The sequence below is a fragment of the Salmo salar genome, chromosome 29 (genome assembly GCF_965601325.2).
Source record: "Salmo salar chromosome 29, fSalSal1, whole genome shotgun sequence".
In the NCBI taxonomy this organism is placed as follows: domain Eukaryota; kingdom Metazoa; phylum Chordata; class Actinopteri; order Salmoniformes; family Salmonidae; genus Salmo; species Salmo salar.
The window spans coordinates 14,522,203-14,666,381 of record NC_138319.1 but is presented as its reverse complement, the minus strand read 5'-3'; the positions used below and the strand labels follow the sequence as shown (position 1 = coordinate 14,666,381).

General features: G+C 41.9%; 4 protein-coding genes and 2 pseudogenes across 11 annotated transcripts; all 6 read right to left on the bottom strand.

The window, feature by feature from the left end:
- Positions 1–25,255: 25,255 nt before the first annotated feature.
- Positions 25,256–26,346, bottom strand: LOC145865694 (B-type lectin plumieribetin). The gene is made up of 3 exons (XM_082970635.1): positions 26,262–26,346; positions 25,794–25,887; positions 25,256–25,647 (listed from the first exon to the last, which is right to left on the bottom strand). Exons 2-3 carry the CDS (start codon positions 25,881–25,883, stop codon positions 25,378–25,380), a joined length of 360 nt encoding a protein of 119 aa, XP_082826761.1. The 5' UTR covers positions 25,884–25,887; positions 26,262–26,346; the 3' UTR covers positions 25,256–25,377.
- Positions 26,347–31,610: 5,264 nt separating this feature from the next.
- LOC145865693 (B-type lectin plumieribetin-like) lies at positions 31,611–32,095 on the bottom strand (annotated as a pseudogene). The gene is made up of 2 exons (XR_014383062.1): positions 32,014–32,095; positions 31,611–31,899 (listed from the first exon to the last, which is right to left on the bottom strand). The product of XR_014383062.1 is annotated as a B-type lectin plumieribetin-like (transcript).
- Positions 32,096–36,025: 3,930 nt separating this feature from the next.
- On the bottom strand, positions 36,026–36,681 carry LOC106590077 (B-type lectin plumieribetin-like; annotated as a pseudogene).
- Positions 36,682–50,083: 13,402 nt separating this feature from the next.
- LOC100194683 (uncharacterized) lies at positions 50,084–52,566 on the bottom strand. The gene is made up of 4 exons (XM_014180873.3): positions 52,298–52,566; positions 52,020–52,130; positions 51,108–51,209; positions 50,084–51,008 (listed from the first exon to the last, which is right to left on the bottom strand). Exons 1-4 carry the CDS (start codon positions 52,487–52,489, stop codon positions 50,910–50,912), a joined length of 504 nt encoding a protein of 167 aa, XP_014036348.1. The 5' UTR covers positions 52,490–52,566; the 3' UTR covers positions 50,084–50,909.
- Positions 52,567–57,291: 4,725 nt separating this feature from the next.
- LOC106590176 (uncharacterized) lies at positions 57,292–59,002 on the bottom strand. Its single transcript, XM_014180872.3, has 4 exons — positions 58,718–59,002; positions 58,407–58,511; positions 58,140–58,241; positions 57,292–57,810 (listed from the first exon to the last, which is right to left on the bottom strand). Exons 1-4 carry the CDS (start codon positions 58,907–58,909, stop codon positions 57,721–57,723), a joined length of 489 nt encoding a protein of 162 aa, XP_014036347.1. The 5' UTR covers positions 58,910–59,002; the 3' UTR covers positions 57,292–57,720.
- Positions 59,003–60,717: 1,715 nt separating this feature from the next.
- On the bottom strand, positions 60,718–143,968 carry LOC106590174 (anion exchange protein 2). 7 transcript variants are annotated; one of them, XM_045710525.2, is made up of 25 exons: positions 143,860–143,950; positions 112,902–113,058; positions 110,245–110,298; positions 100,898–101,086; positions 83,635–83,794; positions 83,201–83,439; positions 79,980–80,104; positions 77,662–77,861; positions 75,261–75,397; positions 72,891–73,071; positions 72,634–72,769; positions 72,039–72,240; positions 71,692–71,797; positions 71,379–71,563; positions 70,969–71,182; positions 70,573–70,779; positions 70,119–70,267; positions 69,739–69,933; positions 68,847–69,083; positions 68,626–68,715; positions 68,279–68,445; positions 67,705–67,958; positions 67,243–67,412; positions 66,479–66,652; positions 60,718–66,076 (listed from the first exon to the last, which is right to left on the bottom strand). In XM_045710525.2, exons 4-25 carry the CDS (start codon positions 100,955–100,957, stop codon positions 65,996–65,998), a joined length of 3,669 nt encoding a protein of 1,222 aa, XP_045566481.2. In that variant the 5' UTR covers positions 100,958–101,086; positions 110,245–110,298; positions 112,902–113,058; positions 143,860–143,950; the 3' UTR covers positions 60,718–65,995. The 7 variants fall into 7 exon arrangements, with proteins under 7 accessions (XP_045566481.2, XP_014036342.3, XP_014036340.3 ...); XM_014180867.3 differs by lacking the exon at positions 110,245–110,298; XM_014180865.3 differs by lacking the exons at positions 110,245–110,298; positions 112,902–113,058 and having other exon boundaries at positions 143,860–143,968.
- Positions 143,969–144,179: the final 211 nt, after the last annotated feature.

Here is a 144,179-nt window from a genome sequence, read left to right as displayed (position 1 = left end):
AAATTAGTTTCACAGACTCAACAGTCCCAAACCTCTTCTCCACCCAACCTGAGAACACATGTGGATCTGCCAGAAGGCTAGGAGTCATTCTCTCCAAAAATCTCACTCTCACTGGGCCAGAATCATCTTTGTCATCAACAGGATGAGGCTCAATTTCGGCGGTCTTCACCGCACCTGCCACCACAGGTAATTTATCCTTTATCTTGTCAAGTTTAGTGGCAGATGTTGCCTTCTTCGACCTTTTGCTTTTCTGTTTTACTGCCATGCTGGATTCCCTTCCTTCGTCTTCTTCTCTCCCATCCTCACTCTTGTCAGGTGTAGTGGTAGATGTGGCCTTCTTCCATATTTTGATTTTCTGTTTTCCTGCCATGCTCAACATATTTTCATTGACCCCAGTTGCCGAGTCTTCAAGACTATCTCTTGCCAAAACCCTGAGGCTACCGAAAATTGCATGACTCCTGTTTTCCAGCGTGTAGCTTCAGTGTCTTGACCACTGGTCTTGACTTCCATCCCACATTTTGCCTATCTTCACATAAGTATCAGAGGAGGCTGGTGGGAGGAGCTATAGGAGGACGGGCACATTTTAATGGCTGGAATGGAATTAATGGAACGGAGTCAAAGATGTGGTTTCCATATGTTTAATACCATTCTATTCATTCCATTCCAGACATTACAATGAGCCTGTCCTCCTGTAGCTCCTACCACCAGCCTCCTCTGATAAGTTCCACTCTATTGATTAATAAGTGATCTAGCAACGTGAGCTAGGCAACATACATTGCTTCTGACACATGCCATGGTCCTGCTTGCTTTACATCCGACAGATATTTAGCTAATGTAGCAACATGCAACAATTTCACTGAGTTACTGTTCATGTAAGGAAATCAGTCAATTTAAATAAATTAATTATGCCCTAATCTATGGATTCGTATGACTGGGAATACAGATATGCATCTGGTAGGGGCGTGGATCAGAAAACCAGTCAGTATCTGGTGTGACCACCATTTGCCTCATGCAGCGTGAAATAAATCTCCTTCGCATAGAGTTGATCAGGCTGTTGATTTTGGCCTGTGGAATGTTGTCCCACTCCTCTTCAGTGGGTGAGCAAAGTTGCTGAATATTGGCGGGAACTGAAACACACTGTGGTACACATCAATCCAGAGCATCTCAAAACATGCTCAATGGGTGACATATCTGGTGACTATGCAGGCATGGAAAAACTGGGACATTTTCAGCTTCCAGGAATTGTGTATAGTTCCTTGCGACATGGGGCCATACATTATCATGCTGAAACATGAGGTGATGGCGGCGGATGAATGGCCTGACAATGGGCCTCAGGATCTCGTCACGATATCCAACTTTCACTGGGGATGAGGGGACATATTCTAAAATTGCATTTTTGTCCCCCCCCAGTTTTATCATTGCACTGTGATACAAAAAGCGGCATTGATGTGCTTTAGGACCATGCTGATGCCTCAGAGCGGTCGGGTAGACTGTTTGGTGGTTTCAGACGGCTGGATTTAGGACCACGTGGACACCACAGAGCGTGCGGACAGGCTGTGTGAAAGCAAATCTTCTGAAAGGCTGCCTTATAGGACCAGCACGGTACTGCTGTCTTTGTGTATTGCACTTTTTCTCTGAGTTGTAAAAGCAAGCAGAGCAGAAACTGGCTAGTTTTTATTTAACTGATGTAGCTGGCAAGGTAAATGCTGTTTGACTTAACAGAAAAAAAATAAGTATTTATTCCCAGTGCTGAGCTAGTAGTGTAACTTACATGTAACGTTAGCTAATGTTTCATCCCCTCTCGACTGAAGTTCTGTCTGAAGAAAAAGCTAGTAGCTACCACAGCCAGTTCAGCTCTAGCCTTTAGCTATCTGTCAGGTAGCAGTATCTAACAGCTGTTGTGTGTATGGAAATGTTTTGTAGCCTTTTTGTCCTGTTTCAACAAAAGTAAATTAACTTGGCTAGTTTTCGCCAGTTGATGTACTATTAGAGCTAGCCAAAAACCTTAGCTAGCTAGTTCACTAACTTTAGCTATTATTTCGCTCAATCACACAAGACCTGAATCAAATGATGAAACCAGCGGACAAATGATTGAAGACTAATATTCTGACATTTTTAGACAGCGCAATGTGAGTTTTTATTAGAGTCAGTATAGCAATGTAGCATTATTGATCTGTCAGTTACCCTAGCTAATTCCCTACTTTTCACACTGTCATGGTATAAACAGCTCTACAGGCTGCACAATCATGGTGCACAGTCAGTACACAACACTATGCTCATCATGTCTTAGCAGTATCAGATGGTGACAAGTGTCCCAGCAGGGTCGGACAGCCAGGGAAGACCAGTCTATAAAGCTCAGGTGAATTTTGCAGTATATTATAACAATCAGTGAATGGTTACAAAGTTCCATCTTGAGTTGATGGGTAGACTATGGTCTGTGATCTGGAAATAATGGTAATTTCAATTATTGAACCATTAATTCTATTCTTGGATAATATCATGTATAAATGTACACCAAGGTCATTATTTGTAGGATCAGATGATGACAGGGGTTTCAGCAGAGTCAGGCAACCAGGGAAGTCTAGTCTGGGACAGCGTTGAGGTGAACTTTTGCAGATACAACACTTTATTCTCTCTGTGCTGCAAACACTGGACAAGCCAGAAGCTTAAAAGATTGAAACTATTTTAAGGCAGTCTGACAAACCTCTAAAATTGATTTCCAAATTGTATCAAGGGTTGATAGAGACTTTTCCGGATGACACAAAACATGTCAAACAAAAATGTGTGGAAGATCTGATGATGATGAATGGATACAGATATGTTTATATAATCTCAGACATAAATTAGTGCAGTTTAAGACCAACCATATAACATACTATATGCCAGTGAAACTGAATATCATGCACTCGGAAATATAATTCCTCTGCTGGAGGTGTAAAACACAAAAGGGTACATATTTGCATATGTTATGATCATGTGAAGGCTAGCCGAATTCTGGCAAAGAGTATGTTCTTTTATCTCAGCAGATCTATGGATTCTCCCTTTTCCCTGTTTTTGTTTGCTTTGAAATGTTGATACCGGAGACTTATCAGAAGATGTGTAACTTAACATTCATAGCGGCTAAGAAATGCATTGCCATTAATTGGAAAGTTGGTTATCCTCCCACAATGTCACAATAGATGGCAGAAATGTCAAGTTAGGTATCACTAGATTTTATGTATTACAAGATTAAGGGTATACTGTGCACCTTCATAAGGTCTGGGTGCCTTATATGAAATACTGAATGACAAAAGGGGCCTGTATTGAACACAGTCGAGCAGTCGCAAATATATATATTTTTTTCACGGCACATGAGACACATATCTGATTTGCGCCTGTCTCAGTGGACTAATCCATTGAGGAGGCCACAGGGATACCACAGTCCAAAGATATGGGGATTGGGGCTCAGATGCACAAGGCACATCTCTCTCCAGAATGCGCTCTCTCCCGCCATTTTGTGGATATTCATTGTTTCATAACGTCATTGTTTGCTGTGTCTATCAATTCCCCATCACATATATCACCAGTAGTAGCCTACATTTACCATGAATTCCCATAATTTCTGTTTGGTTACGATAATTTCTGTTAATGCATTCAATATATTATTACTAAAGTAATTTACCGTTCTCATTGTCGGAGTGAACATGTGTTTTGCAGAAGTCACAACTTATGCTACACTTGTGAGAAACCAGTTTTTGTTTATTTCATTCCATTTAAGAATTTTGTCAATTTATTAATTGTAATTTGTTTGAAATGCTCCTGTAAATGTTGAAAAACAACGCGCACCTGATTACGCATGTAGAAGTAGGACTAGTCTACTTGACCTGTGCACAAATGTATGCCTATAAATGTGCCCATTTTGGGATGTCTGATAGTATTTTCTAGGTAGGTCCGGCCGCACCTACCTATCTGTTTTTGTGTTGCGTTTTTGTAGGATATTTTTACATAGTTGGAAATAGCAATACAATGTACTTTTAGATGTCTATTTTTTTTTCATTTAGATAGAATGTAGGTTAACCACAGACAATGATTTTGAGGTACAAAGAATATTATAAATTCAATTAAACTGTCCACAAAAATGGGCTTATGAAAATCATAACTGGCAAGCAGATTTGTAGAAATGGTAAGATAAATTGGCACACCAAATGGAAAAGGTTGCCGACCGCTGGTGTAGCCTATTACCAGCAACTTCAGGAGCATATTGGAAGGCCAGTGGCAGAAGGAGGGTCGGGAAAAGTTTTTTTCTTCTGGATAGGCTTTCTTGAGTCATTTGTATGTCTTAATTATTTAATCAAACAGCATGCTTAAAGCATCAGACAAGTTCAGTACATATAGATGATTGTATTAAAACACACACACACACACACACACACACACACACACACACACACACACACACACACACATTGCATTCGGGAAAGAATTCAGAATCCTTGACTTTTTCCACATTTTGTTACGTTACAGCCTTATTCTAAAATGTATTAAATTGTTTTCCCCCTCATCAATCTACACACAATATCCCATAAAGACAAAGCAAAACAGTTTTTTGAAATGTTTGCTAATGTATCAAATAAAATTAAACTTAAAAATTACATTTACATTTACATACAGTTGAAGTCGGAAGTTTACATAAACCTTAGCCAAATACATTTAAACTCGGTTTTTCACAATTCCTGACATTTAATCCTAGTAAAGATTCCCTGTCTTAGGTCAGTTAGGATCACCACTTTATTTTAAGAATGTGAAATGTCAGAATAATAGTGGAAAGAATGATTTATTTCAGCTTTTATTACTTTCATCACATTCCCAGTGGGTCAGAAGTTTACATACACTCAATTAGTATTTGGTAGCATTACCTTTAAATTGTTTAACTTGGGTCAAATGTTTCGGGTAGCCTTCCACAAGCTTCCCACAATAAGTTGGGTGAATTTTGGCCCATTCCTCCTGACAAAGCTGGTGTAACTGAGTCAGGTTTCTAGGCCTCCTTGCTCGCAAATGCTTTTTCAGTTCTGCCCACAAATTGTCTATGTGATTGAGGTCAGGGCTTTGTGACGGCCACTCCAATACCTTGACTTTGTTGTCCTGAAGCCATTTTGCCACAACTTTGGAAGTATGCTTGGGGTCATTGTCCATTTGGAAGACCCATTTGCAACCAAGCTTTAACTTCCTGACCGATGTCTTGAGATGTTGCTTCAATATATCCACATAATTTTCCTCCTCATGATGCCCTCTATTTTGTGAAGTGCACCAGTCCCTCCTGCAGCAAAGCACCCCCACAACATGATGCTGCCACCCCCGTGCTTCACGGTTGGGATGGTGTTCTTTGGCTTGCAAGCCTCCTTTTTCCTCCAAACATAATGATGGTCATTATAGCTAAACAGTTCTATTTTTGTTCCATGAGACCAGAGGACATTTTTCCAAAAAGTACCATCTTTGTACTTTCCCCATGTACAGTTGCAAACCGTAGTCTGGCTTTTTATGGCGGTTTTGGAGCAGTGGCTTCTTCCTCGCTGAGAGGCCTTTCAGGTTATGTCGATATAGGACTCGTTTTTACTGTGGATATAGATACTTTTGTACCTTTTTCCTCCAGCATCTTCACAAGGTCCTTTGCTGTTTTTCTGGGATTGATTTGCACGTTACGTTAATTTCTAGGAGACAGAATGCGTCTCCTTCCTGAGCGGTATGACGGCTGCATGGTCCCATGGTGTTTATACGTGGTACCTTCAGATCTATTATTTTTTTCTGAGGTCTTTGCTGATTTCTTTTGATTTCCCCATGATGTCAAGCAAAGAGGCACCAAGTTTGAAGGAAGGCCTTGAAATACATCCACAGGTACACCTCCAATTGACTCAAATGATGTCAGTTAGCCTATCAGAAGCTTCTAAAGCCATGACATCATTTTCTGGAATTTCCCAAGCTGTTTAAAGGCACAGTCAACTTAGTGTATGTAAACTTCTGACCCACTGGAATTGTGATACAGTGAATTATAAGTAAAATAATCTGTCTGTAAACAATTGTTGGATTAATTATTTGTGCACAAAGTAGACGTCCTAACCGACTTGCCAAAACTATATTTTGTTAACAAGAAATTTGTGGAGTGGTTGAAAAATGTTTTGTATGTATGTATGTAATGTATGTAAACTTCTGACTTCAACTGTAAGTATTCAGACCCTTTACTCAGTACTTTGTTGAAGCGCCTTTGGCAGTGATTACAGCCTCGAGTCTCCTTGCGTATGACGCTACAAGCTTGGCACACGTGTATATGGGGAGTTTCTCCCATTCTTCTCTGCAGATCTTCTCAAGCTCTGTCAGGTTGGATGGGGAGCGTCGCTGCACATCTATTTTCAGGTCTCTCCAGAGATGTACAATTGGCTTCAAGTCCAGGCTCTTGCTGGGCCACTCAAGGACATTCAGTGACTTGTCCAGAAGCCACTCCTGTATTGTCTTGGCTGTGTGCTTAGAGTCATTGTCCTGTTGGAAGGTGAACCTTCACCCCAGTCTGAGGTCCTGAGCGCTCTGGAGCAGGTTTTCATCAAGGATCTCTCTGTACTTTGCTCGGTTCATCTTTGCCTCGATCCTGACTATTCTCCCAGTCCCTGCCACTGAAAAACATCCCCACAGCATGATGAAGCCACCACCATCCTTCACCGTAGGGATGGTGACAGGTTTCCTCCAGACGTGAGGCTTGGCACTCAGGCCAAAGATTTAAGTCTTGGTTTCATCAGACCAGAGAATCTTGTTTCTCAATTCCTTCAACGTCATGGCTTGGTTTTTGCATTTGGAAAATGTCTGGTATATTTTATTTCAGCTCATGAAACATGGGACCAACACTTTACATGTTGCGTTTATATTTTTGTTCAGTATAGATTATGGTTTATGATAATTGCAGTATCGTTAATGATCTACACTCAGCAAAAAAAAGAAACGTCCTCTCACTTTCAACTGTCCTCTCACTTTATTTTCAGCAAACCTAACATGTGTAAATATTTGTATGAACATAAGATTCAACAACTGAGACATAAACTGAACAAGTTCCACAGACATGTGACTAACAGAAATGGAATAATGTGTCCCTGAACAAAGGGGGGGTCAAAATCAAAAGTAACAGTCAGTATCTGGTGTGGCCACCAGCTGCATTAAGTACTGCAGTGCATCTCCTCCTCATGGACTGCACCAGATTTGCCAGTTCTTGCTGTGAGATGTTACCCAACTCTTCCACCAAGGCAGCTGCAAGTTCCCGGACATTTCTGTGGGGAATGGCCCTAGCCCTCACCCTCCGATTCAACAGGTCCCAGACGTGCTCAATGGGATTGAGATCCGGGCTCTTTGCTGGCCATGGCAGAACACTGACATTCCTGTCTTGCAGGAAATCATGCACAGAACGAGCAGTATGGCTGGTGGCATTGTCATGTTGGATGGTCATGTCAGGATGAGCCTGCAGGAAGGGTACCACATCTTCCCTGTAATGCACAGCGTTGAGATTGCCTGCAATGACAACAAGCTCAGTCCAATGATGCTGTGACACACCGCCCCAGACCATGACGGACCCTCCACCTCTAAATCGATCCCGCTCCAGAGTACAGGCCTCGATGTAACGCTCATTCCTTTGACGATTAACGCCAATCCGACCATCACCCCTGGTGAGACAAAACCGCGACTCGTCAGTGAAGAGCACTTCATGCCAGTCCTGTCTGGTCCAGCGATGGTGGGTTTGTACCCATAGGCGACGTTGTTGCCGGTGATGTCTGGTGAGGACCTGCCTTACAACAAGCCTACAAGCCCACAGTCCAGCCTCTCTCAGCCTATTGCGGACAGTCTGAGCACTGATGGAGGGATTGTGCGTTCCTGGTGTAACTCTGGCAGTTGTTGTTGCCATCCTGTACCTGTCCAGCAGGTGTGCTGTTTGGATGGTCCGATCCTGTGCAGGTGTTGTTACACGTGGTCTGCCACTGCGAGGACGATCAGCTGTCCGTCCTGTCTGCCTGTAGCACTGTCATAGGTGTCTCACAGTAAAGACATTGAAAATTATTGCCCTGGCCACATCTGCAGTCCTGATGACTCCTTGCAGCATGCCTAAGGCACATTCACGCAGATGAGCACTGGGCATCTTTCTTTTGGTGTTTTTCAGAGTCAGTAGAAAGGCCTCTTTAATGTCTTACGTTTTCATAACTGTGACCTTAATTGCATTCCGTCTGTAAGCTGTTAGTGTCTTAACGACCGTTCCACAGGTGCATGTTCATTAATTGTTTATGGTTCATTGAACAAGCATGGGGAACAGTGTTTAACCCCTTTACAATGAAGATATGTGAAGTTATTTGGATTTTTATGAATTATCTTTGAAGGACAGGGTCCTGAAAAAGGGACGTTTCTTTTTTTGTCGAGTTTAGCTAGCTTTGCCATGGTTTACTGAGCTAGATGCAGGTATCCTATTGCCCCTGATCTAATTTCAGGGAAAGTCTACATTCTCCAATGTGGAGAATGATACATTTGGATTAGAGCTGTGAGCATGATCACAACAGATAACTTCCGATTTAATGTAACTAAACATGGCCATTAATAATATAAGGCAACAACAACAACAAACTGAAGTTATAGGATATTTATTGAATCTATTTGCCAGCCCCAGGTAGGATACACAAGTGGCACAAATTGATTTTCAATAACTCCAGCAATAACTTCATTTCAACATTCAACACCCTATTTGTTGTATCAAATGGCAGGCTATAGTAGGCTACAATGGCAGATAAAGGAATAGCCAACTTGATGGCCAACAGATGCAAATGTTTATTCTCCACATTTAATGTCAGTTTCCTTGTGGAATTTTTCCCATAACAGAAGCACTTGAGGGAGTTAAATAACTTCCATTTCAAATTTCCGCTCGTGCAGCACGCTCAAGATCCAATAATTGAGTAAAACCTTTCCCTCGATACGGTTTTCCATAAGAAAGTCGACATTACAATGCTTTTAACCACCTCTGAGCCAATTTATCTAAAGCACTCTAGTACGCCTTAAGTCATTTTCCAATGCTTTGTCGTGTTAATGTTTTATGGAAAAGGGGTTGTAAATGGGTATCTCCATAATGACAATCTAAATAGCCTAGTTACAGCTGCTCTGTCTCAGTGACTCAGCTGCCTACTGCAGTGCTCTCTCAACACACACACACACACGCACGCACGCACACACACACACACACACACACACCCCAACCCCCTCCCCACCACTCACTCAGTAACAACAGCCTGCTCACTGCCTGATAGTCAACAGCAGCAGGGCACATTAAATATATATATATTTTTTTTAAAGACAAAAATATATATATTTTTCAAGATAAATAAAAGCCGCGGTGCAATTTAGAAGAAGCCCCCCAAAAACGCAACCCGCGAACAATACATTTTCACCCGCGACATCGTTTTCAAAGTTGCCCAATTCCAGGAAAACCACGAACATAAAATAGGCAACCCTGACAATGAGTCCTAAAACAGGATTAAAACACCCGACCACCAGCTGTCTGTCATATGTGCGCAGGAAAATAGATCATGAGTTTAGAGAAGAAAAATACATGTTTAGAACTTATAATTGATGGCATGGTGCAAGAATGACTACAATTAATTGATTTATTGAACGTTATGGACACAGCTTTGTAGAACCAAAACATACACAGCCTCTGCTCAACAAACTTGAACTCGAGAACGAATAATTTGAGGGGCTGCAGTTGGCGAACGACTGTGCTTATCACCTTGCCAGTCTACCCCACGCATGTTAGTTGATTTTCCACAATGAAAAATATTCTATGTAGCGAACGACAGAGCAGTGGAAGAATTGTGTGTCGTTAGAGTACTTATTACCCTCACGGCAGTCAAGCAATGCATTCCGCCAAGAGTCGTTCACAATCTCTAGTCTGATTCCGGCCACCACTAGACCTCGTTTCAAATGAATCAAGAAATCTAATTTGTATGCCTAACAATCAACAAATGTACATTGTTTAAAGCACACGTTTTACAAGTCTCAGTCACAAATGACAGCTCCAATAAGCTCCATATGGTGAACAACATGTGAAGGAGAGGCTCATAGAATCATGACTATTTTGAGTTTTCAGTTAATTGTTCGCCGATAGGGTGCCTGTCGTGCCAAATAATGTCCCCCTGTCTGCTACTACTGAGGTAAAAGAGAGCCAAACAATCAGCATAGCAACGGAGGCTTTGGTTTATTAAGGGTGTGTTCCTAAATTCAATCTGGAGTGCCAGACTGCGCTCAAAGCGCGATCTGGGCTTCGTAAATTCAGAGCGTTGTCAGATTGTCCTTTAGTAAATTCAGAGCATTTCGCTCTTGGAGCATTTTGGCTGAGGAGTAGGGTTGATCCGAGCGTTCTGACCTCACAACGGCAGTCAAGTACCCAAGCTAACTGGCTAGCTACAGTTGGAGTCGGAAGTTTACATACACTTAGGTTGGAGTCATTAAAACTCGTTTTTCAACCACTCCACAAATGTCTTGTTAACAAACTATAGTTTTGGCAAGTTGGTTAGGACATCTCCTTTGTGCATGACACAAGTAATTTTTTCCAACAATTGTTTACAGACAGATTATTTCACTCATAATTCACTGTATCACAATTCCAGTGGGTCAGAAGTTTACATACACTAAGTTGAATGTGCCTTTAAACAGCTTGGAAAATTCCAGAAAATGATGTCATGACTTTAGAAGCTTCTGATAGGCTAATTTACACCATTTGAGTCAATCGGAGGTGTACCTGTGGATGTATTTCAATGCCTACCTTCAAACTCAGTGCCTCTTTGCTTGACAGCATGGGAAAATCAAAAGAAATCAGCAAAGACCTCAGAAAAAAAATTGTAGGCCTCCACAAGTCTGGTTAATCTATGGGAGAAATTTCCAAACGCCTGAAGGTACCACGTTCATCTGTACAAGCAATAGTACGTAAGTATAAACACCATGGGACCATGCAGCCGTCATACAGCTCAGGAAGGAGATGCGTTCTGTCTCCTAGAGATGAACGTACTTTGGTGAGAAAAGTGCAAATCAATCCCAGAACGACAGCAAAGGACCTTGTGAAGATGCTGGAGGTAACGGGTACAAAAGTATCTAAATCCACAGTAAAACGAGTTCTGTATTGACAAAACCTGAAAGGCCTCTCAGCAAGGAAGAAGCCACTGCTCCAAAACCGCCATAAAAAAAGCCAGACTACGGTTTGCAACTGCACATGGGGACAAAGATCGTACTTTTTGGAGAAATGTCCTCTGGTCTGATGAAACAAAAATAGAACTGTTTGGCCATAATGACCATCGTCATATTTGGAGGCAAAAGGGGGAGGCTTGCAAGCCGAAGAAAACCATCCCAACTGTGAAGCACGGGGGTGGCAGCATCATGTTGTGGGGGGTGCCTTGCTGCAGGAGGGACTGGTGCTCTTCACAAAATAGATGGCTTCATTTGGAGGAAAATTATGTGTATATATTGAAGCAACATCTCAAGACATCAGTCAGGAAGTTAAAGCTTGGTTGCAAATGGGTCTTCCATAATGGACAATGACCCCAAGCATACTTCCAAAGTTGTGGCAAAATGGCTTCAGGACAACAAAGTCAAGGTATTGGAGTGGCTATCACAAAGCCCTGACCTCAATCCTATAGAAAAAGCGTCTGCGAGCAAGGAGGCCTAGAAACCTGACTCAGTTACACCAGCTTTGTCAGGAGTAATGAGCCAAAATTCACCCAACTTATTGTGGGAAGCTTGTGGAAGGCTACCCGAAATGTTTGACGCAAGTTAAACAATTTAAAGGCAATGCTACCAAATACTAATTGAGTGTATGTAAACTTCTGACCCACTGGGAATGTGATGAAAGTAATAAAAGCTGAAATAAATCATTCTCTCTTCTATTATTCTGACATTTCACATTCTTAAAATAAAGTGGTGATCCTAACTGACCTAAGACAGGGAAACTTTACTATGATTAAATGTCAGGAATTGTGAAAAACTGAGTTTAAACGTATTTGGCTAAGGTTTATGTAAACTTCCGACTTCAACTGTACTTCCAGACACAAATGAGAGAACCTTACTCTGACCATTTTACTCACCTAAGCAGAGCTGGTTAAGCTGGTTTTTTTCCAGTACCACAAAAATCGCACAATAAGCCCTCACTCTAATACTCAGAAACCTATTCCAGCAACTGCCTGCCAGCTGAAAATCTTTGCCAGAGGGTGTGGGTGTGTGTAGGCTACCTGCACCTCCGCTCTGAAGCATAGGTTACTGTTTTTATGGTGCGCATACGGCCCTCTTATTATCATATTGGAGCAAGAAATACAGAAAATAAATAAATAAATGAAAAAATTATATAAATGAATAAAAAGAAAGTGGGATTCATTATTTAAATAATACTTATCTATTTGTGTGCATTCATTCATGTATCTATATATGTGGGCATTTATTTATTTATCTATTTATATGTGCATTTATTTATTAATGTCTTTATTTACCTAACTAACAACTTACCTAACTTCGTTGTTAACAAATAAAAAATAAAAAAAATGGCAACTGCACAGGTTGTGAAGTATGAACACAAGACTCATATGCTTTTGATAGGATTGCAATTATTTTCTATTGGTAGCATAATGAAGATCCTAACAAAGTGGAGTGAGGGTAGGAAAGAGATGGTGGATCAAAAAAGCATGGGCTTGGGCTCTGTTTCAAAATACCGCTTTTTTTGGCCTCCCAAGTGGCGCAGCTGTCTAAGGGCACTGCATTGAAGTGCTGAGGTACCACAACAGTCACAGCTTGACCTGGAGCCCCATAGGGCAGTGCGCAATTGGCCCAGTGCCGGGGGAGGGGAGGGTTTGGCTGGGAGGCTTTCCTTGGCTCATCGTGCTCTAGCGACTCCTTGTGGCGGGCTGGGCACCTGCAAGCTGACTTCAGTCGTCAGACCAATGGTGTTTCCTCCCGCTTCCGGGTTAACTTTTTTATATGACAGCGGTTCCACATGTTCCCGTGACACAAGTTGTGTGGGAAAAATATTATTTGTATTTTATTCTGTTATGTTCCATTATATTCTTACTGTTGACTGTAATCGGGTAGGTGTGTCTTGTCTGTTTAGTGAACAAAATAACAAACTATTGATTTCATTTGGAAGGCTCAGCCATGCTGAAAAACATCCCCACAGCATCCCCACAGCTGCCACCACCATGCTTCACCGTAGGGATGGTGCCAGGTTTCCTCCAGACGTGACGTTTGGCATTCAGGCCAAAGAGTTCAATCTTGTTCTCATCAGACTAGATACTCTTGTTTCTCATGGTCTGAGAGTCTTCAGTTGCCTTTTGGCAAATTCCAAGCAGGCTGTCATTGGCCTTTTATTGAGGAGTGGCTTCCATCTGGCCACTCTAACATAAAGGCCTGATTGGTGGAGTGCTGCAGAGATGGTTGTTCTTCTGGAAGGTTCTCCCATCTCCACAGAGGAACTCTAGAGCTCTGTCAGAGTGACCATCAGGTTCTTGGTCATCTCCCTAACCAAGGCCCTTCTCCCCCGATTGCTCAGCTTGGCCGGGCGGCCAGCTCTAGGAAGAGTCTTGGTGGTTCTTAACTTCTTCCATTTAAGAATGATGGAGGCCACTGTGTTCTCTGAGACCTTCAATGCTGCAGACATTTTTTGGTACCCTTCCCAAGATCTGAGCCTCGACACAATCCTGTCTCAGAGCTCTACGGACAATTCCTTCAACCTCATGGCTTGGTTTTTGCTATGACATGCACTGTCAATTGTGTGTGCCTTTCCAAATCATGTCCAATCAATTTAATTTACCACAGATGAACTCCAATCAAGTTGTAGAAACATCTCAAGGATGATCAATGGAAACAGGATGCACCTGAGAACATTTGAGCCTCATTGAAAAGGGTCTGAATACTTATGTAAATAAGGTATTTCTGTTTTACATTTTTAATACATTTGCAAAAATGTATTTCGCTTTGTCATTATGGGGGTATTCTGTGTAGATTGCTGAGGGGGAAAAAGTATTTAATCCATTTTAGAATAAGGCTGTAATGTAACAAAATGTGAAAAAGTCAAAGGGTCTGAATACTTTCCGAATGCACTTACAAACAGGCCCATTTTTACCATATTCTTGCCTGCATATGCCTGTTATACCTCCTCTGCACATGCCGGCATGCCGGTGACGAGTGGTAGTAGTGGTGTGCAGATGTGGGTGCAGGCGTCTATTCAATGGATTTACTAAAATAGACGCCTGCACCCGCTGTGTTCTGAATGACATTTATTTTGCGAACATAGTTGATTAAAGACGTTCTTGCCCTGGGCCCCATAATTTGTTAGTCCGGCCCAAATGGCTTTGGTCCGGTGTATATCAGAACAATGTTAATGCTTTGCTTATTGGTTATGAAGTACATTGGCATGCAATTGTTGGTGGAAGATTAGTTGCATATATTTTATATATCTATAAATAAGCCTGATCATAGTCGGTGATCTGAGGCTAGGGAACTAACAAAGGACAAATAATAAATATGAAAATTGTGCAAAATGCACAGTTCAACTTACTAAAACAAATGTAAGGCTTGGCTACATACAGCCCTAAACATAACTGAATGACAACCAGTCCAGAATGAGAAAAGAAAGACAACACATATCTTATCAAGTCCATATCTTGAGTGGAAAAAACATGTCACGGCTTCATGCCTTTACTCCATCTCCGGTGTCCCTCGTCTGATTCCAAATCCTGCTACACACACACACTTTCACATTTGAACTGGGAGGTGACAAGAATAGAATGGTTCAGGTTGTCCAGTTTTAGGCTGTGGCTCAATGTATTGGATGGACTTTTTTTTCCAAGAAATCTATTTAAAAAAAAAAATTAAGCACACAAAAGAATACTTAAATCACAGTTCACACCAGAGTATGTTAGCGGAGTGTGGAGCGAGATTCCCAAAGGATGGAGTGTTGGTCTTCTCGCCCGCTCCAATAGTGCTCATTTCACAAGCTCAGGGCATGCCCGCCCCGGCATGCATTTGTAGTCTACTTGTGCGCTATTATAGCCCTTTGCTTTAGCTACTTTCATGGTGTTCCCTAAATATTTTCATAAAGAAACTGATTAAACACACAGGGGCTTAATCAAGATGACTTACAAAGATGAGGACCAAGAGCAAGAGAAGTAGTGCGGTGATGTAATGTCCACAACTAAAGAATCATTGTGGAATCTGAAAAGACAGGTATCCCAAAAGCATGATGGTGTACTAACTACATGCACATGCTAAAAGAAAGGAACGAGGTGGGTAGATAACTAAGTGCTTTCTGTTTTGATTGGGTTATTTTGCCTAAAAACCTTTTTGACCTACCTATAATTAAAAAAACAAAAAAACAACTCTGCATCTCTGCCCAGCCTGGCAAGAGTGGCCAAAATGGTGTTTAGCATCGCCAATGGCTCTCCAAGTGTGGAGAGGATATTCTCCACTGCTGCCCGGCTCTCCAGGCACCATCGCATGAGCCTGAAGCCACAGACGGGCCAAACTCGTGTTTAAAAAAAAAAAGAATTCTAAAAATGAATTCAAAGGCTCTAATAAGTCATTTTTCATTTAATTTGTATTTAATTCTAAGTAACTCACAGGCTATATGCGCAATTCATAGACTATAATGATTTAATACAACAGAAACGCTTTATGTCCCTACCAGCCTATTGTGTAACAATGTATTTCTTTGTAGGCTATAGCCTTGAAGTAATTGAAATAATATAACCAAAATAATACATTTTCGTTCCTATTTAGAGTGTTTATATGCTGTTTAATATGACATGTAGCCTATTTGAATTGATGTTTGCTTCTTACATTCACCTTTTCATGTTTATTCAAATACTTATCATTCAAATCCATATGATTTGGTTTCAATACTTAAACACCAATTGGTAGGTAGTCACCAAAAAAGATGTGTGTTGGTTAAATTGTGATTTTAATGAATGGAACGAATTTGGAGCAGCAGTTTTTTTTCTGTGAGCGCAAATTGGTTTTTAGCGGAGTGGGTCGCAAGCACTGCTCCATGAGTGATGGGATTTCCAACTGCTCAACTCCTCTTACATGCTCTGGTTCACACATACACAAAACACAATATTTATTATTATTTTCATATTTTTTCTGCTTTTAGGCGTTCACACATTCAACATGGTGTTCCGTCGCCCCCTTTGCTTCATTTATGGACTTTATCACCCCTCATACATATACACTTGCATACTGACACCATGCATGCACACACACACACACACACACACACACACACACACACACACACACACACACACACACACACACACACACACACACACACACACACACACACACACACACACACACACACACACACACACACACACACACACACACACACCCTGCTGCAACTTCTTTTTTTACTCTTATTATTATCCTGATGCCTAGTCGCTTTATCCCTGCCTTCATTGCCCTCCCTTATATTTTCCCCTTGGAGTACCAGCCCTTGTGTGCATTTTGTTGTTTAACTTTGGTTTGCAGTGACCTTTATTTAAGATAGTGTGTGCCTTATTTTATACTTTTACATGATTTCTTATGGTTTGCTGTGTTTCTGCCTCTTGCGTTTCCCCCTTTGATTTATTCTAGACTCCTTGCCTGACCTCCTTTCAAGCAGACCATAGTCCCTGTGCTCAAGAATGCCAAGGTAACCTGACCAAATGACTATCGCCCCGTAGCACTCATATCTGTAACCATGAAATGCTTTGAAAGGCTGGTCATGGCTCACATCAACACCATCATCCCAGACACCCTGGACCCACTCCAATTTCGTATGATATATTACAAATTACAATTGGTATGATATGTAAGTTATGAATTGCAATTTGTACAATAGGTTACGAATTTGCAAAACATACAATATGTTATGAATTTGTGTATGATATGTTAACAATTCCAATTGGTTGTGGCTAACATTAGCTAGGTGGCTAACGCTAATGTTAGCTAGCTCTAGGGGTTAGGGTTAGGGGTTAAGGTTAGGTTAAAGGGTTAGGGGAAGGGTTAGCTAAAAGGGTTTAGGTTAGGGTTAGTGCAGCTTTTCTTAAACTCGGTCTTTGGGACCCCAAGGGGTGCATGTTTTGTTTTTTGTCCTAACACTACACAGCTGATTCAAATGATCAAAGCTTGATGATTTGTAGCCTTCCCTGTAGCTCAGTTGGTAGAGCATGGTGTTTGCAACACCAGGGTTGTGGGTTCGTTTCCCACGGGGGGCCAGCACAGAAAAAATATTTTTTATGAAATGTATGCATTCACTACTGTAAGTCGCTCTGGATAAGAGCGTCTGCTAAATGACTAAAATGTAAATGTAAAAATGTTGATTCTTTGAATCAACTGTGTAGTGCTAGTGTAACCGATGTGAAATGGCTAGTTAGTTAGCGGTGGTGCGCGCTAATAGCGGTTCAATCAGTGACGTCACTTGCTCTGAGAGCTGAAGTGGTTGTTCCCCTTGCATTGCAAGGGCCGCGGCTTTTGTGGCGCGATGGGTAACGATGCTTCGTGGGGTGTCAGTTGTTGATGTGTGCAAGGGTCCCTGGTTTGAGCCCAGGTTGGGGCGAAGAGAGGGACGGAACCTACACTGTTACACTAGGGCAAAAGCCAAAAGGAGGAATCACCCGCAGCAAGAGCGACATCATTGATATATACAGAGAAAAGAGTCGGCCAGAGAATTGAACCCTGTGGTACCCCGGTAGAGACTGCCAGAGGTCCGGACAACAGGCCCTCCGATTTGACACACTGAACTCTATCTGAGAAGTAGTTGATGAACCAGGCAAGGCAGTCATTTGAGAAACCAAGGCTGTTGAGTCTGCCGATAAGAATACGGAGATTGACAGAGTCAAAAGCCTTGGTCAGGTCGATGAAGACGGCTGCACAGTATTGTCTTTTATCGATGGCGGTTATGATATTGTTTAGTACCTTGAGCGTGGCTGAGGTGCACCCGTGACCAGCTCAGAACCCGGACTGCATAGCGGAGAAGGTATGGTGGGATTCGAAATGGTCGGTGATCTGTTTGTTAACTTGGCTTTCAAAGACTTTAGAAAGGCAGGGCAGGATGGATATGGGTCTGTAACAGTTTGAGTCTAGAGTGTCACCCCCTTTGAAGAGGGGGATGATCGCGGCAGCTTTGCAATCTTTAGGAATCTCGGACGATACGAAGGAGAGGATGAACAGACTAGTAATAGGGGTTGCAACAATGGCGGTGGATAATTTTAGAAAGAGAGGGTCCAGATTGTCTAGCCCAGCTGATTTGTACGGGTCCAGGTTTTGCAACTCTTTCAGAACATCTGCTAGGGGAGAGGCATTGTGCCGCAAGGTGTTGCTTTATCTGTTTTTTGAAACCATGTTTGCAGTTTATTTCAGCAATATGAGATGGAAGGAAGTTCATGCAATAAGGGCTATATATAATACTGTACGCGTTCTTGAATTTGTTCTGGATTTGGGGACTGTGAAAAGACCCCTGGTGGCATGTCTGGTGGGATAAGTGTGTGTGTGTGTCAGAGCTGTGTGTAAATTGACTATGCAAACAATTTGGGATTTTCAACACATTAATGTTTCTTATAAAAAGAAGAAGTGATACAGTCAGTCTCTCCTCAACTCTTAGCCAAGAGAGACTGGCATGCATAGTATTTATATCAGCCCTCTGATTACAATCAAGAGCAAAAACTTGCCGCTCTGTTCTGGGCCAGCTGCAGCTTAACTAGGTATTTCCTTGCAGCACTGGACCACACAACTGGACAATAATCAAGATTAGACAAAACTAGAGCCTGCTTAACTTGCTTTTTGAAGTGTGGTATCAAAAAAAACACTACACTCCAAAAGCTAGCATTTATCAGGCCAGCAAACAGTATAAACACAACATGTAAAGTGTTGCTCCAATGTTTCATGAACTGAAATAAAAGATCCCAGAAATACATACAAAAAGCTTTCATCTCAAATTGTGTGCACAAATTTGTTTACATACCTTTTAGTGAGCATTTCTCCTTTGCCGAGATAATCCATCCACCTGACAGGTGTGGAATATCAAGAAGCTGAGTAAACAGCATGATCATTACACAGATGCACTTTGTGCTGGGGACAATAAAAGGCCACTCTAAAATGTGCAGTTTTGTCACACAACACAATGCCACAGTGAGGGAGCATGCAATTGGCATGCTGACTGCAGGAATGTCCACCAGAGCTGTGACCAGAGAATTGAATGTTAATTGCTCTACCATATGACACCTACAATGTCATTTTACAACCGCAGACCACGTGTAACCACACCAGTCCAGGACCTCCAAATCCAGCTTCTTCATCTGCAGGATCATCTGAGACCAGACAACTCTATGCAAAGGAGATGTGTCACACTGCATGAGGCAAATGGTCACACCAGATACTGACTGATTTTCTGATCCACCCCCCTACCTTTTTTAAAGTTATCTGTGACTAACAGATGCATATATATATATATTTTTTACCTTTATTTAACTAAGCATTAATGTCGTTGTCGCCTATACACCGGGCTGTCACGCCCTGACCAGTAAAAGAGGTTATTTGTTATTGTAGTTTGGTCAGGACGTGGCAAGGGTGTGTTTGTTTTGTGTTGTTGGGGTTTTTGGGTTGTGTTCTATGTTTTGTATTTCTATGTTCTATTTTCTAGTTGTTCTATTTCTATGTCTTGTTTATTGTTTTGACCTTCAATTGGAGGCAGCTGTTCCTCGTTGCCTCTAATTGAAGGTCCTATTTAGTAGGGGTGTTTTTCTATGGGATTTGTGGGTAGTTGTTTCCTGTTTTGTGTTTGTGCACCTGACGGGACTGTTTAGTGTCGTTTGTTGTTTTTTGTATACGTGTTTCTTTTGTTTTCCTTCTTGAATAAAATAAGAAGATGAGTTTACACGTTCCCGCTGCGTTTTGGTCTAATCCCTATGACACCCGTGACAGAACTACCCACCACCAACAGACCAAGCAGCGGAGGAAGGAGCAGCAGCAGAGCTATAAGGAGTTTTGGACTTGGGAACAGATACTAGCGGGAGAAGGACCATGGAGGAAGGTTGAAGAGGACAGAGAACGCTATGCTGGGACACGGCTAGCAAGGAAGCCTGAGAGGCACCCCCAAGATTTTTTTTGGGGGGGGGGCACACGGGTAGTTTGGCTGGGCCAAGGGTGAGCCCTAAGCCAACTCCCCGTGCTTATTATGGGGAACGTGTGGAGAGGAGAGCGCCGGTGTATGCGGAAGTGCGCACGATCTCGCCCATGCGCATGCACAGTCCGGTGCGAGCGATCCCAGCCCCTCGCAAGTGCCGTGCTAGAGTGGGCATCCAGCCTGGAAGGAGGATGCCTGCGCAGCACATCTGGCCTGACCAGTGCGCCTCCTAGGCCCAGGCTACCCTACGCCTGCTCTACGCACGGCAGCCATCAGGCCTCTGCACAGCCCCGTTCGCCCTGTGCCAGCACTCCGCTCGTGCAGGGCTACTATTACCATCCAGCCAGGACGGGTTGTGTAGGCGGTGCGCTCCAGAACTCCAGTGCCTATTCATGGCTCGGTGTATCCAGTTCCTGCTCCTCGCACTAGCCCTGAGGTGCGTGTCTCTAGTCTGGCGCCTCCAAAGCCAGAACCACGCACCAGGCCTCCAGTGCATCAGCCCAGTCCAGCTACGTCCTGCTCCCGCTCCTCGCACTAGCCTTGGGGTGCGTGTCTCCAGTCTGGTACCTCCAGAACCAGCCCCACGCACCAGGCCTCCAATGCGTCAGCCCAGTCCAGCTCGTCCTGCTCCTGCTCCTCGCACTAGCCCTGTGGTGCATGTCCCTTGTCTGGCGCCCCCTAAGCCAGCCCCACGCATCAGGCCTTCAGTGCGCAGTCCCCGTCCAGAGCTTCCAGCAACAATGCCCCGTCCAGAGTGTCCGGCAACAGTGCCCCGTCCAGAGTGTCCGGCAACAGTGCCCCGTCCAGAGTGTCCGGCAACAGTGCCCCGTCCAGAGTGTCCGGCAACAGTGCCCCGTCCAGAGTGTCCGGCAACAGTGCCCCGTCCAGAGTGTCCGGCAACAGTGCCCCGTCCAGAGTGTCCGGCAACAGTGCCCCGTACAGAGTGTCCGGCAACAATGCCCCGTCCAGAGCTTCCGGCGATAGTGCCCCGTCTAGAGATGGCCCATAGTCCGGAGCCAGCAGAGACGGCCCACAGTCCGGAGCCGACAGAGACGGCCCACAGTCCGGAGCCAACAGAGACGGCCCACAGTCCGGAGCCGACAGAGACGGCCCACAGTCCGGAGCCGACAGAGACGGCCCACAGTCCGGAGCCGACAGAGACGGCCCACAGTCCGGAGCCGACAGAGACGGCCCACAGTCCGTAACCGACAGAGTCGCCCTCCAGTCCGGAGCTCCCAGAGTCGCCCTCCAGTCCGGAGCTCCCAGAGTCGCCCTCCAGTCCGGAGCTCCCAGAGTCGCCCTCCAGTCCGGAGCTCCGAAGCGACGCGCATCAGCCCGAGGTCTCCAGCGACGCGCATCAGCCCGAGGTCTCCAGCGACGCGCATCAGCCCGAGGTCTTCAGCAATGCGCCATAGCCCAGAGACTTCAGGAGGGGTAAAATATAATAAGCATTTAGCGGGGGTGGACAGGTTAGGTTGGGGAGTAAGGCCGGAGCCTGAGCCAGGAGGTTGGGGGGGGGGGGGGGTGTAGCACAAGAACCATCGGTGACGGTGGCCACCCTTCCTTCCCTTTAGTTAGGTTTATTTTTTGTTCTGGGGTTTATTCTTTTTGTGTTTATTTTTGTGTGAGGTGCTTCCGGGGTCTGCACCTTTGGGGGGCGTACTGTCACATCCTGACCAGTAAAATAGGTTTTTTGTTATTGTAGTTTGGTCAGGACGTGGCAGGGGTGTGTTTGTTTTGTGTTGTCGGGGTTTTTGGGTTGTGTTCTATGTTTTGTATTTCTATGTTCTAGTTTTTCTATGTCTAGTTTATTGTTTTGACCTTCAATTGGAGGCAGCTGTTCCTCGTTGCCTCTAATTGAAGGTCCTATTTAGTAGGGGTGTTTTTTCTATGGGATTTGTGGGTAGTTGTTTCCTGTTTAGTATTTGTTGCACCTGACAGGATTGTTTCTCGTCGATGTTTGTTATTTTGTTAAGTGTTTACGTTTTCCTTCATTAAAGAAGATGAGTATTCACATTCCCGCTGCGTTTTGGTCCAATTCATACGACACCCGTGACACCGGCACTGTAGATCCTACATAAATCTGCATCGTTGGAAAGCTGGCCTCTATTAAAGAGTAGCATGTAATTGCGACAACACTAAACATATTCTAAGAATAGCCTAATTGACAAATAACTTGCTGTGCATAGATCTCACCTAAAACATGAATATTCGAGCCTTATAAATAAACATGTCTAGTTAGATACCTTGCTTTGAAGTAGCCTGCCTAATTTCATCCCTGATTCATTGAATGACGGAATAAGTTAATAAAGACAAAAGTCATTGTTGGTTCGCTAATGTTTTTATTACCACTATGTATCGTCCTCACACAGGTGTGGGCAATTGTAATTATCACCTAGGCATCTGCATATGAAAAACTATGGCTTTGGCACATCTCTTGATGCTCTGATGAAGGCATGACTGCCGAAACGCGTTAGCCTGCCAGACAAAAATAACAAGGTGAAATGAGGTGACGTCTTTTGTCCTTTTAAAAAAAAAAGTTTCCCAATGTTCTTGAACTAGGGATTTAATTTGAAGGCCACACCTGCTGTTTACAAAGCATGTGACGAATAACATTTGATTTGATTTGGTATAGAAAATGGGAAATGGCTGTAATCTTAGTCATGACACTAATTATACGAGAGATTCTGACAGCCAAGTAGGCCAGAGTGCGACTCACAAAAAACCTGAACTCACACTTGACTGTGTGTGTGTGTGTGTGTGTGTGTGTGTGTGTGTGTGTGTGTGTGTGTGTGTGTGTGTGTGTGTGTGTGTGTGTGTGTGTGTGTGTGTGTGTGTGTGTGGGTGTGTGTGTGTGTGTGTGTGTGTGTGTGTGTGTGTGTGTGTGTCTTTTGGAAACGTAGTCTCCTTATCCTACCTCTTTTCAGCCTTTATAAGAAGCTCAGGGAAAAAATAAAAAAGTCCTGTCATGGAAAATGTAGCAGTGTAAATGTGCTAGCCTTGGCAGTTATTTACAGAACTGGACACAGTCTTTGACACAGTCTTGGCAGGTCTTACAGTGTTCATTGTACTGCCTTTTTGGACATTTTGGGGGTTTTCCATCGTTTATAAGAAACCAATTGTCTGTATGAGCCTCATGCAGAATGATAAACTGACAATTGATTGTGGTAAAAACAATGTCCTAGGGCTAAGTTAGGACAGGTTAACATAGGACTAACATATGTTATCCATTGGTTTGAAGTGATGAAGGACCAATATATTGGATGCATTTGGGTTGTTCCAGCTCCAAACAGTCAGCATCTAAGCCCGAGCCAAACTGCTCTTGCAGCTCTGCATCAGATTACATTTACCAAGACAGAAAAAATGGTTTCCCTAGTAAAAGCTTTGTCTGCCATCTAGTGGACTCTTCAACAGAACTTCATAGAAATGGACAGATCAGATTTGAAAAATGTGATTCATCATTAAAGGCTGCAGATCATGATCAGTTTAATTTGACATTTTAAGACCAAAAATAGATATTAAAATATATTTTGGTGTTCGCCTCTTAACTTTGACCACAGTTGTTACTCTCCACTGATCATTGGTTGGAGGTCAAGAGTAACAATCCTGTTTTATAAATGCAATATGCCCAGATACACTGTATATACAAAAGTATGTGGTAGGCCACACAAGCTCACAGAACGGACTGCTGAGTGGTGAAGGATGTAGTGCCTAAAAGTTGTCTGTCCTCAGTTGCAACACTCACCACCGCGTTCCAAACTGCCTCTGGAAGCAACGTCAACACAAGAACTGCTCGTTGGGACCTTCACACAAGCCTAAGATCACCATGCGCAATGCCAAGTGTTGGCTGGAGTGGTGTAAAGTTCTCCGACATTGGACTCTGGAGAAGTAGAAATGCGTTCTCTGGAGTGATGAATCACGCTTCACCATCTGGCATCTGGCAGTCCGACGAATGAATCTGGTTTGGCGGATGCCAGGAGAACACTACCTGCCCCAATACATAGTGCCAACTGTAAAGTTTGGTGGAGGAGGAATAATAGTCTTGGACTGTTTTTCATGGTTTGGACTAGGCCCTTTAGTTCCAGTGAATTGAAATCTTAACGCTACAGTATACAATGACATTCTTGACGATTCTGTTTGGGGGAAGACCCGTTCCTGTTTCAGCATGACAATGCCCCCGTGCACAAAGCGAGGTCCATATGATATGTCGAGATCGGTGTGGAAGAACTTGACTGGCCTGCACAGAGCCCTGACCTCAACCCCATCGAACACCTTTGGGATGAATTGGAACGCCAACTGCGAGCCAGGCCTAATCGCCCAAGATCAGTGCCCGACCTCACTAATGCTCTTGTGGCTGAATGGAAGCAAGTCCCCGCAGCAATATTCCAACATCTAGTGGAAAGCTTTCCCAGAAGAGTGTAGGCTGTTATAGCAGCAAATGGGGGGACCAACTCCATATTAATGCCGATGATTTTGGAATGAGATGTTCGACGAGCAGGTGTCCACATACTTTTGATCATGTCGTGTATAAACCCATTCATTTTGCCTTTCTGTAGTCACAGTCTTGCACTATTTTTAGTGCACAATAGGTGAGGAGAGCCTTTGAGCCCGCACTCCGCCAATCCCTCTCACTGCTAATGAGATTTACTCTTGGCACAAGGAACGACTGGGGACAATGGTGGTGTCTAGACGGGCTATGTGTCTGGCTCACTAAGAATGGCGCTTCAGAGAAGCCTGTGCTAATGAAGAGGAGGGGCTGCCAACAGAATGAGCCCTCAGCCTCGCCATTTCAATAGAGCTATTGAACTTTTTGGTGCGATATGTACTGTGCTAAAAATATCAGCTCAATGAAACGATTATTCATTGTTCTTATCTGACAGATACTGATGGGCTCACAGATCCCAGATTCCACCATGTTGTTTTCTCCTCATATTCGTGGCAAGAGAATATTTTCAAACGCTATGATCATTTCTGGTTGTTCCTATTTAACTTGAATTTAGCTATCTAGTACATCAACATATAGGTCAGGATAATGCAAGAAGACGAAGAAGTTCAGAACACAACAGATCTTTTTTTTTACCATGCTCTTTATTGAACGTAGGTCCAAGCGAGACAGTCATGCAGCACAGATGAAAAGTGTGGGTATTATCAGCATGAGCTGATCCCTGGTAGAGCTACAGAGGGTCTGCTCACTGCTTGAAACCCTTAGACTGAGCAGAGGACCACACCTCCTCTCCGTCCCTCTCCACCACCATGGTACCGTCGTTGCGCAGCCACATGCGGCACATCTTGAAGCCACCGGACGCTGAACACTTGGTCTGCCACATCATCTTGTTGTCCCTCTTGTACATGACAAAGTTGCAGTCGTCCTGCATGCACAGGCGGTGGGCGTCGCGCTGCCCGGCGGTGTCGGAGTTCCACATGGGCTTCCAGCCGTAGATCACAAAGTTCCCATCCTCCTATGGAGATAAATGAAATGGATACGTGCATGTAACTACATAGCTCCAACATAACGGGGAAACTTGAACCTTACATTTTCTAGGAACTTCCCAAAATTACACTTTCAAGTAGGCCCATAGTGTTTTCACAAGTTCTACACACGTACCTGGAAGCAGGCTTTCCACTCGTGGTTGTTGGACATAAGGTAGTCTCCCTTACGCATCTCGTCAAACTTGGACATGTAGTTTCTGCTCATGATTCTGAAATGAGAAGTTCAGCAAAGATGACAAACAAGCAGTTGGAGGCATTGCTTATGTCAGTTTCCCAACAGAAACCGTTCAGGGCTGATGCACTCTCACACTCAACAGTTTGAAAGTCCTCAGTGGTAGATGTAGGCCTAGGACACAAATAGAACAGAGATTATGAGGTGAGATAGAAAGAGAGAGAGAGAGAGAGAGAGGGGGGGGGGGGAGATAGAGATAGAAAATAGAGACTGATGAGCGAGAGAGAGGAAAGAAATGGAGACTGATGAGAGAGAGAGAGAAATAGAAAATAGTGAAACGGTTTTGCATAAGGAAAAACTGAGAGGAGAGAGCAGTCACAGAGAGAACATCGCGTCAGTCTTGATACTCACAGGCCGGTCGTAGAGTGGACGTTCAGTAGAGTCGCTGATGAGTTTGCAGCTCTTGGTGAAGTGTCATCTCTTCAGAAACCTTGTGCTTTTATAGCCGAAAACCCAGAGAAGAGACTAGTCAGAAGGATAAAACTCTCTCTGTCAAGACCTAATCAAATCTGTTATGCATAAGACATGTCTTTAAGTGTAATCTGTAATGTGATTTTAAAACTCGAGATAAAAAACGCAATACTTTCTTTTTGCGATTGCATCTTAAAAAAGGGTTTAATTTGTGGATGATTCGGATAACTGTTTGCACCTGGGGTGTCTGAATATAGACTGTGTTAGAAGTGATTTCATCTTCAACACAATATATTCAAGCCAAAGGCAAATTATACTGAAAACAAAATGTCTACTACGCTGGTTTCCATGTAGAGTGAGGCCATTTTGCTTGTGTATGGACTCTATATTCACCCCAACATCACATATACATTTGTAATACACATAACTGTTATAAAGAACTAAAAATGTTACTTTAATGTGGTGTCCATTTCAACACTACTGCTGACCCTATCTGTCCAATTAATGTCAACTGAGGTCATACATATACGTATGAAAATGGAATTAAGCTATTACAGCTCTGTCTCTCTATAGGTTATGAAACATACTATATTGGGTGTATTGATTCTACATTATTAATGCATTTAAAAAAAAAAAAGCTATGATCTTTGAAAGTATTTTACCACTCAGAGCAGGATTGGAGCTACTCAGTACTTGGGTGGGAGACTGCTGGGGAAAGACAGGCTGATGGAGGTGGTGTCAGGGTCAGTATACCATACCATTACGCTGGCATAGTAGCTATAGGGACAACTACCTGTAAGTTCTGGATATGACATTAAATCAAGCTCCTGGCTTTCTGTGTTCTAAAAAATAAATCCCATGGAACTTATTGCAAGAGTAGGGATGTTAACCGTGTCTCCCTGGCTAAATTCCAGGTCTGACCCCTCACCATATCATAACCATACCATAATGCCAAGCTTCGTATTGGCCCATTTGCCTCCTCATTGAAAGGCAATGTGGGATGAGTGCTCTGGAGCAAAATGGCTGCCATGTATCATCCAGATGAGTGATGCTTGTGGTGGATGGAGGGGTGAGGCCCCCCATTCATAATTTGTTATGGATTTATTTAACCTTTATTTTAACAGGGAATACATATTAAGACCTCGGTCTCTTTTACAAATGTGATCTGTATGTACAACATAAATATACACATTATACCCAAACTATATATACACATTAAAATACAAAACCACAGTCACGGGAAGCACAAATATAACATACCAAATCACCCAGAAAAACAGTTACATTCTTCCACAAATAAGTCCCCAATCAATAGTTTCAATTGCCCGAACGGCACCAGAACATCAACATGACATTTTTGAATTTTATTCCAGCAATACGGGGCATTAAAACTTAAAGCAGATTGACCTAGCTCTGGAGGAGACCCTAGGAACCTCAAGAGTTAACCAATCCTGTGAATGGGTTATGCAACCGCAAAGTTAGAGAAGAGTGATGTTTATGAAGTAGGGCTTTGTAAACAAGAGAGTAATGTAGAGGTCTACGGGTCTTTCGTCCGGCCGACCTTTTGATACAGGATGCAGTGATGAGTATCAAAATGGTCACTATGGGCACTATGGTAGACGGCATCCAAAAGGTTTAAGAGTAGGAGCAGCTGCACCGATAAATAACATCACCATAATCAAAAACAGATAAAAAGGTTGACTGAATAATCTGCTTCCTACTGCTTAGAGTAAGGCACAATTTGTTTCTATAGAAAAATACAACTTTAAATATTAGCTTCTTAACCAGCTCATTTACATGTTTTTTAAATGTCAAATCCATATCAATCCAAATGTCTAAGTATTTATATGCGGGAACACGTTCGATTGGAGAACCATCTAACGTGTACACCCCTTCAAATGAGTGGATTTGGCTATATCAGCCACACCCATTGCTGACAGGTGTATAAAATTGAGTACACAGCCATATAATCTCCATAGACAAACATTGGTAGTAGAATGGCTCGTATTGAAGAGCTCACTGACTTTCAACGTGGTAACGTCATAGGATGCCACCTTTCCAACAAGTCAGTTAGTCAAATTTCTGCACTGGTAGAGCTGCCCCAGTCAACTGTAAGTGCTGTTATTGTGAAGTGGAAACATCTAGGAGCAACAACGGTTCAGCCACAAAGTGGTAGGCCACACAAGCTCACAGAATGGACCGCTGAGTACTAAACCACGTAACGCGTAAAAATCATCTGTCCTCGGTTGAAACACTCACTATAGAGTTCCAAACTGCCTCTGGAAGCAGCATCAGCACAACAACTGTTCATCAGGAGTTTCATGAAATGGGTTTCCATGGCCGAGCAGCCACACACAAGCCTAAGAACACCATGCCCAATGCCAAGCGTCGGCTGGAGTGGTGTAAAGCTTGCCGCCTTTGGACTCTGGAGCAGTGGAAACATGTTCTCTAGAGTGATGAATCACGCTTCACAATCTGGCAGTGCAATGGACAAATATGGGTTTGGCGGATGCCAGGAGAATGCATAGTGCCAACTGTAAAGTTTGGTGGAGGAGGAGTATATGTGTAGTTCATCTGAAACATTCATATGCGAGTTTGAAAACAACATCTATTTAATTTTTCCCTTATTAAGCACAAGATTTAAATCAGCAAGGGATTCCTGCATAGCTATAAAATCTGACTGTAGTTTTGACATGGCCAGATCAACATTCGCGGCAGTAGCATACATAATAGTATAATCTGTATAAAGTTTTTATTTTTAACAGATTGACCAATGGTGTTTATATAAAATGTATTCATTATCTCAGCCAATCCTGGCTAGCGGGAAGGTTGCTGGCTTTTTCTGTGGCTAAACCAACTAGGCTCATAATTTAACAATTTTATTCATATTTACAGATGGCATACAAGCTTGTTAATAAGGCACATGAAAGTTGTTCCAGAAGGCATTTCTGCCAGAACTTTTTTTGATTAAAAAAAAGTTTACGCTCAAATGGCTCTCCTGTGAATTAGTGGCGGCAACATACTGTCACGGTTGTCGTAGGTTAGAGACCAAGGCGCAGCGGGTTGCGTGCTCATCATTATTTTATTTATAAGTGAACACGAAAAAACAATAAGCAAGGAACGACAGTACAACAGTTTCGCAGGCTATACTAACAGCAGTGCAAAAACAATCTCCCACAAAGGGACAGGTGGAAAACAGGCTCCCTAAGTATGACTCTCAATCAGAAACAACGATGTACAGCTGTTCCTGATTGAGAGCCACACCAGGCCAACAAAGAAATACACAACATAGAAACCCTAGAATACAAAACAAGAACATAAACCAAAAACCCCAGAACACATAAATCCAACACCCCTCTACATACACACACACCCCAAACCATATAAAACAAATACCCCTCTACCGAAATACATAGCCCAAACCACATGAAACAAACACCCCCTGCCACGTCCTGACCAAACTATAATAACAAATAACCCCTATTACTGGTCAGGACGTGACACATACGCCTAGTTTCCTGAAACGAGTCACAAGTAGTGAGGAGAACAGTTCCCAAAATCGACCCCTGTGGTACACCTTTATGTACTTCACGAAATTCAGACTTAACCCCATCAATCACGATGGCCTGAGTTCTGTCACTAAGATAATCATGAAACCATGAAAAGGCGTCTGATCTCAAGTCTATCAAGGACAACTTATTCAATAAAATAGCATGATCAACAGTGCCAAAAGCCTTTTGACAGGTCCACAAACAAAGCAGCACATTTCATTTTAGTGTCTAAAGCGTTAATAAGATCATTAAGAACTAAACTGGTTGTTTTAATGGTGCAAAGTTGTACATTTACCAAGGATTCAAGAATCTTAGCTAGACAAGGAAGCCTTGAAATGGGTCGATAATTATTAAGATCTCTACTATCCCTGCCCTTATGGCAGCACAAGAGCTGATTTCCATACCTTTGGAATATTTCCTGATAACAATGTTAAATAAAAAATGTGGGTTATTGAGCCAACAATGATGGGCTCTGCTCACTTAAGAAGACCAGGATACAATTGGTCGGCCCCTCTGGATTTCTTGTTGTCTATTGCTAGCAAAGCATCCAGGACTTCTTTTCTTTAAATAGATTAAAATTGCCGGTTCTAGACCGTAATTAACATTTGATTGCACTTATACAATAAGTAACTGATGGAACTTTTTTAAATTACCTGTACCATTTTCAGAACTACAAAATGCGGGCTTACTAGCATAGAAATCTGGCACCGCAAACAAAAGCTGATCAGACTTGTGTTGTTCAGATATTCCTCTCAGTCAACATAAAAAGTTCACCAAGTTCATGGGCATCTGGAGGTACTGGACAGACTCATTAGCGGAGTGAACTTTGAGCTCACAGTACCGTATGTTTCAAAGCTTCTTAATGTGATTTCAAAATGTGATACCATGTTCACTCAATTACAGTAGACCTGAGTGGTTTTAGGTGTCAAATAATGTTTTATTTGGTGTAGAAATGAGATGGATTGTGCTGGGTTGTCTAATCATGGATCTAAGACAAGTGGCTGCATAGTAAGGGTTCAGAGCTCTGCTGACTCCAGTGCTGAGTCAGTAATTAAGGTCTATGTTGTACTGTTTGACTGGGCCATCTTAGTTCACCTTGTCTCTCTGTCTCACAGGACATAATTACTAAGTAGGCTACGGGCATATGGCCTGATGATGTGACCTGATCCTAACCGTAGTTATAGGCTAGTTATAAGTTATACATAGGGCCCAGAGTTTGGTCAGGAAAAAACTATAGAAATTATTGGAGCAAGAAATTTGGGTCAGTTTATGTACACCAGTCTATACTGTTTATACAAGGGGTGGGTCTAATCCTGAATAGTGATTGGTTAAAACCGCATTCCAGCCGGTGTCTATTCCACAATTTACCACCAGCTAAATCTATGACGTTAAAATGCCTATTTACTCTGTTCCATCTGACTGCGCAATCCACTGTCTCATCAGCCCAGCCAGACACTTTATAAACTTGATCTTCACTATAAAAAGCATCTAGACATTATCTCACATTTCTTTTAGACTAACATTTAGTTTTCAACAGCGGAGATTTGTATAAACCTTGCTGTCTGTCTCTCTGACATTTGCAACATTGTTTCAATATTCAATTTTGATACAAAAAAATTATAAAACAATATGTTTTATAATTTTATAAAACAATATGTAAAAAACAAGCAACAATGGAAACAAGAACAGAACACCAGAACTTCAGATACATTTGATTAAGTTTATTTTCCTCCTCAGAGTGACTGAGTGACATTAGATCACAAACTGCTTCACTTTGATCCCCTGCTCTGGGCGAAGTTCCACACCTCCTCTCTGTCCTTCTCAATCACCAGGTTGCCGTCGTTCCTCAGCCACATGCGGCACACATTGAAGCCGTTGGCCTGAGTGTTTGTCCCTCTTTTCTCGTCCCTCTTGTACATGGCAAAGTTACAGTCGTCCTGCATGCACAGGCGGTGGGCGTCGCGCCGGCCGGCGGTGTCGGAGTTCCACATGGGCTTCCAGCCGTAGATCACAAAGATACCATCCTCCTATAGACGAGGAGATATATAGAGATATAATGAATGTTGTCACAAGGAAATCTACACTAACTCTAAGAACACTTTAATAATCTGCCTTGTATACAAGTTCTAGACATACTGTACCAGGAAGCAGGCCTTCCACTCTTTGTTGTTGGACCGCTCCCTTACGCATCTCATCATACTTGGACATGTAGTTCCTGGACATGATTCTGAAATGACAGAGGATGTACAGTAGTTAAAGTGAGAATATGGAGCATTCTCTGAAATAAGGGATGACTTGCACCCAAAAACAAATCACCAAAATCTACCAGTGAAGTACGATAACACTTTTCATAGCCACATGTCAAGCCTAGTTCTCTCCTAATAATAGTCTGTACATGCAATTAATGTACTGTTTTCTTACGACCTTCCTCCTTGTCTCTCTAATACCTGTAACTACATGCAATGATCAGAGGAATCCACTGACAGAGAGAACCAGTGTCAAGTGGAATCGGAGACCATTAACATATCCAAGCTAAGGAGGCGGCAGATACATAGCTGTAAAACATGACATACATCATTGATGGGATATTTACAGGCTGGATGTGGTCTGTGGAGGAGAGGAGAAGATGATGAAACTGGTGAGTTAACAATAGGCAAGAAGGCTCTCTTTTAAAATAAAATAGATTAGAAATGTCACCCCCCCCCCCCCCCACCCCAAAAAAATAAATCTTACCCAGCTTATTTTATCCAAATAGCGTCCAGACAGTGAGCTTAGTGTGACGTGACGAATAAAGCCGAATCCCTTTGAAAAGTTTTGTCTGGACATCTGGGTGCTGGGATGTTTGGGATCAGTCATCTTAGCAATTAACACATTGTGCACTTTAATATTAACTGCGATTTCCAATGACATAATTGCGTTGAATAAGTGTTTTTCGATGAGTGTATTCAATTATCAAGAATGAAGAAGGACTCATCTCCGGATCATACTGACACGCTCTTTCTAAAAATTCCACATCCAATCAAATAAGTCTGGAATGCCTCCTCAAAAAACATCCTTCAGATCGCTAAATGAACACAAGCAGGCCTAAATGACTTCACATGACCAGACGTTTGGAAAAATTCAAGGGAGATATCAAAACAGCGGTGTATTCAGAAACTGAATTGAATGTGTACATAGTTTAATATGGCAAGAGTGTGTGTAACTGTACTGACTGTACAGTGTGATTTATGTCATTATGCTTAATATGAAATAACTCAAGCAGTAATTCAGCACTGCTCTATCCCTATTGGTCAAATGTTCCCAGATTCAGTGTCTGTTGGTAAACTGCCTGGCAGCTAATCAACCTGGTACTGATTTGAAATGAGTTCACTGATTTACAGACGTGATCAATGTGGCTGCTGCTTTTTCTGTTCAGCAGAGAGGTGGTGCCCCTGGACTGGAAAAACAGCACAATAGTAGCAATTCTAGGCTCTTTCTCAATAAATTTTTCTCAATAAATTTTTCCTTGATTCCTTGCATCGTCTCTCCTTGCCTCCATTTCGAAACGCGTTGGAGAAGAAGGTGCGATGGGAGGGACCTTGGACCTTCTCCTCCAATACGGTCGAGAAGGAGGCGAGAAGATAGGATGCAAGGAAATTTTGCTAGCAGAATGACAGTAAAATCTCCCTCAGTTTTTTTATGTGACCATTCTCTTCATGGTGATTTATACTGAATAGCTACACAAAGGTAGAAACATTTAATATTCCCCTTTGCATGTTTGTGTGTTATTCTACATACTGGCTAATATTCTAACGAGCTCTGCCCCCAAACAAACCCACATTTGGTTGGTCCAGACCGGATCAAATCTGTACCAATCTTAGATGTCTATGTTTCACAAGTTTGGACATCACAATACAACACAGCACACACTACAGTAGAATAGAGCACAGTACTGTACAGTAGAGTATACTTCAGTAGAGTAGATTAGATTCAGTACAGTACAGTACAGTAGAGCACAGTACAGCACCATATAGTTCAGTATAGTACAGTAGAGCACAGTACACTAAAGTAGAGTAGAGTTCAGTACAGTACAGTACAGCAGAGCACAGTACACTATAGCAGAGTATAGTTTAATACAGTACTTTAAAGTACAGTCCAGTAGAGTATATAACATTATACTGTACTCTACTAATGTGTGCTCTAATGTACGGTACTGTACTGAACTCTACTGTACTGAACTATACTATTTTTCTTTACTGTACTGTACTCTACTGTAACTGTGGATTGTGACTACCATGAGTTCCCATTGTGGCCAATTCAATTACAGTCATTGTGTTACAGATCTTTCGGTCACTCTGTTACCATCACTTAATAATTCATAAATAAAATGTGTATAATTAAAAGCACTAGAACTAATTGTTAAGTCTACCTTTACTTGTTGTTTCTGTGAACTTTCATAATCCTCCCTTCTCATGAGGGAGTGAAATTATATACTGAACTCAAATATAAATGCCACATGTAAAGTGCTGGTCTCATGTTTCATGAGCTGTAATAAAAGATCCCAGAAATTTCCCACATGCATAAAAAGCTTATTTCTCTCAAATTTGAGCACAAATTTGTTTACATCCCTGTTATTGAGCATTTTTATAATTTGTCAAGATAATCCATCCACCTGACAGGTGTGAAATACAAAGAAGCTGATTAAACAGCATGATCACTATGACTCCTTGCTGTCCCCAGTCCACCTGGCCATGCTGCTGCTCCAGTTTCAACTGTTCTGCCTGCGGTTATGGAACCCTGACCTGTTCACCGGACGTGCTTGTTGCACCCTCGACAACTACTATGATTATTATTATTTGACCATGCTGGTCATTTATGAACATTTTAACATTTTAACATCTTGACCATGTTCTGTTATAATATCCACCCTGCACAGTCAGAAGAGGACTGGCCACCCCCCATAGCCTGGTCCTCTCTAGGTTTCTTCCTAGGTTTTTGGCCTTTCTAGGGAGTTTTTCCTAGGGAGTTTTTCCTAGCCACCGTGCTTCTTTCACATGCTTTGCTTGCTGTTTGGGGTTTTAGGCTGGGTTTCTGTACAGCACTTTGAGATATCAGCTGATGTACGAAGGGCTATATAAAAATAAATTTGATTTGATTGATTGATCATTACACAGTTGCACCTTGTGCTTGGGAAAACAAAAGGTCACTGTATGCCCTCCGAGCTCCACCCACGGCTGCGTCCCTGCCCTGTCATGTGAAATCCATAGATTATGGCCTTTTTTTGTTGTTGACTGATTTCCTTATATGAACTGTAAAATATTTCAAATTGTTGCATGTTGGGGGCTCCCAAGTGACGCAGAGGTCTAAGGCACTGCATCTCAGTGCTAGTGGCGTCACTACAGACCCTTGTTCGATCCTGGGCTGTATCACAACCGGCCGTGATCATGAGTCCCATAGGGCGGCAAACAATTGGCCCAGCGTCCGGGTTAGGGAAGGGTTTGGCTGGGTTAGGCCGTCATTGTAAATAAGAATAAATAAAAGTTAAATAAAAAATAAATGTTGCGTTTATATTTTTGTTCAGTATAAAATATCTTAAAGATATGTGGGTTTTTGGTGACAGAATGACAAGACACTAGGCAATATTTCTTAAACTTACAGAAGGCAAACAATTTCTGCAAAACTAAATGTAAATGTTGATATTAGTTGACATGGGCCATTACTTAAACATTATTGAGTTTTGATATATTTCTAATACCTTCACATTTTTCAAGAAGATGTTTTTTAAGACCCCTTTTCCATCTTTTTGACCAGAAATCAAACGCTTATTCCTAATTTTTAGGATGGAAAATGATTAGAAAAATGAATCTATGCCTTCCTTACCCAAAAATATGGACTCTTAGCTTTCATTTGACACCAGATTTGATATTCACGTTGGTGCTCATACGTCCTTTTACATGGATATGACCACATACCTGCCATGGATACATTCATGTTGTACTGCTACCTTGGAATCCAAAGACGGCATGATTTAATGTTCGGTTAATTACAATCCTATACTGACACAATTAAAAGTGACTGATTGTTTTATTGGTCACACATAAAAAGTTACGAGATTGCCCAGTTCAGACAGTCGGAGATATATGCACTGTAGTAACAGACTTTTAAAAAAATCTTTCATTTCATGTCAGACGATTCGTTGGAGCTCCAGATGTCTGCTCTGTTCTTCTCCAGCACAAGGGTGCCGTCGTCTTTTAGGTGGATCCGGCACATCTTGCAGCTGAGCTTAGAGGTGTTGGTGTGCCACACGGGGGAGTCCTCCTGTGTGTACATCACCAGGTTGCAGTCGTCCTGCATGCACAGGCGGTGACGGTTGGGGCCGGCCGTGTCTAAAGACCACATGGGCTTCTAGCCGTAGATCACAAAGTTGCCATCATCCTACAGATATAGACACACTACAGTATTATCATAAAACTACTATTTAACAACACACTCTTGATGTTACCCAGAACCAAAGCCAATTTATGAATGTAGACTAGCTTATTCTGGTCATGTACTTGGAAAGCGTTTGACTGATGGGCACCTGCAATTAACTTTTCGTTAAACAGATTTAAGTAATTAAAGCTGCTTCTCGAGGTGTAAAACACTAGAGCTGTACAAACTAAAGCAGTACAAAAAGTGCCAACAACATGCACTGCTGTACAAACTGAGACTGAGACAATGCTCATGTAGAAGTAACGAACTTGAAAGACAACCTTCCAATCTCGGTTGTTGGATAGTATGAAGTCTCTCTTGCGCAGCTCATCATTTTTGCACAAGTAGTTCCTGCTCATGATGACTGTGTACTGAGATGTTTGGAGTTATCAATGTACAGAAATCAAGGTCATACACTAGTGTGCTCTTTCACAAATAAGTATATTAAGGAACGTTGGATAGAGTTATCGTATATATTGGGTATATTGGTTCCTCCTTTAAAAGTTGCGAGCTTACGCCGCGGGACTTAGAGGTCATTTGTGGTTTAGTACGGTACCCTGAACCACCACTTCATTGTTCCAGACCAGCGCAAGGGGGAGTTAGAGCACTGATTATGCGTTTGGGTCCTACTGTGTCTCTAACTGACAATGAATGGGCGACATAAACCGAAATAGAAACTGATAATTGTGCACGACTTCAGTATTACTTACTAAAACTGTTGTTACACTAAGGTTTTTACTATTTTATTTTGTTAGGATTATTTTGCTCTTACTGTTGTACTGTAGGCCACTCCCGAATGGTCACATTATACAGCGCCTGAGTTCGCAACAGTCTAAGACACTGCATAGCTGTGTTGCTTCAGATGCTGGTTCAATACCTGTACCGGCCTTGACTGGGAGACCCATGAGATGACTGGAACAAATATTGATTCATATTATGGTGTTTCTATTCCCGCTGACCTTCTAGGCAGAGTTGCAAAGAAAAAGCCATATCTCAGACTGGCCAATAAAAAGAAAAGATTAAGATGGGCAAAATAACATAGACACTGGACAGAGGAACTCTGGCCAGTGTTATTGCTTCTTTAATCAGAACAACAGTTCTCAGCTGTGCTAAAATACTTGCAAAAGGGTTTTCTAATGATAAATTAGCCTTTTAAAATGATGAACTTGGATTAGCTAACACAACATGCCATTGGAACACAGGAGTGATGGTTGCTGATAATGGGCCTCTGTACGCCTATGTAGATATTCCAATAAAAAACAGCCGTTTCCAGCTACAATAGTCATTTACAACATTACAATGTCTACACGACAACTTTTACTTTTACTTCACTACATTCTAAAGAAATAATGTACTTTTAACTCCATACATTTTCACTGACACCCAAAAGTACTAATGCTTAGCAGGACAAGAAAATGTCCAATTCATACACTTATCAAGAGAACATCCAAATCAAATCAAATGATTTTTTATTGGTCACATACATGTGTTTAGCAGATGTTATTGCGGGAGTAGCGAAATGCTTGTGCTTCTAGTTCCGACAGTGCAGCAATACCTAACATGTAATATCTAACAATTTCACAATAAATACCTAAGACAAACAAATCTAAGTAAAGGAATGGAATTAAGAATATATACTGCTCAAAAAAATAAAGGGAACACTTAAACAACACATCCTAGATCTGAATGAAAGAAATAATCTTATTAAATACTTTTTTCTTTACATAGTTGAATGTGCTGACAACAAAATCACACAAAAATAATCGATGGAAATCCAATTTATCAACCCATGGAGGTCTGGATTTGGAGTCACACTCAAAATTAAAGTGGAAAACCACACTACAGGCTGATCCAACTTTGATGTAATGTCCTTAAAACAAGTCAAAATGAGGCTCAGTAGTGTGTGTGGCCTCCACGTGCCTGTATGACCTCCCTACAATGCCTGGGCATGCTCCTGATGAGGTGGCGGATGGTCTCCTGAGGGATCTCCTCCCAGACCTGGACTAAAGCATCCGCCAACTCCTGGACAGTCTGTGGTGCAACGTGGCGTTGGTGGATGGAGCGAGACATGATGTCCCAGATGTGCTCAATTGGATTCAGGTGTGGGGAACGGGCAGGCCAGTCCATAGCATCAATGCCTTCCTCTTGCAGGAACTGCTGACACACTCCAGCCACATGAGGTCTAGCATTGTCTTGCATTAGGAGGACCCCAGGGCCAACCGCACCAGCATATGGTCTCACATGGGGTCTGAGGATCTCATCTCGGTACCTAATGGCAGTCAGGCTACCTCTGGCGAGCACATGGAGGGCTGTGCGGCCCCCCAAAGAAATGCCACCCACACCATGACTGACCCACCGCCAAACCGATCATGCTGGAGGACGTTGCAGGCAGCAGAACGTTCTCCACGGCGTCTCCAGACTCTGTCACATGCTCAGTGTGAACCTGCTTTCATCTGTGAAGAGCACAGGGCGCCAGTGGCGAATTTGCCAATCTTGGTGTTCTCTGGCAAATGCCAAACGTCCTGCACAGTGTTGGGCTGTAAGCACAACCCCCACTTGTGGACGTCGGGCCCTCATACCACCCTCATGGAGTCTGTTTCTGACCGTTTGAGCAGACACATGCACATTTGTGGCCAGCTGGAGGTCATTTTGCAGGGCTCTGGCAGTGCTTCTCCTGCTCCTCCTTGCACAAAGGCGGAGGTAGCGGTCCTGCTGCTGGGTTGTTGCCCTCCTACGGCCTCCTCCACGTCTCCTGATGTACTGGCCTGTCTCCTGGTAGTGCCTCCATGCTCTGGACACTACGCTGACAGACACAGCAAACCTTCTTGCCACAGCTCGCATTGATGTGCCATCCTGGATGAGCTGCACTACCTGAGCCACTTGTGTGGGTTGTAGACTCCGTCTCATGCTACCACTAGAGTGAAAGCACCGCCAGCATTCAAAAGTGACCAAAACATCAGCCAGGAAGCATAGGAACTGAGAAGTGGTCTGTGGTCCCCACCTGCAGAACCACTCCTTTATTGGGGGTGTCTTGCTAATTGCCTATAATTTCCACCTGTTGTCTATTCCATTTGCACAACAGCATGTGAAATGTATTGTCAATCAGTGTTGCTTCCTAAGTGGACAGTTTGATTTCACAGAAGTGTGATTGACTTGGAGTTACATTGTGTTGTTTAAGTGTTCCCTTTATTTTTTTGAGCAGTGTATAAACATATGGATGAGTAATGTCAGAGTGGCATAGACTGAGATACAGTAAAATAGAATAGAATAGAATACAGTATATACATATGAGATGAGTAATGCAAGATATGTAAACATGATTAAAGTGACATTATTAAAGTGACTAGTGTTCCATTTATTAGAGTGGCCAATGATTTCAAGTCTGTGTGTAGGCAGCAGCCTCACTGTGTTAGAGATGGCTGTTTAACAGTCTGATGGCCTTGAGATGGAAGCTGTTTTTCATTCTCTCGGTCCTAGCTTTGATGCACCTGTACTGACCTCGCCTTCTGAAATCAAATCAAATTTTATTTGTCACTTACACATGGTTAGCAGATGTTAATGCGAGTGTAGCGAAATGCTTGTGCTTCTAGTTCCGACCATGCAGTAATATCTAACAAGTAATCTAACCTAACAATTTCACAACAACTACCTTACACACAAGTGTAAAGGAATGAATAAGAATATGTACATAAAAGTATATGGATGAGCAATGGCCGAACGGCATAGGCAAGATGCAGTAGATGGTATAGAGTACAGTATATACATATGACATGCATATTATTAATATTAGCTCTCTGTGTACATCCAAGAGCCAGCCATGCTGCCCTGTTCTGAGCCAATTGCAATTTTCCTTTTTTGTGGCACATGACCATACGACTGAAAAGCAGCAGACTATGATCGATAATGTCAAAAGCTGCACTGAAGTCATTTGTGTAAGTGCTGTGCATGTTGAGTGTCCTTCCCTATAAGCGTGCTGAAAGTCTGTTGTCAATTTGTTTACTGTGAAATAGCATTGTATCTGGTCAAACACCATTTTTTCCAGAAGTTTACTAAGGGTTGATAACATGCTGATTGGTCGGCTATTTGAGCCAGTAAAGGGGGCTTTAATATTATTAGGTAGACTTTAGCTTTAGCTTCCCTCCAGGCCTGAGGGGACACACTTTCTAGTAGGCTTAATTTGAAGATGTGCGAAATAGGAGTGGCAATATCGTCTGCTATTATCCTCAGTAATTTTCCATCAAGATTGTCAGACCCCAGTGGCTTGTCATTATTGATAGACAAGAATAATTTTTTCACCTCTTCCACACTGACTTTACAGAATTCATAAGTACAATTGTTGTCTTTCATAATTTGGTCTGATATACTTGGATGTGTAGTGTCAGCGTTTGTTGCTAGCATTTCATCCCTAAGTTTACTTATCTTGCCAATGAAAAAGTCAATTAAGTAGTTGGCAATATCAGTGGGCTTTGTGATGAATGAGCCATCGGATTCAATGAATGATGGAGTCAAGTTGGCTTTTTCCCCAAAATGTCATATAAGCTGCCCAAAGCTTTTTACTTTCATTCTTGATATAATTTATCTTTGTTTCATAGTTTATTTTTATTTAATTTAGTCACATGATTTCTTAATTTGCAGTACGTTTGCCAATCTGTTGGGCTGCCAGACTTAATTGCCATATCTTTTGCCTCATCCCTCTCAACCATACAATTTTTCAATTCCTCATCAATCCGAGATTTAACCGTTTTTACAGTCGTTTTCTTAACAGGTGTGTGCTTATCGGTAACTGGAATAAGCAATTTTATAAATGTGTCAAGTGCAGTGTCTGGTTGCTCCTCATTACACATCACAGAACAGCAAATATTCTTTACATCATCAACATATGAATCACTACAAAACGTATTGTATGACCTCTTATACACTATATTAGGCCCAGCCTTTGGAACTTTGGTTTTCCTAGATATGGCTACTATATTGTGATCGCTACATCCTGGATTTGGATACTGCTTTAAAGGAAATTTCTGCAGCGTTAGTAAAGATGTGATCAATACATGTTGATGATTTAATTCCTGTGCTGTTTGTAACTACCCTGGTAGGTTGACTGATAACCTGAATCAGGTTGCAGGCACTGGTTACAGTTTGACGTTTTTCCCTGAGTGGGCAGCTTGATGATAGCCAATCAATATTTAAATCACCCAGAAAATATACTTCTCTGTTGATATCACATACATTATCAAGCATTTCACACATATTATCCAGATACTGACTGTTAGCACTTGGTGGTCTATAGCAGCTTCCCACAAGAATGGGCTTTAGGTTAGGTAGATGAACCTGTAGCCATATTACTTCAACAGTATTTAACATTAGATCGTCTCTAAGCTTAACAGGAATGTGATTCTGAATATAGACCGCAATACCGCCCCCGTTGGCATTTCTTCATTTTCAGTAGATGTTATAACCATGTATTGCTACCACTGTATCATCAAAGGTATTATCTAAGTGAGTTTCAGAGATAGTCAGAATATGAATGTCATCTGTTACAAGCAAGTTATTGACTTCATGGACCTTGTTCCTCAGGCTGCATATGTTAACATGGGCTATTTTTAGCACTTTTAATGCTTTACTGGGAAGCTTATCAGCAGTAGATTTACTCATGTTATTTATATTGGAGCTGATAGTGCAGGGTGAGCTGCACAAAGTGGTCTTCCTACTAGGGCACACCGCCTCAGTGCTAAGTGTAACTCTGGTTCATAGGCTCATGTTTACTGCATACAATATGTTCGTAAACACACCAGCCAGCTGGTCTACACATGCTCTGAAGACGTGGCTAGTGATGCCATCTGGGCCGGCAGCCTTGCGAGGGTTAACACGTTTAAATGTCTTACTCATGTCGGCCATGGAGAAGGAGAGCCCACAGTCCTTGGTAGCTGGCTGCGTCGGTGCCACTGTGTTATCCTCAAAGCGGGAAAAGAACGTGTTTAGCTTGTCCAAAGAACGTGTTTAGCTTGTCCAGAAGCAAGATGTCGGTGTCCGCGACGTGGCTGTTTTTCCTGGTGTAGTCCGTGATTGTCTGTAGACCCTGCCACATATGTCTCGTGTCTGAGCCGTTGAATTGCGACTCCACTTTATCTCTATACTGACGTTTTGCCTGTTTGTTTGGCTTGCGGAGGGAAACACTACTCTGTTTGTATTCTGTCATATTCCCAGTCACCTTGCCATGGTTAATTGCAGTGGTTCGCGCTTTCAGTTTTGCGGGAATGCTGCAATCTAGCCACGGTTTCTGGTTAGGTTAGGTTTTAATAGGGTACAACATCTCCTATACACTTCTTGATGAAATCAGCATCCATCTCAGTGTACATGTCAACATTATTCTCGGAAGCTACCCTGAACATATCCCAGTCCACATGATCATGTCTCTCTGGAAAGAAACCGTTGCCCTGATCTCGTCAACTTTGTTATCCAGGGACTGAACATTAGTGAGTAATATACTCGGAAGCGGTGGGTGGTGTGCGTGACTCCTAAGTCGGACTAGAAGACCGCTTCGAGGCCCTATTTTTTGCCGGCGTTGTTTTGGGCCTCTGGTATCAGTTCAATTGCCCTGGGTGGTGTGAACAAAGGATCTGCTTCGGGAAAGTTGTATTCCTGGTAGTAGTGCTGGTGAGTTACCACAGCTCGGATATCCAATAGTTCTTCCCGGCTGTATGTAATAACACATCACATTTTCTGGGCTAACAATGTAAGAAATAATAAATTTAAAAAAAAAATACTGCAAAGTTTCCTAAGAACTAGAACTGGAAGCGAGGCAGCCCTCTCTGTCACAACCATCTTACATGCTTTGTCCATAGTCATCCCTACTACCTCTCATCTGGTGGACTCACTAAACACAAATGCTTTGTAAATTATGTGTAGGCGTGTGCCCCTAGCTATCCGTAAATTAAAAAAACAAGAAAATCATGCCATCTGGTTTGCTTAATATAAGGAATTTGAAATGATTTATACTTTTACTTTTACTTTTGATACTTAAGTACATTTTAGCAATTATATTTACTTTTGATTCTTAAGTATATTTAAAACCAAATACTATTAGACTTTTACTCAAGTAGTATTTTACTGGGTGTCTTTCACTTTTACTTGAGTCATTTTCTATTAAGGTATCTTTACTTTTACTCAAGTACGACAATTGGGTACTTTTTCCACCACTGGTCTAAAGTGCATTACTGTTGCTTGGAAACACGATGACATTTCAAAAGGAGGGAAATAATTAGTAGAACAAGCTTCTGTCATCGTGACGTCTCCAGATTGACGTTAGATGCAGTATAACTTTAGCTAACTAAGATTGAGGGGAGAGCACCTACATTTTAGCTAGCTAACGTTAGCACTGCTAGATATTTCTGACAAACTTTGCTAGCTCATGGTAACATTTCCATTTCTCTAAAGTCAACTTGACAACATCATTATGATGGCAAAGTTGTTTTTGACTAATTATTTGTCTACTTTAGCAATGTCATCGTATATTCCTATACTGTAAAATTACGAAACATTAATTTGCCCCCATTCAGAAAGACTTGGTATTAACCTTCAGTCAGACATCAATATGCTGTGGCATTCGTAGAACATTGACAACAATGGCAACCATATGCTGAGTGACGGAGGTGCAACCCATGAATAGGTAACCAGATTGTGACTACAACTAAGTCTTTAACCACACTGTGTTGTTACATTGGTGAGTACAAACTCATGCCTCCTACCCTTTAAGGGTGTGTATGCAAATGTGAGGATAAATGTCAAGGTGCAGGCTGTCGCTAGCCTGGCATGAAATGCTACATACCATTTCAACACCTTATGTTGTGGGTGAGAATGGAACAGTCACAAGTAAAATACAGTGCCTTCAGAAAGTATTAACATTATCATACCTCAAATGATCCATAAAGGGACCACTCTGAACATTTCTCAGAATACACCACTTACACCACTTATGTACATCTATATGTGGGAGTGCAAGTTCTATATTATTATTTTTTCTACTGTTACTTCATCAGATCTTACATCACAAATTCCTCCTCAACAACAGTGTTCTATTCATACAGGGGTATGAATACTCACTCTAGTTTTCTATTTTACAGCATATTCAGGAATAATACTCTCCTCTTTCTTATCTCCACATACATAATAATGTTATACATCAAACCACTGATGAGTCATGTTATCCTCATGTAATCTAAAGTCATGTTAACCTCAGAGACATGTTATCCTCATTACTAATGAGACACGTTATCATGTTATCTCTAATGAGACATATTCTCATGTTATCCTCGTTACTAACGAAACATATTATCCTCTGAGATATGTTACGTATGAGATTTCTGAAACATGTTATCCTCTACCTGTATATCCAATGGCGGTGGTGGACAGAACCCTAGATAACGTTACAGATCGGAAAAACTCAGCTCACAGAACAGGTTGGGGCATTCATTCACCTCTTTCACACGTGAGCTAGTCACCTGACAGCGCTCATTCACTCAGTCATTTATAGCTACATTTCAATCTTATTATCAAATTTCAACTTTTTATCCATATTTCAATGTTGTTATCCAAATTTAAATCAGTTTAATATCAAAATATCAATCTTAATAATAATACTTTCAATCATCTGTAGTGGAAATTCTAATCAAGTGAGAGAGACTTTGTCATTTCTTCAAACAATCAATCTTTATTTGATATCGGTTAATTATTGCAATAATGAAGCTGGTCAACGAACCACCCGTAGGTGATTCATTGAGAGCTCAATGATACAGAAAATGCTGAGGTTTTATATAGTGGACCTCAAAATGCTTAATCATGGCTGGTTCCACCCCTCCCCGGCAAATCAGGGCATCATAAGCTACCTTGTTTTCTTCTGGTGGCTTTATTTTGTGAGGTCACAGCGCACAAACAAGTGATAACACTACCTCTTTCTGCTGATAGAATTCTTAAAAATACTCAAGTCAGCCTCTGTTCACCTCATATCTCCACAGCCATGCCCTTGAAAGATAAAAGAACAACAGGATGGACTGAAGAACTGTGTGACCAAGTTACTCAGAGACAGAAGATGATTTTGTAACAATACAGGTCCATTTTGTTCCTCAAGTTGATCTCTATCCCAAGCTGCAAGTTATCTCTGAGTCGCCCCATGTCCTTGACGATACATCTAAACTAGCTGCTGGGAGCAGAGAGGGGGGAACCATCCTTTCTCAGAAGCACAATATTGCAAGTTATGAAAATCTCTTTACCAATGTTAAGCATTTAATTGTTAACTATTAACATCAAACAAAGTAGGTAAATACGTAATTTCTCTCTCACACATCTTAATATGTCATATCTCACAATCACACAATGTTCACATCCACATTTATTTAGTACTATTACCAAATACACCCGGTAATCTCCCTTATTACCCATGTGCATCTTCAATGATTCTCTTGTCGTTACTTGCTATGTATACTGCTATACATTTAAATAACACCCAGTACTCAAAAATACCTTGTGTTATTTGTAGTGACTGCAGTCCACGTAGATGTTTCTTATGAATGCCTACAGACAGCTGTCAGTGGGGCTTTCCATGGCACTGTTACACCCTCGCTCTAGTCTTCTCATAAAACTAGTGAATAGCCTTCTCTCTATAAGACTATGGGTACCTATTTATGCGTTACTCGCCTTGATTTTATTTTTAATCATTTTTGTTATTTTTATACAGATTCATTGAAATTGACATACTGAAATCAGTTGCTGTCCCTCAATTGTTCGCGGATGATGTGTCTCCTACTGGGCAGCTCTCAGTAAGGGTCTGGTCTGGGCGGGTCTGGTCTGGGCGGGTCTGGTCATCTTTTGGTCAGATGGGAATTTCTCTCACGCTTCATAAAATGCGCCACCGGTTTTCCTCGCAGACCCCCACTGGAAAGCTCTGCAGGCAGAATCAGTAATCGGGTTTGTGACGCTAAATTGTAGTCAATCTTAAATGAGTCAAACGTGATGCACCATGGTGAACGTCTGTCAGGAGCTCTCATGGGGCAGTACCGTTAGTTCTCTAATTTGCATGATTTAGCTTATTCATAATGAATTAATCATTAACGTTTGCTTCATTCACAAGGCTTCTTCTCTCTAAGCTGAGACCTTGAAACTGAGATATTGTTCTCAAAGCAAGGGTCTGGGCGTACTGCCAAATTGCAGATACTGATTTTGAGGGTTCGTTCGATCAGTCACGTGCATGAACACAGAAAATTAGAAAAGCACAAACATATAGCACAGTAATGTATAAATAGAAAAGCACCAACATAAACATTTCAAAGGCCACATTTTGGGGATGACCATATGCAGTAAAGTTTTGTATAAACAACTCATTTACATTTTTTTGTTAGATTACAAAACTGAGTTCCAAATATCTCTAAGGGTCGCCCCAGCCTGAGTTGTTTTATGCCGGTAATGTCAGAATGCACTCACTGTTCCAAAATCTGATTGTTACGCAACAGGACAGTTAACACGAGCTGCCTGCTAATTATCTATAGACTATGTTTCAACTTGTCAATTTCAAATGATTTTCTAACAAGTTTTATTTACTTCTATGTGAATTAATGAGGAAAATATTAGAAAATAATTTGAAATTGACAAGTTGAAACAGCCTATAGATAATTAGCAGTCCTGTTGCGCAACAATTACATTTTGGAACAGTGAGTGCATTCTGACATCACATGCATAAAACAACTCAGGCTGGGGCGACCGTTAGAGATATTTGGAACTCATGTTTGCAATTGTGGGGGACACAAAACATACAGTTAGAGCATATAATGTTGATGGCACCTTAATTGGGGAGGATGGGTTCGTGGTAATGGTGGGAGCGGAATGCGTGGAATGGTATTAAATTAATGCCATTCCATTCATTATTTTCCAGACATTATTATGAGCCGTCCTCCCCTCAGCAGCCTCCTGTGAATTAGAGCATGTACAGGCCAACAATTGGAGTCACTCACGTTCGAAACAAACACTTTCCTTTAGTAGCGCTATAGAGAGCGTTGTGATCAATGTTCCCTCTCAGCTGCATGTAGCTCCCCCTGGACTGCCGTGCAGAAGAAATATCAGCACATGCAGAAGGAACTCAACTCAACTAGAGTTTTCCCCCTTAGTTAACACTATCAATGGTTCCATTTAATGTGGGAGTTGTGGTCGAATCAACGCAATATTAGCCACGTTCAATGCAACATACCTAAACAAAACGAACTATGCAAGACTTAGTATGCAAAACTAACTATGCAAGAGATTTTGTTGTAGGCAGAACACATCGGAGTAGGATTCTATTGCATTGACATGTACGACTCAGTCCTACTGTACAGACCAGTGCGGCAAAACCAAGTTACGCTTGTTTTGAGATCAAAGGAGAGCTGCATGTAGCCAGCGTGCACATTTTTTCCATATTCTTTGCTATTTTTCCGTATCCTTTGCCCAGTTATAGATAATTTGTAGTCAGCAATTGGGGAGTGATTGCTTCCTACAAGAGTACAAAATGTGTAAATTTTCTTTGAAAAGTTAGTAAAGAGCTTTTTTTGTCTTAAAGGGGCAGTGTTGTATTTTGAGACAGACTTGAATAAGCTAAGTATCCAATAGGCAGAGTGTAGCATCATTTATCTGATTCTATTTAATAATGTCATGGAAAGTATAATGCATTTTATTGTGTAAAGTGGTTTCTTGCATCAAACACAACAACATTTTCAGTCACCCCCTTGTCTGAAGGACAAGTGGATAAATAAACTCAGCAAAAAAAGAAATATCCTCTCACTGTCAACTGCGTTTATTTTCAGCAAACTTAACATGTATAAATATTTGTATGAACATAACAAGATTCAACAACTGAGACATAAACTGAACAAGTTCCACAGACATGTGGCTAACATAAATGGAATAATGTGTCCCTGAACAAAGGAGGGGGGAGGGGGGGGGGGGGTCAAAATCAAAAGTAAGTCAGTATCTGGTGTGGCCACCAGCTGCATTAAGTACTGCAGTGCATCTCCTCATGGACTGCCCCAGATTTGCCAGTTCTTGCTGTGAGATGTTATCCCACTCTTCCACCAAGGCACCTGCAAGTTCCCGGACATTTCTGTTGGGAATGGCCCTAGCCCTCACCCTCCGATCCAACAGGTCCCAGACGTGCTCAATGGGATTGAGATCCGGGCTCTTCACTGGTCATGGCAGAACACTGACAATCCTGTCTTGCAGGAAATCACGCACAGAACAAGCAGTATGGCTGGTGGCATTGTCATGCTGGAGGGTCATGTCAGGATGAGCCTGCAGGAAGGGTACCACATGAGGGAGGAGGATGTCTTCCCTGTAACGCACAGCGTTGAGATTGCCTAAAATGACAAGCTCAGTCCGATTATGCTGTGACACACCGCCCCAGACCATGACGGACCCTCCACCTCCAAATCGATCTCCGCTCTAGAGTACAGGCCCTGGTGTAACGCTCATTCCTTGGACAATAAACGCAAATCTGACCATCACCCATGGTGAGACAAAACCGCGACTCGTCAGTGAAGAGCACTTTTTGCCAGTCCTGTCTGGTCCAGCGACGGTAGGTTTGTGCCCATAGGCGACGTTGTTGCCGGTGATGTCTGGTGAGGACCTGCAAATTTTATCCTGTGTTCCCATTTAATTAGCTAGTAAATAAATAATTACACCAATTTGTGTATTACTGAATCTTAAGTAAGGCTCGAGTTTTTGTAGATGCAAGGAGGTTACGACTGTTCAGAATGATGATATGATACGAGGTTAGGGTTAATAAGTTTACTGTTTATAGATGTGATAGGTAAAGACCTTTCAGAGTTTCATTCGGGAGATGGTAACTTTTTAAAGAACCGCTCTCGTGGTGCCCCAGATCCTAATGAGTTAATTGTTACATAATTAATTGAATCGGGTAATGTCACATATACTCCCTCTCTGGCCTCTAGGTCACCAGACTGCTGATTATTACGCACACCTGCCACCATCGTCACACGCACCAGCGCTTATTGACACTCACCTGGACTCCATCACCTCCTTGATTACCTGCCCTATTTATGTCACTCCCTTTGGTTCCTTCCCCAGGCGTTATTGTTTTTGTTTCATGTCTGTGTGCTGTTAGTGTTTCTTATTATGTTCCGTTTATTTATTGAATATTCACTCCCTGTACTTGCTTCCCGACTCTCAGTGCACATCGTTACAGGTAACAATAAAACATAGTTAGTTAATTAGATAAATGACAGTCTTCAAATGAATGTTAAAGTCGACACCTCAGATTAAAGGGATAGGTAGGGGAGAGCTGTCACACAGCCTTGGAGGGTGAATTTTGCACGGAGGGATTTGTTGTTATTATTTTTTGTTATTATTACTCGAACCTGTGCGGAGGGCGAGGGATATAATCCATACTTCCAACCGTACTGACGGTCTGAAAGGTATGAAGTAGAACTAGCCAGCTTCCACCTCTTCTGCACTGCTTTCTTCAACTCAACTGAGATACAGGCTTTTCAATCAAGAGCTCTGACCCAATGAATATAGAGGGGCTACAAAGGGTGGCTAATTATATTTCGGAGGGGGGGTAGTGTTGCCACCCCTGTCACCCATCTGAAACCACCCCTGGAGAGGGCAGGTCTCTGACCATGTGGACTTCATTACACAACTCATGCAATGTTACTCCCCCTAAGCAGTTATGTAACTTACCAGCACTAGAATTGTCTTTCCCAAATGAATAGCAGTGATACAATACCATTTTCTAAATCTTCTATGAATTTTATTATCTAGAAAACAATGTCTCACAACACAACAGAGTCAAATGGTTGATTCGTAGTCTGCCTAGTCATGAAGTTGTTTGTTGGATTTGGAAAAGGGAAGCATGAAATCAATATGGCAATGGCTCACCACTTAGAGTAAACAGATTTCAGTAATACAGATTTCAGTCATTTTTGTGTAGTTTTGTAATTTTTGTGTCGTTTTTTAAAATGATTTCAGTGTAGCTGAGATACTAAATAGTACACTATATACAGACATGTACGTGCACATTCAATAAATTATTATTGTTATCAAATGTTATAAAATGTAGTTAAAGGGCAATTCCACCACTTTTCAACCTCATATTCATTATCTCCAGCACAAAATCAGTGTATGAAAAGGGCACGTTTCTACATTTTGTGGTTAAAAAGCTAAGAAAGCTGAAAAAAAAAATACAATATATACACTTGATGACGTCAGTGAGTAGGATTAAATGTAAAAACTGTGATTTTCAAAACCGGCAACGAGTTTCTAGCCAGGGAAAGGGCATTTTCCTGCTCCTGCGTGTCCATGAATCTCAGTGTTGGAAAGTCACTGTTTTTAAAATGTTTTTACTTTTGATGACATCATCAAATTGCACTTTTTCACTAGATCTTTTTTTAGACACTGGTATGGTGCTGGAGATAATGAATATGAGGTTGAAAAGTGGTGGAATTGCCCTTTAAACAATAGTGATCTTGGCACAAACTAAAAATTACACCAGTGTGTTGTAAATGCAGTACATTCTCAATTCTGTCTTATGAACCATCTATTCTATGGTATTTCACTCATCAGTTTCATTCTTGGTGCTGGATAGGAGAGTAGGGGCTCCACTGGTGTAGCTCATCTTGCGACAGTGCTCTTGTCTTGTTGTCGACATAGCCTGAAACAAAAGGAAATGGATTCATGCTGTGTCATCATTTCTAACACTTTTCATTTAAAAATGGATATTTCACAATATATGTCAAGTTTCAATAAATACCTTTGTTAGTTTCGGTTTGTGGAGACAGTGGACATACGGCTTGGGGTCTTTCTCAATCTCTCCGGCAAATGTTTTGTAACAAATTCCACAGTCCATCAGTGGCTGTTACAATACACACAAATAAATATGGATTTATCATGGTGCTACATCTATAACCTGTAATGATATGTCAGCAGTCATAAACTTTATCTCCAGCAACTTAAAAATACATTTGTTGAATTGATTGAGAAGTGTCTCATGATTTAAATACTAATTTATGTTCTTGAAATGATTTGAGAAAAAACTATAGAACCTGTAGAGGCAAGTACAAGTATACCGGAGTGCCAAGTCTAGGACAAAAAGGCTTCTCAACAGTTTTTACCCCCAAGCCATAAGACTCCTGAACAGGTAATCAAATGGCTACCTGGACTATTTGCATTGTGTGCCCCCCCCCCCCCCCCCAACCCCTCTTTTACGCTACTGCTACTCTCTGTTTATCATATATGCATCGTCACTTTAACTATACATTCATGTACATACTATCTCAATTGGGCCGACCAACCAGTGCTCCCGCACATTGGCTAACCGGGCTATGTGCATTGTGTCCCACCCACCACCCGCCAACCCCTCTTTTACGCTACTGCTACTCTCTGTTCATCATATATGCATAGTCACTTTAACCATATCTACATGTACATACTAACTCAATCAGCCTGACTAACCGGTCTGTATGTAACCTCGCTACTTTTATAGCCCTGCTACTGTATATAGCCTGACTTTTTACTGTTGTTTTATTTCTTTACTTACCTATTGTTCACCTAATACCTTTTTTGCACTATTGGTTAGAGCCTGTAAGTAAGCATTTCACTGTAAGGTCTACACCTGTTGTATTCGGCACACGTGACAAATAAACTTTGATTTGATATTACTCACTCGGTCATTCCTGAATTGGCATCGCTGATGGCTTGGATTAACGGTTCCCCTGGCACATGTGGTGGCTTTCAAGTAGAAATTGTGGTAGATGTATTGTACATTAAACCCAGACTGAAAGAAAAATGGTGTTGAAGTTGCATTATCCACCGTTAGTAACATGGTAACACTTTAGTATGGATCTCAACCTCAAAAGGTCCTCCTCAGTTTTAGCCCTTCATGTTCAGTGCATATTTGTATCTATCAATTTAGTGGTAACAACAACCAACATTGTTTTTTACCTCTATGTCGGACTTCAGGAGACTCTTGAAGAAGAGAAAATGGTGCTGGACTCCAGAATGAGAGTTGAGTTGTTGCAGGGCCAGATCCACTCCTTTCCTGTATTTATCAGGGAGTTTACTATAAGCCTCCTGAGCCTCAATAGAAGGCAGCAGGACTCCAGCACTAAACAACAGCAGCAGTAGAGCAGCCATCTTCCTCCTAGTGTGTGTGGAGCAGTCTGACTAAGGCAACTCTGTGCACAGTGAACACTTCTCCCACTAGGGTAAACATTTACGAGAAACAAAACTATTACTCAGAAGCTGGGAATGACTAGGACAAGCCTAGGGCTCTATTCAATCTGTATCGCGAAAGTGGAAGTGCAAGCTAGAAATGTAAAGGTAATTTCCAGTGGTGGAAAAAGTATCCAATTGTCATACTTGAGTAACAGTAAAGATCCCTTAATAGAAAATGACTCAAGTAAAAGTGAAGGTCACCCAGTAAAATACTACTTGAGTAAAAGTCTAAAAGTATTTGGTTTTAAATATACTTAAGTATCAAAAGTAAATGTAATTGCTAAAATGTACATAAGTAAAAGTATGAATCATTTCAAATTCCTTATATTAAGAAAGCCAGATGGCAACATCTTCTTGTTTATTTTATTACTGATAGCTAGGGGCACGCTCCAACACTGACATAATTTACAAACGAAGCATTTGTGTTTAGTGAATCCGCCAGAAAGTAGGGATGTTCTCTTGATAAATGTGTGAATTGGACCATTTTCTTGTCCTGCTAAGCATTCAAAATGTAACGAGTACTTTTGGGTGTCAGGGAAACTGTATGGAGTAAAAAGTACATGATTTTCTTCAGGAATGTAGTGAATTAAAAGAAAAGTTGTCAAAAAAGTTGTCAACATCTACTTAGGTAATCAAATCAAATCGTATTGGTCACATACACATTGTTAGTAGATGTTAATGCGAGTAATCTAACAATTCCACAACAACTACCTTATTCACCCAAACGTAAAGGGATGTAATAAGAATGTGTACATATAAATATATGGTAGTACTTTAAAGTATTTTTACATAAGTACTTAACACCACTGGTAATTTCCGATTGAGCCGACATATGCAGCGTTTAGCTTGAACGCAGTCTCAGCTAATGCCGGAACATTCTTAAAATTACAACATGCTGTAACACGTAATTGGCATGATAGGGACGAATAGAGCCCTATGCCTAGATCACACAGACACCGGCTTTACATTCATTTCCATGGAACGCTGCATTTGCCTTGCAGCATTGCGTTGCAGCGGTAGTTACAGCGTGTTCTATGTTCTGTGCGGTGCATACCTTGGATCCAACATATGCAACAAATTATATGCATAGACTTCACAGAAATAGTAGCAAAAGGCGAATGTTGAACTTTTGATGCACACATATCCAATATTGTGGATTACAAAATGAAAAAAATTAGACTGCAGCATTTATTACATAGCATTGATGCAATGACACTGTCGGTCTGATCGAAGCGTTAAACATTCTATCAGCCAACTGAGCTGTACATTGCTTGTTTTTCTTGACGTTCCTATCGAGGAATGGGAGATGCGGCAACATCTACACGAACGTCCCCTATCACGTCCACCTATGTGCTATTTGGAAGGGAGAAACACCAATGAATCTTTTCTGAATAAAACTTTATTGAAATTAAGTGTACCACACTCAACTTTCAGCATTTTCACAACGAATACACAGAAGGGATGCATCCAGCTCAACTCCTGGGATATTTAAGAGGATAGGTAGCATCCGTGAACATAGCCGCGGTAGGTAAGGGGGTTGAGGGTGCTGCAGCATCCCCTGAAAAATCTGAATGTAAAAAATAGGAATAAAATAATATTTTCAACAAAAGTAGTGCACTGGGCCTTTACTAGTATTAGCGGACCGATATAGACGTCTGTAGAGCAGGCAATACTTTTCTTTTTTCATCTCTGCTTTGGCAAAAAAAAAGGATAGTTGTATATTTAAGAACAGTATCTTGCAGGATTCAATAGTTGGATTTGTAAGAGTTGTTGTCCTGTCCCTTTCTCTGCGACTGTCATTCCAATGAAATCTAGAAAGAACAAAGTTATGGGCATAGACACAAAACATCCACATCAAATTAAATATTTTTCTTGATAAAATATAATGGAAAACAACCACTTATTGTGAAGTATTAATTTACCATCCTTACAAACCACAATGTAAATGTAGATTACTGTATTATACATCTAGGTTTGGTACCTGTAGACTTTATCACCATGAAGAAAAACAATGCACAGTACATTCATTTAGTACATTGAGACATTAAATGGTTTGTGATGACGTCGCTCAGTTGGTAGAGCATGGCACTTGCAACACTAGTAGTTGTGGGTTCGATTCCCACAGGGGACCAGAACAAAAATGTATGCACTCACTCAGTGGTATAAAGTACTTAAGTACAAATACTTGAAAGTACTACTTAAGCAGTTTTTTTCAGGTGTCTGTACTTCACTTTACTATTTATATTTTTGACAACTTTTACTTTAACTTCACTACATTCCTAAAGAAAATTATGTATTTTTTATGTACTTTTCCCCTGACACCCAAAAGTACTCGTTACATTTAGAATGCTTAGCTGGACAGGAAAATGGTCTAATTCACACACTTATCAAGATAACATCCCTTGTCATCCCTACTGCCTCTGATCTGGCGGACTCACTAAACACATGCTTCATTTGTAAATGATGTCAGTGTTGGAGTGTGCCCCTGGCTATCCATACATTAAAAAACAAGAAAATGGTGCTGCCTAGTTTGCTTAATTAATATAAGGAATTTTAAAATCTTTAAATTTTTACTTTTGACACATATTTTAGATAATTAAGTATATTTAAAACCTAATACTTTTAGATGTTTACTCAAGTAGGATTGTACTGGGTGACTTTCTATGAAGGTATCTTTACTTTTACTCAAGTATGACAATTGGGTATTTTTTCCACCACTGCATACCACTGTAAGTTGCTCTGGATAAGAGAATCTACTAAAATGTAAAAGGAACAAATAGACCATTTCAGTCCCCACAGAGAAATAAGTTGCATTTGCAAAGTACACTGCTCAAAAAAATAAAGGGAACACTAAAATAACACCACCGTTGATCTGAATGAATGAAATAATTTACATTTAAGTCATTTAGCAGACGCTCTTATCCAGAGCGACTTACAAATTGGTGGATTCACCTTATGATATCCAGTGGAACAACCACTTTACAATAGTGCATCTAAATCTTTTAAGGGGGGGGGGGGTTAGAAGGATTACTTTATCCTATCCTAGGTATTCCTTAAAGAGGTGGGGTTTCAGGTGTCTCCGGAAGGTGGTGATTGACTCCGCTGTCCTGGCGTCGTGAGGGAGCTTGTTCCACCATTGGGGTGCCAGAGCAGCGAACAGTTTTGACTGGGCTGAGCGGGAACTGTGCTTCCTCAGAGGTAGGGAGGCGAGCAGGCCAGAGGTGGATGAACGCAGTGCCCTTAATCTTATTAAATACTTTTATCTTTACATAGTTGAATGTGCTGACAACAAAATCACACAAAAATAAATCAATGGAAAGCCAATTTATCAACCCATGGAGGTCTGGATTTGGAGTCACACTCAAAATTAAAGTGGAAAACCACACTACAGGCTGATCCAACTTTGATGTAATGTCCTTAAAACAAGTCAAAATGAGGCTCAGTAGTGTGTGTGGCCTCCACGTGCCTGTATGACCTCACTACAATGCCTGGGCATGCTCCTGATGAGGTGGCGGATGGTCTCCTGAGGGATCTCTTCCCAGACCTGGACTAAAGCATCCGCCAACTCCTGGACAGTCTGTGGTGCAACGTGGCGTTGGTGGATGGAGCGAGACATGATGTCCCAGATGTGCTCAATTGGATTCAGGTGTGGGGAACGGGCAGGCCAGTCCATAGCATCAATGCCTTCCTCTTGCAGGAACTGCTGACACACTCCAGCCACATGAGGTCTAGCATTGTCTTGCAATAGGAGGAACCCAGGGCCAACCGCACCAGCATATGGTCTCACAAGGGGTCTGAGGATCTCATCTCGGTACCTAATGGCAGTCAGGCTACCTCTGGCGAGCACATGGAGGGCTGTGCGGCCCCCCAAAGAAATGCCACCCCACACCATGACTGACCCACCGCCAAACCGGTCATGCTGGAGGATGTTGCAGGCAGCAGAATGTTCTCCACGGCGTCTCCAGACTGTCAGGTCTTTCACATGTGCTCAGTGTGAACCTGCTTTCAAATGTGAAGAGCACAGGGCGCCAGTGGCGAATTTGCCAATCTTGTTGTTCTCTGGCAAATGCCAAACGTCCTGCACGGTGTTGGGCTGTAAGCACAACAGCCACCTGTGGACGTCGGGCCCTCATACCACCTTCATGGAGTCTGTTTCTGACCGTTTGAGCAGACACATACACATTTGTGGCCTGCTGGAGGTCATTTTGCAGGGCTCTGGCAGTGCTTCTCCTGCTCCTCCTTGCACAAAGGCGGAGGTAGCGGTCCTGCTGCTGGGTTGTTGCCCTCCTACGGCCTCCTCCACGTTTCCTGATGTACTGGCCTGTCTCCTGGTAGCGCCTCCATGCTCTGGACACTACGCTGACAGACACAGCAAACCTTCTTGCCACAGCTCGCATTGATGTGCCATCCTGGATGAGCTGCACTACCTGAGCCACTTGTGTGGGTTGTGGACTCCGTCTCATGCTACCACTAGAGTGAAAGCACCGCCAGCATTCCAAAGTGACCAAAACATCAGCCAGGAAGCATAGGAACTGAGAAGTGGTCTGTGGTCCCCACCTGCAGAACCACTCCTTTATTGGGGGATGTCTTGCTAATTGCCTATAATTTCCACCTGTTGTCTATTCCATTTGCACAACAGCATGTGAAATGTATTGTCAATCAGTGTTACTTCCTAAGTGGACAGTTTGATTTCACAGAAGTGTGATTGACTTGGAGTTACATTGTGTTGTTTAAGTGTTCCCTTTATTGTTTTTAGCAGTATAGTTCAAGAAACAGGAAAACAAATATCAAGCAATATTTGTATATTCCACAAGTATTATCAGATTAACTGTTTTGTACAGATAATTATCAGACTCAAGTTACAAATGCTGTTAAACTCTCAAATACATTTAGTTAAAAAAAAACAAAATTAGTGCACTAGTCCTGTATTAGCAGACGGATATAGGCATCTTTAAAAAACACAAGTCTTAGTGTGTATAAGTTTTGTGTTTAAAGTTGTTAGATACTGTACTTGATGAAGGTGAACACAGAATAACAAATACAGATGAAATGAGGGTGCCTTTACAGTCTAAATTCAGATGTAGGCCTATTGTGCAATACAAACATTTTATCATGGCCACAAAACGACATTGCTCCCATTGCCAAGAATTTCACTTGGAACCCTTTGAAGCCAGGATAGTTGTGTCTCCACTTTGGTAACTCATTGTGTTACAGTGATCTACTCTTGTTGTCTTCATATCCTGAAATTCACAACATTAAGAGAGGAAATTAACATGTTTATATTCCTCTTCAATAACCTTCACAATATTAAATGCCCTCAAAATAAATGTTTACTCCATGATGTGATGGGACAAATCACTGAAATTACTGTATGTTTCTGAATTAGATAATAAGAAAGGGTTCATCTCTCATGTGATAGTGTACTTACAGGAACCAGTATATTGACAATTCTATCATTTTCCTCATGGAAATTCTAAAATGCTTCTCATTAGCATACTTTGTTATAGAATTTGTGTGGTGAGGGATTGAAACCGTTTAACGGGAAGAGACAACTAGTGATCCAACACACCTCTGTAAGCGCCGGTTTGTGGAGACAGTGGACATACGGCTTGGGCTCCTTCTCAATCTTTCCAGCAAAGGTTTTGTAGCAGATTGCACAGTCTATCAACGGCTGTAGAAATACACACAATGTGACATCGAACAACAGCATCATATATACATTTTTATTCCATGCCGTAGACTAAGATGTGTAGACTATAACTCATGGGATTGTATGAAAGCCCTAAGGGAGTTGATGATTCAGAGCAACTGCTCTCAGACAGTTCCAGGTACTCACTCGGTCGTCCCTGAACTTGCATTTCCTGGCGTCAACTGTTCCCTTTTCACACTTGGTGGCTTTCAGGTAGAAATTGTGATAAATATAGCTCACGTCAAATCCAGGCTAGAAGAAGAAAAAAAACACTGTATAAAGCATTGTAGACTAAACCATAAACATTTACCAGAGAGTTCTACACAAAATGGTTCTGCCACATTCCTCAGAAAAACAACCTCCCAGTAACGGAAATTTCCATGGTTCTGTTTGTCTTTACTTTCGTCATGCACCAAATAGAGCCTAATAAAGGCATGATTCATGGCACCAGATTTTACCTCTATGTCGGACTTCAGGAGACTCTTGAAGAAGAGATAATGGTGCTGGACTCCAGAATGAGAGTTGAGTTGTTGCAGGGCCAGATCCACTCCTTTCCTGTATTTATCAGGGAGTTTACTATAAGCCTCCTGAGCCTCAATAGAAGACAACAGGACTCCAGCACTAAACAACAGCAGCAGTAGAGCAGCCATCTTCCTACTACTGTGTGTGGAGCAGCCTGACTGAGGTCATTGTTCGGTATTAGGTCCACCCACTCGACTTCTGGGATGAACACTAAAGACAAACAAGCTTTTCTGTGAGGGAGCCTCTTGTCTGTTTTTGGACGGGAGATGAGCAACAAAGGAAAATGTGCAGATATGGTCATGCTCTGTTTTTGACCTAGTTACAAAACTGAGGTTAGTTTCAACATGATGAAAATCTATTTTAATTTCTATATTTCAACATTATAAAACATTTTTGAATTAGTAATGTATAAGTCGACTGTAAAAAAATATACAGTGCATTCTGAAAGTATTCAGACTCCTTCCCTTTTTCCATATTTTGTTACATTACAGCCTTATTCTAAAATTGATTAAATGACATTTTTTCCTCTTGAATCTACACACAATACCCCATAATATAAGTATAACATAAGTATTCAGACCCTTTGCTATGAGACTCGAAATTGAGTTCAAGTGCATCCTGTTTCAAGTCGTCATTCTTGAGATGTTTCTACAACTTGATTGGAATCCACCTGTGTTAGATTCAATTGATTGGACATGATTTGGAAAGGCAAACACCTGTCTTTATAAGGTCCCACAGTTGACAGTGCGTGTCAGGGCAAAAACCAAGCAATGAGGTCGAAGGAACTGTCCATAGAACTCTGAGACAGGATGTCGAGGCACACATCTGGGGAAGGGTACCAAAAGATGTCTGCAGCATTGAAGGTCCCCATGAACACAGTTGCCTCCATCAACCTTAAATTGATTAAGTTTGATACCACCAAAACTCTTCCTAGAGCTGGCCGCCCGGCCAAACTGAGCAATCGGGGGAGAAGGGCCTTGGTCAGGGAGGTGACCAAGAAACCAATGGTCACAGAGCTCCGGAGTTCCTCTGTGGAGATGGGAGAATCTTCCAGAAGGACAACAATCTCTGCAGCACTCCACCAATCAGGCCTTTATGGTAGAGTGGCCAGATGGAAGCCACTCATCAGTAAAAGGGACATGACAGCCTGCTTGGAGTTTGCTAAAAGGCCCCTAAAGGACTCTCAGACCATAAGCAACAAGATTCTCTAGTCTGATAAAACCAAGATTGAACTCTTTGGCCTGAATGCCAAGTGTCACATCTGGAGGAAACCTGGCACCATCCCTACGGTGAAGCATGGTGGTAGCAGCATCATGCTGTGGGGTCGTTTTTCAGAGGCAGGGAGTGGGAGACTAGTCAGGATCAAGGCAAAGACGAACAGAGCAAAGTAAAGAGATCCTTGATGAAAACCTGCTCTAGAGCGCTCAAGACCTCAGACTGGGGCAAAGGTTTACCTTCCAACAGGACAACGACCCTAAGCACACAGCCAAGACAACACAGGAGTGGCTTCGGGACAAGTCTCTGAATGTCCTTGAGTGACCCAGCCAGAGCCCGGACTTGAACCCGATCGAACATCTCTGGAGAGACCTGAAAATAGTTGTGCAGCGACGCTCCCCATCCAACCTGACAAAGCTTGAGGATCTGCAGACAAGAATGAGAGAAACTCCCCAAAGACAGGTGTGCCAAGACTTGAGCCTGTAATCACAGCCAAAGGTCCTTCAACAAAGTACTGAGTAAAGGGTCTGAAGTTTTTCTTAGCAAAAATGTCTAAAAACCTGTTTTTGCTTTGTCATTATGGGCTACATTTTTTTTTTGAATACATTTTTGAATAAGGCTGTATGTAACAAAATGCGGAAAAAGTCAAGGGGTTCGAATACTTTCCGAATGCACTGTATGTTGGTGGAATTCTTCAATAAAAAGAACACTACAGCACAGGTCAAGTTAAATATAAAAAAGTTACTTTACTTATCAATATTTGAACTATTTATGTACACTGAACATAAGCAACGAACACCCAGAACATTTTGTGTTTCCTTTGAAATTTAACTACAAAAAAAAAAAAACTTTATGGTGGGTTCTGCCAATCATGTACAGAATACCTTCCCTCCATCCATCCCCGTTTCCACAAAAAAACAAACATATTTTACTTCCCACCACTTTGTCCATGGTCATGCATTACTGCAACAGCTTTTAAAACATCTGCAATAGAGTATGAGACTAGGAGTGCTAGGACCAGGTCCCCTCTGTCCATATAATCCTATTCATTAGGATCTAAAAGGGAAATCTGAGCCTATATCATTGCCTGACAACTCAAACTGAAATATTCCGCTGTTTTAGGTTCGCTACATACTTCAGTCTGAGACTGCCATCTTTGAAGTTGTTTGTGGTGAGGTCAAAATGAGGGGTGTTGTACAAAACCAAAAAAAGTCAGCAGCAATTAGATAATCTCTAACCAATCAGAATATCAAAGCCAATGATGAATTTTCAAAACGGCGCTTTACCCAAGTATGTTTTGGCTCCAGCCCAACCCATCGGTTTCTGGGACCAATCCGAACGGTTAGAATGTGTTTGCGTTCCAGAAATCGTCAGGGAGGTACACAGATCCAGACTCATTGCAGAGAACAAACTATAGTCTGTGGGCTTAGCGTAGCATTTGGCTGGAGCAAGGAGTTTTGGTAGCCAGGCAGATATCACTCCTACTCTGAAACTCTTCATGAATACGGGCCCTGATTCATGGGCATTATAAAAGTGAAAACTATTGAACTTCATTGACAAACTAAAACAGATAGGATGCTGGTGACATATTCAGGTGACACATGTACATGTCACAATAACATGCAGTATAAAACCATGTGCAGCTGTAGATCTATTCAGGCACAAATACATGACATAGACCATGGGAAGAAGTGCTTAACATTGAGAAGGAAAAGACGGAGACATGGGGTACAGTCTTAACAATCAATGAGCGCATTTCAGGTCTAACTCCAGACATATACATACACACACACACACACACACACATATATATATATTAGTAACAGTCAACAGTTTAGACACACCTACTCAAAGGGTTTTTCTTTATTTTTTACTACATTGTAGAATAATAGTGAAGACATCACAACTGTGAAATAACACATGGAATCATGTTGTAATCAAAAAAAGTGTTAAACAAATCAAAATATATTTCATATTTGAGATTCTTCAAAGTAGCCACACTTTGCCTTGATGACAGCTTTGCACACTCTTGGCATTCTCTCAACTAGCTTCATGAGGTAGTCACCTGGAAGGCATTTCAATTAACAGGTGAGCCTTGTTAAAAGTTAAATTCCACAAATTATTTCCTTCTTAATGCGTTTGAGACAATCAGTTGTGTTGTGACAAGTAGGGGTGGTATACAGCAGATTTACTAAATAGGGCAAAGACCATGTCCATATTATGGCAAGAACAGCTCAAATAAGCAAAGAGAAATGACAGTCCATCATTACTTTAAGACATGAAGGTCAGTCAATGCACAACATTAAGAACTTTGAAAGTTTCTTCAAGTGGTCGCAAAAACCATCAAGCGCTATGACAAAACTGGCTCTCATGAGGACCGTCACAGGAATGGAAGACCCAGAGTTACCTCTGCCGCAGAGGATACGTTCATTAGAGTTACCAGCCTCAGAAATTGAAGCCCAAATAAATGCTTCACAGAGTTCAGGTAACAGACATCTCAACATCAACTGTTCAGAGAAGCCTACGTAAATCAGACCTTCGTGGTCAAATTGCTGCAAAGAAACCACTACTAAAGGACACCAATAAAAAGAAGACACTTGCTTGGGCCAAGAAACACGAGCAATGGACATTAGACCGGTGGAAATCTGTCCTTCGGTCTGATGAGTCCAAATGTGAAATTTTTGGTTCCAACTGCGGCATCTTTATGAGACAGAGTAGGTGAACGGATGATCTCCGCATGTGTGGTTCCCACCATGAAGCATGGAGGAGGTGGTGTGATCATGCTTTGCTGGTGACACTGTCTGTGATTTATTTAGAATTCAAGGCACAGATAACCAGCATGGCTACCACAGTATTCTGCAGCGATATGCCATCCCATCTGGTTTGCGCTTAGTGGGACTATTATTTGTTTTTCAACAGGACAAATGACCCAACCCACCTCCAGGCTGTGTAAGGGGTATTTGACCAAGAAGGAGAGTGACGGAGTGCTGCATCAGATGACCTGGCCTCCACAAATCACCTGACCTCAACCCAATTGAGATGGTTTTGGATGAGTTGGAGCACAGAGTGAAGGAAAAGCAGCCAACAACTGCTCAGCATATGTGAGAACTCCTTCAAGACTGTTGGAAAATAATTCCAGGTGAAGCTGGTTGTGAGAACCCTAAGAGCGTGCAAAGCTGTCAAAGGCAAAGGGTGGCTACTTTGAAGAAACTAAAATATATTTTGATTTGTTTAAGAGTTTTTTGGTTACTACATGATTCCATGTGTGTTATTTCATAGTTTTGATGTCTTCACTACTATTCTACAATGTAGAAAATAGTAAAAATAAAGAAAAACCCTTGAATGACTGGATGTGTCCAAACTTTTGACTGGTACTGTGCGTGTACATATGTTCTTATACAAAAATATATGTAAAAAGGCTTCAAGCCATTCTTGTGGCATGGGCAATACTAAGGTGATTGTCAACTCTACACAGACTGAACAGAAATTTGGTCAACAGTTTCATTTATGCATTTTAGACAATGCATTTGCTTCTATCCGACACTTGATAATATAATTACTCAAATTAACTTAGACGTACGATAAAATGGAATGTTGCAAGAGAATGGTCTTGACCTGCTGAACCCCTTTGCCCACTTCGGAAACATCATTAACCAGGTGGCAAGAAACAGAGATGACTGAACCACATTCGATTGTTCTGACCACACTCAAAACTATTTACATGGCCGAGGTCTGGCAAGAAATAAAACCACTCACACAGAAAAATAAACAAATAAGTCCTTTCCCCCAAAATTGACAAGCTTTATGCTGACAGGTTGACAGTGAGCACTCAAAGATGTCCCCCCCCAGGACATATACGGCATCTTCCATTATCACCCTCATTGTGAACACAAAGGAAACACCAACATAAAGTGTCTTAATAGGGCATTGGGTCACCACGAGCCAGAACAGCTTCAATGCACCTTGGCATAGATTCTACAAGTGTCTGGAACTCTATTGGAGGGACGTGACACCATTCTTCCACGAGAAATTCCACTATTTTGTTGACGGTGGTAGAAAACACTGTCTCAGGCGCTGCTCCAGAATCTCCCATAAGCATGACTGAGATGGCCATGGCATAAGATTTACATCGTTTTCATGCTCATCAAACAAATCAGTGACCACTTGTGCACTGTGGATGGGGGCATTGTCATCCTATGAGGGCAAAGCCATGGTTGCCAAAATAATAGCTTGCCCAGGATTTTTATTCATAACACTAAGCATGATGGGTTGTTAAAGGCTTAATTAACTCTGGAACCAAACATGTGGAAGCACCTGCTTTCAATATCATTTGTATCCCTCATTTACTCAGGTGTTTCCATTATTTTGGCATTTACCTGTATAACTATTTCATGTAGACAGTACTTCAGAAATGTGTAAGAATGTGTAGCACTTGAGAGATGGGATCCCACTTCAGTACTTCAAATACATGTGAAAATACTACATATTTAGTATTGACCGGAACAAATTGACCGGAACAAATAGTTCCGGTCAATTTACATAAACAAGTTTGGGAAGAGTTACATTTACGTTCAGTACAGTACTTTGAAAGCATTTGGTACAACCATGTGTATTTTGGTTACATTTGGTTCCCCTCTGCCGCTAAGCTTGAGCCACCACAGCGGCCAAATAAGCACAGATGACTGGACGAAAACAAATGATTATAAGAACTGAAGAAAAGAAAAAAAAGGCATTTTGCATATCTTTTCTCTGTCCAGAACAAACCACACAATCACATAAGACAGATTCCCACATCTCATCACGCCTCCACAAGACCGCTGTGACTGCTGACCTGTTAAGTACTGTGTTGTAATGACTACTGGTAAAACCACTGGACTCTACTACCTTATTAGCTTGATATCAGTCGGACATTGGAGCAGGTTGTGTCTTCTTTGCAATTGTTTGGAAACATAAAAATCTGACTCCTTCCGTACTAGCTAATGGAATGGTATGGAGATAAAAATGTAAGGCATCTATGTATTTATTTTACACAGCTTAGTATTTGATAGACTAAGAAGACACCTAAAGTCAAATATAAAACACTAATTTAATATTACACAAAAACAAATTTCCAAATTTGGTGTCTTAAAAAGTGCTCAGAGCTTAAGAGTGTCTGTTGAAATTACAGCTGTTTAAAACAAATAAGGCAACATCTACAACGTTCCTCAGTATAGTTATCGTCTTCGTCATAAGGCGCTTAGTGAGCTAAAAGAGATAAACATAAAAAGAGAACAAAATCAAATAAAAGCTCAACATTTTAAATATATTGACTCAAGGAATGTATCCCATATGTAATCATCCACACATTCAATGTGAATCAGCGCACCCTTTCAGGGTTGAAAAATGTATCATTGTGTATTAAACAACTTACTAATATATATATATATATATATCTCTCTCATTGGAATAAACCTTGAAATTCGAAATCTATATAACACAATTGAATTTGAACCTCTCCTCCACTGATATTTAAAAAAATATGTCGCAATATATAACATGATGATGATGAATAAAATAAATATGCTGAACTGGTTGGACCTTTCAGTCGGTATTCATCCCTAACGCCACAAAGTGCTCTGAACCCTAACCCCTGACCCCTTCCGATGACATGATGTGCCCCCTATAATGGGTTTCCATTTGCTGCTGTGTGTCATCATGAGACCACTTGTATGTTGTCATGAAAACGTTGAATCATTCATGGCATCCAATTGAACTCTGTCCAAGTGAATGAGATTGAAAGGGAACCAAGCCTGCATACGACATCTTCGTCCTTCGGTCACGTGTGGTTATACCAATGGAATCCAGGACCAGCAGAGCTCAATGATGGTCTGAAGGTCTGTCAATTGGGTATATAGGGTTTTCCCTTGGACAGGCTTCTCATTGGCTGGTAGATTGATTGGCAGGTTGGTTTGGCCACTGAGGGATGAATCCAGCAATAGGTAGGCATATGATGGTGTGGGTCACACAGGCATGTGCATCTCTGAGTACTCGTCATGGACCTCTCTCTCATCAAAGATGGGCTCTGCGTCATCAGAATCCAGCTGGGAGAGAACAGAGCAGAACGTTAGAGCAAGGCACTAACTATACTGTTGATTAAGATTGATTGATTTTAATTAGGTAGATGAATTGTAAATCTTTCTTCAATCAAATGTACAGCATTTTATACAGGGTAAAAAGTCCATTACGCCAAGCCAGGCCTAAAACACCCTGAAGAACAAGCAGATCAGACAGCCTCAAGTAGAAACTCCCTATGCTTTTCATATAATGTGCCATAAGGCCCTCTCCTCAAATGTCCTCAGAGTTTAGACAGTAGATGCGTCTCAAATGGCAGCCTATTCCCTATATAGTGCATTACTGTTGACCGGGGCCCATAGGTTGAATGCTAGTGAATTGGCCTAAAGCTAGTGAATGGGCCTAGTGTGCCGCCGTGTGGGCTAACTTACACACTGCATCTCTCGGGTGGTGAAGATGCGTGACAGCAGAAACATCTTAACGGGCACGGTGAGGATGAGGACGAAGGGGAAGGCCAGCGAAGCCACGGTGGACATGACGGCCCACAGCGACGCCAGACACACCAGCTGGATCAGCGTGTACAGGTGCATCCGCAGAGTTTTCACCTGGGGGGACACAGTGACTATGGGTTAATGTGGTGGATTACCGTAATACTCATGAAATGGGACAATAAAAATCATGCATATGATACAGTATAACACATACAGTATGTATACAGTCTGGTATCCCATTGGGGTAAATAGCTTCTACGGGTTTATATAGTGGATTATAAAGGAAAGGCTCTCTTCGGTAGCATGGCTGATGGGACCCACGTGGTACACAGCAAAGGACAGCTGTGACCCACTGAGCTGTAATGGAAGGTGGCGGTGCTCGGGGGCTGTGTGTGGCTGTATGAGTTGTGTGTTAGTATGAGAAAAACACACAGGAGAAAATGAACCCCCGCCCCCTTCACTATCAACACATTGTGCCTACAACATCAAATCAGCCACTCCAGATTCTGTAGTCAGGAAGACCGACTTTGGTATCAGGCAGACTAGCTAGTCGGTGGATCAGGGCCAAAAAGGTTTTGGGAACCAGTAAGTCTCTCAGAGTAGGGGTTGCTGAACTAGAATGAGTTTAGCCTTTCAGATCGTAATGCATACGGACCAAGAGCCACTGCTCTATGTTTCTCTCTGTGACTGTCTGCCGTGGTCACCTTGCGGACGTAGGTGTGGTCTGGGTGGTACTTGGGGGGCATCAGCAGTAGCATCAGGCGCTCGGTGAACTGGATGCCGTTGAGTGACATCACGCCCATGTAGAGGAAGATGCCAAACAGCACAGCGATGGGGATCTGACGCAAGAGGTCTCCGATCACGATGGAAAGGCCTGGAGGACGAGGGAGGAAGAGTTTAAAGAAATGACTGAAAAGATGAGTGCATTTCAATACTCTATTACAGTTGCCTCTTCTTTTAGTCTGATGTGAAATAACTAGAATGGGAAAAGACAAGTCACCAGAAGCAAAGTCAGATATTTCGCTAGTTTATTTTGCTTTTTGTCCTATGTTTTCAAATCACTAGAGAAGGGAGGAGCCAATGGGAGGAAGCTACGTTAAACTTTTTAGAAGCGCCAAACATCTTCCATTCTAGTCTATTCTACATCTAGCCGACAAGACACTCACCTACTAAGATGGCCACCAGCAACCCTGTGACCCGCTGCTCCTTGACCTCCTGGATGCGGGGCTTGTCACCTGGGGCGACCGCCTTGCTCATGACGGTGAGGGCGTTGGCGTGCGTGACGGAGCGCACGGTGGCGGCGGCCATCCAGGGCAGGCCGAACAGGGCCGAGGTGCCCCCTAACACCACGATCACCAGCAGGTCCAGGTGGAAGCCAGAACCCTTCACCAGCATCCGCTCCTTCTTACTCACTATCAGCCTGGGGAGGGAGGGAGGGAAGGAGTCTTCCATGCATGTCCTCACCACACTGTATATACACACCGTCTATTCACACTATGTATTTTAATTATGTTATTTAATTATTTTTTACTTTAGTTTATTTGATAAATATTTTCTTAACCCTTCTTGAACTGCACTGTTGGTTAAGGGCTTGTAGGTAAGGATTTCACGGTAAAGTGTACACTTGTTGTGTTCGGCGCTTGTGACAAATAGTTGGATTTGTTTTGATTTTGATTTGAAAATCTGGGGAAAGAAGACCCTAGGGGATGGGAGGGAGGTGTGTGTGACACACTGACTCACGTGGTGATCTGTGTCTCCATGAAGATGAGGATGAAGACCAGCAGGGCGGGCAGCATGCTGCCGAACATCATCCAGATGGGGAATGGGGTGTCCATGCCCAGGGGGTTGATCACCCAGCCACGCTTCTCAGGACTGGTCACAGAAAAGCCACTGGGCACGCTCAGTTTCTACACAAGGTCAGGGAGAAAGTGACATGCGTTATAGAGGGTAATGACATGACGTAATACGTCTTTAAAGAAACTGGTTCTATATCATTTCTCAGTAAAACAGAAGTTAAGCTTAAATCGAGACAATTCAATTAACAAACTAATGGTCATTGGAGTTCTTGTCATTGCAGTACTGCTCACCTGTGTGTAAGTGTCACGTATACTGTAGTCCACTAGGACCATGATGAGGATGGCTATGGGGACCCCGAAATCTCCAATGATCCTACGCAGCTGAACAACACAACAACAGCATGAAGGGACACTAGGGTGGGATGTTCTGTGATTCGACAATAAACTCCAAAATAATTATGTTTAGTCTTATTAAGTTTGTATTTAATTGACATACATCCTGATAAGCTTACCTTGCCGGGGAAGAAGGCACTGTTTTTGAACTTGCGCAGGTAGAACGCAATGAAGAAGGTTCCAGACATGAGCACCAGGGAGAGCAGTGCTGTGTTGGGTTCCCTCCAGACCTTCACCGGCACCACCGAAATGGTGCCGTTGCCAAGCAACAGCTCCAGGGGGCTATTCTCCATTGTGGAGTTCTCCGCCGTGCTGTTGTCAGAGGAACAGCGCTGCAGCGGGTGCTCCACGAAAATCTGCCCGGCGACACAGAAGAATGGTTCGCATTAAAGCACCGCTTCGCTGGCACGCACGCACGCACACACATACACACAACCTCCCCCCGACCGAGATCACTTCAACACGACTTCAGAGAGATTAAAACTGACATTACCTTTAAGGTCCCCGCACAAACACGTTCTGAGAATAGAGATTAATTCATAGACAAATAATCCCTTCAAAGTCTTGTGTTGGCAAAGGTCTGAAAATAGTAACATTCCTGAAATCATAAGGCCGGATTATAGTCGGGCTTTCTGTCCCATTCACTTTGTTCTCGGATCAGGGCCACTATCACAAAATATGTACCTGTTAAAAGGAAAATACCACTCAAAAACTATCTTTTGGTATTTTGTTTTATTAGTCCACTGTCGATACGGTCCCAAAATGTTTTGTATGTCAACAATCAAGTGTAAGATACATTCTGTATTTTTTAAGTTCTGTGTCACAGTAAAATGCATTACACATCATATTATGCAATGCATTATTTGGACCCCATGTTGTGAGCACAGTCCAATCTAGAGCCAGATTTGACCCCCCCCCCCTCTACAATGTCAAGTGCTTTTAGCATTAGGGCACTAAATAGTTTCTATCAGTTTCAATACTATAGTCAACTGAACGCCAGGTTTACAGTACCTTGCCTATCTTGGAGAAGGTCTCGAAGATGAAGATGAGTGAGATGAGGCAGGAGAAGATCTCCTGGGTGAAGCGCGAGACAAAGCGAACCAGGAAACTGCCCTCCAAGGCCACCATCATCACCACGATGATGATGAGCCAGAAGCCGATCCACACCCGGCCCGTCAGGTATTCCACCCCGTTTCCCTTACAGAACTATATACACATGAGCGAGAGAGCGAGGTTAGGACACAAGCAACTAGAGTAGTAGAGGGTGTGACAAGTTATGACACTGACGGAAGGTTTGTCACATGATTGTTACACACACCATCAACGGCAGGAAAATACAAAAAGGGAGTAGTTAAGAATGTCATCTCCGAATCCAGTTTGAGATAACTTACAGAGTAGAAGGCCTCTTCAAAGACGAGCAGGGGTCCAGAGAAGCCCACCACCAGGAGCGGCTGGGCCCCCAGGAGACAGAAGAGAATGCCCTGCAGCGCCGTGGCCACGATCAGCTCAGACACACCGATCAGACCCTCAGTCTTCTCACCTACCACAAGGCACACAGTCAAGAAACCGCACAGGCAACGTTCAGGAAACGACCTAAGAACATTATTTGAAAACATTAGTAAATAACATTCAAAACAGCTCCAATGCCTGACTTAAACACATGCTAAGTGTCTGGTTGTGTGTTGGTTGGGGTGGATTGGTATCGGGTGGATTTGTAGTGTGGTTAGTTTTCCCATCCTGTTCATTGTTCCCCCTACTTAATGAACTTACACAGGGACAATGTACGTTCAACATTTCTGTTAATGTGCCAGAATTTGCTAGTCATCTTTAACCCCTGGGACTCACCCAGGAGGCCTCCGAAGGTGATAGCTGGGGAGAGGGCGGCGAAGTAAATGAAGATGACGGCCGCCGCGCACTGGGCGTTCAGCGCGTCCTTGAAGTCGCTCGCGTACTTTGGGTAGCGGCGCTTCACGTCCCGGATCAGGCCGCCGAAGGGGCGTCCCGTACGCTGCAGGGGGTCGTCTCCCGGCTTCCCGGGCGATAGAAGGGCCTCTGGAAGACATGAACACAGACCGTGTCAACATGGACTTCAATTTCAAATACTGCACTAGAAAAATGAAGTTGGTTTGAGAAAAAAAAAAAGAGGAAACTCTTAAAACATCATCCAGGTAACGGTCTGAGACGCTGAGAAAGATGCTAGGACATCATTTCTCTGGGACCAAAATGTCAGAATTCCCCCACCTTTCTCCTCCTGGCTTTTGGGCTCCTTGGCCAGCAAGGCTCCTTGCTCCTCCCTCTTGCGGAGCATCTCCTTCTGGAAGCGAGAGACTGAGTGGAGCAGCTCCTCGCCGCCCATCTCCGAGGGGGGCAGCACAATGCTGCAGTCCAGGAAGCCGTTGATGGCGTTGAGCAGGTCTTGACGGTCGTCCGCCAGGTAGGCTGACTCATGGAAGTGCTGCAGGGAAGGGGAGGGAAACACACAACATAATAGGATTTATACTCATCATCCTGTGTGAGGTTTCAGAGGTAACAACAGTTAAATCAAATGAAACCATGAATGGAAACTGAAAACAGTGAAATTACAACATGGAAGGTTTTCTATTGCACTCTATCCATTGTCTTGGTCTGCTCTAAACTGGTCCCACACTGACCTTGTCAGACATGAGTGTGGAGATGGAGCGTCCGATCTGGTGGTAGTCAATGTTGGTGCTGGAGGGTCCCAGCAGGACGAAGATGAACCTGACAGGCACGGGAACCTCCAGTACAGAGTCCAGCTCCTGCGCCTCCTGCAGCCGGACAAACGCCATGGTGGGCTGCTCCAGGAAGTCCACACTGCCTGGAAAGAGGAACAGAGTATCTGGGAAACGGCAATATTTTACACTCCTGTTTCAGCCAGAATTTACTGGTTCGTTTTCAGTTAACAATGGGTACCTTCTTGAAAGAATTCAACACAATTCAACTCACCCACAAGGACAACAGTGGCCTCAGCGTTCTCTGGAATCTTCTCCAGCAGCTTGAGCTCATGCTTGGACTTGGACCTGTGCATGCCAATATTTGGAGTCGACTCCTTCTGTTGCACAACACCAAATCAGAACGTAGTTAGCGCAGGTCTATGTCTTGCTGACCAACGGGAGACCTTAACCATTAAAAAGGGACTCAACCATGTACTGCTAGAAGATACATATCTATCCAAATAAACATGTCTCCACCACAATGTTATTGCCTGCTCTCTCTGTCTGTCAAATAAGTTATCCAACCTAGATTCGCCACAGTAAACCACATAGTATCAATCAACCCGGAGCTGTAGGTACCTGCACGTCGTTCTTCTCCACGTCGACACGCGTCTCCTGCTCCGCCGAGCTGGCCGAGCCCATGAGGGGCTCTGTGACGGAGGGCTCTGGCAGGTGGATGTGGTTGGAGCTGTGGTGGTGCGGTAGCAGGCTGCCCAGGCTGGCCGCAGAGATGTTCCTGGGGAAGGGGTTGTGGCTGTGCTCCTTCTCGTCGCTCGGGTGACTGCGGGGAGAGGGAGGGAAAGGCACAGAGATTGAGCAGGAGATAGATCGCGTAAGAGAGGGCGAGGTGGGACCTACCAAGCAAGCGGGCGGCGTGGGGCACCAGGGGGACAGGCATGGAAAGTTCATCAGTGTGAATTAACATGCTGAACTAATAATGCCATTTCATCTATGAGATCAGAATGTTAGACGAACTCCAGTGACTTGTCTTATGTATCCTGTTGAAAAACAACAGCCAGAGTATAAATACAGTAATGTCCACACACTTAATTTGCTAAAACTACAGCAGTATTCTGTACTTCCATATTAAGAGATGAGATCGTCTTAAGACTCAAGAGTGTCTTTTTCACTAAGCTGTGCTAGACGATTTGCAGGTGTAGCGGTCGTGCTGTACCTGTGTTTGAGAAGCAGGGCTCGGAGCACGTTGGCGCGGTCCTCAGCCTTGATCTGGTCTGAGATGATCATCTGCTCCACCACCTGGTGGGCGATGCCAGGCAGAGTCTTCTGGTCCAGGTCCAACAACACCGCCCCTGGGTGGCAGAGGAGACACGGCACACTACGGTCACTGCAGTGAGGGCACACACAGATGTACACACACACACACTCTTTTTCTCCCTGTCCTCTCTTTCTCTCCCTCTCCTCCTCTCCTACCGTGGGAGATGGTCTTGCGGAGCTCCAGCAGGCTGCGGAAGGAGAGTGAGGCCACGTGGGGTTTGCCCCAGCGATCCGTCTCCTCCTCCACGTCCTCCTCAAACTTGATCCAACGCGCTGTCTCCCGCCACTGCATTTCCTGGTTCTTATCCATGATCAGCTCGTTCAGCTCCACAAACACCTGAGAGGGAGAGATGGACGTTAAAGTGATAGTTCACCCAAATTACATATTGGTTTCCTTACCCTGTAAGCAGTCTATGTACAAGGTAAGACAGTAATCCTTTCTTTTGTTTACCTGGCCAGTGACCACTGTCTCCAATTGCTAACTATGTAGCATGTTTGTCCAAAAACCAATGCAAGTCAATATCCATGATATTAGCATGTTCTGTGTAGATGCCCATCTAGGAGTCTGAAATGTTCAAACCAGCATCTCCTTTAAACACTTCAAACCAAGTTATTATTGAGCAAACTTGATTAGATTCAGTGAGGATCAGAATAACAGAACTATCAGGGGAAATTGTTTTCAATTAGCTTAAACGTGTCTAGATCGGCTTCGGTCACTGCTATCCGGGATCCTTGGGATGGCCCTACCCAGTTGAAATGTAAAATGGTTAAGGTAAGGGTTAAAGTTAGGCAAGGGTTCTATTTAAGGTTAGGCAAGGGTAGGGATAAGGATTTAGGGTAGGGACGTCCCAAGGATCCCGGATAGCACTTTTTTGTCCATATTCTTCTGTTATTTTAGAATGAACGCTAGCGCTTCTCAGGATCATGCCGTTTCTTTAAAGACAGCCAACATTATAAGGAAGGGAAAGCATATCCAGAGAACCACGTGTCCATATGTGTTTATCTAGTTTCACTCTTCAAATGTCAAGTGTGAAAGTAGTTGGCACCAGGCCTGGAACCTACTGACTTCTGAAAACCATGCAAAATGCAGCGGACCTGGGTTCAATTACTATTTTAAATACTTTATTTGTGGTTGATTGAGCTTTCCTGGCTTAATGGCGCAATAAAAATAGTCCCCAAACTGCAAACCCAGTCCATCTGGCATTCCAGGCAGGCTGGAGCAAACAGTCAAAATATTTTCAAATAGTAGTTGAACCCAGGTATACGGTGCATGTTGACGTCAAACAGAAACACACTCAACAGTGTTACTCGGTTATATTAGGAACACCCAATAAACAAGCATTGAAATTACCCTCAAAGTCAATACACTTCGCAAATATACGCCACGGACAGAAAATAGCCGAAGCAACTAGTAAATGCAACATTATTTCAGTCAAAACCATTTGAATGAGCACCACAGACGCTCCGTTGAGATTAAGTTCTTCCGAACATCCACAAACTGTGATGAGTAGAAATACAGTAGAAATAATAAAGACTCTGATGAGTAGAAATACAGTATCGCACCATTACAGCCTTATCACGTCACAACAGGCTGGTTTAAAGAGAAACTATGCTGGTGTGTTAGTGCGACCCAACCCACCTGTTTTAGTACCAAGCCAACAACATAACTGATGATTAGCGAGTGATCATTACTGTCCCTACCCTCACGTGCAGACACACGGCGCTACATGCAAACCCACACTCCTGGAACCTGTGTCTGGCCGGCTAAGCCGCCTCACCTTCTGGGGCCGGGCCATATGGCCGGAGTAGTCCAATAGGACCATTCCGTCTGGCCGGGAGGCAGAACGGTACAGAACCACTGGCGGTAACGACTGGAAGGAGCGAGAGGGTGGGCTCAACACACTGACACAGACCCACGCACAGAGCAGGCGACCCTTACATCTCCCCCCCCACACCCACCCACACTCTCTACCCTGAGAGGAACCTGTTGTTGGGGGCCTCTGTGTGTGTTATTAAAACATGGCTCCCTCCCTCAGGGAGCACCGGGTGTCTTGTTACCTGAACTCTTCGCTGCCTCTTTCTTTTGGATGTGTGAAAGAAAATAACTAATTCATTCATTTTTAATTGTGCTCTGCCCCCTCTCCTATCCACATAAGATACTGTAGGGGGGCTGCGCCCAAACAGAGAACGAGGGGAAAAAAGATGTTGCTGTATTTTCCAGTTGAATAGGGGGGGGGGGGTGTCAAGAAAACAATGAACCCTATTTACCTTTGTCTAAACTGAGCAAAACATAGACACTGGTCTCCAAAGAGAAACTTCACCTACACGTGTCCTGCATGGAATGTCTTAAAACAAGCAGCAACATTACCTTCAAACCTTCATCCTTGCCAAAAACGTCAGGAAATCCATGAAAACCATCTAAATGAATAAAACCCAATCATACTATCTGAAACGATGGACTATGTGACACTGTTTCCCACACAAGCAAAGGAGTGGGTACTACTGCTCGTTTTTTCGGACGCTCACCTCATGTGGGGTCCGGTCCTTTTTTTGGCTACGTATGCTGGTCTCCTGGTGGTCCTTGCCGACGTGCACCACTTGGCCCTTGGTGCTCTTCCTGACCAGGTGTCTCCGTACCCCAGGGACATCCTCAAAACGATGGCCTGAGGAATGAAAGGTGAGAGATGGGAGTGCAAAATCATCACCATCTATGGACAGGCATCGCAATAGAGGTTCATGATTGTCACTATATAATCATCTATCATGTATTGACATCCCCTTATTCTCTGTTCTGAATATGACTGTGGTGGCGATTGTGATCCCAAACACTGACTAACAGTGGTCAGGAATCCGTTGTAGTGTTGTAGCTTTTTCCCCCCAAACATTGATCTTCCTAACGGTGAGCTCTTGGCTCTGGGATGACGTCCCCACCATCAGGTAAAATATCAGAGTCCCACACTCAGAGGCCAGGCAGCTGCTTTTGTTCACCTGACCTTGCTGTGGGGTTGGGTTACCAGACTGGCCTCAAACGAAGGACAACCTGGACAAGGAGGCTGGATGGCAGAGTGTCTCTCATGTATATCTGAGAGGGTAGGTGCAACGGGTGCGATGAGCCTGTTAGAGGTAGGAACCTTACCTTTATCAGTGGCCTCTTTCCCCATTTGAGAAACACCCTGGTCGTTGAGCACCTTCAACTCTGAAGGTTTGGAAAAATGACAGCATTTTCTCCTAATGAACAAGTTGTCCTGTTGGTCCTTTTAGAAAAACCCGGCTAGTGAAACTGGAGAGCAACAAAGTATAATCTTCTGTCCTTTGAGCCTCTTGTTCATTGTCCAGGTTTTGCTGTAAGGTGTTGCTGTAACTTGTCCCGACTTCAACGCAAAGACCACTGGAACCGTTAGTCCGCCCTAGAGGCTCCACGATGTGTCTGACTCCTGGTGCATGCATGAGTGTCTGGGCAGACCCAGAGTGGGACTGGGCCTAACTGGATAAGACTCTTAAAGGAGAGGAGCTTGGAGATGGGCGCAGTGCTGGCATAAAGCTGGCACGGGTATGAGGAACAGTCATCTCTACCATCTCAAGATCCAGTCCTTGCGTGTCCAGGACTGGAGCTCGAAGAAAAGCGGGAAAAAAAGTTGCCATTCCTTGACCACCACCTGACCTGGTTGAGGTAGAAACCGCCCGAGCGCATTAGCTAGCGGAAGTGCTAACAACTGGAGGGATGAATAAAAAGGGGAAGGAGACAATGATCTAATCATTCCAATCATTGAGCAGCAGCCAGCCGTGAAGGCACTTTCCCAGGCTGCTTTGCAGTTCTGGGAAGAAAATAAATGATCATAGACTGAGGAATTAAAAAATACCCAAATAAAATGCGTCACCTATGCCATTTTCTGACCATTCTGAAACTTGAAGGGTTTATGACTTGTAATGTAATAGGATCTCTATGCTCTGATGCTGAGAGGACAAATTAGAGGACAAAGGCCACACCATCTATGTCACGTAGCCCCATGATGGCACTGGACCTACATCACCTACATCAGATCATCTCCATGCATCTCATCAGCTTCCCTCTGATGTTGTTCTTTCAGATGACTTAGCTCTTCCCCATTGTTTTATTGGCACTAATGACTCAGGACTTGTGAACCAGAAGGGCAGCTTTCTCAATTAGCCACCAGGTTGGCTTGGGTCTGGTTCCAAGGGCCTCAGCTGACAGCGGGAACAGGCTAATTTAATTAAGAGGACTTTTGTTCCTGTCCGCCACACTCTGTCTGCTGAGGGGTCGACCCCCCCCCCCCGATGTAAATCACCGCTGGTGCCCCTGGAGCTGGGGACATCACAGGGCAACGGGGGGGCCACACTGACTCATAGTGCCCCTCATTAATGTACCCCTGTGTGCCCCCCTCTCTTTCTCTGTTCTGAGCATTCCGACCTTCAGTGGAGCCAAAGACTGTTCTTCCACTCTAATCACAGTGCTCAGCTGGAAAGGTAATAATGTGGGATATCAAACAGGCCGAATTGCACGCACACACACACTCACAGCCGTCTTTAAAAGTAAATCTGTCAGAGCAGATGACTGCAGCACTCCAAGGTCTGGGAGAGTTTAGAGTACTGGGCTTCTGAACAAATCTCCCAATGGACAAAACAGCCTGTAAATGTACAAGAAGTTTGAACATAACAGAGAGAGAACCAACATGTCTTCTGAATTTAATAATACATACAATAAAGTAAGCACTAAAACATTGCTTCAGTTCAGTCGACAACAAATGAATGGCTGAACATGTAGGGGCTGTTTCCCGGACACAGATTAAGCCCAAACCTGGACTAAAAAGCATTTTCAATGGAGATTCTTTTTAGTCCATGATTAGGCTTAATCTGTAAACCGGGCCGAAATGTCTAAGGTGATGTTTCTCCATTTCCCCAGACTCACTCTTAATGCCGTCCAAGTCGGCCGAGGCCAGGGTCTGCGCCTCACTTTCATCCGTGGGGATGCGATGGTACTTGGCCTGCTCGGCGCCAGTCATGTTACCCGTACGCCGGCGGTCCTGCAGGTCGTAGCTGCGGCTGGCTATGCGGGTCAGAGAGGCGGGGTCGGACGGGTCACTGCTGGACAAGGTCGGACAGGGCTTTCTGGGAGAGGAGAGAGAGAGAACAGGGTTAATAACTTTAAGGTCAATAAAAGACGTGAGCCTGAGTGTAGTACTAAGAAAGCAAGCTAGGTCTACTCAGGCTTTTATAAAGCTAGCCAGCTTCAGTTAGCTTCACATTCCAGATCAGGCTTCATCCGTACTTCGATGGTAGATATTGCTCGTCTGCCTCCCTCCAACTCTAGCAGGCATCTAACGCCGAACTCTTCATTGAGACAATGCTGAAACATCAATCCATGGGTGAGTCAGTGCCACGTTTTCATTTGTGCCAAAATCGAAATGAAAGAAAGTTATCTGGCAAATTCAGCAGGTTATGGTATGAAATAGGCTTTTAAATGTGCGGTCTTTAAAATGATGATTTATCATTAATTCAGTCTTCGGTGTGCTTTCGTGTGCTCATCAATGCAAGAGCACCTTTCTTCCCCACTCATAGCGCTCCTTCGATCTGTGGAATAGCTTATTGCATTGTGATCATAGACATAATCCATTAGGGTTTTGGAACCTCGAACCATGGCAATTTGACTGTTAAACTCACGGGTACACTAGCAATGGCTTCCAAAATTGTGTAGCTCAACTCAAAAAGGAGATCAGGTTTCTTTTTAGTATTTATTTAATTCACGGTAGGTATACAGACAAAGTTTCGGCCTAAGCCTTCGACAGTGTCATTGACTTGAATGGGAACTGCCATCTATGGATTATACTGCGTCTATGGTTGGTTGCGGCTGTCAGTTAGCCCGCTAACAAATTTAAAAACACAATTGCGCGAAATGTACAGTTCAGAAAGCAAATGCTGTCATTACTAATATGACAGGCATTTTTTTAACACACAAAAGTATATTTGATTAATAAAATATTTAAAATCAGTAGTCTTCCTCAAATGAAGGGTATGATGACACAATCTTTACGAGAGGGAGAGAATCGGTTTTCATTGGTCCTCAACTCGTGGCTCAGACACTTCAGGATAAAATGGAGTTAGCCCTGAATTAGCCTGCCCCGGAGCAGGTTAGTTCTGAAGGATATGTTGCCATAGAAATGTACCTGGCTAAAAGGTGCGCCATTTTTGTGGTACCGGTTATCCCAAGTTGATCTCAGAGTTGACCAAAGTTACCTCGCCAACTCCTCAAACTTGATTTGTAGTAAAGGGCTCTGAAGTGGGCTACACAACTTAACTCATTTTTAATTTAGGGGCCAATAGATTTTCTAAGATAAGAGGAGAACGGTTTGTTGGTCTCCCTCAACATTCCTTGGAACCAACATACAGGAAGCCAATTTCACAGGAGAAGAAAAAAAACAAATCAGGTGCAGTAAATCATCCTAAAAATGTCATGATAAACTAAGGAGTGAAGATGCACAATTAGAATTCGTCAGTCCAGCAGACAGATCATTCCCAAAACCGACAAACACTCACCTAAAGACGTCACTGTCTCCTAAGCGGTTTATGTTTGTTCAGAAAAAAAAAAAAACTTTGGGAGTTACTTTCCCCAACTATATTCAGAAATTCCCTCCGCGGTCAGAATAATCCACTTGTTTGACATCTCTATCTTCCAATGTATAGGATTGCAGTTGTAGTAGTACTATTATGAGGAAGTCCACACAGAGCGAAACCTCGGCAGACTGGAGAAAGGAGAAGAAAAGACACAGCACTAATGTGTCCTGAGACTAAATACCATAGGTGGAGGGAGGGAGAGGTGTGTTAGTAGGAAGGGTCAGTGTTCTGTTCTCTATGGAGACAGTCAGACAGGTGAAATATGGCTCTGTGTTGTTGCAAGGGGATGAATCGTGTCCTATTAGAGCAGAACCCTGCAGGCTGCTTGGATGCCGGGAACATGGTAACGTACAGTGTGTGCCGGCCGGCCTGGGTGAGACCACGCACGCACACACACACACACACACACCACACACACCCCCCCTCTCTCATCCATTCAGTGACTGAGAACGCCTCAGAGCAAGCAGTATCAGGCTAAGTGCTACAAAAGAGTCCTTGTCGTGTTGTGACGCAAAGCAGGGTGACACTTCAACTGGCAAAAATGATCTCACCCAATCGCCTCATTACAGTAATAATGAAATAAAAATATGGGTGTATTCAGAGAGGTGTACTCACTCGGTGGAGGCGGCATCTTCAGGTTCGGTGCCCACGGCAGACTGAGGCACAACCTCCATCCCTCGGGCAGGGTGGGGGCTGTCTGTGGTAGGTGTGGCCAGGCGATCTTCATCTGACAGAAAGAACTATGGAGGGAGTGAGGGCACACATGACATGAGTGTTCTGTATATTCAACATACTATTGAAAATAACTGCAATAGGGTTTATGGTAAAGGAAAAAAACTAACAATACAAATATGTAGAAAATGAAGACTTAAAATAATTTAGTGATTCCTCACAAAACCTAGACAACAACAAAAAAATAACCACATTTTGGGGGGATTTTCACAAAATGTTGTCGTCAGAGAGCGGCACATGCTGAACGAGAAAGCTTGGTTTATTGTTTTGGTAAAGTTGAGTGTTTCCTGCCTATGACTACTTCATTGGCAAAGTGGGAAAACTGTGAGCAATCATATTCATGCATAAAATACCTAATAACGAAAGAAAAGCATTGTAATTTTGAATTCTGTAAAGTTATATTCCGGGAGAGGTGGAAAAATGATTGTTGTCCATCAATAATGAGAAACCACCTGGTTTGGACAAGTTAGATGGAAAGCTACTGAGGATGGTAGCAGACTACATTGCCCCTCCTGTTTGTCATATCTTTAATCTGAGCCTGGAGAAAAGTGTTCGTCTTCAGACCTGGAGGGACGCTAAAGTCATTCCACTACCAAAGAATGGTAAACGTGCCCTTTACCGGTTCTAACAGCTGACCAAATCAGCTTGCCGCCGGCTCTGAGCAAACGTTCAGAAAAAGGTTGATTGACCAGGTACTACGCCATTTCTCTGAACAAATTAACAACAGACTTTCAGCATGCTTACAGAGAAGGGCACTCAACATGTACTGCACTGACACAAAGGACTGGTGATTGGCTGAAATAAATGGATAATAAGACAGTGGGAGCTTTATTGTTAGACTTCAGTGCAGCCGTTGAGATGGCCGGAAAAATTGATGTGTTATGGTTTTGCATCCCTCTGCCATATCATGGGACGAGAGCCATCTATCGAATAGAACACAGAGGGTTTTCTTTAAAACGGTAGCTTCTCTAATGTTAAACGTAAAGTGTGGTATTTTGCGAGGCGGCACTTGGCCCTTCACTGTTCTCCATTTTTACTAATTATCTACCACTAGCATTAAACAAAGCCTGTGTGTCTATGTACTCCGATGATTCAACGTTATACACGTCAGCAACCGCAGCTAGTGAAATCCCTGCAACCCTAAACAAAGAGTTGCAGTCAGTTTTGGATTGGGTGGCTAGTAACAAAAAGGTCCTGGACATATCTAAAACTGAAAGCATTGTATTTGGTACAAATCATTCCCTAAGTTCTAGACTCAGCAGAATCTGGTAATGAATGATGTGGCTGTTTTGAGACTAAACTCCTTGGTGTCAACTTAGACTGTAAATTGTGCAGGTATATTGATTAAATTGTTGCAAAGAGGGGAGAGGTATGTCTGTGATAAAGTGATGCTCAGCATTTTTAAACACCACAGTCGATGAAACAAATCCTGCAGGCTCTAGTTTTATCTAATATCGACTATCGCCCAGCGATATGGTCAAGTGCTGCATACAAGGACCTAGAAAAGCTGCAGCTGGCCCAGAACAGAGCAGCAAGTCTTGCCCTTCAATGTACACAGAGGGCTAATGTCAACAGTCTGCACATCAGTCTCTCCTGGGTCAAAGTAGAGAGATTGACAGCATCAACTCTTGTTTGAGAGAAATATTCAAAATTGCCTGTATAATCAACTTATATCTAGCTCTGACAGACAAACTTACCCCTCCAGACATGATACCAGGGTTTTTTTCATAGTTCCCAGGTAGAGAAAAAAAATCTAGAAAACGTACAGTATTATATAGAGCCATTAACCCATGGCACTCCCATCTCATATAGTGCACGTAAACAGTAAACCGGAACACCTCACGCCACAATGCCTCTCCCCCATGTGACCAAATGTTTTTAAATATAAAAGACTAATGTCTATGTTAATGTTTTAAATGTATGTAAATTGTCTTTGTCTGTAATGTATTTTTAGTTACGTGTAGGAGCCCAGGAAGACAAGCTGTCGCCATTGGCGTCGGCTAATGAGAATCCTAATAAAATAAACTAAATAAGAGAATAATCAAACTCAAAATGGTATAAATTTCAACTCTGTATCTGACATGGTACAGATGTCTTCTTTTTTTGCTGCTGCCCATAACCATGTGTGATTTGTTTAACACTACCAAGAAACACTGACCGACCCCGAGTTAGCCCACTGCAGTAAAAGGTTATTAAAGGAAACATGGGTGAGGCCAAAATGTCATAAATATGCCAAATTTGATAAATTATTTTAGATAAAAATGTCAAATATACATGTCAACAAGCCTTCCTCCAAAGGACTATCTTATGGACTACATTTCGTAAAAACATCCCAAAAATCATGGTCTTTCTTTCGTCAGGGTTTCGTGAGGATTCACACTCTTGAGCATTTCTTTTATATTTCTGGAATAAAAGAAAGCTTCATCTGAGAAAAGCTTGGGGCTGACGGCTTGGACAACTAATGTTGTACGCACATCACACCATCACAGGTCAAAACCGGTCATGTGTGGCAGAACACAACAGTTGTCAGTGTTATAGCAGTGTAACCCCAAACCAGTTAAATAATTAATTAAGCTGGTGTTTAAATATTCATAGAGGAAAATATGATAATGCTGACAGGGATTCGATCTATTGAACCACAGCCACACTGCAAAAAAACAAAACATGTCAGTGTCCCAAATGGCACCCTATTCCCTTTATAGTGCACTACATTTTTACCAGGGCCTTGGTCAAAAGTAGTGCACTAAATAGGGAATAAGGTGTCATTTGGCATGCAGACCCAGTATCAGTGGTGTAAGATATGCATATTGCCTTACGCCAGGGTTTCCCAAACTGGGTCCTGGGGCCACACCTGGATACATGTTTTGGTTTTTGCCCTAGCACTACACAGATTCAAATAATCCAAGCCTGATGACTTGTTTAATTGAATCAGTTGTGTAGTGCTAAAACAAAACGTACAACCAGGGGGGGCCCCAGAACCGAGTTTGGGGAACCCTGCCTTACGCTAAGCCACCTTTGGTTCATGTTTTTAAAAAAACAACAACTGACAGACAACTGAAGTGACTGTTAAAGCGCATTTGAAAACGTGAAAGATGTGTCATTACATGTACGTCTTCTTTGACGGTGTCACAATCTGTCTCAGAGAGATGGGTGAGGCTCTCTCCACACTCTTCCTCATCCTCTTCCTCATCTTCTCCTTCCTCAATGGCGGTGTTGCTTGTTGGGCCAGAACTGTCCTTGCGCTCCCTTTCCTTCTTTTTCTTCTTGCCGCTCTTCTTCCTCCTCCCATCGGAGGGCAGCTTGGACAGGGGGTGGTGGATGTGGTGCGAGGAGTGACGGTGGTCTGCAGGAGGAAAATGGTTAGCAGATCAAACATTTTGTGCGGTCTTCAGAGAGGGACTTATTTTATTAGTAAATCAACGGTTTATATTTACGATTCACAAAAATGAAGGTACTCCGCTCCACAATTTCTGCAAAAGTATGTGAGCCACCTACGTATGTGTGCAAGTTGTGTGAACAATTGTGTGTGTCTGCTTACATTCAAAGTCCTCCTCGTTGTAGGTGCGGTGCTGCTCGTCGGGGACCCTTGGGGCGGAGCTGAGGATCTGCTGAAAGCGCTGGACCCCCAGGGATTTGTTCAGGTCCCCTTCATCCTCCTCAACTGCTCCTCGCATGGACGAGGCTGACGGCGCCTCCGGCTGAGAGAGGAAGAGAGGCAGGACAGGGTCAATTCAGATCAGTCAGGGAAAACAGGGAAAGGCATTGGCTTCATCTCAATTAATCTTTCTGTGATTCCTCGACTCCTTTTAATTGTATTGGAGGAGAAGGTCCAAGATCCCTCCCCTCGAACCTTGTTCTCCAATGGGTTTTGAGAAGGATGCAAGGAATCAAGGGAAGACTAATTGAGAAAGAACCATGATGTTGTAGACCCCATTCAGAAACAACCCCTAAACCCACAGTAAATCTGAACGGTTTGGATAGACGTAAATCAGTATGGCGAAAATGTAATAAAGTCCTCTAAAGGTTAAGTTAAAGCTACAACTATATTGCTAATACTTATCGAATTCTTTCAGATCAACATGGAGCGCCAAGGTCCTTTTTCCTGGACTGGGCCATTGTCGGCGATCCATTTATTCAGATTTGCTCTGTGAGGTTGGTTGCCGACTTCATTCATCCCTATTCCCCATGTCAAAGCCATGCAGCTCGAACCAAACTGACAATGAAGGAAGTGCTAGTCATCCCACAGAAAAAAATCCACTGAAAGGACAAGCGCTTGGTCTCTGAACACTACAACAGCCTCAAATTAAAACAGTGATTACACTACAAGTTCTGATCAATGACTTGGACAGGGTAGTGCTATAGATGGTCGTGGATGGTGGAGTGATGAGTGGTGCGATGGAGATCCCGGGGACATCCCGGGGAGTTAAGTCCTGACTCGAATGATCAACTACACTGAACAAAAATATATTTTTTTAAACGCAACATGCTAAAATGTCAAGGATTCATATAAGGAAATCATTAAATTGAAATAAAATTCATTAGGCCCTAATCTATGGATTTCACAAGATATGCATTTGTTGGTCACAAAAAAAAGTAGGGGCGTAGACCAGAACACCAGTTAGCATCTGGTGTGACCACTTGCCTCATGCTGCGTGCCACATCTCCTTCGCATAGAGTTTCTCAGGCTGTTGATTGTGGCCTGTGGAATGTTGTCCCACTCCTCTTCAATGGCTGTGTGAAGTTGCTGGATAATGGCGGGGACTGGAACACGCTGTTGTACACGTCGCTCCAGAGCATCCAAACATGCTCAAATCGGTATGCAGGCCATGGAAGAACTGGGACATTTTCAGCTTCCTGGGATTGTGTACAGATCCTTGCGACATGGGGCTGTGCATTATCATACTGAAACATGAGGTGATGGCGGCAGATGAATGGCATTTCAATGGGCCTCAGGATCTTGTCTGGGTATCTCTGTGCATTCAAAATTGCCATCGATAAAATGCAATTGTGTTTGTTGTCCGTAGCTTATGCCTGCCCATACCATAACTCCACCAACACCATGGTGCACTCGGTTCACAACATTGACATCAGCAAACCGCTCACCCACACAACGCCATACACTCGGTCTGCCATCTGCCCGGTACAGTTGAAACCGGGATTCATCTGTGAAGAGCACACTTCTCCAGTGTGCCAGTAGTGGCCATCGAAAGGTGAGCATTTGCCCACTGATGTCGGTTACAACGGCAAACTGCAGTCAGATCAAGACCCTGGTGAGGACGAGAAGCATGCAGATGAGCTTCCCTGAGACGGTTTCTGCAGAAATTATTTGGTTGTGCAAACCCAGTTTCATCAGCTGTCTGGGTGGCTGGTCTCAGACCATCCCTCAGGAGAAGAAGCCGGATGTGGAGGTCCTGGGCTGGCGTGATTACATATGTTCTGCGGTTGTGAGGTCGGCTAGACGTACTGATAATTCCTCTAAAACGACGTTGGAGGCGGCTTAGGGTAGAGATTCTCTGGCAACAGCTCTGGTGGACATTCCTGCAGTCAGCATGCCAACTGAAAGCTCCATGAAAACTTGAGACATCTGTGGCATTGTGTTGTGTGACAAAAAACATATTTTAGAGTGACCTTTTATTGTCCCCAGCACAAGGTGCACCTGTGTAATGATCATGCTGTTTAAATCAGCTTCTTGACATGTCACACATCAGGTGGATGGATTATCTTGGCAAAGGAGAAATGCTCACTAACAGGGATGTAAACAAATTTGTACACAACATTTGAGAGAAATAAGCTTTTTGTGCATATGGAAAATTTTTAGGATGCTTTATTTCAACACATGAAACATGGGACCAACACTTTACATGTTGCGTTTATATTTTGGTTCAGTATAATAATTAAATCATGTGTGCCAGTTCAGGGCTATAACAAATATGTGAAATGCCTGGTGGTCCCTGAGGAGAAGGCAGAGAAACCCTGAGGTAAGTGATATTTTCCCCTGCAGCAGGGTGCTAGATCTGTCTGCAGACCACCTCTGCCGGAGGCGTGGTGATAAGGATGGTTGCAAAGGTGGAGCCACAGGTGAACTTGATCCCAACAAAGTGGGGGATCCTCTCCTCGTCTCGTCTCCTCTGTCCAGCGCTAAGGCAAAGCAGATTTTGCTGTGGCTACAGTACTGATCGTGCGGCTCCTCACTGAGCACTCTCCCCTCCTGTGACACTGGCCAAACAGTCACGGCACCATGCCTCATTTAACGCCCCTCCAAACCCTTTCTCAGGCCATTTAACATGTCATCGGTAGATTAAATTCTCCCCTGCACTCGAGGGGGACCAAGGGAAAAAAAACATTGGTTGACGAGATCTGATTATTCCACCTCACACTCCCCATCAGCCTGTAGAACTGGTGGACAACGGGCTTTTTCCCTACTCGTCCATCTTACACCAAATAACACCAATAAAGAAATAAATCTGCACTACGTGTATGAAGTAACAGTTAGAAAATCGCAATGATTAAGCTACCTTAAAATGTTACATATTTTATTTAGCAATGGGGCTGCATGTGTAAAATATAGGAAAGAAATTTGGAAAATGGAACAACAGTAAGAAAAAAATATTCATAAAGCTATCTTCACAGCACTGGCTACCATGTCATGGAGTTACGGTGTGACCTACAAATACACACATACCACACACAGGCGTAAAAAACACAGAACCTTGCAGACGAATCTCTGACAGCGTCTACATGTGCCACAAATAGGGCTGTTGCTGTAACCGTATTACCGCCACACTGGCGGTCACGAGTCATGAAGGCAGTCAAATTCCATGTGACTGTTTAGTCACGTTAATTAGGCTTCTCCAAGCTCTGATGCTGCTGGATGGTCATTAGTAGCCTACCAAACTTACTGCCTGGTACTCAGCACTCTATTGTCCCTCTAATCACTCTGATATCAATTAAAATGTATCAAAAATCTAATCAAACACTTCACGAGAGCCAATGAGCTCATGTTGCGCAATATTTCTATAGGCTATGCAATTGTGTGAGAAAACAGAGTGATGACCTCTATTAAAAAGAGGATCCCATCAGCTTTTTATAGGCTAGGCCTACTATATTTATTGCTTAATCATTAGGTGGTGTTTAGCCTGCACAGCTGATATTGGCCATTTTAAATCGAAACTAAATTTCACACATAATAGGCAATTACACTGCGACAAGAAATGGTGTATGCCTCTTTTCCCCATTTTTTTTTTTTTTTTTTTTACATTATCAATAGTGGAATCATGTAGCCCATATATGTTTTCATTTCATAAGACATTAAGGTTTGTATCATTCACAACACGAGTTTCCAAATAACTCAAACTCATGCATATAACCTGTTTCAAATGATCACTTAAGCTGAACACAGAATAACCGCTCCATGTGCCCACTAGCTAAAATGACCTGCCTAAAATAAATAACGGATTTATTGTAATGGTGTACAGGCAATTAAATGGATGCATTTGCGCAATAAGGCCCGGGGAGGTGTGGTATATGGCCAATATACCACGGCTAAGGGCAATTTTTATGCACGATGCAACGCGGCGTGCCTGGATACAGCACTTAGCTGTGGTATATTGGCCATAAATCACAAACCCCCAAGGTGCCTTATTGCTATTATAAACTGGTTACCAACGTAATTAGAGTAGTAAAAATAAATGTTTTGTCATACCTGTGGTATACCACGGCTGTCAGCCAATCAACATTCAGACTACAAACCAACATTCAGACTACAAACCAACATTCAGACTACAAACCAACATTCAGACTACAAACCAACATTCAGACTACAACCTGTTTATAATACACTTTAGACGTTTCAAAGACACTCATCAGCAGCTTGCATGTGTGGAACCCCTTTATGTTAATTAAATGGTCAATTACTGTGAGACCGATAGTTATTTGCTTGACAATCAGCGGCTCACAAAATTCCGCCAACGCCACAGCCCTAGCCACAAATAATCAAAACGTGAAACTTCTGTTCAACCTTCAAAAGGTTGAGAGTCAAGACAGTTCCACACGAAGCTGCTCAGGTAGGCTGCATGGGCCTCACCCGAGCGAGCTCCATTAAAAAACACATTTGATAGTTGCTTTCTGTGACAGTCTCCAGTCTTTGGACCTGTAAGCTACAATCGAAATCATGAAAGTTTTGATAGTCTGTAGTCCTTTTCAATACAATCAACACATGAATGCCAGTTGATGGGCACTTCATCCAAAAGTAGTGCTGCCAATCTTAACCAAATACTATTTTTTTTCAATAAAACATGAAAGTTCAGTTAGAAAATGATAGCCAAGTCTACCTGAAAAACATCCCCACTCACTAGGAACTCCAGGAGTAGTAAAGACAGCTTTTAGCCTATTACTGTGCACAGCGGTTCACAGTCAATCTCTACAGCTAGAGAGGATGTGTAAGGGATTGCCAGCGAGGTGAAACTATTTCCCACAACCAAAAACATGTGCAATAACAAACCCTTACAGCAAAAACAAACAGCAATCGAAAGACAAAAAATATGCTCTCCTCTTCCATCAGTGATTTAAGGGACTTACCAGACTCATGTTTCAATGGGATGACTTGTGGTATGAGTGTTGGGAGTCAGGAAGTGGTGTTCGAGGCAAGTGGCAATGCCCTCGTCTACGGCGATACTGTGGGGCTCTGAATCGCAACACCCTATATAAAAAACAAGAACGAGCGGAGAGCCCTCTCCCTGTGACCACGTGGTGCACTAAAATCAGACCCGTATCTCCCAGCCTGGCACTAACCTATCTCTTATGATTGTGCCGTGTTAGAATAAACAAGATTCCGCATTTATTCTCGCTCTGAGGACAAACCAACCGCACCTGAAAGGGCAAGCTGTGTATGAATGGTCCTCAAACAATACCTTGCATTCACCTCCCTCATTTTAACTTCGGTACGTGTCAATATTGACCAAGGTACATTAGACCCTAAATCTCTGTCAGAGGCCTTGGAGTGGGATGGGGCTTGATGTCCTTTGGGTGGTGGATCATTCTTGAAACACATGGGAAACTGTTGAGTGTGAAAAACCCAGCAGCGTTGCAGTTCTTAACAAACTTGTGCACCTGGCACCGACTACCATACCCCGTTCAAAGGCACTTAAATCTTTTTGCCTTGCCCATTCACCCTCAAATTGCACACACACAATCCATGTCTCAATTGTGACAAGGCTTAAAAATCATTTTTTAACCTGTCTCCTCCCCTTCATCTACACTGATTGAAGTGGATTTAACAAGTGACATCAATAAGGGACAGACTGACCAGGTGAATGCTATGTCATGGAAAGAGCAGGCGTTCATGTTTTGTACACTCAGGGTATATACACTATACTGTGTATATACACACAGTGGGGTCTGAAATTACTGACACCTGTGATAAAGACGAGCAATGATGACTGTAAAAAATAAATACCTCAAATACTGAGCTACATTGCATGCAAAAAAAAAAAAAAGAGAAATTATATTACCTTATACTACACTGAACAAAAATTATACACGAACTGTAATATGTTGGTCCCATTTTTCATGGGCTGAAATAAAAGATATCAGAAATGTTCCATACGCACAAAAAGATGATCTCAAACTTAGTGAGCATTTCTTCTTTGCCAAGAGAATCTATCCATCAGACAGGTGTTGCATTTCAAGAAGCTGATTAAACAGCATGATCATTACACAGGTGCACCTTGTGCTGGGGAGAATAAAAGGCAACTAAAATGTGCAGTTTTGTTACAGAACACAGTGCCACAGATGTCTCAAGTTGAGGTAATGTGCAATTGGCCGGCTGACTGCAGGAATGTCCATTCTATCGATGCAATTTGAATGTACCGAGATACTGTGACGAGATTCTGAGGCCCATTGTGAGGGCCATTGCATATCTGTATTCCCAGTCATGTGAAATCCATAGATTAGGGCCTAATGAAGTTATTTCAATTGACCGATTTCATTTACATTTACGTCATTTAGCAGACGCTCTTATCCAGAGCGACTTACAAATTGATTTCCTTATATGAACTTTAACTCTGTAAAATCTTTGAAATTGTTGCATTTCGCGCTTATATTTTTGTTCAGTATAATACAATTGCTCAGAGAAAGAGATTTTGTCTAACAATACATGTTTTTCTTAAAAAGGGAGGGGCCAAAATGATTGACACCCCTAAATATTCTTGTAAATAGTCAAAAGTTTAGTATTTGGTCCCACATTTATGGCATGTAATGACTACATCAAGCTTGTGATGCTACTAGGGCTGTGGCGGTCATGCAAATAAAATAAAATTGATTTGTCACATACACATGGTTAGCAGATGTTAATGCGAGTGTGGCGAAATGCTTGTGCTTCTAGTTCCAACCATGCAGTAATATCTAACAAGTAATCTAACCTAACAATTTCACAACAACTACCTTACACACAAGCGTAAAGGAAAGAATATGTATATAAAAATATATGAATGAGCGATGGCCGAACGGCATAGGCAAGATGCAGTAGATGGTATAGAGTACAGTATATACATATGAGATGAGTAATATAGGGTATGTAAACATTATATAAAGTGGCATTGTTTAAAGTGGCTAGTGATACATTTATTACATCAATTTTTTCATTATTAAAGTGGCTAGAGATGAGTCAGTATGTTGGCAGCAACCACTCAATGTTAGTGATGGCTGTTTAACAGTCTGATGGCCTTGAGATAGAAGCTGTTTTTCAGTCTCTCGGTCCCCGCTTTGATGCACCTGTACTGACCTCACCTTCTGGGGGATAGCGAGGTGAACAGGCAGTAGCTCAGGTGGTTGTTGTCCTTGATGATCTTCCTGGCTTTCCTGTGACATCGGGTGCTGTAGGTGTCCTGGAGGGCAGGTAGTTTGCCCCCGGTGATGCGTTGTGCAGACCTCACTACCCTCTGGAGAGCCTTACGGTGGTGGGCGGAGCAGTTGCCGTACCAGGCGGTGATACAGCCCGACAGGATGCTCTCGATTGTGCATCTGTAAAAGTTTGAGAGTGTTTTTGGTGACAAGCCGAATTTCATCAGCCTCCTGAGGTTGAAGAGGCGCTGCTGCGGCTTCTTCACCACGCTGTCTGTGTGGGTGACCATTTCAGTTTGTCCGTGATGTGTACGCCGAGGAACTTAAAACTTCCCACCTTCACTACTGTTCCGTCAATGTGGATAGGGGGCTGCTCTCTCTGCTGTTTCCTGAAGTCCACAATCATCTCCTTTGTTTTGTTGACATTGAGTGCGAGGTTATTTTCCTGACACCACACTCCGAGGGCCCTCACCTCCTCCCTGTAGGCCGTCTCGCTGTTGTTGGCAATCAAGCCTACCACTGTAGTGTCGTCTGCAAACTTGATGATTGAGTTGGAGGTGTGCATGGCCACGCAGTCATGGGTGAACAGAGTACAGGAGAGGGCTGAACGCACCCTTGTGGGGCCCCAGTGTTGAGGATCAGCGGGGTGGAGATGTTACCTACCCTCACCACCTGGGGGCGGCCCGTCAGGAAGTCCAGGACCCAGTTGCACAGGGCGGGGTCGAGACCCAGAGTTGAGGGTACTATGGTGTTAAATGCTGAGCTGTAGTCGATGAACAGTATTCTTACATAGGTATTCCTCTTGTCCAGATGGGTTAGGGCAGTGTGATTGCAATTGTGTCGTCTGTGGACCTATTGGGGTGGTAAGCAAATTGGAGTGGGTCTAGGGTGTCAGGTAGGGTGGAGGTGATATGGTCCTTGACTAAATAACTGCTGGTCTCATGGTAATTGACCGTTAATTAACAAAGGGGTTCCACACATGCAAGCTGCTGATGCGTACCTTTGAAACATCTACATTTTTTAAATGAAAAAAATGTATTTAATGAAACCATTATTTTAGGCAGGTCTTTCCTATAAAAGGCAGCAGGTAGCCTAGTGGTTAGAGCGTTGGACTAGTAACCAGAAGGTTGCAAGATCGAATCCCCGAACTGACACGGTAAAAATCTGTCATTCTGCCCCTGAACAAGGCAATTAACCCACTGTTCCTAGGCCGTCATTGAAAATAAGAATTTGTTCTTGACTGACTTGCCTAGTTAAATAAAAATGCATTTAAAAAAACAAACAATGAAGAAAATGTATTTCAGAAGAACAGAATAACAATCTGAGTCAGCCTATGTATGTTACTGATCTGGCTATGCGCCATGCCAATGGCAGCAGGCTAGTAATTTAACAGACAAGTTACGCTTATAATTCCAGTGCTATTATTTTATATGATTTTATACTAACAATATAATTTAAGATCGCTGAATAAATTTGAAAGGATATTTTTCCCAAATGACTGATGAGCTAGATCGAACACGGAGCCATTATTCTGCGTTCAGTTTAAAAAGTGATCATTTTAAAGAAGTACTAAACGCTTGATTTATAGTCATTTGGAAACTTTAGTTGTGAATGATACAAACCTTAGAATGTGTTATTAAATCAAAACATACAGTGCCTTTCGGAAAGGATTCAGACCCATTGACTTTTTCTGTTACGTTACAGCCCTATTCTAAAATTGATTACATAGTTTCCCCCCCCCCCCCCCATCTCATCAATCTACACACAATACCCCATAATGACAAAGCAAAAACAGGTTCAGAAATGTTTGCTAATTTACATAAGTATTCAGACCCTTTACTCAGTACGTTGAAGCACCTTTGGGAGTGATTACAGCATCGAGTCTTCTTGGGTATGACGCTACAAGCTTGGCACACCTGCATTTGGAGAGTTTCTCCCATTCTTCTCTGCAGATCCTCTCAAGCTCTGTCAGGTTGGATGGGGAGCGTTGCTGCACAGCTATTTTCTGGTCTCTCCAGAGATGTTTGATCGGGTTCAAGTCCGGGCTCTAACTGGGCCACTCAAGGACATTCAGAGACTTGTCCCGAAGCCACTTCTGCGTTGTCTTGGCTGTGTGCTTAGGGTCGTTGTCCTGTTGGAAGGTAAATATTCACCCCAGTCTGAGGTCCTGAGCGGGTTTTCATCAAGGATCTCTGTACTTTGCTCCGTTCATCTTTTCCTGGATCCTAACTAGTCTCCCAGTCCCTGCCACTGAAAAACATCTAGGGTTGCAAAATTCCGCTAACTTTCCCAAAATTCCCAGGTTTTCGAGAAATCATGGTTGGAAAACTCCTGGAATCAGAAGGGGAGAAAAAAATAAAAAAATAAATAAATAAATAAATAAATAAAATCGGGTGATCAAGGAATCTTCCAACCGGGATTTCTGGAAAACCTGGACATTTTGGGAAAGTAACTGGAATTTTGCAACCCTAAAAACCTCCCCACAGCATGATGCTGCCACCACCATTCTACACCGTAGGGATGGTGCCAGGTTTCCTCCAGACGTGGCACTTGGCATTCAGGCCAAAGAGTTCAATCTTGATTTCATTAGACAGAGTCTTTAGGTGCCTTGTGGCTAACTCCAAGTGGGCTGTCATGTGCCATTTACTCAGTAGTGGCTTCTGTCTGGCCACTCTACATAAAGGCCTAATTGGTGGAGTGCTGCAGAGATGGTTGTCTGGAAGGTTCTCCCATCTCCACAGAGGAACACTGGAGCTCTGTCAGTGACCATCCGGTTCTTGGTCACCTCCCTGACCAAGGCCCTTCTACACCAATTGCTCAGTTTGGCCCGAGCAGCCAGCTCTAGGACTGCCCTAGGAAGAGTCTTGGTGGTTCCAAACTTCTTCCATTTAAGAATGGAGGCCACTGTGTTCCTGGGGACCTTCAATGCTGCAGAAATGTTTTGGTACCCTTCCCCAGATCTGTGCCTCAACACAAACCTGTCTCTGAGCTCTACAGAAAATTCCTTGGATCTTGCTCTGACACGCACTGTTAACTGTGGGACCTTATATAGACAGGTGTGTGCCTTTCCAAATCATGTCCAATCAATTGAATTTACCACAGGTGGACTCCAATCAAGTTGTAGAAACATCAAGGATGATCAATGAACAGGATGCACCGGAGCTCAATTTCGAGTCTCTTAGCAAAGGGTATGAATACTAATGTAAATAAGGTATGTTCTTTGCAAACATTTTGCAGTCCACTATCATAGGCTATAGCACTTGCCAAAGTTAGGCTATAAGGTTCCGATTTTAAGAAACGCCAGCATGTTTACTTTGTCGGTGAAGACCGCAGAGCGGTAACTATGTTCCCTGCTGTGCTGAACACCCTCTCTGACGCAGTGCTGGTAGCACAAATGCACATATACTTTTTGGCAAGCAGAGCCAATAAAAGAAAACGAGAGTGGTTATCCCACCACGATGACAGGGTGTCAGCAGATGTGTCTGGTTCCTTCTCTTCCATATGGCATAGCAGGTCATCTCGGTGCCGGCACACACTATCAAGGGTACCGGGGGTTGCTTTCAGGTCCCGTTTGTTCTCTAAGAAGATCGCAATTCCTCTCGCATTTTCGGAAAATGTCTTCATCCAGATTTATTAGCTGATCTCTCACATTTGACTTGAATCCAAAATGATTCCAAATGGCTGCCGTTGTGTTTGGCTTTAAAACAATATCCATGACCATGTTTTAGAAACAGTTTTTACCTGTTTTTGACAAACTGGATCTGATGGGACCGCTCAGATCTTCTGCTCTTTTCTGTCCATATGGGAAGACATGGTTCAGGTAGCCTAGTGGTTAGAGCGTTGGGCCAGTAACCGAAAGGTTTCTGGATTGAATCACCAAGCTGACAAGGTAAAAATCTGTCATTCTGCCCCTGAACAAGGCAATTAACCCATGTTACCCGTAGGCCGCCATTGTAAATAAGAATGTGTTCTTAACTGACTTGCCTAGTTAAATAACGATTAAATATAAAAAAAGTTAATTAAAAAAAAAAATCAAGGCAACTTTTTTCAAGGCCAGATTTTTCTAAAATGTTGGTTTCGGCTATTGTTACCTCTGCAGATTATGAAATTAAAATCATGAAATGTTTGATTTGCGATGACATTTACATTGATAGAGTGATTAGAAGGACCATTAGAGTGACATTAGTGACTTAAATGTGCAGTTTTGGAGTAGCCTAATTATCGTGAATCAACAGTCACGTGGAATTTAACTGCGGTCATGACTCGTGACTGCAGGCGTGGCAGTAATACGGTCATCGTAACAGCCCTAGATGCTACAAACTTGTTGGATGCATTTGCAGTTTGTTTTGGTTGTGTTTCAAATTATATTGTGCCCAATAGAAATGAAATGGTAAATAATGTTGTCATTTTGGAATCACTTTTTTTATTGTAAATAACAACATAATATATTTCTAAACACGTCTACATTCATGTGGATACTACCATGCTTACGGATAATCCTGAATGAATCGTGAATAATTTAAGTTACAGAAGGTCAAAGATCATACCTCCAAGACATACCAATAACAGGGGAGGTTAGCAACGGGGAGAGGTTTGCATGTCTTGGTTTCTTTGACCCTCTTTACTTTCTCACTCATGTTTTTCTTTTTACAGAAACATTCTCTCAGCCTTGTACTGTGGGAGGAGAGAACATGCATTGTACATGTGCCATATAGGTCATTGAATCAGCAAACGGGGCTTTTCCACAGCTTGCAATAACATTTTGTCCACAACTAGATTGGATAGAACACCTGAATGTCCTGAAATGGTACTTGGTGGAGGCGTTGTGGTGTAATAACTAAGTGCTAATGTTCTGGGGTTAAACATTGGACATGTTCAGACCGCAATAGATTGTTAGAGGACAATAGCACGCAATGGTTGTGTGGCTTTGGAAGACTTAAAAGCGTAAAATTAAAGTGCATTGGCCTCTGGCTCTGCACCCAGCAAGAACTGTATCTCATGAGTCATTGCATTTGAAGGTACTGAGTGCTCAGATAGGAGATGAGCTGGGGAGATGTGAACACCCAGTGCGCTCTGCCTTATCATAGCTTAGCCGGGGGGGCAGGGTGAAGTGGAGGCTTCGTAGAACACTTTGAAGGTCAAAGTGGAGGTCACTTGGATCGCAAAGTGATCTCCACAATGCCCTGAAGGGAGGTTGGTAATACGATTCTGTAGGTACCATGAACACTCACAGGCCGTTAGTTGTCATATTGTAGCTTTACCCTGGTCGTACTGATGGTTTGAGGAAGCCTGCTCAGGACCTTCTTAGGAACCAGGTAGGTAGACAAAACGTTTATCAAAATAAACATCACACACAAGAAGAGAAATCAAATCTGCCACGTGGAAAGTGAAAAGAGATAGAGGAAGCTTTCTAATATCTAATTACAGTTCCCCAATACAGTAAACCAGATAGATTAGGCAAACTGAAATATTAATCTCAGTAATGCAATAACAACTACTGTCTGCTTAACGTATACTAGGTTTGTTACAAGCAAAGTGAGTGCAATGAGTACTGAGCTAGTCACTTACACCGATGCTGTAGAGAGGATTAGAGGAGCCAAGAGGTGGCTGAAATCCCACACAGTCAGCAACACTCAGGGCAGAAGGACAGGTTTACAGTGGCATATATAGAGTAGTAAGTGATCATGTAATACTCTGTTGAGTCACTGCATTCCTGTAGCAGCAGGCCAGACGAGGAGATCTCATGCCCATCTGTTGGAGAGGTCTTTGAAGGTAATGCCTTGTGTGTAAATATGACCACTGTCTCTTTCTCCCCAGTGGTACCACCAGGTAAACAGGCCAATGTACCTCAAAGTTGCTTCCCTTCACTTTTGAGGTCTGATTAAATTGTCCACCAACTAATATTTTCAACCACTGACCTTGATTCTTAGTTGTTGACGTTCAGAGAAACGCGAGGAAGTAAGCTTGACAAAATCGAAGGAGGCCATGCATCAGACGTTACTGAGGGGTAGAACACCAATGCTAAAGCTTTCTTTCCCACACTGATTAAGTGATAGTGGAGCTAGTCCTAGTGCGAGTCGGATATCATCTGGACTTGCACCCGCCTCCGTGGAAGATCTTTGTCCATGCGGCCCTGAAGTTAATTGATAGTTCATGGGCCGCATGGACAAAGATCTTCCACGGAGGCGGGTGCAAGTCCAGATATATATATATATAAAAAGAATGAAGTTAATTGATATATATATATATATATAAAAAAAATATTAAGCGTCTTCATGTAATAACAAGCGCTATATAAATATATTATTATTAATGTGATATCCCTTGCATGAGCTTGCGTGATGATAGCCAGTGACATTGGATACTGTCATACTGTGACTTAGAGAGGAGGAAGGGGGTTGGGGTGCGGGGACTCTTAATTCTAATCCCTTTACGAGGGACAAACAAAAGAGGCTGGCGATTTGTCATGCCAGACGCCTTCCTCTAAAGTTATTCTCTAATGGGGTCACTTCTAGGGGAGGTGTTACTCACAACATGCTGATTGTATAAATCCTCTCACACCACAGCTGGGTCCCAAACAGCACCCTATTCCCTGCACAGTAGCGCACTACATAGAGCATAGGGTGCCATTAAGGACGCAAACCTTGCCACTTCTAGCTGTCCAACACTATTCACACGTCGCTAATGGCTGCCAGTGCCAGGAGTTTTACAAGACACACTGACTGACCACATTCCCCTGCTGAGATATCTAGCGCGCGCTCCATCTGTTGACAGTCGAGGGGTATCTATCAGCAATCACTGATTAAGACAACAAATGAGAAGAAATGTGGTCCTCCGTTCACATACTCACGCAAACAGTCAATGGGCTGTTGACAAAATAACGAGACCGTCGCAGACGCCTTTGGAATTGGACAGTGCAACAAATCTTTATTATTATTAGTTGTCGCAAAAATGTTTGCAAAGTTCACGTTTCACACATTACAACAAATGTTATCAGGGAAAAAAAGGACAAATTCATTCAGTTTCGAACCCCATTGTGTTCACTTTTACTACAAGTCAGGTGTAGACCTATCTACTATATTTTTTGTTCAGCCTTTAAATCCAATATAGTGCACGTGGTATGCAGACATAGAACAGGAAAAGTCTCTTCATGTCCACACACATGGAGAGGCACTTCTAAAGGGGATCAATGCCCATGTGACTCTTTATGTTGTTGTATGTTACCCTGTGTTCAAACTCATAACTCACCTTTGCTGCTGTGTGAAGAAACTCCATCAAAGTCCAATCTCGTTTCTCACGCGACCGTATCTCTAGCGACCGTATTTTTTGCTTGATAAGTAAAAAATAACTACCGCACACAGTAATCACATTTTCAACCTCTGTCTAAGGTCTCTTTCGGTTGCCTCCAGTCACATGACAAAAGGGCAGTACCTAGCGGCAGGAAGAGGACATCAACCCCAGTTTCACAACGTTGACCGACCCTTCCAAAATCCAAATAGGATTATCGCAACTGTCCTTAAAAACACACTCTCTTCCCCCTTGCATACAAGCATGTACACTCATCGTTTGAAAGGTGAATTATTAACTCAGAAGAGTAAGGAAGCAAGGAAATTACGAATGACAGCTTCACCTCCAGTCATATTGCAAACCTACATGTCTTTTGTCAATTTAACTATCAGCTTTGTGCGAATGTACTAGAAAGAAAACGACATCTGCAGCCATGAAGTTGTAAACACATCAATTGGATAGCAGCTTGGGTATGTATTGATAACCTGACAACCGTCTGAATTCGCCGTAAGAGATTAAAGACGCTTCATGGCTGCCAGCTTTGTAACTGAGTTAGATTGTACTGATTGAACTGACTAATGGGCTGAACCTGATTACCAGCAGACTGTATTCAAATCATAGCCCTCAAAGCCGTCCATCAACAAGCCATCTGTCCTTGGACAGGAAAATGTTTGGAGAGCCCAGATTTGCCAAGGTTATATAAGGTCGGTGTAATGTCACAAAACAGACTTGTCACTAACCAGACATACGGTAGATAAATCTGTAAGCCATAATTAGCAATTACCGCCACTGGGATACCCGTCCATATCACATTAGAGTACCTACAACTTACTATATGTACATGTTTTGCATTGCACCTCTGCACTCTACAACTCAGACACATGTAGCAGGGACATTACAATTCAACTACAGAACTACCACTACATTCTAACACAGGGAGGTATTCAGGACATGAGCGTCCTTTCACTCTTAGTTGTTTATGTCTTGGAGAGTCCACCTACCAAGAGGCAGTAGGCCAGTCCTGGGGGGGGGGGGGGGGGTTGTCTAGTACCACAGCCACATGATTGTGTAACATGGGATAGGAAGCAGCTGACTGAACACTGGAAGAAAAAATGCATAGCTCAGAGAAAGCAGGCATTTCCTGAAGTGGTAGAGCAGTGAGTGACGTTCCAGTATCTACCGCTCTTGCACTGTGTGTGGTGGTGCATGTGTTTGAGTCTACTGTATGTGTGCATGCATGCATGCTTAAGAGGGTCGTGGGAGAATGTTCGTGTGGGTCACAAATGGATGCTGTAAACTCTGTATCCAATCGCAATTAATCATTCGAAGAAACCATAAAGAGGACGTGTATTTGTTCCTCATTGATTGCCCAGAAAACCTGTTTTTCTTTTTCTGAATGACCCTCACGGCCTCTCTCAACGCTACCCAAAGCAACTTACTCATCTTCTTCAGATTGTTATTTTGAGAGGCCCCCAGGGGGCAGGAATCTAGTTTTAACCATTGACCTTCGTACAAGGCCAGCTGGCTTCTGCTCTGAGCCTAAACCACAGAGATGCTTTACCACTGAGCTTCTAGCAGTACTGATGCCAATATGTTTAGTTGGAGTGCCCCTTCTGCCCCACATAACAAACTGGGCACTGGAAAGGCCTGGAAATACAACAAGATATTTTGGTCTTAGTACAGTCAGTCATTTCTAAATAGACGCTGGCTTAAGAAAAGTGGAAGGAAATTGCTTGGCTTGTGTAACCTTCGACATACTTGATTCCCCAAGCCAATCTCCACCCTATAAGGTCGTATAAGGGTAGCAGGCACTTCTCCAATGGGGTCCAAGGGAAATGGTTTGAAAAACATTTCATGTTTCAATTCAGAAGTCAGAATTAATAAAAATATCCCTAAATCTGCCTGGAGTCAGGGGATTCAATCCCAGTGAGGGCATGGATTTGTATATACCCTGCTCTGAGAGGAACGGCACAATCCAAAAAACACACTCCCATTCCAAAACACAGTGAACTGGAGAGGCTGACGAAGCAGAACTCTCGCATAGAGAGAATGTGTGTCACGTTTTACAAAGAAACAGAACGTTTGGCAAAAAGAGATCAGATGAAATCCTTTCTGGCAGAGGACCACTGCAGTTTTATGAGAATATTCAATTAGCATAAACTAACACATTAAAATAAAGTCAGGAGCAATAACATATCAATGTACAGTACCAGTCATAAGTTAGGACACACTGCAGAATAATAGTGAACACATCAAAACGATGAAATAATACATATGGAATCATGTAGGAACCAAAAAAGTGTTAGACAAATGCCATGAGTGTGCAAAGCTGTCATTAACGCAAAGGGTGGCTACTTTGAAGAATCTCAAATATATTTTGATTTGTTTAACCCTTTATTGGTTACTCATGATTCCATATGTGTTATTTCATATTGTTGAGGTCCACTATTATTCTATAATGTAGAAAATAGTAAAAATAAATAAAAACCCTTGAAAGAGTAGGTGTCCAAACTTTTGACCGGCACTGTATGCTGACACGCAATTTCTTACTGATGTCAATGATTGTCAAATCACAGGTCTCTTGATGTCTGTGTTTGTTTGCATTGTGTGGCAAACGTTTGTTAGGATGACCTGACTTACTGAACTTGTATCTCAGTGTGAATGAATGGACTTACGATGTGGATGACTGATGCCAAGGCGTCTGTGACATTGCTGGGTTCATTGGGGTTGCTCATGGCTCCTCTCCTCTGTGGAATGGGTGCTGGTGCTGTGGCTGTCTGGATAGCTAAACAGGTTTAGGGAACGGTGTGGCTTCAGCCCTTCTCTTTCTCACTCGGACTCAGACAACATTTGGGCAGCATAACCTGGGAAAGACAGAAATATGTAAAGGCATCTTAAAACAAACCTTTACATTTAAAAAAAAATGTAATTAAAAATTAAAAAAAGTAATTTAGCAGACGCTCTTACCCAGAGCGACTTGGGTTAGTGCATTTGTCTGAAGATAGCTGGGTGAGACAACCACATAGTCATAGTAAGTAAATTTTTCCTCAATAAAGATGCTGTCAGCAAAGTCAGTGCTAAACTCAATGAGTCATCTTGTTTTTACACAGCACAATAAAACTACTCTCGCAAAACGCAAAAGGTCATGACAGCTTCCTTGTTTGGTTAGGAAGATGATAATTATCTTTGATTCCTGCCTAAAGGCTGAGGTTGTCAGCACAAGCTCAGACTTAGGCACATGGCCCCTAACCATGATTAGTCACGTGTCTGTTACTGTGTCCCTGTCGGGGAGGACTCCAGTCCTACTGTAATTCCTCACCACCCCCAAGGTCATCACAACCACTGTCTGATAAGAGCCAGATAAGGGCTTGCTACTGTGGAGAGGAGGCTGTGATAAGTGATGGCGCGTGACTGGAGCCACTCGCCCTACCCCTGCAGGAGGACCCATTCCTGCAGGTCAGGAGCCTTTGGGGACAGTAGAGGCAGACAGGAAGCAAGGACAGACAGGGCTGGTGGTGGTGCAGCACCAAGAGGTTTAACATCAAAGTCTGGTATTATCATTGTACTGCATAATATGAATTTTGATTTGAGCTTTTGTACCCATTTCAAGATAACTGGCAGCCAACGTTAAACTGATTGCGAGGAATCAGGTGCTGGTGCTTGCTGTATAACCTACTCTGAATAATGTTTCCTAATGTATTCCTGTTGAAGCAAACAACAGAAAGCTTTACCCTTTTCAATCCCTTTGATATTCCAGGTGGTCAATGGTTTCAGCTTACAGAGAACTTGCGTGAGTCAAACATTGGCTCTGTGTGTGTCTGTTGAAGGAGAGATGCCGTTTCATTCATACAGCTATAGCAGAGGAGATCTGTACGACCCAAATGGAACCCCATTTTGTTTATAGCGCACTACTTTTGACTAAGACCCATAGAGCTCTGGTCAAGAGTAGTGCACTGCACTATATTGGAAATAGGGTGGCTGTTCACATTGGGCCATTCTAGACTCACCGTTAGAAACACTGTCTGTCCCGTCAAAGGCAGTCTAGTTTTCCTGGCAATCACTATCAAAGTGCTTCACTGAAGCCAGGGCATAATCATATCAACGACCTTGTTTGCAAGACAGGTCCTTAAGAGGTAGCCTGGCTCATAACTTAGTACAGTCAAGTACATAGAGATTAGGCCATGACGCGTGCTGTTTGGAGGTTGTGGGCTGGAGAGACAACGCTTTGTTCAAAAATGTTAATTCTCCCAATCATAAGTGGACTTCAAGAGGAACAAGGGAGTGACATTAGGGGCCGTATGCATCAAGCGTCTCAGAGTAGGAGAGCTGACTTAGGATTAGTTTTGCCTTTGATATCACAATGAATAAGACTGCATGAACAGGGGGGACCGGTCTAATCTTAGATCAACACTACTCCAAGACGCTTGATACATAAAGGCACAGGAATATGACTAATTCCATCTTAAATGATCAACAAGTCAATTGCACTGAGAAAAGACATGTTCTCTCAATGACACGGACACACACCACACCGCACAGTTGTAATTAGGAGACATTAAAAAATTTACTGTCAAACCACACAATAAGAACCAAAAAACAGTTTTGATGCGCTTAAATTATGACTCTCAGTAAAACTAGACACCTGCTGACTAAGAAAAGGGGAGCGATCAACACTGGGATAAAGTTACAATTACAGTACATTGAGTTCCTGACCACACAACCATGGGAAACAGCTTATGCACCCCAGGGCAAGACTGTAATAACATCCATTATGATAACAATATGAACACAGTAATAATACAAAGCCAAAAAAACTGAAATTACAGCAATCACAATGAAAGGAAATCAATGTGGAGCCAAATTGCCCAGTGGATTTATCCAGCCATGTCATAACTTCTTCAGGGATCTGATATTTTCAGCCTGCAATCAATCAGCCTTCCAGACTTTTGAATATGGGACATTTATCATCCTAAAATTGAAAGGAGATGACTGTGGACTACAGGAAAAGGAGGACTGAGCACACCTCCATTCTCATCGACGGGGCTGTAGTGGAGCAGGTTGAGTGAGAGTTTCAAGTTCCTTGGTGTCCACGTCACCAATAAACGAACATGGTCCAAGCATACCAAAAAAACCTATTCCCCCTCGGGAGACTGAAAAAAATTTGGCATGGGTCCTCAAAAGGTTCCAAAGCTGCACCATCAAGAGCTTCCTGACTGGTTGCGTCACTGCCATGGTATGGTAACTGTTTGGCCTCCCACTGCAAGAAACTATAGAGGGTAGTGTGTACTGCCTAGTACTTCACTGGGGCCAATCTGCCTGCCATCCAGGACCTCTATACCAGGCGGTGTCAGAGGAAGGCCCTAGAAATTGTCAAAGACTCTAGCTACCCTAGTCATAGACTGTTCTCTCTGCTACCGCAAGGCAAGCGGTACCTGAGCGCCAAGTCTAGGTCCAAGAGGCTTCTAAACAGCTTCTAACCCCAAGCCATAAGACTCCTGAACATCTAATCAAATGGCTACCCAGACTATTTGCATTGCCCCCCTCCCCCCTCTCTTTTACACCGCTGCTACTCTCTTATTATCTATGCATAGTCACTTTAATAACTCCACCTACACGTACGTATTACCTCAATTACCTCGATTAACCGGTGCCCCCACACATTGACTCTGTATCGGTACCCCCTGTATATGGCCTCGCTATTGTTATTTTACTGCTGCTTTTTAATTATTTGTTACTTTAATTTCTTATTTTTGGTATTTTTTCTTAAAACTGCATTGTTGGTTTTAAGGGCTTGTAAGTAAACATTTCACTGTAAGGTCTAAACCTGTTGTATTTGGTGCAAGTGACAAATAAAATGTGATAACATAAGCCTGGGACAGAGGTTAACCGCTACTGCATTAACATAACCTAAAGAAATATAGGTTAAAGTGATAGTGCAAGATTCTGGAAATTATGGATAGACATTTTATGTTTCTGCATCCAGTATGAAGGTAGAGGTAGTTTTGTGAGCCAATCAGCATGGGAAATTAACAACAGTCAAATGCTGGTAGATTTAGGCTGGCTTGTAGACATAGGTGGGTGGTCACACAGAGCATTTGGGAGCAGTTTTTATTTTTTTATCCAAAGCCCACTTGTAAAAAAATAAATAAAAAGTAATAAAAAAAAAAAAACATACATATCTGAGTGTTTGTGTCATCTCGAAGAGACTCAACACTACAGTGGTGAAAGCGTGGTAGGGTACAGCATAGGTTCAATATCTGGTTCAAACAATAGAGAAAGATGGAGGCCTTGCCTGCTTGAAAAGGTATAGAACACATTAATATGTTGTTTTAACATTACAAAACATGTACATGCGTTTTAAAGAAATGTGTCTGATAAAATATTTGAGTGGCTAATAACATTTGGGCATTAAATTTCCCACCCTGGAGCCAATGCTAACTAGCATTAACGCAATGACTGGAAGTTTACCGGAACAGCTAGCATGCTAGCTTGCACTATCACTAGTCTATGATATGGCAATACAGGTGGATGAGACCCTTTACATGAGTGAGCATTTCCTGCTTGAGGTTTGGTCATCTAGCCCTGTGGCCTCCTTTGCAGCCTTCTGCGCCATTTCCCTTCCAGAGCGGAAGAATACTGGCAAATAACGCTCTGTAAAGTCTTCCATTTCTCTAATCTATGTTTAGTCAAGTCACCGGAGTTTCCACAATTCTGATGTCACCTTAAGTCACCTGGTACTCAATAAACCTTATGGTGACATAACTAACTCCTCATCCATCAATGTCTGAGATTCCATTCTAATGCTATCACAAGACGTCTACCTACTTTCACAAAGCAAAATATGGATCAGCGCTGTAAAATTACAAAAAAATTATTAAAATAGAATATTAGAAAATCAAACCAATGTTCGTTACCTGGGTAGTTTGAATCTGACAGGAGACTTGAGAAGGTATTTACAACTTTATGACACTAGTGGCAGAGTTCCATGAAACAACTTAATTGCTTACTTCCATCAAGCAGAAGCAGCGCTCTACGCTGACCTTTTTTATAGGAAGCACGTGTGCGCCTAAATTGAAGGCTCACACAAAGAAATTTAGGAGCACAATGAAACATGAGGTAATAAAGCTAGAATCCTTAATTTTTCTAGGCGCACTGGCGCTCGCAAATATTTAGGCGCATATGCAATTAAAATGGTCGCACTTTAGAGCCCTGAGTAGGCCTATTTGATTCCCAATTTCCCACTCATACCAGTGAACTTCCAATGTCTCAAACATGGGAATCAAATAGCATCTGTGCTGTGTCTACTTAAATTTTGACAGAACAATAAGGACCTGCTCTGAAAACAGTCAAGTCTGCATTAGAGTCAAATAATGCTCCCCTAGGGAAAGCTCACCACTTTATAAATAACTGCAGTTAAAACCCATACATTTCGATTAGCATTTTGCCTCCTAGGCCTGTATGACTTGCACAGCATGACAGCTCTGTGAGATTATAAAGAACTTTGGTCACGCAATATGCAGTAAGCTAAGAGTACGCTTATAGCAAAGCCTAGCAGCTGGTCAGTTTAGAGTGGTTATTGTAGTAGTATTGATATCTGCAAATGATTTAATATAACATGTAAAGTGAGTCTATACAGTCAGTACCACTCAAGCTTATAAGAAGCTGTTGTAGGCTCAATCTACATGACAAGCCAATAACTCTTGGAAGCCTCAATTCAAGAGTGGTAGTAAAAACATGTGTTGCAGTTGGAGAGACAGTTTTAAGCCTTTAAATTGTGTGGCATAAAAGTATAGACCACAGATTACATACTGACATACTTCAATCAAAAAGGCATCATTTCAGGAAAAGCAGTTCAATAAGAAATCTAACTGCCAATGAAAATGCCATTCCACAAATAGACAATTATAATGTGGAAACCTCATTGTTGACACAACGTATACTTAAGATGATTTAAGATTTTACTTAGTCTATGCTTAGGCTATATTAGTGTATGCGACTCCTGTTTTAGGGACAGGGTTTATCTTTCTTGAAAACAACTTGTTTTTAGTGGTTTTGCAGGGTTAGCATAGAATATGTAGGCTATAGGCTACATTACATCAGCATAGTGATAGCACTTCTGCTCAAGTGTGAGGTGTCCCTTAGATAAATCTTTAAGGCCAGCACCAACCTAACTCAAAATACACAGTGTTCATCTATGAAGCCTCAATGCCTAATTCACAGAACAGAGTTCATCGACTCCAATTTCGAATGATTGGGAGGCTTCAAGACACAGGAGAATGTGGACTAGAGGTCGACCAATTAAGATTTTAACGTCGATACCAATATCAATTATTGGAGGACCAAAAAAAGCGGATACCGATTAATCGGACGATATATATAGATAAAATTACAAGAATACTATCTGAATAAACAAATTATATCTGAATAAACAATGAACACTTATTTTAACTTAATATAATACATAAAAAACATCTATTTAGTCTCAAATAATGTTCAATTTGGTTTAAAAACACAGTGTTTGAGAATAAAGTAAAAGTGCAATATGTGCCATGTAAAAAAGCTAACGTTTAAGTTCCTTGCCCAGAACATGAAAGCTGGTGGTTCAATATTCCCAGTTAATTAAGAAGTTTTAGGTTGTAGTTATTATAGGAATTAGGACACGTTGACTATCTCTCTATACCATTTGTATTTCATGTACCTTTGACTATTGGATGTTCTTATAGGCACTTTAGTATTGCCAGCCTAATCTCGGGAGTTGATAGGCTTGAAGTCATAAACAGCGCTGTGCTTCAAGCATTGATAAGAGCTGCAGGCAAACGCACCAAAGTGCTGTTTGAATGAATGCTTACGAGCCTGCTGCTGCCTACCACCGCTCAGTCAGACTGCTCTACCAAATATCAAATCATAGACTTAATTATAATAAACACAGAAATACGAACCTTTGGTCATTAATATGGTAAAATCCGGAAACTATCATTTCTAAAACAAAACGTTTATTCTTTCAGTGAAATACAAAACCGTTTCGTATTTTATAGAACGGGTGGCAACCCTAAGTCTAAATATTGCTGTTACATTGCACAACCTTCAATGTTATGTCATAATTATGTAAAATTCTGGCAAATTAATTACGGTCACAGTTCGCAACGAGCCAGGCGGCCCAAACTGTTGCATATACCCTGACTGCTTGCACTAAACGCAAGAGAAGTGACAAAATTTCCCTAGTTAATATTGCCTGCTAACATTTTTTTTTTAAACTAAATATGCAGGTTTAAAAAAATATATACTTCTGTGTATTGATTAAGAAAGGCATTGATATTTATGGTTAGGTACATTTGTGCAATGATTGTGCGCGAATGCGCTTTTGTTAAATCGTCACCTGTTTGGCGAAGTAGGCTGTGATTCGATGGTAAATTAACAGGCACCGCATTGATTATATGCAACGCAGGACAAGCTAGTTAACCTAGTAATATCATCAACCACGTGTAGTTAACTAGTGATTATGTCAAGATTGATTGTTTTTTTTATAAGATAAGTTTAATGCTAGCTAGCAACTTACCTTGGCTTCTTGCAGCCACAAGGTCATTTTGACGCTGCACTCGCGTAACAGGTGGTCAGCCTGCCACGCAGTTTCCTTGTGGATTGCAATGTAATCGGTGTACAAAAAAGCTGATTACCGATTGTTAAATAAACTTGAAATCGGCCCTAATTAAAATTGGCCATGCTGATTAATCGGTCGACCTCTAATGTGGACAACTCCAAACAAATGTCATGTTCCCTCAGATATTCCCCAGTGGTGTAGACTATTCCTATTTGTTACCATAATCAACACTGAACACTTATATACATGAGGAACCATATCAAATACACTAAAGCAGGGCTGTCCATACTCATTTTGCCTGGCAGGCAGTGGTGTAGTGGAGGGTATAAGCCGTATACCTACTTTTTTGGTTTTTGTAGGCATATACCGTATCAATTAATAAGGCTGATGGAAAAGATACAAATGTTTAGCTTAAAATGTTGATAAACTATTACTTCACATTTTAAGCGCAGAAATGCAATTTGCGGAAAGACACCATTCTAAAATGCACACCACTGCACATGCGAGCGGTTTGATGGACAGAGATGGAAATATCCTTTAGTAATTTTGAAATAGGGGAAATCTAAAGATGCAACAACTATCATAGGTTGCTAATATGACTAGGATAATGCATTTGGCTGCTAGACAATGAAACTAAGTTGATTTGAAAACCAACAGAACAGGAGAGCGCATATGAAGAAGTCTTTACAAAATAATTGCCTCCACGTTTCTATGGTGGTATTTTGACTATAGGCTACTTTGAAGCAAGGTAAGACATGCCTCATAATATGAAGTAAACGTCCAAGTCTCAAACAATTAAGGAACAGGGAAAATATAGCGAAGCTAATGATAGGCCTAACTGTCTTCTGGTAGATGGACAGGTTTTCCCAAAAACTTCCTCAATTAAATGTTAACTAGCTACAAAGTAGCCTATGCCTACCTGGCAGAATGATATGATTATTTGCACCAAACCAGTGGCCATTTGTTTTGCAAACTCCATCTCATACAGAAACACAGCTAGCCAAACACGTGCTGCACAGTTGAATTAAAAGGGTAACTACACAAAACTAAAATGAACATTTCTAGATTTTTCCCTCACCTCAAAAGTGGTCACCTGAAGTGGTTTAAGCGTTGTTGTGGTCTTAAAAGATCACATTTTGTTGTTAATCTATTAAAAAAATAAAGTGTGACTTTGAGAGCCAAAAAGCTGAAACCTGGAGTGAGTCATCGGAGACCTAAACCTCTGCATGTCCACTCGGGGAAACTTCACTTTCAATTCATTGAATTACTTATCAGAATAGAGCACAACGCAACTCTAAACAAATTAACCTTGCTGTGCGGTATTAAACTGAAATCACAAAAACCAAAAGAGCCAAATCGAAGTAAATGGTTAAAAGTAACATGAAAACAGCCAAACAGGAGAGGTTAGGTATCAAAACTTCCAAAGCAAATGTAGCCTGTGTAGCCTCATTTATCTGTTTTAATAGTGGGCCTACTATTACCCTACTTGCACAGTACAGTTTGGGTTCGACCAGACTGTGAAAGACCAATATGGGATTCATAATTTTAGGTAATTCAGAGTGTATCTTACTGTTTTTCGTAGGATCTTTCACACAGAGCACCTTTCCTGGACTTTGATGCTACCTGACTGTCTAGCGAAGAGATTGTATTGTAAGTCCATTATAATAAAAAAGTAAAACGGTTTTAATCAAACCACCTGCCAGTTGCACTGAATCAGCTCGAAGGCAGGATCTGGTCCACGGGCCTTACGTTTGACACCCCTGCACTAAAAGGTACAGATAGACAGACTACAGAGGAAAAACCTAAAATGTAGCCTAGGCACCAACTGACTACACTTACAGACCATGAATGAGCTAGACGGGAAAGTTTTCAGAAAGTGAAAAGAAATGCCCAAACCTCCAATAGAGCAAACAAAGAACTCTGAGGGAAGCAAACGCATTTATCATGAACTCAAAATGCCACTTAGCAAACCATGTGTGTTGCTGAAAACAAGTTCATAAAGTCTCTATTCCGGGCTTTATACGACTGTGGCAGAGTGTTTGTTGGAGCCACTTAACTAGAAGAGCAAACAGTGCAGACTGGAATATGATAGGAAATTAGGATAATTTTTCTGGAGTGAGTGTCACCGAAGACCTAAACCTCTGCAGGTCCACTAGGGGATACTTTAGTCTCAATTCATTGAATTACTTAGCGCACAACGCAACTCTAAACAAATTAACCTTGCTGTACGGTATTAAACTGAAATCACAAAAACTCACATTGAATGAAGCAGACAAAAACCAAAAGATCCAAATTGAAGTAAATGGTTAAAAGTACCATGAAAACAGCCAAACAGGACAGGTTAGGTATCAAAACTTCTAAAGCTTCCAACAAGTCACCACCGAGACCGTAGAGAGAGACAACTTCAAAAACCTTGTACTGTACCTTTGTGTGCCTCCTGCAGGGGAGCCTGACATTGTAGTGCAAAGCTGAACGCCGCTGTGAGGGGAGAGCAGGAACCGGACAAAGTGAAGGAAAGAAAAAGAAAAGCGTGAGACAAAAAGAAAGACAGAAAGCAAGCTGCAATTAGAGGCTTTCTGTGTGGCTTTACTGGCCGTGGTGGGCTCCTAGCCTAGTTTATTGTTCCCCCAGATGCTCCCTCATACCAACAGTCACAGACTGATAAATGCAGCCTTCCTCCTAAGGATTATGTTTCCTCCTGCAGCCCGCTGACAAGTAGCCATGTGACTGGACTCACCGACGACTCACCACTGAGTAAGAGGCTTCAGACAAGCACACAGACACACTTTTTTTAGACGCAATTGAACAGGCCTATAGCTTATGAACTGAACACAAAACAAAATCAACTACGGTATAAACATTATACCTCTATCTGGAATTTCACAAAAGAAACAGATAACACACTCATTTCTTTGTAATAGAACAAGGCCAAAGTGATGGAGTCGTGCAGCTAATCTTGTGTAATGAAAACCTTCACCTCCAGCGTCACAGTAGCAATACAGCCATAATGTGTGGTGATAACTATCCCACCAGAATAATACAGGATAATGTGACCCTGGATTAGGAAATACCTCAGCCTTCCAATATATCATTTTTATGACCTCATCATCAATAGATTAATGCAGGGAAGCAGTCCACCAATCTTCAGATGTCTGGCTCGAACTATATTGACACAGGCGAAACCTGGGACAATAATGCTTGACTATAGTGTGCCACAATGGGCAAGCAGTGTAGTAAATGCTGTAGACATTGGCAATACGACATGAGAGAGCTCCACAAAATCTGGTTGCCATGACATACAATCAACTGGACCTTGAGCTGAATAGCAATTCTGTGCTGAACAATGACAAACGGTGGCGTAGGGCTGGGCCGTATATCATATTTCATAAAACGGGTTGTTTGGATCCTTGATGCTGACTGGTTGATATGCTGGAGTTGTGGGACAATAACCCTCGCAAAATAACATGGTGTTAATGTCAATTCCACTGTCCCCGCAGCCCAGGCAGGAAATTCATAAACATCTACATATTATTTGTCCATGCTACTATTTGGTTAGCAACAGTCGCTGTTGTATAAACCTATCTGTCAGCCTCTACGACCTGTGCAACAATCTCTCCTGTGCCAGTAGGCTAGCTAGCCCAAGAATGAACATAAAACTAATAATTCACCATGGAAACCGTAAACACTCAGAATTCCAGTGCTGGAGTGCCATTTTAGCAGGCAACAATGTGAGTGAGAGGTTCCATTCTCCCAGCCTAAGAAGAGGCAAGCACCGGCCCTTCCTTGGCTTCACCTTGTCAAAGGATAATTCCCGGGTTCTCAGGCATTATTGCTTAATTACTACATAGGCCTACCGGTATTTATCCACACACTGGTGTGGATTTTTGCTGTACCCTCTAACAGTATTTTATATGTTGGATTTGTTACATTAAATAATTCAGTAAATTATTTAAAATAATTCGTTTTTAAATCGCCAGCAAGAAACTGCTAACAGCTGAGCTAGGTAACTTGCAAGCACAACAAGTGTACAAATTATGGAGTTGAGACCCCTGAAAATCGTCAGACTGCCCTCTAGTGGCAAAAGTACGTTTTTTTTTGGTTTACAATTTTTTTTTAAATACTAAAGACAAAAAAAACGTGACAGTGTGTAAATTACAAATTAGAATAGGAAATGAAGAAATTGATGACATTTCTGGAAGTGAATGCTTGAATTGAACAAATAGCCTAACTACACAACTGGAAACCATTGGTCGAGTACCAGCGTGAGGCTACAAAATAACATTTTGATGCAATGTTCTACAAAGAAGACTACTTTACTGTCAGTTTTGTCCTCCTATTATTTTTGGTTGAAGTTCGGTTGAACATTATAAAGCAATCAGAATGGAGAAAGCCAATTACAAATAATTTACATGTACTATCTGTACATTACATGTACTATCTGTGTAGTAATGTTCTCAGAATGCCATTTGCATTGCTAGTTATAGCCTAATGTTACCTAGCTAACTAACATTGAACCTATTTGGTTAACTTTAGCTAGCTATGACAATCGGTTTGTATTGCTGGTACTATATGGATTAGGATTATGGTTAATTATTTATCTAGCATGTCTAAACAAAAATACAACACTTCACAAAACGATTACATGAACCATAAAGTTAGCCAGGTGTGTCTGACGGTGATTACGGCTATCTAGTGTACAATAATGCCAAAATATTTGTATCTGGAATTTGTCTTTGAGCATCAGTAGAACAAGCCTGACTCTCCTCCACCAGTCATACAAGGAGAATGGTCTAATGCCTCCCATCAAAAAGAGAAATGGCCCAAGCAAGCGCAGCTTACACCTGAAGCATGAGGACTTGCAGCGAGTTGTGAACTTCAACAACTACGCAGAGCATAATGCAATAGTATTACCAGGACACAAACACTTGGTGGAAAGCTGCTGCCATCCCATGTGACAAAATCAGCGGTGTGGCGTCTCTACAAGGAATCAATGACAACACTTTGTATGTAAAGCATAAACAACACATTTTGATCATTTAATTTACCTCCAACATGACTGGCACAACTTTTATTGATCTCACATTTTTTTTGTTAATTCCTGTTTTCCAGCCTCGAAGCTTTAGAGCCTGGTGTTGTTGCCGCCAAGGAGCGTTCGGACTCAGTCGGGACCAGGTTTCAGCTGCTGAGACATCCTTCCTCCCATAGATGGTCTGCCTGCACCACCTGGACTGGACACAGCTAGACAAACGTATCTTTTTGAGAAGAGCAGGGAGTTTTGTGACGAAGAGGCTATGGACATCATATGCCCTGCACCAAAATCAAGGGCAGGACAGAAACAAGTTCTCCAAATATAGATTCCCTTCTTTATGCTTGGACCAGTAATCAGGACTATCTTCAGTGCCTTTATTCAAATGACTCTCCTTTTTATCCTGCTGCTCAGCCACTTTACCCCTGATTGTATGCATATAACTACCTCATCTATCACCGATATCGTTATAGTACATAATATTTATATTGACACTATCTGATATTGCTACTGTGCAAGCAACCATTTGGCTGTACCGTTTACAGCTTCTGTAGAGATCCATACACTTATCTAACATTTAAAATATTTTCTATCTGGACACTTTGTTACCTGGAATTGTTTCCTTAATTGTAGGCTACTACTTTTAGTCTTAATCTTTACTCCAGTTCTCACTGTTTAGTACGTGACCTCACATGTGAATCTTTAAAGAGATGGGTGGACCTGGCTTAAGAGGGTGTGGACAACGCTGAATGGGTGTAGACAAAGGAGAGCTCTCCAGTAGGTACCAAAACATTCAAAGGCCAGTTTATCAACTTTCAAAGCAGAATTACTTTCCCATTGTTCCTCAAAATGCAGTGTATGATGTAGCTCTGTGTCTCTGCTTTTATCCAGTGTAAAAAACACAAATTACAAATTTTGCTACCTAAGATTGAATCAAGGTGGTTGGTCACATTTCTTTCAGGGTTTGTACAGTGACAAGTCAAATTCAAGGACTTCGGTACTTTTTCAAGCACTAATATTTATTTTCAAGGACCATCAATTTGTAATAGTTCCTATTATGCAAGTGTTTCTAGTCGCCACCATATATCGCCACAACCCCACGAGGGAAAAAACGAACTAACTATTCATCACTATCTTACAAGTTCTACTCAATAATAGATGTTTCACTACATACATGGAGTGGTAAGTCAGTACTGATGATGTTGACTGATTTCCTTATATGTACTGTAACTCAATACATTGTTTTTTGAAATTGTAACATTTCTATTTTTGTTCAGTGTACATGATAATAAAAATTGTCTTTATATTTCACAAAATTTTAGGTCCCACAGGCTGTCCCAACACAAAAGGACCCTAAGTTTGGAACCCACTGTACTACTAACGCTCTCCTTGCTTGCTTTAATACTTCCTCTCTCGGTGCATCTCCTTTGCCTCGTTCATTGCATTCTGACTCACCACTGTGTGTCACTAGTCACGTTAAAGAAAAGGCATTTTGTTATGAGAACTTGATTATAGCTAGCTTAATTTCAGTCAACTGCTCCCGCTGAGGTCAGGCTCTGTTCAACATTAGCTTCCAACTTCATCCTTCTAGCCAACTAGTAATAGCTAGCTACCTGGCTAACAGCCAGCGCACTTGAGCTACCTAGCTAGCTAGACTTGTGACTGAAATATCAGCCACTATTAACCAGTTGTACACTCATTTTTAGAAGGTCAGTTTTTTTTCTCCCTGTTTGGGGGATGTCTGCTGACACAGCAGGAGTCAAGGGATGCTAAAAAAAATCCCCGCTGTCAGCAATGTCTCCCACATGCCACTGTAGGTCTGGGCTGATGTAGTTCATTTCAACTCTTGGCCTGTCGTGGGTGGAGTCTGTCGTTGGACAGAGTGGTGAATGAATGCGCTGCAAACAAGGCAAATACAAGGGAGCAGGTGAACATAATGAGCATACATGAATCGTTCATGATTCCACTCGTTCGCAGAGGTATGTGCGATTAGAACTCAGATCAAGAAGCCTTCTGACTGTTGAACAACGCTGGGAACGCAATAAGTGTAAACGATAATTTGCAAAAACAAGCGAGTAAACTATTTCACAAATAAAAAAGGTGAGTAAATGACGTTAACGTGTTTACCCTCCACTACATCCCTGGATGGGTCTGGCAAAACCCTTCATAAACATAAACATCATGATATGCAGTAAAGAATCTGCATTTGCCCGGCATTTTAGCTATCGATGTGACATTTGGTGGCGCCTAAATCAGTCAGTTCTGTACCTGCTTGGCAGTCGCAGTGTGGTTGGACTGAGCGAGTTTGCCTAGCAACTAGCGTGAAAAACACATGAGATAAAACTCCGTAGTCTGCCAGGAAATGAATTCACAAGACCAATACATTTTTTTTTTTATATTCTTCATTAAGATATTTTATCATTTTCTGTTGTCCTCTCATTTCAATTCAAGAACTTTTCAAGTACCAACTTCAGAACAGTTAAGGTATTCCAGTACTTGAATTTCAGAGTGCAAAATTCAAGTACTTTAAGCACGTCGTACGAACCATGTTCTTTGTATATATCCATTATAATGATCCTGACAAATTAATTTGCTTTGATTAGAGAAGCTGACAGTCACGTCACGTTCATTTGCATGGCACGGTGGTGATCGCAACATGTTGCACAGGTCGGATAGGCACACAGCGAGGTTTATATTAACCCCCGCTGAACCAAACGCTAGCCTAGTACAGGGCTTTTTCTGGATCAAAAATGGGGCTTAGGTGGTGGTCGTGGCATGGCTAATGATGGTTGGCTGACCTAAAAATGTTGGCCGCAGGGACAAAATGTAGCGGTTGTAAAGCTAATTTCCTGCAATTCTACACATTTTGCCATGAGGCCGAGAGAAAAATTAGCAGTTTAATAGAAAATGTACTGCAATTCCTCACATTCTGTCATGGCTTATGCTAATATATATATATATATATATATATATATATATATATATATATATACATACAGTTGAAGTCGTAAGTTTACATACACTTAGGTTGGAGCCATTAAAACTGTTTTCAACCACTCCACAAAATTCTTGTTAACAAACTATAGTTTTGGCAAGTCGTTTAGGACATCTACTTTTTCAAACAATTGTTTACAGACAGATTATTTCACTGTATCACAATTCCAGTGGGTCAGAAGTTTGCATACACTAAGTTGACTGTGCCTTTAAACAGCTTGGAAAATTCCAGAAAATGATGTCATGGCTTTAGAAGCTTCTGATAGGCTAATTGACACCATTTGAGTCAATCGGAGGTGTACCTGTGGATGCATTTCAATGCCTACCTTCAAACTCAGTGCCTCTGCTTGACATTATGGGAAAATCAAAAGAAATGAGCAAAGACCTAAAAAAAAAAAAAATTGTAAACTTCCACAAGTCTGGTTCATCCTTGGGAGCAATTTCCAAATGCCTGAAGGTAACACGTTCATCTGTACAAACAATAGTACGCAAGTATAAACACCATGGGACCACGCAGCCGTCATAGCGCTCAGGAAGGAGACGCGTTCCGTTTCCTAGAGATTAACGTACTTTGTTGCGAAAAGTGCAAATCAATCTCAGAACAGCAGCAAAGGACCCTGTGAAGATGCTGGAGAAAACAGGTACAAAAGTATCTATATCCACAGTAAAATGAGTCCAGTAGACATAACCTGAAAGGCTGCTCAGCAAGGAAGAAGCCACTGCTCCAAAACCGCCATAAAAAAGCCAGACTACGGTTTACAACTGCACAAGGGGACAAAGATCGTACTTTTGAGAAATGTCCTCTGGTCTGATGAAACAAAAATAGAACCGTTTGGCCATAATGACCATCGTTATATTTGGAGGAAGAAGGGGGAGGCTTGCAAGCCAAAGAACACCATCCCAACCGTGAAGCACGGGGGTGGCAGCATCATGTTGTGGGGGTGCTTTGCTGCAGGAGGGACTGGTGCACTTCAAAGTAGATGGCATCATGAGGCAGGAAAATTATGTGGATTTATTGAAGCAACATCTCAAGACATCAGTCAGGAAGTGAAAGCTTGGTCGCAAATGGGTCTTCCAAAATAGACAATGACCCCAAGCATACTTCCAAAGTTGTGGCAAAATGGCTTAAGTACAACAACGTCAAGGTATTGGTGCGGCCATCACAAAGCCCTGACCTCAATCCCATAGAACATTTGTGGGCAGAACTGAAAAAGCAAGGAGGCCTACAAACCTGACTCAGTTACACCAGATGTGTCAGGAGGAATGGGCCAAAATTCACCCAACTTATTGTGGGAAGCTTGCGGAATGCTACCTGAAACGTTTGACCCAGGTTAAAGAATTTAAAGGCAATGCTACCAAATACTAATTGAGTGTATGTAAACTTCTGACCCACTGGGAATGTGATGAAAGAAATAAAAGCTGAAATAAATCATTCTCTCCGCTATTATTCTATCATTTCACATTCTTAAAAGAAAGTGGTGATCCTAACTGAGCCACAGGAATCCCTGTGGCTCAGTTGGTAGAGCATGGTGTGTGCAACGCCAGGGTTGTGGGTTCGATTCCCACGGGGGGCCAGTACAAAAAAAAAAAAAAAAAATGCATGAAATGTATGCATTCACTACTGTAAGTCGCTCTGGATAAGAGCGTCTGCTAAATGACTTAAATGTAAATGTAAAGACGGAATTTTTACGAGGATTAAATTTCAGGAATTGTGAAAAACTTAGTTTAAATGTATTTGGCAAAGGACTTCAACTGTACCAATTATATTATTACAAATTCCTGTGTGATAATTTCTCTGTATGTACATATTTTTCTTTTTTTTTGACTGGCAGCCTACAGGTAACGTGGTATAAACTGTGTAAATTGAGATGAATACTGTGTCTGAAACGGGAAAAAAATGACAAAGCAAATAAAAATGTGGTCAAAATATTTAAAGAAGCTGCCATGCGGGGAATTGTAAGTGGTTCGTTTCAGCTCGTATCTTGTTATTGATATCGTCTCTTGTTTTGAGGTGTTTTCACTGATGTCATGTCTATGCTAATGTGGCAAAAATGCACTAGCTAACCAACAACTGTAAATATGTATTTGAGAGACAAGTGCTCATTGTACAAATGTATGTTTTCAATAAACATTTGGAGACTTAATATAGTTTACATGTTGTCAACAATCTAAGCCAACCCCGCCTGTTTTGTCCCGTAGATGGGCACATGTCGGTTTTGTTGCTAAACAACTATCCTGTCTATAACTCCCTGCTATCAACCAATCAGCATTCAAACTTACCATTTTATAATGGCAGTTTATTTGAAAAATAATTGGAATCATTACACTTAAAGTGGCTGACTCGCTAGCTAACAAACATAGTCAAATGTTTTTTTCCTTTGTTCTATTGCGTTAAGACAATGCCATTGTCATGGAGAATGTGGTTTTGTTATATCCCATTACTGATTTTGAGATACTGAAATGATTGCAATCAGGCTTTATTGTAGTCCAGAGGTATAGTAAGCTTTATACCTCTGTTAGGAAAGACGGAACTATCAATCCGCTTAAAACTTCAAACAATTCCACATAAAGTCAACTAAGGTACTGGATTATACATGTTTTCAACAAAGTGTGCAGTAATTCAATCTCAACACTTAGCCAGTGGGTCAAACAACAAGCATTCCTACATCAGCTTATATGAGACTTAGTGCTTTAGAAATGCATGTAGCCATGGGTGACAAGCCCTATGTGAGCCTGTGTGTGCGCACGCGGGGAGGGTTACAATTAGGGTAAGGGTTCGTAGTTAGGGAAAATATGATTTTGAATGGAAATTCATTTTAGGTCCCCATGATGATATAAGAACATTGTGTGTGTGTGTGTGTGTGTGTGTACACTTGTTTTCCTACCTTATCAGGACCCCAATGTCCTAATAATTCACCCGAATGTCCTGATAAGGTAGGAAAACAAAAACCCGAATTTGGTCAAATGCTATTTTAAGGTTAAGTGTTCACCCCTGAAAAATTCCTGAAATTTCACGAAAACACAGCTGTGTGTGTGTGTGTGTGTGTGTGTGTGTGTGTGTGTGTGTGCGCGCGAGAGAAAGTATTAGTGTGCATGCATGATTGTTTGTCATTGGGTATATGTGCTCACTTGGAGTCACATGACATTCTGGAAGAAAGAGGAAACGCAGCTCAAAAGCCACAATGAGCTCAAACTAGACACCAGTTCAAAGACTGTGGTTTCCTCTGTTCCAATAGCACTCTGAAAATAGCATTTATCCATGGAGTACTGTGGTCAGACCTATAAAAACAGGTGCGAGAGCCACTTTGGATTGTGGAGGATGAGCTTTTTTACCGTGGCCACCAGACAATTAGGCGAATGCTCAGTAGATAGTTTGAAATGTAAACAGCATTCTTTCTCTGCTCCTTCTGCAACACAGTCAACTACATTCCCTAGGGCAGTTCCAATATTTCAAAAAGGAAAACAGAGTACATATTTGCTTGCGGAAATAGTTGACGATGTGGTGAGCAACAGCGTCATCCAAACCTGGCTGAAATGACCAAAACTTCTGTAACTGGGCAAAAACATGAACATAAAACTAAGACTATAAATATAGCCTAGTCTATATAACAGATTTAAAAAGGTATTCTAACCAATTGCCAGATACATAAAAAAATATCTAATAATAATGAAATGTATACCTTTGATATATAACTATGGTGTTTTAAACACTTCGAGTTCACTTGGACTGAGTTTTGAAACCATCAGCAAAACTTCTTTCTGCAGCAGATTCTCCTGCTTCCTGTCATTTCTGTTCCTGTTTTTAAGCCTGTAGCCCAGTGTTTCCACTAGTTTTTTTTGCAGCAGTGGCAGAGGTACTGTGAGAAGAACACTTCTGGTGACTTTTTTAAAGGACATTCTAGGGTTGGGCGTTATACCGTATTTATCATATCCCGGGGTATTTTGAAATACCCACAGTATGGTTTTCAATAGCATAGGATTATTTAAAAAAAATGTATACATGTGGATATTTGTACTTTTTAAATAAATACCTGCAGTGCAGTCAATTTGTGCATTAATAGATAAAGCGTTGCCCATGCTAATAAAGCCTTTTGGCCACTAGAGGCCTCTATCATTCTCTATGATCTAGATGCTCACTCAGATCAACGATCCCTCAGAAGCTAACTTTTTTGTAATGTCAAATAGTGGTAACATTATTAATCCCGGATCAGGCAACAAATATCATTACACATTTGCAAGTAATAAACAGGCGCACCATAAACAAACTCACCAGTCCCCTGATTAGTCAAAGCCCTCTCCAAATTGTCTTGGGCACCGACTTGAATAAGAAGGACCCTGGATCTAGATAGAAGTTTGATATAAGCCCAGCTGGCCTATTGGTTTATTCCTATGGGGATCTGGCAGTGGTCAGTGTTGATAGCTTCGTCTCCGTCGAAAAGTTGTTTCCCTTGAAATAGCACTAGCGCTTGGGGGTCGTTTCAGCTGAAACATTCAACATGCAGACGTATCTCTGTCCAGACTTCAGAGAGCTGGGGCCGGTAGGACCCCAGGCTTCGCCAGTTTTGTGCACACAGTAACTGGAGTGTTTCCAGGATCACACACACAGCAACAGCTGCTCCTGATGAATCTACTGTACGTCCAGCTCTCTCCATCTACCCTCACAAGAATCAGTCAGACGGCTCTGTCTGTCCAGCTCTGTCTGCAAGTTAAGTAGCACCTGTCTTGGGGTGGGGAAGGATATATAAAAGGGCCTATTTGAGGACATCCCGTGGTGGCATGCCGATATGGAGGTTTTCATGTGCTTCCTTATTGTCAACAGACCCTACTGTCTAAAGAGGAAAATTCAGTCATCGTTCTGGCCTCGATACCAGTGGAGGCTGGTGGGAAGAGCTATAGGGGGACAGGCTCATTGTAATGGCTAGAATGGAATTCATGGACCAGAGCCAAATGTGGTTTCTAGGGGTGTAAGAGTACACGTATTCGTACCAAACCATTCAGTACAGAGACCTTGGTTCAGTCCGAACTGTGAATCCGATTACATACAAAAAAAAAAGGTTGAAAAATACAAACACTAGGCCTATAGGCTATGCCTACGCTGCATTGGAGGCCTATGCCTCTTGAGTAATTCTGAGCTGAAAAAGAATACTAATTTCAGGCTATTCCGTTAAAACAACTAGACTATGCCCACATTGTAACCAAAATTCAAATCTTAATTGCCACATTTCAAACTGTCCTTTTATGAGGCGCAACCGGGAACTAGTTCTGTAAGATGGCGAGTGGTGGTGTCGATAAAAGATCACTGTTTAAATCTCCAGTTTGGGAACATTTTGGCTTCCCAATAGATTAGAACGGTGAAGGACAGAGAGTTGTGGATAAAACGTTAACAGTATGTCGCCACGCTCTACGAGAATAGCCTATGCAGCTGCCAACACCTCAAATATATGTCGACAGATTTACACCGACATCACCCCAGTATACCAGAGCAAGACGGAAACTCAAAGAAACAATACAACATCGTCTCTCCTCTGCACTCAAACATTCCTTGGCAACTGATTCTGACTGGGCCAAATAAATTACAAGAGCGATAGGTAAGCTATGTTTATATTTTTTTACAGTCTTTGATTTATAGCCGCGGATATGCGCCCATTCACGGTGGTTGAGAATGGGGGGGGTTTCAGCACCTTGTTAAAGTGCTTGAGCCATGTTACAAACTTCCCTCTTGCACCCATTTCAGCAAACAGGTACAATGGTTCCTCCTTTAAAAGTTGTGTCATACTGCAGCACACCTTGCGGGCTGCTGCAGAATTCTATGGCACGTTATTTAAATTGTCAGCCATTTTTACCATTAATGCTAGTTGGTACTAGTTTGACCACCAAAGGCCAAAACATTTATTTCTGTTTTTAGAGGGAGAGAAACACTGAGCCAATTGTGTGCCACCCTATGGGACTCCCAATCACGGTCGGATGTGATACATAATAATACAAATTAGTATTATTTTTCCCCCTTCCACATGTTAAAAGGTTCCAATTGATAAACATGTTTTATCAATTAAGATATGAGTTTAACCACAATATTTGTATTATTTGTTCTGTATTTTCTGGTAGATTAAACTGATATTGCAACCAATCACGGCCGGTTGTGATACAGCCAACCTAACTGAGAAATACATTTGGCCATAGAATGCTCCCCCTACCCTCTTTCTAGGCAAGTCTATTGTCCTGCTAATAGCCAGAATGGCGCTGTACAACATAACCGTGTGTTTGAAAGAGTATTTTCCAGTAAGCAACAAATTTGCTTACCTGCATTAGCCTACTTTGTTCCAATATTTCTGTCATTCAGTGGATATTTATTATCATAGTAATTCGTTATGGATCCATAAGGAAATAAACATCTGCATTTTGAAAGATTATTTTCATCATTATTTTATTAACCTGTTGGGGCTAGGGGGCAGTATTTGCACGGCCGGATAAAAAAAATGTACCCGATTTAATCTGGTTACTACTCTTGCCCAGAAACGAGAATATGCATATAATTAGTAGATTTGGATAGAAAACACCCTAAAGTTTCTAAAACTGTTTGAATTTTGTCTGTGAGTATAACAGAACTCATATGGCAGGCAAAAACCTGAGAAGATTCTGTACAGGAAGTGCCCTCTCTGACCATTTCTTGGCCTTCTACACTCTATTGAAAACTGAGGATCTCTGCTGTAACGTGACACTTCCTATGGCTCCCATAGGCTCTCAGAAGGCGGCAGAACGTTGAATGATGACTTTGCAGCCCATGGCTGAAAAACAGTAGCGCATGGTCGATCTGAGAACAATGAGACGGGGGCGCGCGTGCACGTGAAGCGTCCATTTTAGATTTTGAGTCTTTGAACGAAAACAGGGTTTCCCGGTCGGAATATTATCGCTTTTTTAGGAGAAAAATGGCATAAAAATTGATTTTAAACAGCGTTTGACATGCTTCGAAGTACGGTAATGGAATATTTAGAATTTTCTTGTCACGATACGCGCGTCACCCTTCGGATAGTGTCTTGAACACACGAACAAAACAGAGGATATTTGAACATAACTATGGATTATTTTGAACCAAACCAACATTTGTTATTGAAGTAGAAGTCCTGGGAGTGCATTCAGATGAAGAACAGCAAAGGTAATCCAATTTTTCTTATAGTAAATCGGAGTTTGGTGAGTGCCAAACTTGGTGGGTGTCAAAATAGCTAGCCCGTGATGGCGAGCTATCTACTCAGAATAATGCAAAATGTGCTTTTGCCGAAAAGCTATTTTAAAATCGGACATAGCGATTGCATAAAGGAGTTCTGTATCTATAATTCTTTAAATAATTATGGTTTTTTGTGAACGTTTATCGTGAGTAATTTAGTAAATTCACCGGAAGTTTGCGGTGGGTATGCTAGTTCTGAACGTCACATGCTAATGTAAAAAGCTGGTTTTTGATATAAATATGAACTTGATTGAACAAAACATGCATGTATTGTATAACATAATGTCCTAGGGTTGTCATCTGATGAAGATCAAAGGTTAGTGCTGCATTTAGCTGTGGTTTGGGTTTATGTGACATTATATGCTAGCTTGAAAAATGGGTGTCTATTTCTGGCTGGGTACTGTGCTGACATAATCTAATGTTTTGCTTTCGTTGTAAAGCCTTTTTGAAATCGGACAGTGGTTAGATTAACGAGAGTCTTGTCTTTAAAATGGTGTAAAATAGTCATATGTTTGAGAAATTGAAGTAATAGTATTTCTAAGGTATTTGAATATCGCGCCACGGGATTCCACTGGCTGTTGAGTAGGTGGGACGATTTCGTCCCACATACCCTAGAGGGGTTAACGAAAGCATAAAGATGCTGATGAAGAAATAGAGTAGTGTACAGTATATGCTTTATCCGACATTTTGCGGTTGCAGGAGGTCGCCCACACGCATTTTAAACATTTGGATAATAAAGCATTTTGAAGATAGAAGCCACCTGCATTTTTTTTTATTAAGCTACTGTGCTGTCTGACAAGTAAACAGCCTACAGTACATACTGTAGTAAACATGGTGAAGTGCCTAATCGCCAATTGTCCTCACTTTGATTATGCTGTAACAACATACTGTAGCACCATGACCTCTTCATTTAAGTGAGCATTTTAGGGCTTTCAGGATGAATGGAAAATCTACTGGAGACATTTAAAAAAAACAATACTGGTAGACTTGGGGATTTTGGTCATGGTCAGTGCTATTCGCAAACACCATCATCAGATGCCTGTGCTATGCTGAACGTGAAAGCCCAGGAAAATGAACAGGTACAGTGGAAGGCTATACTGTAAAGTGGGTCTAATAACGCTAAAAATAATTCTTAAATAAAGCGACTGCTGGTCTTTACAGTATGCTGCACATTTTTACATTGTATTCCATTTCCAGCGAGACTATCCAAGCCATCGACTCACTAATGAATGAAGATGAGCGATCGGCAAAGGCCATCTGTAATCTGCTGGCATCACGGCACAACACTCTAATCACAGTCAGAAGACCGCTGAAGAAACTTGCGTGGACGTATGTAAAGGCTCGGTAAGAGACACACACCACATTTTTTGTCTATTAAAATAACATCAAATTGATCAGAAATACAGTGTTGACATTGTTAATGTCCATTGTAGCTGGAAACAAGGACATTTCGAAGTGACTCCAAACTTTTGAACGGTAGTGTACATGCATACACACACTTTTTTCCAGAACATTAACCATGTGTGCTTGTCTTGTACTGTTCTGTAGTTTTGACCCGATGATTCGTATGACAGAACTTTGCGTCCTGCAGGCCCAGGCATGGATCAAAGCTGGCGAGACATTCAATGATGTCATCTTCACAGACGAATCAACCATGGCCCTTGAGCAATTTGCTCAAAATTGCTACAGAAAAAAAGGAAGAAGATCAAGCAAGCCGAGTCCCAAGCATCCGCTCAAACTCCATGTGTGGGGGCAATTTCTCACCAGGGACCAGGCCCATATTTGATGGTAAGTTTGGCTATTTACAAAGCAAAAGGTAAATAAAATATTGTAGCCTACACATCACGGACTGCTATGTGTTCCACAATAATTCACTGTTGCCTCCTTTTTCAGGTATAATGGCTCGAGATTTCTTTGAGGAAGAAATCATCAAGAAATATGCTGGACCCTATGTCAGAGAGGTGTTTCTGGGACCACATCGTTTCTTTCAAGGAAAGGATTATAGCAATATTTTGTTATGTTTAGGCCTATTTACATGTATATTTCTAGTATTGTACCTAATTTTGCCTGTTAGGCTAAATTTCTTTTTTTCTTCTCCAAAAGCAGACAATGACCGAAAACACACTGCCGCCCGGTTTGCATTGCCGCCCGGTTTGCATTGCAAATGAGGGCATGAACTGGGTCAAGACGCCAGCAGAGTAAGTAGACCTTCATGTAGTAAAATAAAGGTTAAATAAAAAGACCAACACCACCTACGGTAGGCCTACAGTATATCTAAAAAAAAAAAAAAAATGTCTACATGTAGGTCTCCTGATTTAAACCCGATCGAACTTGTTTGGCATCAACTGAAAACATTCATCCGTAACTCTGCCAAGCCTACAAGCAAAGAGTAACTGGTCAAGTAGGGGGATGTTCACACCTACAATAGCCAGGCTATAAAGAGTATTGTCCTGCTAATACTGTAGGGCTACATCTGCTACAGTACACTTGTGAAAAACAAGTGTTTGAAAAGCTGTTTTCAAAATGCCACCAGCTATCCATCACTACTGTAAATAAAAACACAGCATCTTGTTTACATACTTTATTGTAACCACAACTACTTTTCAAGTTTGGGATTTACAAATTTGCGCTTTTCATGTCATTTTTCGTTAAATCCAGTTCGGATTTAAGTATAACTTTTGGCTGATGCCTTTACTGAGGTCTAACGCTTTAATATTTAATCATATTTGCATCTAAGCGGCATTTTTCACACCATTATTAGTTACATTGTTTTAGTTTGAACGTGCAGACAGGCACTAAGAACAGCAGGACCGTTTCCCTAGTCAGTGGATAAAGCTGGAGAACTGCAAGGCAATCCCCATTGTGCGCCACTCGGGAGCCATGACCAATATATATTGTCCTGCTAGAAACGCTGTTTGCAGAATTCACAGCCTGCTACGCTAATATATCTGAGAGAATATCTAAGGGGCTTTATATAATTCTAAATTAATTATTATAAATAATAGCTTTGTTTTAAAAAATAATATTTTAGAGATGATTTTGTTTTCAAATAACGTAAAGTGAGTGTGAAAAAGGCCATTCTTGAACATGGGGTGAGACATGGTAACTAATTTGTAAATATAGCCAGTTTGTTATTTAGAATGATTTATTCTGTTTTTAGGAGGGAGAGAAATCAAAAGCCTACTATCACCTCATGGGTCTCCCAGTCGCGGCCGGCACGGGTATTAAACCAGCATCTGTAGCAAAGCAGTTTGCACTGCCTTAGACCGCTGCGCCACTCAGGCGCTGTACAACGTGACCGGTCGGGAGTAGAAAACAGTACTTCAGTAAGAGCAAAAATAATCCTAACATTTCCACACCATCATTGTCATCTAAGTTTCTCTTAGAATAAAAACCTTAATGTAATAACAGTTTTAGTAAGTAATACTGACAAGTAGTAACAAAAAAAGTGTATTTTTAGAGACACAGTAGCACCTTGGAACCCAAAAGCATAATCAGTGCTCCAACTCCTCCTTGCGCTGGTCTGGTCAATGAAGTAGTGACGCAGGGTACCGTAATAAACTACAAATGACCTCTAAATCCTGCAGCATAACCGCACATTCTTTTAGTTGAGCAACCCCTGTAGTACCCGCTCTATATAAGCAAGCCAAAGCTTCCAATGAATTGGGCGATGTACCGTGTCTACAGACACGCCCCATTTATGACAGTCAAAACTATGGAGGTAGTGTCATGGTGCGTTCATAAGTGGGAATTTACCACATACGACTGGGAAAAAGCTACTTGAACGGCCCTCCAACTGGTAATTACTAGCTGGAAACTCGTCCATCATCCAGAGCACCCACTTACCCCACATGGTCAACTCAGACGTCACCTACTAAGAAATGGCCTCTATAACAGCATTTTCAGAAGTTAAATGCAACAAAACATTATTTATGAAAAGCAATCTATTATTGTGTTTTAACTCTATAATTAGTTTACAAGCATGATAGCCGTATTTTAAATGTATGGTTGCCGCAGCTTGTTGGCCATTAGCTTATCAAATCAAATTTTATTTGTCACATGCTTCATAAACAACAGGGTTAGGCTAACAGTGAAATGCTTACTTAAGGGCCCTTCCCAACAATACAGAGAGAAAGAATAAATAAAAATAAAAGTAAAAACATAATAAATACACAATAAGTATAGACAACTTGGCTATATACACGGGTACAAGTACCGAGTCGATGTGCAGGTAATTGAGGTAGGTGTGTATACTGTATAACTAGGAATAAAGTGACAGATAATAAACAGTAGCAGCAGCATATGTGATGAGAGAAAAGTTAGATCAAAAAGAGGCAATGCAAATAGTCTCGATAGCTATTTGGATAAAGGGATAATTTGGGATTTTGGCAACGAGGCCCTTTATCGAATCAGCGTTTCTCAATGAGTTCAAATCACATGAATGCATCCAAATGGTATTTACAACTGGTAAATTCCCACCTCCCACATGGTTACAAAATGCAGCATCAGAGTGGAAACTTCAGCGGCTCAACATAACAATCCTGTGACAACAGACAATGTCAAGAACATTGTAAAAGGCATTTAATTTTCCTGCTGTAACAAGACCAGCCTCCTCTGCACAATTACCTCAGGGAGGCAAGCAAGGGCTATTGAGTGGAGGGGTGTGGTGGGTAGTCTATTGATAGCACACAATTTGACACATAGAAACTAGCATCCATCATCCAACTTTTGCCTACCACACCTTCCATACATCCTAGGCCTGAGTCCCAAACACACCCCATTGGCATGTTGGAATGGAGCCTAGAGGTCAGAGCTAATAGCCTTGCCTGCAAAATAGACTTTTGTCATCTACTACTGTGTTTGAATTATCCAAATGAAATATGTAATCACTCTTGTAGACAAATACGAAAGCTAGATATGTACTTGGCATCAGTCTGAATAGAAAGCTGAAAGTCTTTGGTATAAAGAAGGTGAGGAATTAAACTCTTGATCCAGATCAAAAAGCATGGTAAATCTCTGTAAGCTTCTCAAAAACACCAAAGGAAAAATCCCAAATCCCTATTTGAGGTCCTTTTTTAATAGACCCATATAGTTTAATGCACTAGTAACAGTCATGGTTCACAATCATGTTCTCTTCTGGCCATCACACACACCAGCAATGGACACTATGTAGCCTAACCTCTCAGATCATAATCTACACTGAATAAAAATATAAAAACGCAATATGTAAGGTGTTGGTCCCATGTTTCATGAGATGAAATAAAAAAAATCCCATACGCACAACAAACATATCTCTAAAATGTGTTTACATCCCTGTTAGTGAGCATTTCTCCTTTGCTAAAATAATCCATCCACCTGACAGGTGTGGCATATCAAGAAGCTGATAAAAACAGCATGATCATTACACAGGTGCACCTTGTGTTGGGGACAATAAAAATCCAGTTGTCATACAACACAATGCCACAGATGTCTCAAATTGAGGGAATGTGCAATAGGCATGCTGACTGCAGGAATGTCCACCAGAGCTGTTGCCAGAGAATTGAATGTTCATTTCTCTACCATAAGCCACCTCCAACGTTGTTTTAGATAATTTGGCAGTACGTCGAACTGACCTCAACTGTAATGAAGCCCTTTTGTGGGGAAAAACTAATTATAATCGGCTGGGCCTGGCTCCCCAGTGGTTGGGCGTGGCTGCCAAGTGGGTGGGCTTATACACCCCTGCCCAGTCTAATTTATTTATTTCAATTGACTGGTTTCCTTCTGAACTGTAACTCAGTAAAATCTTATAAATGCAACAATTAATTTTGGTTCAGTATATTTACATTTGTATGATTCATGCTATGGTCAGTGTTACAGCAACTGTTGCATACCACTGACCCTGCCAATGTTTAGGCCTGCATACAGACCCTACCACTCTATACAAATGTCAATGTGGATGACCCCATGGATGTTATTCAGTGCATATCCACTTAAAAACTTCTGTTGTGAAGGCAAATGTAGAAACCAAACCGTATAACTGATTAGGTACTAAGAAAGATGTGTCATTGTTAGTCCGCTGAGCAGAGAGCATCTCAGGTTGCATTGGCAGTACAAAATGTCAGTCACTTTTCTCACAAGACATTAATGGTAAATGTGAAGCTTTGACCAGGTGTCTCTTTGTAATAAGCGGAGTTGGCCGCAAGTTGGTCCCAAGAGACTCAGACTGGGGCGTGGAGAAAATCTGAACAATGATCATGAAATCTTACTCCAGTCTCAAACACAGAGGCTTTCAAATTCCTGGGAAATCATGTGCTATGAATAACATGATACACTAGCTGTAGGCTGAATTTGATAGGCTATTACTATTCCAGGTGGAAATCAAAATGCTTCTTGTGTCTTCAATGTAATCTTTGGAAAATGGTACTGCAGCAGTGTTAGACATTTTGAATATGGTCTCAGGGAATCTAAGTCTTTCGCATTCATGTTGGCATGAATAGCCTAATAGCAATTGTCATCCAGATGATGATATTTCAGTACAGTACATTCATGATGTTCATAAGGACCACATCATTTGTTTCATGTTTGGTCTGAGGTGAACAATATGTGCAGAGAGAGATGGGATTGACCTGATTGAGGTCATGGTTTAAGGCAATGCTGGGCACTAACATCATACTGACAGACAGAGCATCACAATGGAAACTGAAAGGGGAGGCAGTATAAACGGAGTGAGACTGGGAGGTGAAAGTTGTAAGTGCACCAAACAATGTTCCCTCAAATTGTGTCACTGAGCGCAAAATGTAACATTGTGAAAATTCAGTGAACACTGAGCCTGTGCCTGCTTTAAAGTTAGTTTTAACAGTGGTCAAGTAGGCTACTGTGGCAATTTGATCTTAATGTAGGCCTACCATCAAATACAAATGGAAAGAAATGCATCCCATTACATTTTAACATGGAAATAGCTGTTCTATCATTCAGCCTACAGTAGCAGCCAATGTGTGGTGCTCAATGTAGGTCTACATTCCATGAAACATGTCCTTCAAACAAGGTGACTGAAAAATGTGTTCTGATGCAAGAAACCACTTTACAAAATAAAATGCATAATTTTTCCCATAGCACTATTACAGAGAATCAGATTATGCTTCCTTCTGCCTATTGGCTACCTAGGTTATTCAAGCCGGTCTCAAAATACAACAGAAAAAAAGCTCTTTACCTGACTTGTTTTTCAAAGGTGTCAAAGAATGCACAGATTTTCTGTTCTTGTAGGAAGCAATCACTCCCCCATTGCTGACGGAAAATGATCTATAACTGGGCTAATAACTCACTAACTACACTGAACAAAAATATAAAACGCAACATGTTAAGTGTTGGTCCCATGTTTCATGAGCTGAAATAAAAGATCCCAGAGGCACAAAATGCTTCGCTCTCAAATTTTGTGCACAAATGTGTTTACATCCCTGTTAGTGAGCGTTTCTCCTTTGCCAAGATAATTCATCCCCCTGACAGGTGTGGCATATCAAGACACTGATTAAACCCAGGGGCGGAAATCCCAGGGGGTCCCCTGGGGGGACACGACCCCCCCATCCTGGGAAAAATATGATTTGTCCCCCCCAATATATCACTGAAACATAACTATGTAATTTAAATAGTATTAATAATACGCAATGAAAGCAATTGTGCTGATTATAGACACTTAATAGCGCGTTTTTAAGTTTCAAAAGATTGTGAGGCAAAGAGTGGGGGGGTCGCAATGGTTTGATCCACTGCCAGTTCCTTAGTTGGCAAGGTAACAGAGGGGTCGTGTCTACTGTCTGAAAGGCACTCAATGAATGTAACTGACGTGAGGTTAATCTAGTCAATCGCGCACACACACTAGCTGAATATGCAGAGCTAGCGCGCAAATATTAACTATTAAGCTAGCTAGTACCTATTCCATTTATGTGGCGTGGTCAAAGATGGAATCTTTGCTATCGTCAATTTATTCCAAGGTCAGCATGCAGATGATGTAAGTTAGTGCTTCAAAGTCCCTGTGATAAGGTTAGCAATAAACAGAAGTCCAAACTGAACAGAACTACACTCTTCTACCATTGTCTTAAATATATTTAATGGTCTCGTTGCAAAAGCTAAATTGTCGCAAGGGAACTTTTATTTATTTATTTTATTTCGCCTTTATTTAACCCGGGTAGCAAAGATTATAGCAAACACCACTGAAACGGAATTTGTGCTCGCTAGCTTTGCAAATTCAGCTATTGTTGGAAGCCAGCCAATATGAAACAAACTATTAAAATTACAAAAGGTTGCAGCATATGTTGTGTAAATGGTGAACTCATACAGCTGTCAACTCTTGTCATTTTAATCCGTTTCACATTTGCTAGCTACCTTTTAGATCGAAGCCCAAATAGAATGATAGAAGCCCATCTCCTACTGTAAATAACCTACACACTGTGTGTGTGTGTGTAGCCAGCCAGCCGGCCAGCCAGGTAGAAAAATGGCAGAAAAATAAAAGACGGACATCATAGTATTTTTCAATACACCAAAACGCATAGTAAGAACCCTAGTAGCCTAATATCTCAAAGACTAGTTGATAAAATGTTCATAAGAACGAAATGAAATTCTAATGGAAATGTTTCACAATGATGTCATTAGGCAGAGCAGGCAACAGATGGCACACAGACAGCAGAGTTGGGGACAGATATGCAGGGACAGACTGGCAGAGACAGGGAGTCTCAGGTAAGTTTGTTGAGTCTTTGTTTGGCAACATTATGAAAGGTTCTCAATTTTTTTTACTTGTAAAATAGGAACATAATTGGAAAATGCCATGGATACCCCCACTCTCAACTTAAACTGGTGACTGAACTAAGATTTGTTAAAGGCAATGGTATTGCTGTTGTGATTAGTTGTGTAGTTTTGGGTACCGGTAGTTAGGAGTACGGCAAACACCTTATTTCTTTGGTTCCTCAATATACATTTACCATATTACAATGTAGGCTATGTGTTACAGCACTACTTTTGGTGTCCCCCTCAGGAATTGCTCTTGAGAAAATTTCATGTAATTGTCCCCTCCAAAGTTGATCAGATTTTCGCCCCTGATTAAACCGCATGATCATTAGACAGGTGGACCTAGGGCTGTGACGGTAAAGAAATGTTGTCAGCCGGTGAATGTCAAGCAAATAACTGCTGGTCTAATTGACTTAGAATTCCGTGGCATTATTTTATATTATAGTATGAAGAACACAATGCTGAATAAAATAGAAAGGATATTTTCTCCAAACGATTTGAGGGAGTGCGTACATGCGGCTATTCTCCATTGAGCGATTAACAAAGACATAGGTACTCCTACAGTACATGCTTAATTTAGAGTTATTCAGATTACTCATCATTATGCTCAAGACCCTGGGTCTCAACCCCAGCCTGTGCAACTGGGTCCTGGACTCTGACGGGCCACATCTGCAGTCCTCATGCCTCCTTGTAGCATGCCCAAGGCACGTTCAAGCAGATGTGCAGGGACCCTGGGTATCTTTCTTTTGGTGTGCTAAGTTTTCATAACCGTGACCGTAATTGCCTACCGTCTGTAAGCTGTTAGTATCTTAACCTCTCTAGGGGGTGTGGGACGCTACCGTCCCACCTGGCCAACATCCAGTGAAATTGCAGAGCGCCAAATTCAAAAACAGAAATACTCATTATAAAAATTCATTAAAACATACAAGTGTTATACATCGGTTTAACCTGTTAGGGCTAGGGGGCAGTATTGACACGGCCGGATAAAAAACGTACCCAATTTAATCTGGTTACTACTCCTGCCCAGTAACTAGAATATGCATATAATTATTGGCTTTGGATAGAAAACACCCTAAAGTTTCTAAAACTGTTTGAATGGTGTCTGTGAGTATAACAGAACTCAAATGGCAGGCCAAAACCTGAGAAGATTCCATGCAGGAAGTGGCCTGTCTGAGAAGTTGTGTTTCATCTTGGCTCTTTTTATTGAAGACTGAGGATCTTTGCTCTAACGTGACACTTCCTACGGCTCCCATAGGCTCTCAGAGCCCGGGAAAAAGCTGAACGATATCGAGGCAGGCTCTGGCTGAAACACATTATCGCTTTTGGCAAGTGGCCGATCAGAGTACTATGGGCTTAGGCGCGTGCCCGAGTCGACCGAATGCTTTATTTTCTTTCGTCTGTTTACCTAAACGCAGATTCCCGGTCGGAATATTATCGTTTTTTTAATGAGAAAAATGGCATAAAAATTGATTTTAAACAGCGGTTGACATGCTTCGAAGCACGGTAATGGAATATTTAGAATTCTTTTGTCACGAATTGCGCCATGCTCGTCACCCTTATTTACCCTTTCGGATAGTGTCTTGAACGCACGAACAAAACGCCGCTGTTTGGATATAACTATGGATTATTTTGAACCAAACCAACATTTGTTATTGAAGTAGAAGTCCTGGGAGTGCATTCTGACTTAGACAGCAAAGGTAATAACATTTTTCTTATAGTAAATCTGACTTTGGTGAGTGCTACATTTGCTGGGTGTCTAAATAGCTAGCCCTGTGATGCCGGGCTATCTACTGAGAATATTGCAAAATGTGCTTTCACCGAAAAGCTATTTTAAAAATCGGACATAGAGTGCATAGAGGAGTTCTGTATCTATAATTCTTAAAATAATTGTTATGCTTTTTGTGAATGTTTATCGTGAGTAATTTAGTAAATTCACCGGCAGTGTTCGGTGGGAATGCTAGTCACATGCTAGTCACATGCTAATGTAAAAAGCTGGTTTTTGATATAAATATGAACTCGATTGAACAAAACATGCATGTATTGTATAACATAATGTCCTAGGGTTGTCATCTGATGAAGATCAAAAGGTCAGTGCTACATTTAGCTGTGGTTTGGGTTTATGTGACATTATATGCTAGCTTGAAAAATGGGTGTCTGATTATTTCTGGCTGGGTACTCTGCTGACATAATCTAATGTTTTGCTTTCGTTGTAAAGCCTTTTTGAAATCGGACAGTGTGGTTAGATTAACGAGAGTCTTGTCTTTAAATTGGTGTAAAATAGTCATATGTTTGAAAAATTGAAGTTTTTGCATTTCTGAGGTTTTTGAATAACGCGCCACGGGATTACACTGGCTGTTACGTAGGTGGGACGATTTGGTGCCACCTACCCTAGAGAGGTTAAAGATTAACTTCTTGTTAGTCCAACCACGGTGTCAGATTTCAAAAAGGCTTTACGGCGAAAGCATACCATGCGATTATCTGAGAACAGCGCCCAGCAGACAAATCATTACCAGCCAAGTAGGAGTTACACAAGTCAAACAGTGATAAAATTAATCACTTACCTTTGATGATCTTCTTATGGTTGCACTCACAAGACTCCCATTTACTCAAATGTTTGTTTTGTTCGATAAAGTCCCTCTTTATATCCAAAAACCTCAGTTTTGTTCGCGTGTTTTGTTCACTAATCCACAGGCTCAAAGGCAGTCACAACAGACAGACGAAAAATCCGAAAAGTATCAGTAAAGTTCGTAGAAACATGTCAAACGATGTTTAGAATAAATCCTCAGGTTGTTTTTAGTCATAATCAATAACATTTCAACCGGACAATAGCTTCGTCAATATAAAAGGAAAACAAGAACGGCGTGCTCTCGGTCGTGCGCATTAAAAACCTCTGGGACACTGCAGTGTCCATTCATTCAAAGTGGTCTTACTAATTTTTCAGAATACAAGCCTGAAACAATTTCTAAAGACTTGATATCTAGTGGAAGCCATAGGAAGTGCAATTTGAGTCCTAAGTCAATGGATACTGTAATGGCATTTAATAGAAAACTAAAAAAAAATCCCACTTCCTGGATGGATTCTTCTCAGGTCTTCGCCTGCCATATCAGTTCTGTTATACTCACACATTATTTTAACAGTTTTGGAAACTATGCATATCCTAGCTTCTGGGCCTGAGTAGCAGGCAGTTTACTTTGGGCACGCTTTTCATCCGGAGGTGAAAATAGTGCCCCCTACCCTAGTGAGGTTAATGACCGTTCCACAGGTGCATGGTCATTAATTGTTTATGGTTCATTGAACAAGCATGGGAAACAGTGTTTAACCCCTTTACAATGAAGATCTGTGAAGTCATTTGGATTTTTACAAATTATCATTGAAAGACAGGGTCCTGAAAAAGGGACGTTTCTTTTTTCCTGAGATATATATATTTTCTTATTCCATCCCCTTATACTTGTGTGTATAAGGTAGTCGTTGTGAATGTTAGATTACTTGTTAGATATTACTGCACTGTCGGAACTAGAAGCACAAGCATTTCGCTACACTCGCATTAACATCTGCTAACCATGTGTATGTGACTAATAAAATTTGATTTGCTTTGATCCTTATCCAATTCCGGAGGTGCATATTGAAGATATTGGAAGAACTGTCCACATTTACCTTTCGTCAGCCATCAAGATGACTAGGCCTAATGAACAGCAAAAGCACTAGCCTATGTCAATCTACTATCCCCTATAGTGCAAAAGTTGATCTATTCTATTCTGTGTGAGAAATAAATATTCCAAAACATAGTCAGGGACAGTTGTGGGATGCGATAGATGCCAAATTAATACAACCACTAGCATCACAAAAACTTTTTTTACGCAATGTGGCTGACACAGATCAGAACGTTTAGCTTAACTTAAAATGTTTATCAACTATTAGGCCATTTCTTCACATTATAAGCACAGCAATGCACACAAGGTAGTAGGCTACAAGCACAACTGTTCTATTAGCAGAAAAACACCACAATCAAAAGTAACCAATAATGTGATTATGCATGTAATGCTTTTACTATAAAAAGGTGTATTTTATGGTGAAAATGATCTTTCCTAAACTTGAAAACACACACACTGCTTAAGTATGCCAGTTAGGCTCTACGCCCATTGTAAGCGGATTGATGTGCTTAATTTTGTTATTTGGCCACCTTAGTTGTGATACAAACCCTTGCAAAACATATAGGCCTATGGGCTAGGCTACATTAGGTGTGCAACTACGATTCTAAAAAGTTGTTTCTTGCCTTACGCTGGGCATCATTCACAAGTGATAATATAGAATTCACAAGTGATAGGCTAATATTGTCACCAATGACCCATCAGACTATTCTTGATTTAATATTGTATTTACATATGTGTGAAATTTGTTTTGATTTAGAATGGACCATTACTCTGTACTTGTCTCAAAACAGGAGCAGGGGAAAAAAAATTACGTAATCTATGCACTTAAATAGCGAATGGAGGACACTTTTCCCATGGTTAGTTTTCATGCCAGCCAGGTAGACTATACTCCTGTTGTAAAGAGAAGCAATGTGCTTAGTATTAGGAAAGTTAAGAAAATAAATATAGTAGGTCTAGCCTATAGAAAGCTGATGGGATCATCTTTTTAATAGAGGCTATCACTCTGTTTTCTCACACAATTGCATAGCCTATAGAAATGTAGCGCAACATGAGCTCATGGGCTCTCATGAAGTGTTTGATTAGGCTTTTCGATAACATTTGCATTGATGCCAGAATGATTAGAGGGACAATAGAGTGCTGAGTACCAGGCAGTTAGCAAGTTTGGTAGGCTACTAATGACCATCCACAGCATCAGAGCTTGGAGAAGCCTAATTAGCGTGAATAAACGGTCATGTGGAATTTGACTAACTTCATGACTAGTGAACACCGGTGTGGCGGTAAAATGGTCACCGCAACAGCCCTAGTTGCACCTTGTGCTGGGGACAATAAAAGGCCACTCTAAAATGTGCAGTTGTCACAACACAATGCCATAGATGTCATGTTTTGAGGGAGCGTGCAATTGGCATTGCTGACTGCAATAATTTCTACCAGAGCTGTTGCCAGAGAATTGAATGTTAATTCAAGCTGCCTCCAACATCGTTTTAGAGAATTTGGCAGTACGTCCAACCACCCTCACAACCGCAGACCACGTGTATGGCGTTGTGTAGGGGAGCGGTTTGCGGATGTCTACGTTGTGAACAGAGTGCCCCATGGTGGCGGTGGGGTTATGGTTTTGGCAGGCATAAGCTACGGACAACAAACTATTGCATTTTATCGATGGCAATTTGGATGCACAGAGATACCGTGATGAGATCCTGAGGCCCATTGTTGTTCCATCACGTTTCAGCATGATAATGCACGGCACCATGTCGCAAGGATCTCCACACAATTCCTGGAACCTGAAAAATGACCCAGTCCTTCCATGGCCTGAATACACACCAGACATGTCACCCGTGGAGCATGTTTGGGATGCTCTGGATCGACGTGTACGACAGCGTGTTCCAGTTCTCTCCAATATCCAGCAACTTGACACAGCCATTGAAGAGGAATGGGACAACATTCCACAATCAACAGCCGGATCAACTCGATGCTAACTTGATATACAAATATAATTTTAGTTAAAATAATATGCAAAGGAGATGTCGCATTGCATGAGGTAAATGGTCACAGCAGATACTGACTAGTTTTCTGATCCACGCCCCTGCCTCTTTTAAAAAGGTATCTGTGACCTATTCCCAGTCACCTTTTAAAAAAAAAAAAGATATCTGTGACCTATTCCCAATCATGTGAAATCCATAGATTAGGGCCTAATGAATTGACCGAGTTCCTTATATGAACTCAGTATAATATTTTTTTAATTGTTGCATGTTGAGTTCATAGTTTTTGTTCAGTATAGCAGTATAGCAAAGGATATGAACAAATGTAGACACGTCGCTACAAGACGTCGCTCTTACTTTGATCTCAAACAAGCGTGTCTACTCACGACCGCTCATTCTGTAAAAACAGTCCAGTTTAAAGTGAATGGCACAGATCCATATATGGCAATGGTCTACTTGCATTTAGGCCTACTGCAGCTCTGATTGGTTATGGCGCACCGGTCTGTGTAGAGTATGGGCCTGAGTCCTCCCTGTCAATGCAATAGAATCCTACTATGTGTTCTGCCTACAACGTCTCTTGCATAGTTCATTTTGTTTAGGTATGTTCCATTGAAAGTTGCTAATATTGTGGTGATTCGCTCACAATTCCCACAGTAAAGGGAAACATTGATAGTGTTAACAGGGAAAACTCTAGAAAGTTGAGTGAAGTTCAATCTCGTGCTGATATTTCTTGTGCACGGCAGTCCCAGGGAGCTGCTCGCAGCTTAGAGGGAACATTGGCGCCAAACAGCATTTGTGGGTCAGTGTATAATTAGATGTACCAAATGAGGCTGCACAGAGCTTAATGCGGTTTAAACTTTAAAACAATACGATTGTTGGCCAAAGAGTAGGCTATCCAAAGAGTTAAATCAAAGTAACACTGCTTATTTGATGCCTGCCTAGTTGAGCAGCGGTAACAATTCTGCTTTCAAGTAAATACCCTAAGTGTTTCGAAAATTGTGCATCATAACCATAGGAAATTGTGACACAAATGCCTTTTTTATATTAGTTTCTCTAGGCCTTTGGAGACTTAAAGGGAGATTTGTTTACCTTGACGGATAAAGTGCTGAGCCAATTCAATTCCTGAAGGAAAGCGGAAAGGAAAATAAACGCAGAGAGACAAGAAGTCTTGATAAGAACTCAAGAGGGATGTGTTCGACTTTCGCCTTTTCTTCTGTATGACGAAAGCAATACTCAATAAAGTAGCCCATGTCGAGTGCTCCATCAGCCGTGTCGGTGGTGCATTGATATTGTTACACAACGCCTAGTCATGACTGATCATTTCACAATGGGGCTGCTTGATTTCCTCCAGTGGAGCCAAAGAAAACAAGCCACAGCTCAGATCACAACCGCAGAGTGGAGATATGTTCCTACAGCACCCCGGCGTGTTCTTGGATTAGCGGCTGAGAAGGCTGGAAACTGTTCATCTAATGATTTTCCAGCTCCTAAACATACAGGCACAACGCATTTCTCTAAATCAAACATGTTTGGTTTCCAACGCCTCTCCGGCCCTCAGATGAAGAAAACTAGACTTTCTCAGCTGGATTGTGAATCAAATATGACAGTATGTGCTAGTGGCTGGGGTGGGTAGATGAGAGGAACAGGGTAGGCAGGTGAATAAGTATCACCTTTAAAAAGGTAAACTGCCTTTTAAGGAAGGCAGGCCTTCATAGTTCTGCTTAACTCTGAAGATTTTATCAAAAAGCTAACAAATCAAGTAGATCCTAAATAGCTGCGTTCACTTATAAGTCACTGATCTTCTTTGGATGGTTTGGCTTACCACGTAACAATAAAACCTAAATGTTTTTCCGTCAAATCAAGTCTAATTACAGTGCCTTCAGAAAGTATTCACACCCCTTTACTTGTTCCACATTTTGTTGTGTTACAGCCTTATCAACACTATACCCCATAATGTCAGTGGAATTTTGTTTGTAGAACATTCTCGAAATTAATTCAAATGAAAGTATGAAATGTGTCAAGTCAATAAGTATTCAACCCCTTTGTTATTGCAAGCCTAAATAAGTTCAGGAGTAAAAATGTGCTTTTCAAATCACACAATAAGTTGCATGTTCAATAATAATGGTTAACAAGATTTTTGAATGACTACCCCATCTTTATACCCCACACCATATCATGTAGTGAATTTCAAGGACAGATTCAACCACAAAGACCAGGGAAGTTTTTCAATGCCTCGCAAAGGGCACCGATTGGTAGAAAAAGCATACGCTGAATATCCCTTTAAACATGGTGAAGTTATTAATTAGGCTTTGGATGGTGTATCAATAGACACAGTCAATACAAAGTTAAAGGCGTCCTTCCTACTCAGTTGCCGGAGAAGAAGGAAATTGCTCAGGGATTTCACCAGGATTTTAAAACAGTTACAGAGTTTAATGGTTGTGATATGAGAAAACTGAGGATGGATCAACAACATTGCAGTTACTGCACAATACTAACCTAAATGACAGAGTGAAAAAAGGAAGCCTGTACAGAATAAAACATTTTCCAAACATGCTTCCTGTTTCCTCTAGGATTCTGCCTGTGCTTAGCTGTGTTCTGTTTATTTTTATCCTAAAAAAACTCCCTAGTACTTGCTGATGACAAGCATAACCATAACATGAGGCAGCCACCACCATGCTTGAAAATATAAAGAGGGGTACTCAGTGATGTGTTGAATTTGTATTATTTTTGTCAGTATTACAACAACGTACATAAGTAATACTGAAAAACTTTTTGGGGGTCCTGGGTCAGAAGTTTACATACACTAATTTGACTGTGCCTTTAAACAGGTTGGAAAATTACAGAAAATTGTGTCATGGCTTTAGAAGCTTCTGATAGGCTAATTGACATCATTTGAGTCAATTGGAGGTGTACCTGTGGACGTATTTCAAGGCCTACCTTCAAACTCAGTGCCTCTTTGCTTGACATCATGGGAAAATCAAAAGAAATCAGCCAAGACATCAGAAAAAAAAATTGTAGACCTCCACAAGTCTGGTTCATCCTTGGGAGCAATTTCCAAACGTCTGAAGGTACCACGTTCATATGTACAAACAATAGTACGCAAGTATAAACACCATGGGACCACGCAGCCGTCATACCGCTCAGGAAGGAGACACATTCTGTCTCCTCGAGATGAACGTACTTTGGTGAGGAAAGTGCAAATCAATCCCAGAAAAACAGCAAAGGACCTTGTGGAGATGCTGGAGAAAGCAGGTACAAAGTATCTATATCCACAATAAAACGAGTCCTATATTGACATAACCTGAAAGGCCACTCAGCAAGGAAGAAGCCACTGTTCCAAAACCGCAAAAAAAAGCCAGACAAGGGTTTGCAACTGCACATGGGGACAAAGATCGTACTTTTTGGAGAAATGTCCTCTGGTCTGATGAAACAAAAATAGAACTGTTTGGCCATAATGACCATTGTTATGTTTGGAGGAAAAAGTGGGAAGCTTGCAAGCCGAAGAACACCATCCCAACCGTGAAGCACGGGGGTGGCAGCATCATGTTGTGGGGGTGCTTTGCTGCAGGAGGGACTGGTGCACGTCACAAAATAGATGGCATCATGAGGAAGGGAAATTATGTGGATATATTGAAGCAACACCTCAAGACATCAGTCAGGAAGTTAAAGCTTGGTCGCAAATGGGTCTTCCAAATGGACAATGACACCAAGTATACTTCCAAAGTTGTGGAAATATGGCTTAAGGACAACAAAGTCAAGGTATTGTAGTGGCCATCATAAAGCCCTGACCCCAATCCTATAGAAAATTTGTGGGCAGAACTGAAAAAACGTGTGCGAGCAAGGTGGCCTACAAACCTGACTCAGTTACACCAGCTCTGTCAGGAGGAATGTGGAAGGCTACCCTAAAAGTTTGACCCAAGTTAAACAATTTAAAGGCAATGCTACCAAATACTAATTGAGTGCATGTAGTCTTCTGACCCACTGGGAATGTGATGAAAAAATAAAAGCTGAAATAATTCTCTACTATTATTCTGACATTTCACATTCTTAAAATAAAATAGTGGTGATCCTAACTGACCTAAAACAGGGATTTTTTACTAGGATTAAAAGGAATTGTAAAAAACTGAGTTTAAATGTATTTGGCTAAGGTGTATGTAAACTTCCGACTTCAACTGTATCTAATCAAGATAGTCTTTTATATTTCATTCATTTTCAATAAATGTTAGAATTTTTCTTCAGCTTTCACATTAGAGAGTACTTTGTGTAGATTGTTGACCAAAAATGACAATTAAATCAATTTTAAACCCAGTTTGTAACAAAATGTGGGGGAAAAAGTCAAGGGGTGCAATACTTTCTGAAGGAACTGTAAATAGGTCTTAATTACACACAGCCCAGCCCAGTATGTGTCAGAAGGGATATGAACATACGACAGCTGACAGGAAAGCTTACTTATGGGTAAAATATACACCTAGAACAATTTCATTATGAAATTACTTCAATAGTGGGTCCCATTATGACATGTTTATGGATGTGTGTACGCATATGCATTGGTCTTGGTGTACTAGCAGTGCAGTGTCTTTAAAGAAGAAAAATGCTATTTGATGTAAGACAACATATTGTGGGCTAGTAATAGATACATTTTTTACAGTATTCCTTACTCACTATGCCAATCCCAATAGATCAGGAGACTGCCATAAGATGCAATGTAGTGAGTGTGTCAGAAGCTATGGATGACAGAGGTAAACCTGCATGGGAGAGCTAAGGAGACACATCCTTCCTGCCATAGACCTGCTGACAGTTTTATTAGCCTACAGCGTCATTGTGTTTTGGTACACCAGCAGAAGTACATTCATTTCCAACGGAACCCTGCGTTTGCCTTGCAGCACTACATTGTAGTGCAGTTGCAGTGCGTTCTGTGTGGTGCATATGTTGAACTTTTGTTGCACCCTGCATGTGATCGAGGCATCACACCTACAGCATCATTCAAATCAAATGTTATTGATCACATACACATGGTTAGCAGATGTTATTGCGGGTGTAGCGAAATGCTTGTGCAAAATGGTACGCTGCATCATCTTGATATGTGTGCAACAAAAGTTCAACATTTGCCTTCTGCTACCAATTTGATGCATATGTTTGACTAATCCAACGTAGACAGGTTAGCTGACAACGTCACAAAAACAATGTGTGTGTGCTTCCATGGGGTAGAAGTCAGCCTGTTGTTGTGATTCTGTGTGTCCAGATTGCTAGCAAGACAGACAAGAAACTTTCATCTTGTTATTGATATCATGTCTTGTATTGAGGTGTTTTGACAGATTTTTCATGCCAATGCTAATCTCTAGCTAGCTAACCAACAACTGTAATGATGCATTTGAGACAAGTGCTCATTGTGCACATTTATTTGCGTTTTTAATAAACATTGGAGACGAAATATTGCTTAAGTTAACAATATCTGCTTTGACCCATAGTTGCACACTCCTGGGTTTTGTTGCTAAACCAACAGAACTCACTGCAACTGCCTCTGCAACGCAATGTTGCAAGGCAAACGAAGCGTTCCATTGGAAATGCATATACTTCTGGTGTACCAAACGCAATGACGTTGTAGGTGTGATCAATGGGTTAGAACCTGGAGAAAAATAGTTTACTGCAAGAGCCATTTCTGAGTCATTTTGACATTATGAGGAAACACCTGGTTTAGTTAGAAAAATGAGTTTACAACAGAACGGAAAATGTTGCACTCAATCAATGAATGACTGAACGCGCATACCTCGTTACCCCTGACCAAACTCCCACACACAGCCTCTGATTGTTCAATGGTTTAGCGACTAGTACAGCCAAAAAGTTCCTAATAAAAAGTACAGTTGATAGGATGTGTGTACCAAATAAAAAAACCTTCAAAACAAAAATTGGGTTAAGTGACCTTGCGGCGTACCTCCCTACCTATATCACATTCTCAAAAACTTGACTGTACTTTGTCACATGGCTTTAGCCATCATTCATTTTACTGTTCATTTTACTGTAGTCAGCTCACGTCTTTAGTTACATTTTGTCACCCCACTGTAGACAACATTTATCTTATACCAACGTTTTGAAAGGACATATTCATCTTTATCGACAACACCATTAAACTAGCAATACAAATTCAGTCATTCCCATTATTAATTGACTAGCATTGCTAGCTAAACCCAGAGACATAGAGGCTAAACCTTTCCGTTACAACCTTTAACGTGCCAAGTGACAGCATAGCTTGCTGCTAGCTAACATTGCCTGTCAAGTCCTAACCAATGTGAATTTCAGTTTTAGAAGACAGCTCGCTAACAAAAACACTCTTCTCGGCTAAACAATGGCATTTTCACATATTTACAAACAGTACTGGTATTTTATCCACTTCCTGCTTAGTTTAGTAGCTAGACTTCTTACCCCGACTCACCTCCCGCTGCCTTGTGTGTGGACGTGCTATGGATGCGCGTGCGTAAAATGTTTCATATTTCTCACGATGGCTGGACCAGAGACGAAAAAGGAAGCGAGACATCCCACTCCCTCAATTTATGTGGTTCATGTACTGTCAATGAACTAAGCAGACCAGACACAGTTGCGAATGCATTGGTACCTATGGGAAAGCCACCCTATTAAGCAGACCGGAACTGACCATTTCTTTCAATGGTAAGTGAATAAACGTTATTTATAATGAGGAATACCTGGAGAAAATCGGATTTCTCTACAATGAAAATAGACGGCTC

What these genes read in the sequence shown, in the direction of transcription:
- LOC106590174 (XM_014180865.3), bottom strand. Translation starts at nt 100,957, where the DNA reads ATGAGCAACCCCAATGAACCCAGCAATGTCACAGACGCCTTGGCATCA. An exon ending in GTGCCTTCTTCCCCGGCAAG is followed by an intron (nt 68,716 to 68,846) that starts GTAAGCTTATCA and finishes TGTGTTGTTCAG; the next exon opens with CTGCGTAGGATCATTGGAGA. An exon ending in GCTGGTGGCCATCTTAGTAG is followed by an intron (nt 67,413 to 67,704) that starts GTGAGTGTCTTG and finishes CTCGTCCTCCAG; the next exon opens with GCCTTTCCATCGTGATCGGA.
- LOC100194683 (XM_014180873.3), bottom strand. Translation starts at nt 52,489, where the DNA reads ATGGCTGCTCTACTGCTGCTGTTGTTTAGTGCTGGAGTCCTGCTGCCT. An exon ending in GCCAATTCAGGAATGACCGA is followed by an intron (nt 51,210 to 52,019) that starts GTGAGTAATATC and finishes GTATTGTAACAG; the next exon opens with CCACTGATGGACTGTGGAAT. An exon ending in ACAAACCGAAACTAACAAAG is followed by an intron (nt 51,009 to 51,107) that starts GTATTTATTGAA and finishes CTTTTGTTTCAG; the next exon opens with GCTATGTCGACAACAAGACA.
- LOC106590176 (XM_014180872.3), bottom strand. Translation starts at nt 58,909, where the DNA reads ATGGCTGCTCTACTGCTGCTGTTGTTTAGTGCTGGAGTCCTGTTGTCT. An exon ending in TCCTGAAGTCCGACATAGAG is followed by an intron (nt 58,512 to 58,717) that starts GTAAAATCTGGT and finishes TTCTTCTTCTAG; the next exon opens with CCTGGATTTGACGTGAGCTA. An exon ending in GCAAGTTCAGGGACGACCGA is followed by an intron (nt 58,242 to 58,406) that starts GTGAGTACCTGG and finishes GTATTTCTACAG; the next exon opens with CCGTTGATAGACTGTGCAAT.
- LOC145865694 (XM_082970635.1), bottom strand. Translation starts at nt 25,883, where the DNA reads ATGAGCAGAAACTACATGTCCAAGTTTGACGAGATGCGTAAGGGAGAC. An exon ending in AGTGGAAAGCCTGCTTCCAG is followed by an intron (nt 25,648 to 25,793) that starts GTACGTGTGTAG and finishes TTATCTCCATAG; the next exon opens with GAGGATGGGAACTTTGTGAT.